We start from the raw sequence: 141,864 nt of genomic DNA on the forward strand, positions 1-141,864 counted from the left end.
TACCATAGAATTGAGTAAGTGTTAATCGATTGATATTGTAGTTAATTGATTAAATGGTTAAAAAATCAAGTAAAATATTGATTGGACAATTCTTATAAAATTTGCTAGTTACAAGAAAGTATATTATTGTTGCTGTCTTATTTCCATGGTAGCTTTGTTTTCCAATAAATTATAAAATATTTGTGAATGTCGATTTTCTGTATTACTAAAGTAGAGGCAAAGTAAATTCGGTTCAACTTGAACTTGATATAGGTAGTGTACAAAGCCAATCTATATCACTATCCCTATATTTTGTACATCACTTCATTTTATCATTACCATAACTCTTCAAACATGGTACACAATTACATAAAAGCAAAAGCCAGCGATGTAAAAAATCTTGTAAAGAGAAAAAAATGACATGGAACAAACATTATTGTCCTTAGGGAGTTAATAATTAGAAAAATGCATTTTTTGGTTTCACAAGCAGTGCCAAACACTGATACTGGCCAAAAGATTCATGATGAGTATGTCATTATTTGAAGCAGCTCATGTCATTCTCATTGCAGTGATATATGGGGACATGGCCTATGCCCATAGCTGCTATCAGCATCTACAATTGGCAACTGTTGTGTGTTAATAGAAGGTATAGTAATTTCTTTGAGCATGATTTACTTTCTTTATTCACAACCATTGTAACTCTTAGATGATTCAATATTGATTTTCTATCTTGTAGGTAAAGATGGTAATATAGGCATTTCTTCCCAAATGTCTGGAAAATTTACTTAGTTGGTGCACTTTGACCGAAAAATTACGGTCTTGGTGCACCTTTTGAAAATATTACGAAAAAGGTGTAAATTTCACCTAAATCGGCAACCCTGTTGCCGATTTCAAATAAATTTATTTTTTTTATTCGACTCCCCCCTAAATCGGCAATGGGGGGGGGAGTTTTACCTATATTTATTTTTTTTTTAATGAGGAGGAGCCACAATTGGTCACACGTGGAAGAGCAAGAATCTCGCAGCGGAATGAACAATAATTAAGAGTTCAACCGCCCAGAAGGAGAAAACCACCCCCATGTGGCACTTCATCACATAGACGTCATTAAACTTTTATGGGATTAATAAATTCAAATGTGATAAATTTTTGTATTAAATACTACTCTTTGAATAAAGTATTAATGGTTTCTGTCTTATTGGAATTACATTTTTTAAATATTTTAAATAAATATATATTACATGTCCTATTTTGGGGGAGAAATTAAAAAAAAAAAATTGTAAAACTCCCCCATTGCCGAGTTAGGGGGGTTAAATTTAAAAAAAAAATAATTACATGTAAAACTCCCCCCCATTGCCGATTTAGGGGGGAGAAATTAAAAAATAAAATAAAATTTTTAAAACTCCCCCCCATTGCCAAGTTAGGGGGGTTAAATTAAAAAAAAAATATATATATATATATATGTAAAACTCCCCCCATTGCCGATTTAGGGGGGAGAAATAAAAAAAAAATTTCTAAAACTCCCCCCATTGCCGAGTTAGGGGGGTTAAATTTAAAAAAAAAAAAAATATAGGTAAAACTCCCCCCCATTGCCGATTTAGGGGGGAGTCGAATAAAAAAAATAAATTTATTTGAAATCGGCAACAGGGTTGCCGATTTAGGTGAAATCTACACCTTTTTCGTAATATTTTCAAAAGGTGCACCAAGACCGTAATTTTTCGGTCAAAGTGCACCAACTGAGTAAATTTTTCCAAATGTCTATCATGTTCGTCCCACTTGATCATTAACTTTGTGGGCATTCCAAATGGGCTAAATGGGTGGTCCATGTGTAATTAAAATGACCCAAAATCTTTACCCTATTTTGGAGGGTATATTTATGGTGTAAAATATTTTACATGTACATTATATATATTAAACTCTAACCTCAATCCGGTAGGCACAAACTTCGAAAAAGATTAGTTTCTTACCCAAAAATATGAGGGGATATCCTTGGTAGTACCAAAGTAAACTCTAACCCTTATCCAATGATTAGTAATATTTCCTCTCACTTTTAATATATTGAAAAGCAAAGTCCTATTAAATATCTAGTGATACATTATATGAATATTATCTTTTGCTTTTTATATCTAGCGCTGTTAAGAAAGTGCATAAAAATTATAACAGACACAATGTGTTAAGAAAATAAGGAAAAAATTATCTATTGATAGTATAAAAGTTTTATACATTATCAATATATCATTCATTGACTTTTTAAAAAAGTAATATAAGTAAATAATAAATAAAATATTAACTGTGTATAAATCTTTATATTGATATTATACTCTAAAAACATAAATAATAATTCTAAGGGAGACAATGTCATGGTGGTTGAGGCTCTCCTCCCATCCTCACTGGCCAAAAGGTCAGCTTTTGATGTTACACGACAAAAATAACCTTAAGTCGCTTTGCTTTCGATACACATCCCTAGATGATCAATTATTGAAATGAGCCAACTGTACATCAAGTTCAAGGTTTTGACATGTAAGACCTTAATTACTAGTAACATAGTATTAGTAAAGAACACACTATAACCCATTAACTAATAGAAATCTGATTGGAGAAAAAAGGAAACCGACAAAATTTGAAGGGATAACTCCCGGAAGCTGAAAGAAAAGCAATGGAAATCTTTTACAATCACAAAAGAGGGATTGCTGTTGTATACATGATATGTCTTGAAAAAATAGAAAGTATTTTTCATTTGTTAAAAGAAAGAAAAGAACATCTAAGTGGACCAAAAAGGAGGATGAGAGCAATGTTAATTGATATATGGAAAATGAAACTCAACACATAACTAGAACCTTCTATTCTAATTAAGACAAGATGATATTTTTGAACCACACCCCACTGATATTTTCCCGTTCGTTTACTCAAGAAGTGGACATAATTTTGACTATATAAAAATGAAAATTATGACAATTTATTGAGTAAAAATTTATGTGCATAATTTTCATTTTTATATAGTCAAATAATAATATACAAAAAATGATGTATAGTATACAATGTTAAAATTTACCAAAAGCACCAATCACCTCATATAAGAACTCATCAATCTGATATAATATACAAAAAATGATGTATAGTATATAATTTTGTCATGTATTAGTGTCACGTATATTATCATACATTGCAAGTTGCTCAAAAAATAAAAAATAAAAAACAAAACAGATTAAGTTGACATAATGAGGAGATACTCTTACTTAAACCAAATAGATAAAATTGGTGACAGGATGGAAAGATTTATTGTTTGAACAAAAAAAAAAGATTAAGTTGAAAGATAGATAGTAAAGACTAGCGAACTAAAACCCATGTTGAAACCCAATATATTTATCATAGTGGTTTCTTGCTCTCATTTTTGCAGAACCAAAATGATAATGCGTATACAGAGCCAAAAATCTCATTCACCACATTCCAAATTGCTAATGATGAAACAACAAAAGCAGAAATACAAAGCTGATTAAAGGCTCAAGAATGTCCAAATTGACTTAAAAACTAATCAAAACCTACAACATATATCAACATCTTCTCCACCATGGAGATCTACACACACACAAAAACATCATTGCCATCAATTACTACTACTGAGAGGAATCTAAAGGAGGATCGCCCTTATCATCCAAAAAGGTACTGCTTGAATCACTGAGTATCCTCACTTCTGATTCCGACATCCCATAGTAGTCACAGACCTTCGAATCACCCTCTCCCATAGACAAACCAGAAAGTGATGCCAATCCCATTGCAGCAATGTTGTTCGCAATAACATCAATGTCTCTGGTATCATTATAAAGACCACAGCTGGCAGCAACGAGTATATTGTTTTGTTTGTCATTTGGATTAGTTAAAATTGCTGGCAAAGGATCCATCATCACCTGTTGGTTACCCTGGCTTGAACCACTGATTAGCAGCCTAAGAGTTTCTCTTGTACCCTTAACCACGGCATCGGATTCAGAAATAAGTGGCTTCACAAGCTTTGGAAGCAATTGAGGAATGCTAGTTGGCATAGCAGGGCCAGCATTCACAAGATAGCCCTGACCAAAAGAACACACATCAATTACTGGGACATGAACAATTGGATCACACATCAATGGTGTGAAGGTGGGAGTTTGCTGAGAAGTTGGTAATGACATTCTGAACAATGGATCAGGCAGAAATGGAGGGAAGTCCATCCTTGAACCAATATTAAGAGGTTGCACAGGTTTCAACAGGCTAAGTGGCAGGGTATTGGGTAACAAAGAGGCACCTGAGAAAGGAGGGGTTGATTCAATAGATGAGTTGGAAACATGAGGAAGAGCTGCAAGGGATGAAAAAGTTGAGATCCCAGGAGGACACCAACAATAGTGAGGAGAAAAAAGGGGCGACACAACAGGAGCTACGTCCCCTCCTCAGCCAAGGGATGAACTTGATCTTGGACTAAGAATACTCTGGTACAATGTTGTATCTCCCTTTATCACCTGTTCTCCATTATGTCGAGATCGGGGAAATTTTGATGAAGACTGTGAATTCTCAAAAGCAAAATTACAGGTAGCTGTGGAGTTAGCAGAAGTTGAAGCACAAACTGAATTCTCAAGACTACTGCCTACTGCGGACCCAACAAGAAAAGCACGAAGCTGACTTGCAAAGCAGTCAAGCCGTGACCTGCTAATGCCACTCAACTCAGCAATGGATGCCTTTCGCTTCATCAAATCCCTCATCTGATTTATCAGAAAAATGAGTTTGATGGGAAGACAATATCAATCATAAAATAGATAATGGAGAAGCTAGGAAGAATGTAGATCATTTTCATATCAACCCTAACATTAAATAAGTTAAATCATCTTTGCAAGAAAACAAGCAGCCAAACCTACCTTCGCAAGTAACTCAACTCCCAAAAGCTTAGACTTCTCTGAGCACCAGAAGTATAAAGTTCTGCTATGTGGAGTCCTCACAAGGAAGGATCGGCCAGAACTGTCAGTCGGGATTTCATCAACAACAACTGCTGCACACTGGGATTTGCTGGCGAGGGTGAATAACCTCTCTATTTTACCGTCATCCCCGATGAATGAGAGGCGAATATCAGAACTTGGCAGTAGTACAAGTGTTAAGTTACCCTTTTAACAAGTAGGTGACACCTTATTAATAGATCATTCAGAAGACAAATAACAAAAAGGGTGGTCCAATGCACGAGGCTACCATTTAGTGGGGTCTGGAGAGCGTAGATGACATAGTGGGGTTTGGGAAGCGTGGATGTATGCAACCTTACCCTCGCAAGCAAAAATTTCGTTTCCAGGATTTAAACGCATAACCTCCAGGCCACAAGGAAAGCAACATTACTAATGCATTGAGGCTCATCCTCTAGAAGATAAATAACAAGAGATTAAAAAATGCAATTAATCAAACTTGCACAACAGAAATTTGGTGCAAAACCTGTAGAGTTAAAAAGTTCAGGTCAGTAATACAAACATCTTCAAGTTAAGCATACAAGTTTTAGTCATCACAACTGGGCAACATGTGTGTACACACACATAACCACTCAGTCTTTCCTGGTATGTAGCAAAATTAGCAATGAAAACATTGGCACCCTGAGGGATGATAAAAGTTCTAGGCACGAAGCCAATTGCTTCCAAGTGCATAATCATCGCTGATCAATGATGGAACACAAAATGACAGCCATAGTTTTTAAAAACAAATTTATATAATCATCTAAACAACACATTCAGTCCTTTCCACCATTTCAAATACAAATAATCTCTACCACAACAAAAAATAATCCTAAATTCCTAATTACTAGCTACTCAACTCTTATATTGCTTCAAGTGCAGAACAAGTGTATTAGAAACAAATACAGAATAATACATACTAAATCTGGCAAACTTAGATCATTTATTATTATCAAAAGATACACAATTAATGTCAACACATATAGCATATTTAAACATAAATGTGAACACATGTAACATGTAACATAAATAAACAGCAACCTGAGACATACAGATACAAAATTAAACATCACATTGATAAATAATGTCATTTACTCAACGTGTTCAACTTTCTAACCCTCAAACCTGAAGATCCAAAAAACTGTTAGCAATATATAATATAGGATCATGAAACTACCTTTAGTTCCTCTTATTTCAGAGATCATAATAGAATACGCCCAGTTACCTACAAGTCAAAAGATATTTTTACTTGGGAGAATGAACATATTGCCATCAAGAAACAAAACTATCTCCAATATTATCACCAGTCATCCAACAAACTACAGTTCAGTAAGATTAAGTTTAGAAACAAGTTTAGAAAAAAATAGAAGGTCAGTAATACAAACATTCTATATGTCACTCTTTATAATTCATTGAAAAATATATTTACATTAATATTACATAGGAGGTAATATACTTTTTGTGACAAAAAATATTCACCTCACTATTTGCCCCAAACCTCAACCATATATTTCCATCAACTTACAAGCCACAAGCTTCATAATCTTACACACATGACAAGAAAGATATCATAATAAAATATCTTACTCTGAAGTAAAAATAAAATACAACACAACATAAGTACTCTCACGTTTAAGAAAGATGAAGATGAATGAATGTGCGTGCTTTCAATAAATTCCTCAGATCATGAATCCCACTACAACAGAAGCTTTTAACACGATCCCTTATCCTGCTCATACCTAAAGACCCTAGCGTGCAATGCTACTTATTCCAGTATAAAATATTATTGAACATCCAGTTAATACTACAAGGTCGGCAAGGACTAAGATCACTTGTCTCGAATGTTATCTCATTACATGTCCCAAACCAATCAAAATGTAACTTTTTGTTATTTTTTTAGAATTTTTCTTTATTCGTGTATCAAAATGTGATAGGCTACAGGGAATGAGGGAATGAGACACAGGGGACAGGTGATCCTTGTCCGTTCGACAACCCCATCCTTTCTCTTGCATTTTGAACAAGTTCAAAATCATAGGAAATCGTAAGCACTTGAAACATTAGCCTCATTGCTATGACAGAAGAGAGCAAAGAAGGAAAAAGACGACCAAAACAACAAGAAAAAGGTACCCCCCCTCTCACTCACACACAATGATACAAAATACATAATTGTCAAATCTTCATTCAATAAATCAGAAATTGAATTCAATCAGTAATGTGATTCCAGATCTCTGTGTGTATGGATATGTATATATAGGATGTTAGAAATTAGAAAATAAAGTATATTAAGTGAGATCAATGGATCATAAAACATTATCACATATTCTAACAGAGCAACGCAAATCAAACACATCATCTATTCTCCTTGGTAATTCTCCCAGTAGACACTTTTTCCATTTACAAAACTTGAACCAAGACCTTGTTTAAGGGGAATCAAGCATGTATCACTTGAACCAATACCCTTTGGTCGGTAAAAAGGAGTTTATTTTAGCATTCTGAGTTTTCGAATTTCTACACTTTTGTGGGTTTACTAACAAATAGTTATTGGTGTGATACCTCTAAGTTCCCTCTTAAATGTTTATCTTGAATATTTTTGTTGGATCTCTCAGTTTGGGCCGGGGTAATTTTTTGTATTTAAGCGAAGCATTTACATCAAGAATCATGGTCTAATCCAACTTTCACTTTATTTGGGCTTTATTATTAAGGAAGATGGCCCTTTGCTTAAAATTTAGTTAGGAGTAGTCTATGCCTTTTAACAAATCAATTGGTGCTAAGTGCTGATCTAACAGTTTAATTTCTAAATTCATGAATACATCTTATTTAGGTAAAAGGACTATTTTAATTTATATTAGTTATATTGTTTTACTATTTAGGTAAAAGAACATCTATTGTTACATGTGTATTAGTGTAAACAATTTATATTAGTTAATGAAGATTAACACATAAATGATGAATAATAAGTTGATAGTGTAATCAAATTATATTATCAATGTATAAACTATTTTTCCATGTCAAATTAATTATCCAAATTAAGGAGAAAACAAAAAAAATTAAAAAGTCAAATCAGTAATCAAATTAAAAAATTATTCAGAAAAATATCCTTCAAACCAATGTAGTACAAATATATTTAGTAGGGAGATATCATAAACCCAAGATGGTAATCAAATTGATCAATCTCATTCGTCTAATGTAGTAGGAAGATATCTAAATGATTCTTCACATTTTAATTAAATTGAACAAAACAATTAAAAAAGAAAAGTATTAATTGCGTGGACAAATTTCAAAAGGGGAATCCAGTTCATATTAATGTTTTAATAACTAACAAGTATAATTTAAAATAATTGTATACTACGTAAGTAATATAATTAAAGTTAATGAATGTAGGGGCTAAAAACTAGTAGCATGTATATTTTTTTGGTTTCCCAACGGACACATCCACAGGTAAGTGGGGCTAACTCTCCCAACGGACATTTTTTCAAACCAGAAGACTCGAACCCGGATTCTTGCTTAAAGGGAATCAAATATGTACCACTTGAACCAACGTCCGTTGGTAGTTGCATGTATATGTTCATTCATCTTGGATTTTAATGTGATAAATGTTCAATTTTTTATTTCTGCCTTATTAAAAGAACATCAACATTTTCCGATGTTGATCGAGTATATATCTACACAGAATGTGTTCTCTACGTGCATATTGATTCTACTTTCAACATTATTTATCACTCATTTATTTATATATTATTATTGTAAAGATTTATACACAATTAATATATTATTTATAATTTATTTGTATAATTTTAAAGAGAAAATAATAATAAAATATGAAAGTTGGATGATATATTAATAGTATATAAAACTTATATTATCACTACCTATTTTTCTCTCTAAAAATATAACATACATCTTATTTTTGTCCTTCCACTATTTCTTAAATTTAATTCTATAACCTGTTAAAATAATAGAGATACTTTGTTTATGCCACAATTTTTATATTAAAAAAATCCTAATCATTCAACAATAAAAGTACTTATATCCTCTTTTAAAAGATGTTTTTATTCAAAAGGTTAAGATGTAGGGTGTAAAATCCATAAAGTGTAAAATTTATATACATACACTGTATTATTAACCATTTATTTGGATTACTTTTTCTAGAAACACATTAAAAAAAGTTCATGAAATATCGCAGCCCATTAGTGTTAGAGGGGCCATTTATGTTCCTAAATACATTTGGTCTCTACAAGGACCACCGGTGTCTTAAAGAGCATATTTAATTATGCGACTAAAAAGGGTTGATTACAATGTATCTCCTTAATAAGGAATATTACACTTTATTCTAAGTAAACATATCTTTCTAATTCCACACCTCATATTTTTCTCTCATTATGTGATAGGGTTCAATTCAATGTCCGAAGAAATGGGTTGGTCTTTTGGTCAGACACAATTAATCCACAATCTGAATAGACATTTTTTGTTGCTATGCTATGCTTTCATGATATGCATTGGACCAAATCCAAATAGTTAGGGATACATAAATGTGGCTTATCTGCTAATTGAGTGTATTTAATGATTGAAGAATCCAATAATCTATCCACGTCCTTTCAGTGCATTGAACTGGATATCTCATAATAGCATGTTTCTTTTTGGCCAATTTGTTAAACAAAGGGAAATGAGAATTTAGACACTCATACACAAAAGGGGAAATAGTAGGATAAGAGGAAAATAACTTGTGGTAGGCCATGTATTCGGTACATGACAAAATGTGGGTGAATAAGTCCCAAAAAAAAACTATATATAATAACTCCTTTCAAAACAATTCTTATATATAATGCTGAAAGAGTTTTCATACTCTTATTTCTAACAATAATATTTGTTCCGACATGAGCTTCATATAATATATAATAAAAAATTCCTATAGAAAACAAATATAAGAATTGACAAGGCAATAGTAAAGAATAGAAAGGAGGATATATCTAATAATTATTCTTTTGCCTGTCAAGATTTTAATACTAATATTGAAAGACTTTATCTTTTTCATTTTTACGGTCAGTAATTTTTGTAATGCTAATTTTTAAGTGAATTTTCGTAATACTGTGACAATTCTTCATCGAAGGAAAATATAAGGGAGAGATTGAACAGGTTATTATGTTAGTTAATTTGAAAAACGTTGGTTCAAGTAGTATATGTTTGATTTTCCTTAAGCAAGAACCCTCAGTGGAGACACTGAGCAGTTTATGGGTAAAATAATTTTACGTACTCCTAAAATTTTACATCAACATTTTATCTAATGAAATAATTGCATGGATGTATATTTTCCAATCATATTTGTTTTAATCTTAAAAAAATCCTTTACCGTTAATTAATTAGTGGAACATAAATTATAATTGTGGGATTTAAACCAAATAAATGTGCTCCACTTTTTTCTTTTTATTTCTCCATACATATTCTACTCATCTTCACTTGAATATTTTTTATACATAAGCTGATGTTTGCATGAAGTATGATAATAAAATGTAAACATAAAAATGAAAAACTAATGCAAATAATGTTATACAGCAAATAATGTTATACAGCAAAAACAACATAACTATAAAATAATATTTATTGGTAACATTATTGATGATAAATTAACGGGAAGGAGATTTGAAAATTCCGAGCTAGTTAGCAAGGAGAACCAATACCACCATCATGGTGAAGTCAATGATGTTACAACTATGATCAAATCAGAAAAGCAAAATCAATATCTTGGAATTCCTTCCCTCTAGCCCTTTTTAGGAGGCTAATATACTTTAAGACTATGTTAGTGAGTTATAAGGGAAATAGAGAGATATAAATTAATAGATAAGGGATGGGAGAGAAAGATAAGGGGAAAGAAATACAAATTGCTTTCTTATTTGGGAATGTAAAATTTTAATTAGAGGAAAGTAAAATAATGATAATGTAATAATATTTTTTATTTTCTTTAAAAAATGTAATTAACATGAAGAAATAGACAATAATGTAATTATATAATTTTACTAATCGCATATAGGTATTTTGACAATTTTTCACTAAAAAACTTCAAATTATGAGAACTATGAAAATGTATATATAAAGGGTTTTAGAAATCCTTCAATGTTTCATATTCATTCATTCAACTTTCAAACAAAGAAAAAACATTCCAAAACATTTTTTTTACTTTTAAAACTAAATTCCCAAACAAAGCCTAAATGTATTGGAATATCCCTGTTTTATTCTTTTCTCAAGTGAATGCATCACCAAGATTAGTGGAATCGGAGATTATTGTAGGAAAATTGAGGTTGAAAGAAAGAAGCATGACTTATGGAGAGGGAAGTATGGTGTAAAACAAAGTAAAAAGTAAAATAAAATATTAAATATATTTCTCTATTTATATTTGTAATAATATTTTTATCTTTTCAACTAAGTATAATAATAATATTTCTCTTTAGTAAAGGAGATGATCTGAACTCAAGAGAAAGAGACAAATAATTATTAATAAGTGGAGAACACTTGGTTTCTATACATTCTCTTATGCAATTAATATTTGGAAGACTTTGATGTTCTTGCAACGTGTAAGAGGATTAATGACTAAATCAGCAATATCCTCTCAATACATTCTCTTTTGCAATTATTTTCCTTTTAATTTCCAATTTTCAATCATTGGAGAATCAATTATCAGATATTGTACATTGTGAGGTTAATTTTAACTAGTACATCCACATTGAAAATTCCTGTCACATAAACTAATCAATTAATTTACTAAACATCACTCGCTATTTTAAAAAAATTCCAAACAATACAATGAAATGACTAATTTATTTTGTTTAAACAAAAAAAAGTTGGTCGCTGTAAAAATATACTAGGCCCAAAAAAAATTGAATTGCTAGGTTAGGGATAGATAAGTCAAAGAGAAAAGAATAAAAAATAAAATGAAGGATGAGTTGTGAATCAAACAAAATGCCAACCCTCTAATAACACCATAGGTTAGTTATTTGTTGAGCCATATGATAACTTTGATAAGCATATAATTTATGGAGCCCAAATACTTTATATGACACGGGGATGGTGTGACATTGAATGGGAAAATGTTTTTTTTTTAATTTAAGACATGATACAGCCTTCTATATGTTAACATAAATTTATAATATATATGTATGTGCAGAAATATTAAAACGAGACATTGTAAAAATACATTGATAATTTCATTCATTTGTCATTACTACATATGATTATAATGAACTGATCAAAATTAATAAAAATAAAATATAACAACGATGATAGCAAAAAAGCACTGTTTTTTTCTTCATATATATCATAATATATTTTTTTTATGTGAGAATATCAACAAAAGGAAACTTCTAAGAGAGACTCAAAAGAGAAACAGTGAGAGATGAGTTATGTACATAGATTTAGGAATTGAGTTTAAAAATATATAAAAGTGTAAAAAAGGTTATTTTATTAAAAAATATATGTGAAAATGCATGAAAATAATAATGATTAAAATATTTAAATGTGTCCAATTTGTCACGTATGGAGAAGAGAGAAAAGTAACAACACTTTTAATGAGATGATAACCGCAAATCCAAGAAGATCAGAATGATGTAGTTTGAAGCTTTAACATGATCATGCACCAATAAGAATATGTCTGAAATAGATAGATAAAATCGAAATGCTAAAGAAGGAGGCTAGAAGGACAATAAATGATCATAAGATGTGTCAATCAGAAAACTGGTTCGCAAATGGATTAAAGACTTATGAATGATGAAATAGTAAAGTTGTGATTATTTTTCAATCCAAAATACAAAATATTAATATCTATTTATACTAGTATTATATTCCTAATTAATATATAATAAAAAATTATAAAATAAATAATCTTAATTTTAAGATAATCTAACAAATCTATGATGCAATCATAATAAGGTAATATGTTTTATATGTAAGCATCTTTAAATATTATGGCAGTTGTGGGGTATTTTGATTGTTTATTGGAGAAATAGGGTCAACTCCACGACAAAAGAATTAAGTTATTAATCGTTGTCATGCTGGAAAGCATGTGTCTTTTATGTTTAAAGTTTAAACCCTCATACTTGAGAAAGTAATTATAGGAAATAGAAGTAGAACTTTAGTCTCACCTTATTTGAGAAGGAACAAATATAAAACGTCATAGAGGTTGAAGTGCTAATAAATTTAATACCCCAACATTAGGTTAAGACAAAATGTTTGGTCCGCAATTATTTTCTATCTTTATATCAACTCATGTCATATTTCCTCAACTAATATATGGGACTCCTCTTTTTTAAAAAGAAAATGATGGTATTATTTGGTACATAGACAAACCAGTCCACTAACGATTAGTATAGTGAACAGTGTCACTAGAAGACAATTGCACCCTACTGACCCTATGCAACATCATGCATGCATTTCATAGGTGCATGCATGGTTAATGATGTTATCATTTTGGCAATAATGTAACCATTTTTTTAATGTTAATAAAAGAAAGAAGAACAATTTTACTATTGCTTACATACACTGATACACGGTACATATATATTAATTAAAAACATTTTAGTATACAAAAGCCAATTTTGAGACCATGAAGGCATGAACTCTAGGCTATAGCCGTGGGTGCAATAGTTGGTGGCGTGGTGACTTTAAACGACCAAGTTCAAGTCACAATTCAAAAACAATTAGGGAATCTATGCCAAACAATATTAATGTATACGTACTGCACTTGATGACATGCATCTAACCTACTCAACAAAAGAAACAACATTCATTATCTCTTCACAACCACCATAGAGAGAGAGAGAGTGGGCAACTACTTCTTTGTTCCTAAAAACATCCAGGCATTTATCACAACTACTAGACTGAGAGAAAAAACAGCTTCCTTTTCGTGAGAAAGAAACAAAATAGTTACATGTTCATGTACTTCTTGTTACTTTGTTAATAATACTAGGTAAAGTATTGTGAATAGTTGTAAATCTTGTACCATTGGTACCTTTTATTAATACAAATTTTCTTTTCACAAAAAAGTATTGTGAATAGTTATAAAAGGAAAAGTTGCTTTAGCTAGATCCATCCACATGCGGATTCTCATCAATATAGTTGGATTTAAATTAAACATTTTTATACCCTTTTCATATGTTTGCACCCTCAGTACATCACCAGCGATAGCAACTAATATATACCTATCAGGTTTAGAATTGATGAAGTTTTAGGTGGTTAGGGTGGAGGGACATATACCTAACGGGTCTTCATTTGTTGGGTTCAGGTTGGACATAAATTAGGAAAACAAAGAAAAAAATTAATTGGGTACATCCAATTCGATGTTTATGCCCATACCCAAAGGCTCTTTGAAGCAAACAATTGCTACAAAAAAACTATTTCTCATTAGAATGATCGAAGCAATTATTTGTAGATAATTGCTTTGATATATCTTGAGGTTTTATGGTATTGGGTGTGGGTATTGACAAGCAAAGTGTTTTTCTTTTTAAAGGGGAGGGGATTAGAACTCGTACATTCATATACTTAATGTTCTTCATATGTATCATCAATATTCATTTTAGTTTTTATGATAAATGGAAATATAAATAATAAAATTGAAGGGCGATTTGATAATTACATTTTTACAAGTTAGTTTGAATGACAAAATCCCAATACCATTTATTTATCAAAAAGCGATTTTAATCATAAAATTGTTAGTGTTTTTTAAAACTTTTGGAGAAACTTTACATTGAGCCTTTAATGGTTCATAAGAATCCTTAATTTAGGATCTTGACATTATGACATTTACATGTGATAAATGTGGTGAACGATTACGTGGTTCCATTGTTATTCTTTGTTGGTACTTTCTTTGATATTACACTTTCTGGTTGCCTTTTTGTTTTCACCTCTTTGTCTTCCCTTATGAGTTCCTTGATGATTAGAAACTCAGTTTGCTTGCCTTTCTGCTTTTATGGCACTGCATCGTGCTATTTGTTATACAACTCAAGATCTCCTTTTGTAATCTTGCTTTTGTGTTTCTTTGAAAACAAAATTGAGATCAGAGAGGAAAGAAGATCTCTTTTCTTTTCTGTATATTTGCCTCTTTTATCAGAAGAGTTTTTAGAGGAGTTATCGGGAGTTATCCGAGAAAATAACTCCTCCACCAAATAGCAAACTGCCTGTGAAGTGAGAGGGAGGGAGTTGACAAAACCCCCTACTAATCTGATCATTTTATTGCCAACCAACATCACATTAAGCACTTTAATTCAGATTAGTAACTTTCAAGCACATGGACCACATACATTGTTAAATTAATCTAACAAAAATATCCAAAATTGAATTCATTTATCAAACTCACTTTTATCAAACCTCGCCTCAATAAAACTCTCTCTTGCAACAATGTGGGAAAAGCACCATAAGTCATGGGTCATGGGAGGATAGTTGCACATGCCATTATAATTGGTCTTTTATTAATGTTAAAGTTGTTAGTTGATTACAAGTTATTAGTTGTAATATTTTTTTTCGTTAATCGATTAAGAGTTTAATTAATTGATTAACTAGTTAGTTATTAGTTAGGTATTGTAGTATATAAATGGCAATTCCTTTATTCCTTGTAACTCATTTTTTCAATTCAATAACATTTTTCTCATTCCTTCTTGTTTATCAAGAAGATATCTCTTATTCATGGCTCTGATACCATTAAGATGGTATCAGAGCAATAATTATTCATTTTCATAGCTTCCGCTTATGTCTTTCCTTTTCCTCACTTTGTTGCTACAATCTAACCATTAGTGGCAGTACCAGACCATTTTGCTCTAACAGTTGATGTAGTAGATGATGCAGTTTTGTCCTTTCTTTTCAAGAAAAAATTATTTTCTTATACTCCAAAATCATACATTAACAGTAAATTTTACCACTTTACTATGGAAAGTACTCAAGAACGGGTTCAAAGAAAAGTGTTGGAAATCTTGATGATGTTCAATCTAATGGTTGGGTGGATGCCATGATGGCCTTTTTTCTATCAAAGAAAAAAACGAAGAAGCTGCTTAAAGTACCAATCAATGTCATAATCTTCTCATTGGAAGCTTGTGGATTTCTTTTTTTTAGGAGCACGGAAGATACTACTGCTTGTTTTCTCTATTATTGCATTTGCAGCTGCATATGTTCTGTCTTCTTTCTCATTGATGATCCTTACTTATGTTGGTGGTGTGGTTCTCACCACACTGATGGCTGTCCCTAATTGGCCTTTCTTCAATTAGGGATATTCCACTCACTATTGGCACAAAGTTTATTAACCAAGAATCTAAAGGTGGCTAGAATTTTTGATACATTTTTCTAAGGTAGTGTAGAAATATTTCTTCAACAATTACATTGGGATAAAGGAGATCTTTCTCTATCAAATAATTCATCATGAGGCTTCTTGTATCTGTTCGTGGGATTTGAGATGTGGACTTTATTGTATTGCATTGTGTTTCTTTTCTCTTCAAGCTGCAAATTTTGTTACAACACATTTGGAGCGCATCTCATGCAAGGCCTTCTCTAGACTTGTTACAACACAATTGTAGTATCAAGATATTATTCCCGAATAGACATGAATGGTGCAACCAATTATGGTGTTTGGAATTAGTTGTTTCAGGTTTCAAGGTCAGTGTAATAGCTTGGAACTAATCTTTTCTTCTCAATAACAACGAGAATCTACACATTTTTTCATCTATTACCCAAATTATTTCTCATTTCTTTATTATTCTAGTTTCTTTACCCATCTCTCATTAAACACACAACATTATAGTGTGTAATTTTTTCCCTATTTAAGCAACATATAAGGATCAAGATTAAGGTCCGTCTCATTTTCTCTCTTTCATTCGTTATGATTAGTTTGCTTCTGTCAAAAATACAGTTAAGTGTTGGATGAAATTGCTTCTGCCAAATGGTAGTTAAGCATCAATATTACTTCACGTTCAGGTTTCAAGACTAGGTGGCGAAGATTCGTTCACCAGCAAGAGGAGGTATTAGAGTATGTGTGGTGTTTATCACAATCATTTCATGTTTGGAATGTTTGATACATTCAAGTTTGAGGGAATGTTAAAGTTGTTAGTTGATTTCAGTTTGTTAGTTGTAATATTGTTTTCGTTAATTGATTAAGAGTTTAATTAATCAATTAACTAGTTAGTTATTAGTTGGACAGTGTAGTATATAAATAGTAATTCACTTATTCTTTATAACTCATTTTTTCAATTCAATAATATTTTTCTCATTCTTTCTTGTTCATTGAGAAGATTTCTCTTATTCATGGCTATTATCATTTTAACAATTAATATATTTAATGATACAAAGACTTTAACATTTAATATACTTTCTAATATAACTCAAATATATTACTCATATTAAAGCTTATATTAGATATATAAAGCTTGAAGTCTCCAATATGAATCATAAGTGAAACTAACTTCTCGAAGTACTAACTTCAAAATGTTGTCAAATACGTTACTAGAAATATTTTTATACCAATATGCTTGATAAACTAATTCAAATAAAACTTTTAACAATTTACGTACTCACCTCCTAGATAAGAATGGGAATAATCCAAAGGTAAAATTCTATAGCAGGCAAATTTGAGTGCTGAATAAAAAAAATTCTTCATGGTTGGTTTTGCACTGTCACACACCTATCAACCGTCATTGTTCACGGTAAGTCTCTAACGCATAATAAAGCAGAAAATTATAAAGAACACTGATACGGTTGGCCACGTGGCGGATTCAAAGTACATTAATTGTAATAAAAAAGGTAGGAATGGCAAGGGGAAGTAAGTGGTGGCTTTGAGGAGAATAATTCTCTGCCCTCATATAAAACTATAATTAATGTGAAAATATTAATTTATTATTATAATATTTCTTTTTAATTAATATAATTTTTTTAATTGGATAAAAATACTAAGTGAGACGAAAAAGTAATCCTCATCCTTTCTGTATATTTGTAGGTATGCAGGTAACGAGTAATCAACAACTTTTAAGTTTAGATTTATTTATATCTTTTTTAATGATTAATATATAAATTTTAATTACTAAAATTTATTATAAAATATAAATATAACATATAATTATAAAATAAAAAATTATTATACATATAATATTTAATTAATTTTTTTTTATTAATACATCCCCGAGACAAATATTATAATATCATTTTTCATTCATAAACTATTTTTGTAAAGCATTTACAAGTATTTTAACAATATCCTAGAATAAATATATTTGTCATCCCTAACACAAGATGAATGTTCTTCCTTTTACGATTGCTTAGATGGGTAAATCTATATATAAGAATCTTATTGAACACAAGCTATTTTTATTTTTATATAAAATAAAATAACACTGCTATTTTTGAAAATTAAAATATTAGTAACGGACAGAATCTTTATTCAAAAATTTCACATCATTGTGAATAAAGATAAAAGAATTGTAAATAGTATTTTGTTTTTGTATTTGATAGCTCAGAAAGTGTATATGATTCTTACTCGTGAAGCTGGCAGGAAGACATTACACCACTCTGCAGCCTCAAGCAAATCCTCTTCATCATCTTTATTTTATTATTAGTTTATGAAGCAATATAGTAATGCACTCTCTTAGTCAAACAATTAAGGCACAACAGATCAAAATGTGCTAATAGCTAGCTTAGCTAGCACTACATATTTTTTTTAAATTGAAGTACACAAATCATTGAACCCAAAATTTTGTACTCATAATCTTTCACCATATAATAACAACAATTATTATGATATTATATATTCTGTCACAAACCGACAATTCACAAAAGGCGGTTGTGGAGATTCTAAGAAGTTAGTTAAACACACTATTTTTGCAATCAGATTATCTAAATCCTAAGTCAAGTTGTATTATTGAAATAAGAAAAAGAATGCAGAAACACAAAAAAATAGTTTAAGTAGTAATAACTGAATTTGATTAAGGATATGAGACAGTGCAGGATTAGCTAAACAGTTGAGATTCTAAGAAGCCGACCTTTTTGGGATTTGAGGATCACAGCACACATCCAGAACGTAAATAGTCGGCGCTTAGTTTTTTATTCTACTTCCACATTATTAATATTTCATTTTAATCTATTCAGAAAAAAAATCTTTATCTCCTTGTAAATGCAAATAAATAAATAATTAACATTAAACAAATATGTATATTTTTTTGCACGAGAGTTACAATCCACAGTTAACCTTTTTTAATGAATGTTTTAACAATATCTGTTAAGACATGGAAAAGAGTTTATCTAACGAAATGGTGTTTAAACCATTCAAAATATTGGACTTAATTTTATAAAGTTCATTTCATGCTTTTGTATTCCTTAAAGAAAATATTCCTCATACTTATTATCTATCAAAATAAATTTTATCATAGTAACAAGATATTTTTCATTTTTAACTATATGCCTTTGTAAGTTACATCTTATAACATTTCCCCTCTAAAATTGAAAAGGTAGCTTAATGTACGAATTTTTCACCTAATAAAAATGATAGATGTACACAATTTTATTCTCATATGTAAATATATTATTTATATAATTTGTAAATTGAACTCATAATAATATCTATGATACAACATAAATAGTTTTAAGATTATATGAATGTTTATCCTCTAATAATCCACATATAGATATTGTTGGAAAGTTGATATATTATTTGAGTGGGGATTCATTTACTTCAATAGTAAATTTTTTAAATTTACTTTTTATTATAGTCATCAATTCTATAAATGTCTAATAGTTTAGATGTCTCACTAATTCAAACCATTTGATTTACATATTATTTTATAGATTTATGAGCACTGATTATGTAAAATTATTTTTAAGTGAAATCACGATTTTGATGACAGAAAGACGGGGCAAATCCACCATGCCTTATTCTGATAGGCTGACTATCCAAAGCAATTATCTTAATTTGCTTCTCTAATTTTACTTTGCTTATGTAATATTCTTCCCTTCACATTGTGTCATCCAAATTTTCCTCTCGTTTTTTTTTTTGTATTTATTTAATAAATTTTATTTGCAGATAAAATAATGGGATGGAAGAAGCTAGTAATCTATGATTTTCCTAAAAGAGGTCTCAACCTATAATTTCATGCTGTACTTTTGAGTTTGAGTAACAAAAGGTTACACTCGTCAAACTCTGAATTAACTTAGTCACAAGTTAGTCTTAGGGGAAGAAGGTGGAAGTTTATAAAATTAATTGAAGACTTGCTTAAATCATCTACCCAATATCATTTAGGTCAAAAATTATAAAAACCCGAATGGAAGAGTATATATTTTGAGAATATAATAAGCTACGTGTAACTGAATTCATGTTCATCTTGTTTGATGATCATAGTCTTATGCAAAATTATTTTTAATGAATAGATGCCTATAATTTCTAATGATAAATGTTAGAAAGGAAATTGAAAGATTGCATTTGAGTTGGGGTCATGACCTTATTTATAAAAATTGTATACTCATTCAGCGAGAGAAATATTAATTTGTATTTGAATTCAAACTCTTTTCATACAAATGTCTATCTATAATTTCTTATTTATAATTTTATCCATTTTAAAAATAAAATAAAATTTTAGATATTTAAACTACGCTTTACAACAACTATATTTATAGTCATAAGAATTAAATCACTTTAGCTTAAGTAATTAAAATAATGATATCAACGTAATTAAAAATTGCATCTTCCCAAAAATTCAAACACATAAATTATATCTCTCAGTGTAGTAATGCTTATCTAACCAATATTATATATTATATACACTTGGAGACAATCCCACGTGTCTTTGCACTTCCCTCTCCAGCAACACCCTCATCTTCCAAATGGCAATATATTACTCTAAATATCTATTCTGTCATAACAAAATGACAACATGCATGCTCCTTAAGTATACATTACTTAAATAACATAAAAACTCAAAGATGATATCATATGTATTGGTCTAGATGCTCCTCCAAAATATTTTTGTTTATTATTGTGGATAAGTGGAAAATGATTGTGAAATAAAGTGAAGACAAAAATTGAAAAGGATATAATAGGGAAAATACTATATTTGTATTAAAAGTAAAAAATTCAATAATTTCAGTGATGTGTATGAAATAACAAGGGACAACACTTCACAGAACAGATAGACTAAGAGTTATTGAACGAAATAATTCAACCAAGATTGCTTCATTGATTATCATAAAATATAGGGAATGCCGTCGCTGTCCGATAAATAAATTTACCTCTAAATTCTTCTGTACAATTGAAAAATATAAAATTTGAGATTAATTATTGTTTGACAGATGTGTGCAGTATATGTTAATTTTTAATCGGTATAAGATTTTATTTAAAAGAGTATATCTCTCATAAGCAACATTAAACTAATATTTATTCATATGATTTTTGTTTACATTAATAAACTAGTTATATTTTCCACTACAATGAAGGGTCATGTTAATATCCTTACAACACTCTTTAAAAAAATTAAAAATGTATATAAAAAATCACAATTTCATATCCACCGACCATGGAGGCATATGTGTAGAGTACAATGCTATTAGTAGTAGAAAGTATTTATTGACATTCTTCATGCCGCACTAATCAAAATTTAAATGAGTTTAAAATATGACAGTGTAAAAACATCATTCACTATAGATTTGTTATATTTTTATTTGAAATTCAATAGTAATTAACATATAAATGATATAGATTTGATGTCAGTGTAAAAATACTTACACTATTAATGTATACATATTAAATTGAATTTGAATTTGTTATCGTATGAAATTATTATTATGATTAATCTACGAGGAGTGCAAATAAGTAGCTGGGAGTGTTATTATTACACTCATGTATCTATGTTCTATACATCCCTATCTTAAAGATGGATAATTAATTGGGTATATGACCTATTCCGCTGCTCCTATTGGACTTATTGTATGGTCTTAATATATATTGAAAATGTCATGTCATTAATACAACAAAATTACTCCCTAGTTTCATGTCTTATGTTGCTTATTGCTTTTTTTAACATTTGTTGCTTTATCAAGCCAAGTTCAAACAAATTTCTTCCAATTATATAATAATTCAATAATTCTACATGTTATTATTTAATAACTAATTTTGCATCTTCTTCTCTTAAAAAGTAAATATATTATTCATTTTAATCAATACTATTACACAACAGCCTTTAGTAATTTTTTATTATGTTATTTATTGACCTTAAAGAATAAAATATACAAAATTGAGATAGGACATACTTATGTTCACTAAATAATCACAATTTTATGAAAAATAAATGAAAAGCGTGATAAATTATTAATAAATATCAACAGTGCATTTTCTTAATCAAAATATCTTCACATATATCACTATTAAATTATCATTAAAGTCCATTTAGCAATAGAGAATACTTTTTTATTCTTAAGTACAATAACTATAGATATACTGTACTGGATTAAGCATAAGTATAAAAGATGAGTAAATATTTTTTCCTACATAAATGTATTAAATTCCATTTGAGTAGGAAAAAAATTCAAAACCCTTAGTTTTGGTTAAAGATAACTAAGCATGCATTACTTAAATGAACTACATGTTTGTCCTTACCTTAGTAGAGTAAATATGATTGAAACTTGATACCAAATTAAACAAATAATATAATAATAAAAATAAAAACAATGACTGCCAGCGTAAGCAAAAACAAGTGCATGAATGAGAACACCGTCCCTTGCCTTATAAATAGCAATACATTCCAAACCAAACGCTCTCATCCAACCTCACACTCCTCACTTGCATCTAATTACCTCACAAGCAAGAAAGAGTAATAGAGAAAAAGAGGGGACACAAATTTGTTTTATCCAAAACTCCAATTAAAACAAAACCACCACAATGCCTTCTTGTGCAACAACAACCTTGGTCTCAAAATTCAGTGTCTTCCCAGACCAAAAATCCAACCTTCCAGACCTTAAACTCTCTGTTTCAGACCTTCCTATGCTTTCTTGCCACTACATCCAAAAAGGTTGTCTTTTCACTAAACCTTCTATTCCAACCCATACTCTTATCCCACTCCTCAAATCAGCACTCTCTCGCACTCTTTCCCTTTTTCCTCCACTCGCTGGTCGTTTAACCACCGACTCTGATGGTTACGTTTACATCACTTGTAACGATGCTGGCGTTGATTTCCTTCACGCCAATGCTTCCTCTTACAAAATCTCTGACCTTTTGTCTTCACTTGATATCTCTCCTTCTTTCAAAGAATTCTTCACCTTCGATAGCAAGGTTAGCTATAGTGGCCATTCCTCTCCTATAGTTGCTGTTCAGGTTACTGAACTCGCTGACGGTGTTTTCATTGGCTGCGCCGCTAATCATGCTGTTACTGACGGAACTTCTTTCTGGAATTTCTTTAATGTCTTTGCTCAATTATGCAGAGGAGGTTGTAAGGGACTTCATATGGTTCCCGATTTCACACGTGACTCCGTTCTGATTTCGAACTGTGTTCTTCGTTTGCCACAAGGTGGTCCTAAAGTAACGTTCGATGCTGACGCGCCATTACGCGAACGAATCTTCAGCTTCAGCCGTGAATCGATTCAGGAACTGAAAGCCAGAGTCAATAACAGAAAATTGACAGAGGATAAAGCTGTTGAGTTGATGATGAAAAACAGCAACGATTATTATCAGAAAGAGAACGGCAAGGTTGCTACGATTTTCGAGAACTGGTTCAAAACTGAAGTTAATTCTAAACCGCAACTCGCAACTGAAACGGTTGAGATTTCGTCGTTTCAGTCTCTCTGCGCTTTGCTGTGGCGTGCGGTTACACGCGCGAGGAAGTTACAAGCGTCGAAAATGACGACGTTTAGAATGGCGGTTAACTGTCGCCACCGTATGAAACCAAAATTGGAAAGTTACTACTTCGGTAACGCGATTCAGAGCGTGCCAACTTACGCTTCTGCAGGGGAAGTGTTGTCTATGGATCTACGGTGGTGCGCGGAGCAGCTGAACAAAAACGTGAGGGAACACGATGATTCTATGGTGAGGAAGTTCATAGAGGATTGGGAGAATAATCCAAGGGTGTTCCCGTTGGGAAACCCTGATGGTGCATCAATCACCATTGGATCTTCTCCAAGATTCCCAATGTATGATAATGATTTCGGTTGGGGAAGACCTTTGGCGGTGAGGAGTGGAAAGGCGAATAAATTTGACGGTAAGATCTCTGCTTTTCCTGGGAGAGATGGAAGCGGAGCCGTTGATTTGGAAGTTGTTTTGGCGCCCGAAACTATGGCGGGGCTTGAGTGTGATGCGGAGTTTATGCTTTACGCTACGACTCAATTATAACACGTGTCAATTTGTAGTTGAGTAACTGATATCGTGATGTGATTATAGCCGCTCATCGTGTTTGACTCGTGAAAACTTCTGTGACGGTGGTTCCATGTGGGGGTGCACGCATATATTGTGATTTTTTAGTGTTTGTGTTTAGTTTAGTTTTAATGTAATGTAATGTTGTTTCAAGTTCAACTTAATGAAGTAATTTCCCTTTCTCTTGGAACATTGTTGTTGTGATTGTTCTCTTTCCTCTCTTTTTATAAACAATAGAAAACCCCTAAAGTTGATTAGGAATTGGGGTGTATCAGTTTAATTTCTTATGCAAAATAATATGTTTGTCAAAACTATATTTATGTTGTACTTAAACATGATTTGAGATTAAGTCAATACATTTTGTATTAGATCACAACCCATTAATCCAAAATTGTCATCCAAACATGTTAAATCTGGTAGCACTAAATTGTTTATATTTTTGTTGGAAAAAATGGATTGTGTTCGGTTCATTGAAGGTGACTATTTTGCTTAATTGTCTTGTATTTTGACAGAAAAGTGAATCTAGCATTTTTATTTTGATAAATCAGAGTGACCTTGGTACTTGATATATGTACTGAATATCAACATCATATTTATGAATTATATGAACCAAATTCAGATGCACAAAAGTTTCGAGACAAAGAACAAGTTGTCCACTTTTGCCTCATGAATGAATTTCGTGAGTAATTGCTATCGCATCTCAATATCAAATTGGTGTCCGTTGACTATGATTTTTTGCGGAAATTAGTTATAGGTAAAAAGGCCGAAAGAGTACCTCACAAAAAACAACTCGTACTAACAAGTAGCTACTAACATGATAAGATTCTCAAGCAGGGTGAAATAAAGGCTTTCAGCAACTATAAAAGACAACTTTTAATTACAAAATTAAATATTTTATTTTAACATTATTTTTCCATAAAATATACCTTTTGGTGCTTCTTGTTATATCCGCACATGTTACATATGATAGAATGATCATTTTATCCAAAATAATATAGTTAATAAATTAAGATAAAAAATTGTATTTATTTTTGCCTAGACATGCATATTTTTCACTGAAATAATCTTATTTGAATTGAAAATATCTATATCATATAATCTTATTTCAGCATGAAATTTTTCATATATAAAATTTAAACTCATCTTTTTTTAATGTTTTTAGTTTTCTACAAAAACTTTACATTTTTTGATAAATTAAATATTGAATCTTAAAAAGCACAATTTTTTTCAAGATTTTTAACTAATGTTTTTTGTTTTCTATGAAAACTTTACCATTTTGGATAAATTACTTAATGATTATAAAAATGTAAAGTCATAGTTGATAGTTGAAAAACAAACATAAAAGATTAAAATAAGAAAAAAAATTAAGTGTCATGCTAAGGACACAATGTCTCCCTCACAAAAATGGAAACCATGAAGGGATAGAATGACAAGAAGGAAAAGGTTTTATTTAGATGGTTGAGAAAGGAAATCTCTAAAGTCTTCTATTCATAAGTTTTGCAACTTTTGTTTACTTTTTAACTCTAAATTTGTTCATAATGTCACAATTATGATGATTAAATTAATAGATGGTAGAATTTGTCAAAATTTACTCTTCAAAGTACTACGTGTCACTCTAAGATAAAAGAGACAAAAATCAACATTTTAAAAGAAACAAGAGTCTCGCTCAACGAGTCTTGAAATTGAAGACTTTTGTTGAGCAAGCCACAATTCTCGTTCAGCGAGCCATGAAAATGAAGACCATCATATAGTGGGACTCAACCTCCCCAAGTGATATTGAGATAGAAGGTTCAACAATTCTCGACTAACGAGAAGACCAATTTCGCTCAACTAGAACATGGATGGTGACGACTGAAGCATCTCACTCGGAGAGAACCCATATTGATGAGTGAGAATGATAGATTTTCAACATCTTCAAATGAAAAAAGTTAGACACTTATGGTATCTACTTTAAAAGGCGACCTAAAGTACTCGATTTTTTTAGCTTTATTAGGTATTTTAGCTCAAATAGAAGTATAGATTCAATAGGGAAAGGCTAGAGAAATTAATTTATGATATTGGAGGAATCTCCTTCAACCTTTTTGTTTGGCAATATTGACAATGGATAACTAAACTTCTTTCCTATTGAGATTAGATATAATATTCACTGGATATATACACATTGAATCATATTTATGTTTATTTTTACTCTTTGATTCCTATGAGGGGTTTTTATGCATAATACTTACTTGAAGTTGATAACCTTGTAGTATATTATTTAGAGGTTGTAGTTGTGTGATGGAATTCATGCTTTATAACTTGAACTAAAATAGCTCATTGTGTTGGTATATCAGCTTAGAATGAATTTATATCAATAAGTCACGTTGTTCATGTTGTTGATATAGTTGATAGGATTAAATCTATATTGATAACTCGTATTTGTCAATTTTGTGAACATAGTTAATAGGCATAGAGCTATTGACAAACAATTAATCTTCATCTCATAAGCATATTTGTTATGAATAGAGCTATATTGATAAGTTGTTAATCATATAAGGAATTAGTGGTTCGTAATTTTGAGATGTTAATCTACTCATCGATAAACTAACATGTTAGGCTACCGTATTAGTGAAATAACCATAATTTAATTAGTTTGTCTTATTGAATCAATCATAATTTAATTAGTTTGTCTTATTGAAGCAATCATATATGCATAGTTAAATTATATAACCCCATACTTTTTTCACATAAATTTCTCCAACTTTTTAGAGTTACTATTTGTCTACTCAGGATAACAATTTTTAATTGAACACTTAATATCACTAATGTCTTTGTAAATACAATGACTCTTATAATTATTGACGACAATTCAATTTAGTAACTTAATAGTCTAATCAAGATGACACAAATAATCTTATCACATAGTTTATTTTACTACAACAGTTATTTTTAAATACAAATAATGAATATCTTATATACTTAAATACTCACCAACCATTTTGCCGAATAGTAAGAACGTGCCTAAGATGCCTAAGTTGATGTATAGGGTCTAATACTTTCACATCAAACGATTCATAATGTATCAAACATTAAATTCAAAGTACTGGTCGATATAAAAATGAATAATGCAAGTTGCATCCTTGAAAATCAATTGTCAAATCCTTCACATGCATAGTCTCCAAGGCCATTAGGTTGTTGTAGGTGTCTAGTCCAGTGGGTTATCTAGCCTTACCGAACCATGCAGGTTCATGGAATATAAAATAGAAATGATGAATGGTACGTATAAGTCTACGGTGCATTATCAATTTATAGGTCCAGCCAATGCAGCTTTCAATTATGAATCACAAATTAAAACCCAAACGTATCTAGCAAAGGGTATGTGATTTCATACAACACCATTAATTCCTCTCAATTGTAATTGAACTCGTGTGCCAAAGCTGAACACACCGGCCAGACCAAGACTTCAACCTATAATGTCTTTTTCTTCTAAAAAGTTGGGAAATTTTGTCATGTCCCAAAGATGACGACGCTACAAGTACAAGCAATTAAGGCACTTTCCAACTACCAATAAACCAATTGGAATAAAATTGAACCTGTAATGTCTGAAGGTAATCCTGTCTAAATTGGAAACATTTATATAGTATGTGGGGTTAACTTTTCTATCTACAAGATTCGATTCAAAACATTACTTAAGAAAAATCAAACATGTATTACTTGAAACAAAACTCATTAATGATACATTCTTGTGTGAAAAATAGATAAATAATAAAATCTTGATAAAATATTAAAAATTTAATTCTACCTAAAATTTAGTCATAGTATAAAAAACATAAATTTCTTCAAAAAGTTAGTCATAAATAATGGTATGAATAAGGAGAAAGAAAATAATATGAGAGAAATGACTTTTAAGGAGAGATTAAAAGATGTAGTGGGCCAACAAATTTTCTTTAGTCTCCCATATGATGAGAAAACGATAGAGGAAAAGTAAGGAAGAATAATCACTCTTTCTCTTCTTTACATGTAGAACGAAAACGAGATGACTTTTTGTCGCTAGTAAAATATCATTTTTCATAGTTACTTTCCTATATTTTGTATTATTGAATATGAAAAAAAATACTGAAAAAAAGTGATTTAAAATTTCAAACCCATCACAATAATATTATAACTATTTTCAGTAAAATACTAAAATTAGCTAAAAATTTTAGCAAATATTCTACTTAAATGTTGAAAAGTAATATTTGGTAAAGTTAATTAATAGAATGGTTGACGTCATAATAATATCTAACACTTCAACAAAACAAACCGACATCGTTTCAAGTTGTACATACTTGATTCCCCTTAAACAAAGTCTCGGATTCGAGTCTTGTGGATGAAAAAAATACACGCTGAAATGGTTAACTCCACGTATATGTGATGTTCCTGACTCGGATAAGATTGATGTACATATGATATTCCAACTCAGATAGGATTGACTCGAGTGTGATGATATCACTTAAAAAAACCAAAAAATATCACTTCAAAAACTTTTCAATTAAGTGTTAAAGTATAAATGTTTTACTGCATTAAATATTTATTTCTGTAAAAATGAAAATCGGAAGATAGACCAAAACCTAGCCACCAATAGCGGCGACGGTGACGGAGATTTAAACTTCAAGGGTCGCTTGTTTTTATGAGTTCATAGCCAAGTCTCAATTTTTTTCAAATTTTCGGTATTAAGTCTCAAATTTTCTTTCGGTATTAAAATCCAAAATTGTCAATTGAGTCCCATCTCCGAGTTAACTCGCAATGTGTCTTCAAGTTTGAGTCTTTAGCTTTTGAAGCCCAGATTTTGGATTTTACCGATCGTGAGATTCGTGATTAGGTAAAAAGTTTCCAAATTTATTTTCAGAATAGTTACTATTCAGCTAGAAGAGTATTGGGTTTTATGGAAATGAGTAAGCGTTTATTCTTGAAGCACTCAATCGCTATTGTAACCATTATGGTATCTGTTTGCACACTTTTGATTGTAATTGTCACAGTTCTCAAGCTTCCTGAAGCATCAACCAAGAATAGTAAAATGGGGTTTTACCCAATCACCAGATCCAGAAAAGTTCCTTTGCAGGATGTGAAATTATGCAAGTTTGGTGAAATGATGGTTGATTTGTTGCCTCAAGATCTTGCTTTTACTGTTTTTGTTCCATCTGAAGAAGCTTTCAATCGAGATCTACGATTAAGAGTAAGTGATAGTTTGAAACCAGACAAGTACAATGATACATATGCAATTATGACACGTGTATTGGGATTCTCAGCTATCCCTCGTGCACTGTCTTCAGTTAATGTTCACTCTGGTGAGGTTGTGTCATATGATTCAATATCTGGGTTTCCTTTGTATATCTCGAAAGACATAGATGGAACTTTAGTTGTTAACAGAATTCGATCAGAAATTGTGGATGTTAGAAAGAATGAGTTTGTTATCCATGTTATTGATGGGGTCATTATGGATGCTGATTTTCAGCAATCGGTTCTGCCTGATGATTCAGAAGAGGATTGACTTTATTGTAGTTTTGCTCTTTCATATTTTGTTGTATATTTGCATTCAATTGAGGACAAGTATACTTAATTATTTATACTTGAGAGGCTGAGACAATGAATGTTTTCTATTGATTCATTCTCCTTTTCTTTAACAATGTTATAGTAAAAGTTAAAGTTTAGATTTTATTACCTTGCCGAAAGATGGTGTCAACAACTATAAATCTAGAATCCCTTGCCTTCATATTTAAGGTGTATTATAACATAATTGCTACTCCGTCAGTGTCTGCACCTTGAATCCTTAATATATATGTATAACACTAGATTAGATTTGATAACTTTTAATCTGCCTTAATAAATCTAAAATGTTGACTCCGTCTGTAGTTGATAACCCACTGAACTTATAGGAAAAAAGTTCAATTTCTGATGTCTAGGTCTATTTGTTTAGGAGTGAAGGAATAATTACTTTAGCATTTTAATGAAGGTACAAGAAAATATCCAGGTGGAATGTTAATAAGTAGCCTGAGAACATTATTTAAAGAGAACACGAAAATTCTCTTGAAATTTGATGTTTTAATGCATCTCCAAGTATTAGACTATTTTGTAAAATGAGAAGAAAAATCAAAACAAAAAATGGAAGGTAGGGACTATTTGTAAAAAATGTTTTCATCTGTGTCTTTTATTAAACCCTAACTTATTTTTCGAACAATAATGTTTGTGTTCAACTTCCACTTTCTAAGAAAGAAGAAAGGATAAAAAAGACCAAAGTTATGAAGAATTATGCCATGCATCAAAATCCTTTTAAAGATGCTAAAATTTATAATTTTCGATAAAGCTAATGGAACCACAACGTTTTTTTATTTTTCATTATTTTTATTAAAAGGTTTATGAATAATTATTCATTTTAAGGCTAACCAAACGGTCCCTGTATGGATAAATAATCAGGGAATGAAAGGAAGACGCACATTTTTAAAATGACAACAGATAATATAAAAACTGAACCACGCTACATTGCAACCTCAGAAAATATTATGAACCGAACTAAACAAAGTTAAGCCCTGTATTTTAAAAATAAAATAATGAAATACTGATATCCCAAGTTTCGGGAACCCTCCTAAAAAGGTAACTTCCATAAGCAAAATTGCGTTGGAACATGAGCACACAGAATCACAGAATCACAGAATCTGAGCTAATGTGTTCAGTTTTTCGGCAAGGCTAAGCTGTGTCCTTGTGATGCTTGATAAATAAAGCAACAGCAAGTGATCCTGTATAGTGAAAAACTCTTGTTAGTCCAAAGCAAATGAATTGTAATCATAAACCAACATAGCAAAACTATTTCGAAGGCACAATAAAAAAATACAATTCTTAGTTAAAAGCCTACGCATTGTGTTCAGTGGCCATTAAACAATACAATCCAAAACATAATCTTACCTGCAAGCTATCATTAACAAGCTTATCAAAAGCTGATGGTGGCAGTTTTGGAAGGGAACCTACAGCATCTGATATAAATCTCCCAATTCTGTTGTCAGGATCACTACGCCCTTCCTGATATGAAAAAGGATGATAATAGTAATAAAAATGAATCCGCTCTCAAAGAAATCATGGCAAGAATAATTAGAAAACGCAATCCTGCGCACCACTACATCATCTACATATTTGTATATGTCATCAATCAAGGCTAGTAGATGTTGCATTGATGTTTCCATCCCTTCTAAATCAGAGGGAATTTTGTCAATAGCAGTTGCCTTCAGAGTATCAACTGTATCACCAGAATTAACACATAAATTTCAAATCATTAAACTCCTTTCTGTTTTCATAATAGGTGTCTGAAATATAAGCTTACAAACTAATACAGAAGAAAAATATTTAAGGAAAGGAAACAAACACAATACAAGAACAAAGGCTTTGTCCCACTGGGTTGGGTCGACTATATGGATCAAATGAGCTCATAATACTCCATCATAAATCATGTTCATTGATACAACATTGATCTCTAAATCTTTCTAAACATTTTGTCTATGGTTTTCTTGGCCTCCCTCTGCTTTTAAGAATGTGAACTCCAGGTTTTCCGGGAACCATTGCATACGATATAAAACAAAACTTGCATCCCCGAACTCCCAAACCCAAAGATTGTAAAATCATTTTTCAAAGAACTTCTAGCATTTTTTATACAAGAAATAATGAGATAGCATTCTAAAAGGAGAACAGATAATAAAGATGAAGTACAATCAAAACATACATCCCATGCGCTCAGCTTCGACCATTCGAAGATCCAAAGGAATTTCTTGAAACTGTGCAGCAATTTGCCGGTCTCCAAGAGATAAATTGTTTGATACATATGCTTTTATAGTACCCTCACCATTAAGGAATCCTGTGTCAACAGTCAAATGTATAGGGTTGGACACTTCCCGGGAATAAAATTCATGGATTAATGCACTACCACCAGTTACTCCAAGACCAGTTGAATACCTGTATAAAGTAACCAAAGTTGTATGTGCTTATTAATGAGCTCAAATAAGCACTACACTGCGTTTGGATATCAATTTGTAAAGCAACTTTAACAAAACATATCGCTAACATCCACTAGAGGTTAAGAAATACTCAAATAAGAAACCAATGACATTCCCATAAAAGTAACAAAGGTCTGAAATAAACAGCCGAAAGTTCTTTAAGTCACTTCTTACAAATGCACCATGCTTAAGAAATAGAACTTATGGAGTTCAAAACAATATTCACAAACTATGGTGGATACATGATTTACAACTTGAATTATGAGTTAATAACCTTGAAAGAAATTAGGAAGTTTAAAAGAACTGTTATTACCATCCTACAATAACTTCCTTTGGATTCACTTTTTGGTGAGATAGTAACATGTTGTGGTGGTACTCAATATCCAAAGCAACCTGTAAGAAACAAAACAAAAAACACACATTCTTCACATTTTGAGAAAAATTCCAACAGAAAATTATAATTTGATTGATTTTCAGAAGAAATAGATGAACAACCACTGAATGTAGATGAGTGAGTGTAGAAAACCTGATCGATAGACTCATTGTGAGGAACGGCATAGGAATTTCGAATATCAAGTGTTCCATCGGTGAGAACGGAACCGAGTAGGGTTCCGATGACACGCTCAGCTTGGTCAGGGCGTCTTACGTAGCAATCGCATATGTTGAAGACAACGAGAGGGTGAACCCTCGCTGATAAGCTATGTGATGATGATGAAGATGATGATGATGAAGATGATGATGAAGATGATGATGATGAAGATGATGATGAAGAAGATGAAGATGATGATGAAGAAGATGAAGAGAACTGCAACACTGTTCGCTCGCTCCCCGCCATGTTCCGAGTTTCGATGCAGCTTCGGCCAGAGAACGCAGAGGATCAAGGTGTGTCGTCACCAAAATTGGTAGGGTTTTCAATTGGGCCTATTGGGCCCAAATACCAAGTGTCGCTTTACACCAAGTATAATAATTCAATGCGTCCCATTTTAATCAAAGCCTACTCAACCTACTATCTAGAGCATTCTCTTCGATAAGGAATTGATTTTTTTTTTTTGAGTCACTGTTTCTTTCAACAAATATTACTCATGAACTCTTAACCCTTTAATTGTCCTGTGGATCTAATGTGACCTTACACCATTAGACCAAAGTCTTATTTGTGATTCAATCTTGTTTTGATAGTTGAGAGCCAAGTATGGACAGGGAATGAAGAATCTCTATTCCAAAACCACATCTCATTTAAATAAATTTTGATATTTATTACAATTTAAGTAGTGAGAAACAATATTAAAGTTACATGTGAATTGTTTATTATATCTCAAAATTTCAATGGATGAGATGTGATTGAAGGCATTATTTTGTAACATGTGATCTCCATTCTTATAGATGATTCATTTTCTATTTCTCCATTCTCAATGACCCCAATATTACTTTCATTTTAATGTTAATTCAGTTTGGTTTTTTAAAACATGAGATTTAACTTTAATAAATAATTAGTTTCCTTAGGGAAAGCTCTTCTAATTGTGCAATGTGCAATTTAGTAATTCAACATGCTTATATGTCTCATTCACCATGTTAGTAATTCTTTAGAACAGGTGTAATAAGTTCATTTTTTTGGAACATGACAATGCCATATTATCTTATTATTAAAAACAAGTCAGTATCAAAGTAGATCAACTTATTCAAATAAAAAAATTCTAAGACCAACCATGATTTTGATTATTTTATATATATGGCTAACCTTCACTTCTAAGGTTTTATTATTCAGTATTCAAGTCTTGTAGTTGTGCTTGAACAATCAATAAATTAGTAGCTTTATTATAACTTCCAAAGTTTGGTAGGTTGAATTTTTCTTCCATCATTAGTGATTTCTCTAGCAGTGATCATTTTCCATCTTATAACCTTTTTTAATTGTATCATCACCACAGCTAACAGATTAACGATAATTAAGCAAAGCAGTAACAACCTATTAGTAGCCGTTTGATTAATAATATTAATCATGCTTGTCCTATCGATCTAGCACAAAATAAAATGTTTAGCAAAGCTATGATCATAAATCATACAAATTCGACAAGTGGATATGCATTATTGATGTGGTGAGTAGGTCCCAAGTTAGGTATCATCACCTGCACTTTCACCTAACCCACTCATATTCACTCCCCAGATTCCTATAATAATAACAATACCTTCAAGCGTGGATAAAGGAACCCAACTTTGCATATACTCTAGGGAAGAGGACAAATGCTACAGTGATGATATAATTGGGTTAGAGAAAAATTGAAAAGGAAATGTGCATAAAAAATGACTCGTTTGTTATTTTTGATTTGGCAAATTACACAATCATAGCCATACATCACACATGATCTAGGGCCTTCTTCCAACTTAAAAAGTTGAGGAAACATTGTCCCATAATATTTAATAATAATACATCATATTCATTACATACTTTACATTTAATTTAAAGACCAAATACTAAACTTTGAAAAAAAGGATAGTGATGAAATGAAACCCACAAACATGCTGGCTTGATTTTGATTTTTTTCCAAACACTGATTGATATGACTGTTTGGTTTGATTAATTACTTGGACTTGAAGGGAATGGCTCTGATCACGACTTGGTGGTAGAGAGCTGCAAGAGCTGCTCCAATGAATGGTCCAACCCAGAAGATCCACTGCACACATTGTAAATCGATTAATTAATTGGATCAAACTTGTAGAAGGTTTTGGTTCATTCAAGATTTCATACAAATTATTAAATTTGATAATATTATATACTGATAGTGTAAAAATTTATACAAAGTTGTTATATCATCCCTGATTCATTTGTATTACATTTTATTTAAAAGTTGGTGATAATTAAAAATGAATAATTAATGATGCAATGACTATGTATAATTATTGTGAACTTACGTGATCATCCCAGGCAAGGTCTTTGTTGAAGATGATAGCAGCACCGAGACTCCGAGCAGGGTTGATACCAGTTCCGGTGATAGGGATGGTGGCCAAGTGTACCAAGAACACTGCAAACCCAATGGGCAATGGTGCCAAAATCTGTTCATACAATAATACACAATTAGTGCAATATAATCATTTTTATTAATCTTATTCTTAAACAACAACAACAACATGAGAAAAATAGAATGAAGGGCTTACAGGAACGTGAGAATCTCTGGCGCTACGTTTGGCATCAGTGGCTGAGAAAACGGTGTAGACAAGGACGAAGGTGCCAACAATTTCAGCACCAAGTCCATCACCTTTGGTGTAACCAGAGTTGACAAAGTTAGCACCACCGTGGTATTGAGCATACCTCTCTTTTCCTTCAAAACCCTTAACCACACCAGCGCCAACAATTGCACCCAACACCTGCATCACTATGTAGAACACCGCTCTTGTCAAGGACAATTTCCTTGCCAAGAACAATCCAAATGTCACCGCCGGGTTTATGTGACCCCCTACATCACATCACAAATAGCATATATTAAACCATTGCTCTCAAAGAAAAAGACCCACTTATAGAAAGTGTTAATAAGTTCATCAACTCTCACATAAACCTAAGAAAGAAAAAAGAGCGAGAAGGGTATAAACCTGATATTCCAGCGGTGCAGTAAACGAGAGCAAAGATCATGCCACCAAAAGCCCAAGCAATTCCTTGAATACCAACAGATTGGCACTTAGTTGGGGACCTCTGAACACCGAAAACGGTCAAGATGGTGATGTAGAGGAAGAGAAAAGTGGCAACAAACTCAGCTATACCAGCTCTATAAAAGGACCAAGAAGTGAGTTCAGATGGCTCAAAAAATGGTGCAGGTGGTGGTTCCTGGTAGTCCTTGGGTTCATCTTGGCTCTGAGCAGCTATCCCTAAAGGTTGCCTTTCAGGGAACTTGTTAGCTCCTAAAGACACATCTTGCTCCTTTCCCTCCATTTTTTCTTATCTTCTTCTTCTTCTTCTCAACCTGAAACTGTGCTCTTTCTATTATTATATGATTCTGTGTGGATGTGAAGTGAGTGGCTATGCTGCGGATTTATAATCACATTCTGTTTGAGTTAATGGAAGTCAGGACCAGGGTTAGTGGGTCCTACTGCCTAATTTATTTCATTTTTTATTCACCTCTTTATAATAAAACCCTTTTCAATAATTTGTAAGGGTCGATACACTAAAAATAAGATAAAAATATAATATAATTTAACATTTTTATTTTTATCTTTAAGATATAACAATACAACAGTTTTATTTATATCTATAAGTATAAAAATAATTACTTAACTCTCTATTAATAGACAATATTCCTAATATAAAAAGAAAACGAACTTTGTTTAATGGGGACAAGAGAATTATGGGGTCCCTCCTACCTGGCATGATTCTAACCACCCATGGAGTCATAGCTATGCCAACTATGTTATGGTCACCACTAGAACATGGGTAACCGTTGCTCTAGCTTACTTTGCCCTATTTAGAACAAAATATTATTAACACATAAAGGTTAAAGTTATTTGACTGAGAAAAATATGTTCAATTGTATGTAATTATACCTTTTTAGAGTAAAAGAGTTGTGTAAAGTAAAATAGAAATAAAATGACATGATAAAATCTATATAATATTATAATGTATCATCCAAGTGGTAGTTAAAAAGAAAAAACATCTTCAAAGAGTTTATGTTTATGGTACTCTAAATATTTTACATATATTATTATTATTAAATAATTTATTGGAAATTTAAATTAGAGATAGTTCCACTAAGGTTGATAAATATAATATACTAATTAAAATTTTATGATATATATTAATCTTGCAACTTTTCCTAAACTTATTTGGCAAGTTTTTGTGGAAAAGTTAGAAACGTGGGAAATTTAGACTTGTAAAAGCTTATATTATGTAAGTCTTGGATGCTTATATTAGCATGTGATTACATGGATAAATTGAAACTATTTTATATATCCAATTTTGAAATATTTATATTTTGAGTATGTAAAAATCATGATAAATAAATAATTTAACTGAACTAATAAAATGAATCAGTTCAATCTATCTTGAATTTTGAGCCAAATAATTTGTTATGAGACCGAGTTGATTAGATTCTACACAACTCTTATCTAGAGGGTTACACACACCCTTATTTCATGGATTTTCTCTCCTTCAAAATCGTACCGTTGAATGGAAGGTAAAACGGTAAAATGGTCATGGACACAGTTCAAATTCAACGTGTTACTTGCCTGGGCGGTGGCCGTCGTAATCATACGGCTAAATATATATCACGTTTAACTCAATCATATCATGAGAATATAACACTGTTCCTCTCTTTGTTTTCTAATGAGAATATGGTCAATTCTTTCAATAAGAATGAGTGATTATGCGATTAAAGTGATTACAAAAATGCAGCCAAACCAATCATATTGTTCTGTTTTATTATAGCACAGGACATATTATAAGCATTAATTGTTCATTATGTAGAAATATTTTTTACACTGTCAATCAATCATACATCCTTGATTTATTAGTTATTCTCAAACAAAAGTAATATAAGATGATGAGCTGAGGGCGTAAAAAACTTTACACCGTCAGTGCACAGATTTTAAAACTCATCTAGTAATATGAGTGAAACATGTGATCTTAATAATGCGAATGTAAGGTAACATGCGTGTTTTAACTATACAAATATGCGATTAATATATGTATTTTTAGCAATGTGAATATACGATTAACATATATGTTTGAAATATTAAAATATATGAGTCACATGTTTCTTCTTTACAATATGAACACACAGATAACATGTATGTTCTTAATTATGTGAATGCGTATGTAATGTGTACATTATTAACCATACGGCAAAAATTACAGCCCGTGCAAATACACGGGTAACTTGCTAGTTATATAATAATAAATATGGTCGGAACGTGGCTGTCAGCAATTAACTAATCTCGCCTCCATTATTAATGTTAATTCTCAGTTAGAATAACTTATCTTCCTTATTCTTCAACTTAGCATAATAAACCTTTTTATATATTTTGTTTCTATATGCGTGGATGAGACAATGATTAAGAATAATTAAGAGGCCCCACCGTGGTATTACCTTTTTTTTCCTTCTCTTGTCATTAGCAGCTTTCTTAAGATTCTACGTAGAGATATAAAAGTTGTGAGACAAAAAATAAAAGGAAATAAATTGAATATTCAAGGAGCTTAATCATATATATAACGTATTACCTAATATGCATTAGTTTAATGCATCAATCCATCTCAATGACTTGTCTGGATAACATTAATAAAAACCAACGTTTATTGATCATTTTTTATTTTTGGTTTTGTGAATCAAATTTTTGGGAATCTTTTGGTATTTTTCTAGTCATTCTACTCTGGCAGAGGTCACTGGTTAGAGAAGCATATCCTCAAGCAGATTTTGGGTGTCATGGCCCTACTTAATTGCTCATTATATCTTTGTTTAATTTCGTGGCTTTAAATTAAGAAACAATGATATAAAACAGCAATGGAGGGATTACAATTCTACTCATAATGATTAAGAGATTTATCACTTTACTTCCCCATAAAATAATTATGGTTTCTTCTCAATTGGATTTTGAGACATTTTATTTGGATGGGAAAGAAAACTAAAAAGAAGAGAAAAAATAAATAAAAACATTGAATGCGGGGATATCCATTTATTTGAAATATATTTTAGTTTTGAAAATTATCATGAATAGATGATGATTGCTCAAGTTCTCAACATAAGTGATGATAAATAGTTAGTTTTTTTTAACAGGATGTCAACCATACAAACAAGTTAGGCTAACTTAGGTTTATACTTCAGTTTATTTATGTAATAAATAATATTCGTCTCCCAGCTATGAAATAATTCAAAGTTTTAAACCTAACTTATTAAATAGGATAAAAATAAATGACTGTAATATATATAGTATCATTATAAAGATTTATATATATATTCAACATGTTACTAATTATTTATATGTATTTTTTGAGTCAATCATGATTTCACATAAATAATTGATGATGTATGATAATATATAAACTTAAAGCATGCATTTTTTTTTCTCAAAATAAATTTGGTTATGACACCTTGATTTGCCACTTGACCTATTACTCATATGTCACTGTTAATATTCATTTTGCAATAAAATCCACAACAAAATTCTTAATTGATGACCTTTTTGGTTCATAGAAATAACATAGTTGATTAAGCAAACATAAAATATGAATATTCTAGTTCAAATTAAAAAAACATTATCTCAGTCATTTCTCATTCACTCTTCCCACTCCTTGGCCATTGGCCAATGTGTTGTATGAGCCTCCCATTTTGTAAAATAAATTCTCTATTTACAAGGTTAGGCTCGTATCTTAATCAATTCCAAAGTTGGCTAGGTATATAAGTTTAAAGTGGGGAAATTTACCATATGATATAATCTATTTGAGATCTTAAAAACTTTTCTTATAGGGTAGTTTTTATGCCCCATAACAATACATTGTTCTATTGTCAATGATGTAGCTGTCTCTTTCATTGAAGAGGAGCATAGAAGGAATTTGATTAAATGTGTGGATAAAACTACAAAGAGGGTGATCATTTCCCTTGGGCGGTGTATTATATTATACTATATTAACATCATCAATTTTCACACCTCACCAACCAGTTACTTCACCATAATAGCGACGGATCCACCATGGGATTATTGGGGTATGTGGCTCACAAATTTTCTAACAAAAGAAAATGCTATATACAATTTTCTCTATTTTATTTTCTGTTGATAAATTAATGAATTTATTTTTAGTCTTAGGTTAATATTACTACTCACTAGTATAATAGCTGAAAGAGTTTTATCTCTTATTGATGTGAAGAAAATTTGAATCGGAAATAGAATGGGAGAAATTCAATTATTCTGATTTGATACTATTACTAAATCATTTTATTACATTTAAATCATGAGTATCTAAATACTCACTTCTTTAATATGTTTATATAAAATAAGGAAAAATATTAAATCTTTATTTTACGATTCATTTGCGAATTATATTTTGAGATGAAGAGGGAAAAATTCAGAACATCTTATGATTGTATATGATGATTCTTGTATACATTTACCATAATATAACTTTTTATCTTTATTTTTTAGAATTGTAGTTAGCATAGTCACTAAAAATAAATATAACATATATTTTTAATATCAGACACACGTAGCCCTTGTTTTTTTTTTTTGGGTATGCCATTGAGAATATGAGTTACTTTACGTGATAAATTATTCACTCGAGACCGTCAACAAAATTAGGGCCACAAGTTTTGTTGATAAGCCACTGGCTATCATAATTCATATGCCATAATTTAGAATATGATCGATTATAGTATATAGAGTTCATTTGTATTCTAGTTTTACAAAATTAACTAGGCAATACCTGCTTACGTACTGTGCAAATATAGAATATAGGGTTTTCTTTTGGTACAGCAATAGAATATTATAAGGTTACGTGTAAAGAAAATCTCTAGCTATTATATATTTTGCCCTATCAATTCCAGATGAAAGGATAAGGTTAATTTATTCATATATTAGTGGTTTCAGTTGCAAAAGTTCAAACATTTGGTTTGCAAGGAAAAGTAGTTCCTTCACGGTAGAGAAATTCATAGCATTTACTATTATAAAATGAATTAGTGATTAGACAGAATAATTTTATCACACCTTATTATTATAACCTTAACAATCTCTGGAAACACTTAAAAATAATAGCAAAATAGGGGTGAAGACAAACAATGAGTGAGAATAAAGAAAGAAAATGTAATCATTTAAATTTACACATTTGTTTTTATGAAATTGTTTTCTGCTCATAATAAAAGCACTCTTTTTTTTTGTGTGAACCATACACACATGTTTATATGCTATATTTAATTCATATTTGGAACCTTTTTACATAGTATTATGAATAAAAATCAACGAAAATAATTTTATAATTAAAAGAAAATTGTGATTTATTTGATCTATAAATTTATAATATTAAAATGTAAAATCTATAGTTGCTGTCAGAAACTTCAACCTTACAAAGTCACCTATCTCCTTCCCTGGTCTACCTACCTCATTACGATGGTTTTGTTGAATTAATGAAGTCCAATTATGAATATGAATATGGTCCAGAGGAATTTATAATGATTTAAGTCATTCTTCATGGTAAAACTGAATATAATTATTCTAAGATAATATGAGGATATAATGGAGTGACAAAGGTTCAGATTTATCATTAATAGGGGTGTGTTAAAGTAATGAAGCCTCTTGTCACTTAAGAATATAATAATTTTAACAACCATTTGGATCAATGGCTAGGGAGGAAAAACCAATTATTTGACTGGATTATTAATCCCGAGTTTGTTTCAATATTACTTTATAAGTATTTTTGTTCAGTTTTTTCTTCTTTTTCTCTTCTAATTCTTATTTGTTCTAATAATTTTTTTCTTTTATCAATCAAAAAAATTATTTTAACAACCCTTCTTCTTTGAGATAGCTTTTGCTATAAGGTTATACTCAACCAATTATTATAACAGGTTCCACCCTCTTTTATTTATTTATGTATATTAAAAACAAAAAAGAAACCAACTGGTATTAGTTCAAATAGTATATGCTTGATTCTCCTTAAAAAATGTCTCAGATTCAAGTTACATAGATGAAAAAATAACCGCTAGAAGAATTAACTCCACATACTTATAGATATTCCCGACTCAAACATATTTGTCTATAATGTGAGAATAGATGTGAGAAATTAAAAAAATAAAATAAAATAAAAGCAAGGGAACGGGTGTTTAGAAATTAGAATGTATATGAAACAGGGCTTGGACAATTGGAGCCAGAATAAGAACAAAATTTAGTTTGGATGGCCTGGTATTTAACTTGCGGGTTTATGCATTCATGCGAACTGTCCTATCTAGCTGCCAATGTGAAGATCAAATGAATTTATAAAATATTGTAATATCAACCGAAAGTGTAAAAACTTATAGACAATATTACATAATTTACCATTATTTTTACATAAATTGTAGATGTGATACGGTCATATTATATAACAATTACATACTATTACTAATAAAAAATTAATTAAGAAGTTGTGCTATATTACTATAACTTCTCAAAGTCTAGATTAATATTTTTAAAATCAAATTAGAAATTGTGCTTGCATAATTCGAATTTTGAATTATCAGGTAATATTTTATTTCATTGTTACTATTTTCATATCAATTTTTATATATGTATTTTAATTTGATAGATTGAAATCCTTTAAAAATGAATAGGATTAATTCAGTTAATAAAAACTAATATAATAAGAATAACAATAGACACACAAAAAACCAATAATTCAATTTCTAAATATATTATATGTTTTTACTTGAAACAATATTAGTCCATTATAGTTCTAAATAAGGGTGAGCATGACCCGGCCCTACCCGCTCACCTGACACGGCCCGATCATGACCGGGTCCGAATAGGGTCGGGTTTAAGGCCGGGTTCGAGTTCCAAAAATATACCCAGTCAATATTTAGGATTAGGTAGAGATCAAACATGATCCGGTCCATCCCGTCCTAGATTCACTCGTTCATCATGTTTGTATGCATTTCTACTCAAATGTATATAGAGTAATGATACTTTTTTGGTGGAAAGTATCATTTTTCTTTAATTTTTTCATAATATATACATATATCATTTTATATATCAAACTACATATTGATAATAATAAAAAATACTGACAAGTCTTTATCTAAAATGAATATGCATTATATTTAATCGGATCTATGGTTAGGTCAGATTTAAAGGCTAACCTAAACGTTATTTATTGTCAAATTAGCTTTGGGTCTAGGGCTGAGTCAACCGACTAATATTTAGAATCAAGTAAGAACAAGTTTTAATCAGTCCAACCCAACCCAACCCATGCTCAGCCCTAGTTCTAAATGACATAAGAAGGCTTTGTCACCTCCTCTCCGGCTCAAATCTAGATTAACCAACTCTAATATCAAATTGATATAAAAAACAACTATTTTTACTATATTTTATATTTGTTTCACGTGTTTCAATTAGCAACTGAAAATGGTAATTAACTTGGAACCGTAGCCTTGCATAATGCTGTAATCAAACTCATCTGACCTCATTTTATGACATTCATCCATATCACAAAATCTTTATTTCTACGTACGATGCAAAATTTATATATAATCTATGTTTCATATACCTTTGTTTGAATTATTTCTTTTTTAAAAACTAATGATAATTAAAAATGAATGAATAAAAGATAGTTGATATAATGAGAGTGTAAAAACTCTTACATAAATCTTTTTCTCTTATATAATCTGGAAATGATGAAACCCTTTCTGATTCAATCCCCGCAAATCAAACGGTGAAGAAACCGCCACGTGCACTATCACCCAATTGTCATGTTATAACTTATAACTATTCCGTTTTGATTGAAAGTGATAGATACACACTCCAAAACCCCGTTGGATCCCACCAAATAGAAACGATTCCCTCTCTTAATTCCTTCTCTCCCTTTGAACAATGATTCTTCAATGTGATCTAAAACCGTCACACACTCATAGACCTAATATTTGAACAAACACCAATTCTGATTCACTTTTCACATATTCTTCTTCCTTCATTCCCAAGCTCCGGTTCAGAATGACTTAGACCGCTACGGTTCGTTACTGAACCCAAAACGGTTCAACTCGAACGGATCGGTTTAATTTAAGATACTCATCTTATTATTTTTTAGCAGTGATGAGAGGAAGCTGTTGTTTGAACCGTCGAACAGAGCTGAGATTCCGTGTACTTGCGATCTCAACCGTTAAATCATTGACAGTGAAGATCAAGCTTCTGTTATGTTGTTGTGTTGCATTAACGCTATTAGTGTTCTGTGTTACTTCGTTCACCTTTGTTCTATGGAACAATCAAACTCCTCCTGCGTTGCGTTCATTAACAGATTCAAGGTTCTAACTCCGTTGTTTTAATTATTTATTTATTATTATTATTTTGGTTTAATTTATGTACTTTAATCAGTTAATTAATTGCTTAATAATATGAACTTAATCCGGCAAAGAAGGTTTTGCTTTGGCCGTGGGGACCGGTAATGATTAAGGTTAGATTTACTGATTTAGACGTTATGAGATGTAGCAATGTGTTGTAGCATAAAATAAAACTACATGTTAGAATGAGGGTTAAAATTTAAATAGTCGTTATGGTTAAAGATTGATTTATTTTTGGTAAGAATTTCACTTTTCGAAAGATTTATCTCTAAGAAGGATAAAAAGTTCCAATTTCCATATAAGTAGTTTCTATTTAAAGCGACAACATCTAAAGTTCTGTTTCATTTGTCTATGTTCGTTTTTTATTTCTTCATTCATTTAGAGAAAAATAATAAAGAAGGAAATAAATAAATAAATAAAAACTTGGTTTATGATATGTTTGGATGTTCATACGTCTAATTTTGAAATTATGGAACCCTATTCCAGGTATTTGGGATATATTTTAACATGTTTCTAGTGGTAGTATTAGTGGGCATAGGTTATTGGTATATACTTTTTATTTGTAGGTGTAGATAGAAGTAGCGATTCCCATGCTTTAGTGCTTTATGTGGATCACATAGGGGAAAGGAAAATAAGGAATACAAGAGAATGAAAAAAGGAATGGAGAAATGGAAGATTTATTATTTGAGTTCATTGTTGAGGGAAAATAGGGAGAAAAACTTCAAAGAGAAAATATGATGTTCACTTTTCAGTATTATTAAAGTTAGAACTTATGATATTGATGAGTTTTTGTAACTCATCCTACTATATGGAATTGGTTTAAAGGGTAATCAAAACACAATATTGGGTTATGTAGGTGTTTTATTAGATTATTAACTTACCACATCATGCAGGAGTTGTTGGACTTTGAAATGCGAATAATGATATCCCATTCAAGCTTTTAGATGTTATTCAAGTCCAGCCTTCAAAATAGATCTTTCAGTTGTAGCCTTTGTTGGTTCTCTGGTCTGGGGTGCTTGCGTAATTGCCTTTGTATGTACCCTTAAGTAGAGATTATTCATTTGACCATTAACAAGCACCCCCCTTTCTATGTTTTTATCACACAAAATGGTAAGATGAAGTCTAGAGGTTGGCCTTTACATTCTAAATTTCATTGCAGTTTTTATATTTTGTGCACAGGAAAGGATATTCTATCATAATGAATACATGGAAGAGATATGATCTTCTAAAGCAGTCCATCAAGCATTATTCATCATGTCCTCGACTTGAATCAGTACATATTGTGTGGAGTGAACCGGATCCTCCTTCAGATGTTCTTTTAAGTTTTCTGCACCGTGTGGTAAAGTCGAAGTCTAAAGATGGACGACAAGTCAAATTGAAGTTTGATATCAACAAGGAAGACAGTTTGAACAATCGATTTAAAGAAATTAAGGATTTGGAGACAGATGCTGTCTTTTCTATCGATGATGATGTCATATTTCCTTGCTCTTCTGTTGAATTTGCATTTGATGTTTGGCTAAGTGCACCTGATACAATGGTGGGATTTGTACCTCGTGTCCATTGGGTGGATTCATTGGTATGGTTTAGCTACTTTTTCCCAATTGATTTTATTGAGTGGTTACCTCGTGCCATTGGGTGGACTCATTGGGATTATTTAGCTACTTTTTCCAAATTGATTTTCCATCACCCTGATAATTTAGGTCACATTATATTTCTTTTACGCCTATGCTTTTCGAGCTCAAACATGAGAGAAAGTGAATGGCTAATTGAGCATGGGGCAAGTGAATCCTTTTTGATTGAATTTTCATGCATTATGTCTTGTTATTTGTTTGCACTGTAATATTTGGAGTTTAATTGCCTTGATTACTGCTACTATTTACCTTTCAAGATTTAGTTTGCAAGACACAGAAAGCACACTTTGTGGAACATGCAGAGTGAAGATCCATATCATATTTGACATTACCAACTTCCACCAAAACAACAAAAATATCACATTTTGTACATCTTATTTGTAATTTACTTTCTAAGCACGACCGCATCATAAACTATGGCCCTTTATTTTGTTCCTGGTCATGATCTAATTTTACAGGGAGAAAAAAACTGAAGTTACTGAACCTCTGTCGTAAAAGAACAAGCTTCATCTCTTAATCTTAAATCTGTCCTTCAAGAAGCTGCTTGTCTTGGTTGCTGCATCTATATTCTTGATGTGACCTTTAATGATTAATTTAATGTTTGATCCATAATTCTGCAATCCTTCAGTTTCCTTTACTATTTTTCCCAAATTTAGTCCAGTGACATGAATAATATCAAAAAACTTCTGTAAGGCTAATCTCTCAAAATTTTCAATGTATTTGCAGAAAGGTGAAGGCAACAAATTTGTTTATGGTGGATGGTGGTCGGTGTGGTGGACCGGTACATATAGCATGGTGCTGTCCAAGGCAGCATTCTTTCACAAAAAGTATTTCACTCTCTACACAAATGAGATGCCAACATCAATTAGAGAATATGTAACAAAAAACAGGTTTTACTCTGGACTAACTGAACAACCGCTACCTCCCTTTTTACCGGACCTCAGTATTCCAACTTTTTTGTTATGTGCTCAGTAATAATTCAATTAATTTATCAGGAATTGTGAAGATATTGCAATGTCTTTCCTTGTTGCAAATGCAACTGGTGCACCTCCCATATGGGTTAAAGGTAAATTGATTCAAGGGACTGAGTACTTTTCCTCCTCCCATCCCCTATATTCTGAGGAATAAACTTACGAATTTAATCAATGACATGTCTCGTTACAATTGTATAGGAGTTGCAGAAATTTTTGTTTTCTCCTTTTAGCTGCATAATTTTGAAGTTCCTTCACTTCACTAGCTCAATGTGTATGATGCCATTGTATTTGATAGTTTTCCCATTTAAGGAAGCATCAACTTCCTGATATTTGTAAGATTGCTTTGTGGTGTTGATATGCTTGATTTCATGTTGTCTATTCATAATCATATACATTGAAAATTGCCCTCCTTTGTCTCAAACCTCCATTGTCATATATGCCACCCTTACATCAATACATGGATGTGTAAACTTAGTCCATTCTGTCATTGTTACAGGCAAAATATTTGAGATTGGATCAACTGGAATCAGCAGTTTGGGAGGTCACAGTGAAAGAAGAACAGAGTGCGTCAACAGATTCGCTGCGACGTTTGGGCGGATGCCCTTGGTATCGACATCTGTGAAGGCAGTTGATAGCCGCAATAGCTGGATTTGGTGACCCTGGATTTTGATTTTCTTTACAGGATTGAGTTACTCGATTCACATTAGTTCCACAGCTGTATAATATTGAATCTCACACCTAATTCATGCATTTGGCAGGATAGCTAATGTAGCAAGTTCCTTTGATTGACTTCTTGTACTATTAATACAAGGCTGCTTCCTAGGGTGTTTGTTTTTTTCTTCAAAATATGAACAATTTTGATTGTAGAATTGTCACATTACACCCATAGTTGAGAAACTTTTTTTTTTTGAAATCCCTTAGTTGAGGAACTTGATGTATGGTGCTGTCTTTCTTTTTTCAGGTTGGGGCTTGTCTGGGTGCGGCGAACAATTTTTTTTAAAATTTTAACAAATCGTAAAGTAGCCCAAACCTGAACGTTATGGTGTTTGAAGAATTAAAAATGGAATTCGTAGTGGAACCACTAGTGACAAATTCTTGGCTCCAAAAAATGGTATGAACTTTAGCACCATTATTACAAATTGCAGAAACAGTATTCGCCAAAGTAAAAGAAATGATGTACAAATGTTGAGTGTGCTTATGTTGTGTAGTAATGTGATTTAGTGAGTCCTATATCAATTTCAGCTAATATTGTTGAAAATGGTTTTAAAATGTGTTGCTAGTACTTTTCTTTATCATATGACATTATATAGCAACATAAATATGTAGTTCTGTTAAAACAAGCCCTGTCAGTTCAAATTCCTCAAAAACAAGAAATTGTCTGAATGTTTTCATTGATTGGGTAAAAAAACTTGTGTTGATATTATAACAACTTTAAGCTGAGTTTTGTGATGGAGACATTACATCACTCTCTGAACAGGTTGTACAAGCAAATACAAATCATGTTGGATGTGTCAAGTTTCAAGAATAGAGTTTAAAACTCATTCTTCAACAACTTAACATTGGTTAAATATCATTTATGGGTAGACACATCTTGATATAAACACAAAAGTAATAGCCCCATGAATTACATACAGCAATGGCCTAAAGAAAACTAACTGGAGTAACAGCTATGTGGGAAAAGTACCAAAAGATGCATCACTTATTTATGATGGATATGGACAATTTTATAGTTGTAAGTTATCAAAATCTTCAATAGGAAAGCTACTGCTGCTATCTTGTCCACCTGTGCTCCAAAGAAAACTGGCGTATTTTGATGAACAATAAGTGTTGTCAGCATCTGCTTCCAATGCTTGAAGATATCTCAGTTCTGCTGCCCAATTATCCTTTCTTACTAACCATAAGAAATCAGCATATCGGCTGAATGCCTCGGCCTCGGGTGACTCCACCAAAACGGAACGCCTATAGTACTCTTCTGCCCTGCAAAACCGTATTGAATGCATGAAAAGAGTGCAATATCATTTAAGAAGTGTAGCAATACCTTATCAGAAAATTGCTTTATGTGAGAACTTACCTATCAAGGTCATGGACAACAAGGTAGAGGAAGTGTGCATAGTTAGAGAGAAGAAGGGAATTGTAAGGCATTCGGCGCAAATGCTTCTTGTAATAAAGCTCAGTTTTGACATACTCCTCGTATGTATCCCCTTCAAGCTTCACAGACAGTGGTGCTACAAACCCTTTCATTGTCTCATACTCCAAAACCTCATTCCCTATTTCTTTTTGCAACATCATTGAAGCTTCTTCCACAATTGAATTCCACAACACTTCCTCCTCTTGTGTCAACTCCTTCTTTATATCCTCCTCTTCAGAATGTTGCTGTTTACTCTTCTTGTCATTCAAGGGTAGAGTCTTTGTGACCATGGATGAAGGAGTGACTGCCATAACAGTGTTGCTACTCATAGAGAACACAGAGAAGTTAGCTAATAGAACCATCAAATAGACCATAAGAGTTGGTGTTTTGCTGAAAATTTTCTGGAACAGCCACACAAATGAAGCATCCATTTCACTCTGCAGCTTTGCCATGACACCTTGCAAGTCTTCCCTGCAAAGACTCTCCCTTGTTTTGAAGGCATGATGTTGAAGCTCATGGATGGTAAACAACATTGAAGAGAAGGCTTTATTCACAGAACAATAAGTACTCAAATCACTTGCTTCCTTAAGACCCTTTTGCAATTGTAGCTTCTTCTTGATCATCCTAATGGACAAAGGAATCTCCATGGTGTTCACTTTCCTTTCAAAGCTGAGTCTCAAAATTTCATCTCTTTCTGGCCAGCTTGGTGCCTCGGGCTTGATACCAAGAATAGAAGGTTCCAAAAGCTCAGGCTTAACTCTCCAAAATTGAGAGGAACCATTTTTGAGTTCTGAGCTTTGCATATTCTCAGAGTCAGTATAAGCAATCTCCTTGCTATTATCATCGTTGAAACGGGCACAATGGGCACGTTTTACTCTTTGCAGCCTCAACTTCTTGAAGTCAGAGAAGGCAGAATTACAAGGCCTTAGTGGAAAAGAAGGAACATCATCACGTGGAGAAAAATGGGTTCTGAGGTGCCAACACTTGAAATTGGTAGAGACCCTTGAGGCCATTTTGGATCACCAAGTTCTTGGAGTGATCACAGAAAAAAATTAATAACACTTCAAAAATATATCAGCTAAGAGGCCCCCAAATATATAGTAATCAAAGTCATGGTACAAAGTTTACTTTTTTCTGGTATCAAATAATCTAATCACAAATCAGATCACTGCAGTGTTGATTAATAGAAAATGGGTAATAGAAAAAGCAATCCTTTTGTGGTAAAAATATGTGTCAAAATCAGAAATTTAAAAGGGGTGTGGCTGGAATCGGATACAGAACAAAAATGGCATGAATTTTAGGATGAGGACATGTGGAGTTACAGTTCAGAATGAAAAAACAAAGAAAGATGCAGATTCATCATAAAATTCAGTGTAGTATAATAAAGAGAAAACGAGGATGTTTATGTTTAGGGTTGATAATCAGTACATGGTTTTAGGATGAGTATAAGAGAGCAGTGGATAACACGTGGGGCCTGATGAAAGTGGCAGTTGGAAAAAGACATAAAGTTCTAAGATATTTTTTTAATGTCGATTAATTAAAAACAAAAGTTCTGAAGATATTTTTTTATGTCAATTAAAAACAAAAGTTCTGAAGATATTTTATTAGCTTTTCAATGGAATTCATGGTGATTGGTGGATGATGCCCTTTTTCCTTGGATGAATGGCTTGTGATCATGCATGCACTGGGAGTCATATGAATCAGTTCTCACTACAAACGTAAGTGTCATGATGAATCGCATTTATCCGAAATATTATTAAATTTCAAGTCACTTTTTCTTTATATATCTTTGAAATAAAATTAATTAATTTTTGAAAAGATAACCATAATAATGAGATTTATCCGTAATTAAGTAATGATTGGACATTATTTCATCTTGTCTAGAACTTTGTTAACCAGATAAGTTTATAAAGATACATTTACATGTTTGGATAATATTTGTTGTTTAATAGCATACACTGAAATTGAAATTAAGACAAGTTTAGTAGATGATCCTTTGTTTGGAAAATAGAGAAAAAATACATGTGGCTATACTAAGAACATGAACAGGATGATTTACCATCATTCACCCAAATACGATGACAACACTACAATTGTACTGTAATAGATTTGATTACAAATTTTATAACTTAATGAAGCTTCTCTGGACTCTACATATTTTTCAATATAATCTCTTTAAGCTTTTGATCAAAATATTATTTTCAATCTGACATTGGGTCTACTTCCATCTCCAATATTGGTAGCACATTCTAACTTAAATCCTAAGACATCTTCGCCATCTCCACAAACTCCTTAATGAAATACCATTGTGCTTCTTCAATTTCAAGAACTCGTATGGGATATCCTTAATCTCCATTAGGAGCTTCAAAATTATGTGCATAACAATTCATCACAACCTTCTCGAATTTTCTACAACTGATCAAATCAACGATTCTGTCCGGGAAGGCACACAAGGTTGTGACCAAGAGTACAATTCTCGTGGTTTTGTATGTGATCCTACAACATAACTCCTATTGCGTATGCCACACTAGATTTATGGAAGGAGTCGAATCAAAAGATGGACCTCTAGATGAGGTTCACTTTTCACAAGGCGAGTGTGTCGACACACATACTCATCTTGTGTTCAATGGAGAAAAGGAACGATAACCCACACAATGCCAAATGTCTCAAGGGTTGTACCTTGTTTTTGCAAACCTGAGATGTGGCGACTGGCGAGAGACTCGAGAGATCAGCTCCACTCTTAACAATTAGTGTAGAGTCTGGGGTCAATTAAAATGGTCGAGAAGAATGTGATTTCAAAAAGAACAAAATCTTAAACAAACTGGGTTACATACCCTGATACACAGGCGGGTCTAATCCAATTTATGATACGTCAAATTCTTTAAATGCTGAGCATATGTATTAAAACTGTGACTAAAAAACATACTAGCATGTGAGCACACAAAAAATGCATGTTCATCAACTCAGAGAGGCATTAAACTTCAAGAGCAAGGACGAAGAACAAAGAGGGAGTGCAGTAACAATGAAATATAGGAGGATAAATGCCCAAGTAAGTCTGATAGGTTATTAGTACATCAATGAGTTTGAGACGCATAGAAAACCAGCATAATGGTAGATCGAAACCATTTTGGGGCCAGTCCAGTTTTGATAACAAAGCTAGAGAGTATATGTAACTAAAAAATGTGCAAACTCTAATAGACAATTTGAGAAACGTTGATATAAAAACTCGGGGAAAATTGTGAAGCCCAATTCTTTTTTACAGCGGAGTAGAGTTGGGACTGAAAAGGGGGCTCTGATGCTACGATTGACAGTAGAAGCCTTTTAAGCACCAACAACATTCATCGGGCACAAACAAGCTACGAGAGGATAATTATAGCTATTTATTCCAAATAATAAAATAAGTCATAAGCAAAAAATGTGTTGATAGCACAAACAGCTAAATAACATCTATAATGAGGAACGACAGAGTTTATGAAATTCTAACAAAATCCCAACATCAAAATGCATTTAAAAGCAAACAACAATCTATTCATCAAAAAGACCAAAACCGATATCATCATCTGATTCCTCAGCTGGCTCTTCCTCCTTCTCGGGCTTGGCAGCAGCTGCAGCTGGAGCAGCACCGGAACCAGCAGCAGGTGCAGCAACAGCAGCTAGAGCAGCAAATTTGCTTGGATCCTGTAAACATAATTGTCAATTAAAAACAAAAGTTCTGAAGATATTTTATTAGCTTTTCAATGGAATTCATGGTGATTGGTGGATGATGCCCTTTTTCCTTGGATGAATGGCTTGTGATCATGCATGCACTGGGAGTCATATGAATCAGTTCTCACTACAAACGTAAGTGTCATGATGAATCGCATTTATCCGAAATATTATTAAATTTCAAGTCACTTTTTCTTTATATATCTTTGAAATAAAATTAATTAATTTTTGAAAAGATAACCATAATAATGAGATTTATCCGTAATTAAGTAATGATTGGACATTATTTCATCTTGTCTAGAACTTTGTTAACCAGATAAGTTTATAAAGATACATTTACATGTTTGGATAATATTTGTTGTTTAATAGCATACACTGAAATTGAAATTAAGACAAGTTTAGTAGATGATCCTTTGTTTGGAAAATAGAGAAAAAATACATGTGGCTATACTAAGAACATGAACAGGATGATTTACCATCATTCACCCAAATACGATGACAACACTACAATTGTACTGTAATAGATTTGATTACAAATTTTATAACTTAATGAAGCTTCTCTGGACTCTACATATTTTTCAATATAATCTCTTTAAGCTTTTGATCAAAATATTATTTTCAATCTGACATTGGGTCTACTTCCATCTCCAATATTGGTAGCACATTCTAACTTAAATCCTAAGACATCTTCGCCATCTCCACAAACTCCTTAATGAAATACCATTGTGCTTCTTCAATTTCAAGAACTCGTATGGGATATCCTTAATCTCCATTAGGAGCTTCAAAATTATGTGCATAACAATTCATCACAACCTTCTCGAATTTTCTACAACTGATCAAATCAACGATTCTGTCCGGGAAGGCACACAAGGTTGTGACCAAGAGTACAATTCTCGTGGTTTTGTATGTGATCCTACAACATAACTCCTATTGCGTATGCCACACTAGATTTATGGAAGGAGTCGAATCAAAAGATGGACCTCTAGATGAGGTTCACTTTTCACAAGGCGAGTGTGTCGACACACATACTCATCTTGTGTTCAATGGAGAAAAGGAACGATAACCCACACAATGCCAAATGTCTCAAGGGTTGTACCTTGTTTTTGCAAACCTGAGATGTGGCGACTGGCGAGAGACTCGAGAGATCAGCTCCACTCTTAACAATTAGTGTAGAGTCTGGGGTCAATTAAAATGGTCGAGAAGAATGTGATTTCAAAAAGAACAAAATCTTAAACAAACTGGGTTACATACCCTGATACACAGGCGGGTCTAATCCAATTTATGATACGTCAAATTCTTTAAATGCTGAGCATATGTATTAAAACTGTGACTAAAAAACATACTAGCATGTGAGCACACAAAAAATGCATGTTCATCAACTCAGAGAGGCATTAAACTTCAAGAGCAAGGACGAAGAACAAAGAGGGAGTGCAGTAACAATGAAATATAGGAGGATAAATGCCCAAGTAAGTCTGATAGGTTATTAGTACATCAATGAGTTTGAGACGCATAGAAAACCAGCATAATGGTAGATCGAAACCATTTTGGGGCCAGTCCAGTTTTGATAACAAAGCTAGAGAGTATATGTAACTAAAAAATGTGCAAACTCTAATAGACAATTTGAGAAACGTTGATATAAAAACTCGGGGAAAATTGTGAAGCCCAATTCTTTTTTACAGCGGAGTAGAGTTGGGACTGAAAAGGGGGCTCTGATGCTACGATTGACAGTAGAAGCCTTTTAAGCACCAACAACATTCATCGGGCACAAACAAGCTACGAGAGGATAATTATAGCTATTTATTCCAAATAATAAAATAAGTCATAAGCAAAAAATGTGTTGATAGCACAAACAGCTAAATAACATCTATAATGAGGAACGACAGAGTTTATGAAATTCTAACAAAATCCCAACATCAAAATGCATTTAAAAGCAAACAACAATCTATTCATCAAAAAGACCAAAACCGATATCATCATCTGATTCCTCAGCTGGCTCTTCCTCCTTCTCGGGCTTGGCAGCAGCTGCAGCTGGAGCAGCACCGGAACCAGCAGCAGGTGCAGCAACAGCAGCTAGAGCAGCAAATTTGCTTGGATCCTGTAAACATAATAGTTCCACATATAAGAAAGAATAATACTTTCAACTATTTGGGAGTCAGATAATCAAAAATGTAGAAGACAATACCTTCAGGTACTCCTTAACTTCATCTGCCTGGGGGTAAGAATATTCAGTTGCAACTGCAACAGCCAGAACATTCTTATAGGCATTGACAAACGCGTGTGGAGCAGCAGCAAGAGTAGGATATGAAATGGCCAGAGATAGAGAAGTAACTTGGGAGACACCAATAGCAAACTTCTCAAGGAGATCATCTTCAGTGAGATCAAGAACCTCCGGCTTGAACACAGAGCCGTTATCATAAACAGAAAGGACCACAAGCCCATATGAGAAGGGCCTTATGCCAAGCTTGGCAAGCAATGCAGCTTCAGAAGAACCAACCTTGTCTCCCTTCTTAATAAGTTCCACAGGTGTAATAATTTCAACAGTACCCTTGTTAATCTTTGTGGGAATGTTGAGCACCTAAAATGCAGAAATTTAATGTAAACATAATATCCAACACAGTAAGAACTAAGAAATTTTCAACCTGCATATAAAAAGGAATGCAAACCTGGAAAAAAGAGGTCTGAGATGGATCGAGCCCGGTGTTGCCTGGAGGGACAACGACATCAATTGGAGCAACCAAACCAACACGAGCAGGAGCTCCAACCTGTTGATATTTGACCACGATTAACACATGTATACCATAATGTACAATAATGTTTGAAAACCCAATATGAGTCAATGAAAACATGATAAATAATAATATTAATCTAATTGTTCTGGTTTCCAATTATAAAGCTACAAGTATTCAAAATCGAAAATAGAATTAGGAGTATATCAAAAAGCATTCATAAACAATTCAATCATTTTGCAGTGTCGATAGTTCACATGAAACATTGCAACCACAAGACTGATTTAGGGGAAATTGAAAATAGAGCATAAAACATCAACTACATATTACATTAACTAGATACAAAATTGACAACAATCAAATCAACTTCAAACATGAAAATAGCAATTACACGGCATACAAACAAGACGAGATATGAAAAAACAGTGAAAAGGTAAATGTACCTTGTACTTAGCAACTTCCTCGCTAACCTCCTTCAAATCACCCTTAGTGAAAATCAACCCAACATTTCCCTAATCCAATTAACAAAACATTAGACACACGAATCTTGCACACAAGGTCAAAACAGTAATTAAAGAGAGAGACGAGAACTTACAACAAGAAGGGGAATAAGGTTAAGGAAAGCTTGGTTGCCAGTTTTCTCAGCATGGATCCTAACAGAACGCTTCATCATAGTGTTCTTTCCCATCAGAACCACCGAATCGCCACGTAGACCTTGACGAATATTCTGGAGCTGGGTGGATCCAACATTGTCAGCGTTCACAACTAGGATCTGAGTGTACTCATCAAGAAGCTCGCACAACTTGCCATCATAAGCGATTTTCTTCTCGGCTTTGGTAGCTTTTGGCGCCATTGATTGTGAATGGATTTTTGAATTTGTTTTTTTATAGGGAAACTAAAAGAGGAAGGAAAATCGAGGGCCAAGACGAAGCGAACAGCGTCAAGGCGGACAGCAAAACGGTGCCGTCTCTTTAACCTTCTCTTTCTGTTTAGAGTTAGGGTTTGTGGGAAGAGAGTGTAGGAAACGGTGGAGAAAGAAGAGAAATGAGTTGATATATTAGTGCAATTAGGGTTCTGTATAACCTAATGGGCCTGTCATTGTTAAACCAAGTCCAATAGGCTTCAGATAGCTAATGTATAGTTGTATATAGTTGGTTTGAGGTAGGAATGACAACGGGACGGGTCGGGGGCGGGTTTGCACATACCCGAACCCGATCCCAAACTCAATGGGGTTGAAAATAAAGTATTAAAGAAATGAAAAACAATGGGCAATGATGGAAAGTGAAATTAGAAATGAAAAACAATGGGCAAATGATGGAAATTTCAATTTTAAAGAGTTCGGGTTCTGTTCGGACGGGTACCCACGGTTCAGCTTTTATTGCCATCCCTAGTTTGAGGTTACAATTCAGTGGTGTAAGACATGCTAAATCTTCAAAATAATTAAAAGATTAAAGGTTCGAATTCTTGGGGTGACACTCATGTGTAATGTAAGGAAATACATTTGCTTATATAAAAAATAAAAAAACCTGATGGGATTTTATACTAGTAAATTAACATCTTTTTGTCTGGAAAAGAAATTTAATAGTTTTGTAAATTATATAAAAATAGTTGAAAAGTAACTAATTAGAGGAATATATTATGGAATTTAACAAACTTCTAGATATAGTGACTAATTGTTCACCCATATATACTTGGAGGTTAAAGCCCCATATGAATTGGTCAGACATCAGGTTTAAAAAGTAACATAAAAAAAAATGCTTCGCCATCTTTTTTCATAAAAAGCAGTAAGGAAATACGAAAATATATATTAACTCCCAAGTTCTAATTGAATTCTTTCAACTTGTAACACTATTTTATTCTATTATTGTCAAAGGAATTGTTGAAGATTAACAATTTCATGAAATGATGTTAAGGAAATATGTAGAATGCTGAATAGTTGGGAATGAAAATGAGTATGAGTACTATGAGACTATCTTCTGGCAGTAGGAGTATTTTCAGCAACAAAGAAAATTATCAGGAATTAATTATATCTAGGTAATCCAAATATTTAAATGAGTCATGTAGTGTAGTAAATGCAACAACAACCAAGTATTCTTCTTATACTCTTTCCTAAGCTTTCCCACCAGTTGCTTTTCACAGTTTCCGATCTTCCCCAACAAAAGTAATATTGAAATAGAACCTAAAGACATTTGCACAAATCTCTACCGAGTTATGAATAATTAAGAAAAAAGTAGTAATTGACATGATTCATTCATAGATGTTAAAACCGTACCGTACAATGGAAAATATATTTGCAGTAGTAAATCTATTAAGAATACCAGGTTGGAGTTTCAATTTTTTCGATGATGCAAAGTCTTTAAACTTCTATACAATCCACAATAGATTAATCTATGTTATGGACACTTGAATTGAACCAACGTAGAAGATAGGAGTATGTTCTCAAAAAGTGCATCTGCGGGATGTGGATGTGTTTATAAAGCATACAAACGCACGCAACTGTTTTCTAAAAGAATGGCACTTCCCAACAGAAATAATTTGACTTATTCTTTTTACCTCAACCGCTTTCTAAAATTATTGCTGATGGAAGTTCTTAAAATATATATTTATATGAGTTCACTAACTATTGCCCTAATATATATCTAGATAAAATTTATTAAAAAAACATGTGGCTAATTTCCTTTTTCAATGAGAATGTGCTTGTACTAACATGTGAAATCCTTAACACATGTGTTTTTTGGTTTTCGCGGTTATTCTTTCACACTTGAGTCAATTTTGTCTGAACTGAAATATCTACAAATTATATGAGGTTAACACTCTTAACGGCTATTTTTTTCATTCATAATATTCGAATTCCAATATTATGTTTAAGAGAATTAAACATATACCAACGGACAATCCTCACTATTAACACATGTGTTGTGTTGGTCACACTTAAAATAAAAAAATAAAAAACTGGAAGCAAAACCAGGACACCCGGTTTGTTTTGCATGGATCTGAAATCTAATAACCCAAAAGTGTGAAAATCTGTCCCTTCCAATGGCTTCCACTTACAGAGACCGCACCTCGGAGTTTCATTCATTGTCTCTGACTCTTAAGAAAATTGTTGGATCTACTCCCACACCCTCTAACCAAAATGCTCCTTCCATATCCCTTTATCAACAATCCGATTTCAACCGAAAAGCTTCCCGAATCGGTGTTGGTATTTACGATACCTCCCAGAAAATCGCAAGGCTCGCTCAACGTAAGTAATAATAATAATAATACCACCCCATCTTTCCCTTTTCTCTTTTGTTTGATTAATAATGTAAAAATTGTCTCTTTTTAATTCGTGTGTGTTAATCAGTGGCGAAGAAATCATCCATGTTCAATGACCCCATAATGGAAATTCAGGAATTGACAATTCTGATTAAGAATGACATCACCGCGTTGGACTCGGCTCTTAAGGATTTGCAAAACATTCAGAATATGGAGATAGTTGATGGGAATTTCTCTCAGGATAGGATTGTTCATTCTAATGCTGTTTGTGATGACTTGAAGGCCAAACTCATGGGTGCTACCAAACAACTTCAAGATGTTTTAACTACTAGGACAGAGGTTAATGAAATAAAAACTTTTTTGTGTGTGTTTGTCACTTTGTCTATTGTAGCATAGATAAGAATATTACATTGGAAATATAGGATTACAGATAAACTCGTTAGAGAGAAAACTAGGTAACACTTATTATCAGAAAAGGTAGTAGAATCTTGCCTTGCCTTACGTGGTTTGCCTTAAGGAGAGTGGATTAGATGGAGCGTAACCTGACTGCAAGTGGTAGAATGAGACCCAAAAATAATTAGGCCAAAATATTAGTAATAAATACAGGTTGTTTATAGACATCATCTACAATATAACATTATGGCTTCTTTTGATTTATGTAGCCGAATCCACTTAGTGGGAAAAGGTTTGGTTGTTGTTGTTGTTCAGCACATGCCTGATCCAGGTTGTTGATTAATCTTTGTAGCTGACTCCACATAGTGGAAAACACATTTATTGTTGTTGTTATGCCATGTTACTGGCTATTTTTCTCCTGGCTTATTGATGTCCTTAATTTTGTGCATATTCCTCCAGAATATCAAGGCTCATGAGAACAGGAGGCAGATATTTTCCAAGAATGCGGCGCCGAGGGATAACCCTTTTCAGCATCAACCAAAGCCAGTCACTGAGCCACCCCCTTGGTCAAATTCATCAAATGCTTCTGAGAGTTTACAACAAGCATCAACGTGAGTGGTTTCTATCAAATTATAGGCTAAAAGTTGTTATTATGCCATGATATGAATGTACCTTATCAATCCTTACGTCCATAATTTAAAATTAGGGAGTCTGGCACAATATGCAAAATGAAAAATTCGGCTGCTGTGGTGGGTAGTTTCTACTATTCTCCATGAAATGTTGGAGTTAGCTGTTGGTGTAACCCATTTCCAAAAATTAAATCTTTGACTTTGATACTTTATTTACTAGATAAGAAGTATACAGAGTGGTAGTAATCTAAGAGAAGCAGAACACATATTTCATATATTGATAGGTGATCCTAGTTCGTCTTGCTGAAGAAATTGAATCTCATACTTGATAGACTCTTAAGTAATGCAAGGGTAGGCCCAGGTTTGTCCGAATAGAATATCTAAGTTTGATATTTTTGTGATGGCCTTCACAGCCTTTTGCTGAATTCTCTTTCAGATGTTTATTTTTTGTCAGATATAAAAATAATTCAGGAGCCTTCACCTAATAGCTTAAGTTTTTTAGAGTTAGTTCTTGACACGGTATTAGAGCCTTGATAAACAAGTAATTAGGAGTTTGATCTGCCACCCCATTCTTATTAATAAGAGGTGGAATTTCAGCACACGCTAGGTGGGTCTGTACGCTGTTGGCACTTCAACCCCACATGCTCTTTATGATGGGGTGTGCTGGGTATAAAAACACATCAATGACTTTTCACCCAACAACTTAAGCTTTTGGGAGGCTCGGTTCTTGACTGTTTTTAATCTGATGCATCTACAAATATCAACAAAACCAGGTGGGGAATGGTTAAAATCTATGTACTATGTAGTTATTTTCTATCTCCCAATATTATTCTACCACTTATAAATTTAATGCCTTCTCTGGAATGTGACTACGATGAGTTTTGGCATTGTAGGTGAGTCTGGGAAGTCACTTAAAGTGGGAACCTACAAGGAACATATGATACTTTTAATATTTAAAAGTTGTGATGCACTTTGGTTGTATAATTTATCGTGTTTTTAAAATAAAACTTCCCTCTTTCAAAAGTCCATGGCTCTTCATGTTTTTTAGAAAGATAATTATTTCTTAAGACCGTCTCATTATATGTATTTATAACTAACTAATAATATATTCATGTGTATCTTTTATTTTATTTTAATTTGAAGTTAAAATGGTTGGCCTCTAAAAGTTTAATTGTCGGAAAATGATTCATTTATAGCTATATCTCTCCTGCAGGTTACCATCAAATGGAGTTCCAGCCAGTAATCAACTAAGGTATGTTGATTGATTGTCCCTTTTTCATTTCTATGTTACATGTCTATATACAAGTTTAGAAAACCTAATCATCACCTTCATCCAGCACTTTATGTAAAAACAGGTGGTGTTCATTTGAATATCATGGATCATAAAATTCGGGTTGCATTTAAGGTTAAATTCTTGCATGTTGCTTTCTTGCTATTTGCGATGATGAGCGCAAGGCATCTGCTAAGATTTGATTATGTCCGTTGATATATTTTTTGAAGAACAATGGAATGTCTATAAAGTTTATCGAGCCTTTTAGTAGTTAGAATTTTAACCTGATAATGTGGGTAGGAAATCAGCTGGGCTCTATGTTGAGATAACCGCCTCGGTTTCTTACATTGTCGAGGCTCTGTCTAACAGGGTCATGGACTTTTTTTCTCTGTTTAAATTTATATGAACTTCTCTCATTGTGTGCATGGCTGATCTTGTCTGTGTGTTGCATGATGCATGACTGAATAGAATTTTCTGCCCGATAAGAATATTAGTTTGATGCAGTAGTTTTTCTATTTAATTTGATATGGTTTTAATTCCCAGTATTCAAATATGAACTGGATAAAGAACATGCATTAAAAATGTGTGGGTGTTTATTGTCCGTTGAATCCTCAACTAATTTGGGTGATGTTGCATTGACAAGTTTATTAGTTGTTAGAGAAGTGAGCTAAGGCACTTTAGATGGTCTTCAAATATTATGTATGTCTTTTGAATTGTTTTCCAGTACCGAACACAAGAGTTTTACATCTTACTTTGTCCAATTTTAAGTTGGATAGATACCTTGCTATTTTCCAGTTGTGGTAATTACAGAGCAATTTGCTTGCCAGAATTCCACTATAGTTTTTATAAGAAACTGGAAAAGCATCTACGTGAAAGATTTTAACATCTTAATGTTTACATTTCTGCCATTTACAATTTGCATTCCATAATTGAATCGGCAATTATCAGAATGTCACAGAATATATGTTTAATATGGTCAACGGTCATTGAATTTTGGATCTTGTTACAACTCAATTAAATGCCTAATACTGAAGCAAGCTTAAGAATGATCTGGTAAAAGTTATCCTTAGGTTCTTGACATGCGTTGGTTTTGGATATGAATTGCTTAAATTTTCTAGGTATCCATATTTTCTAACTTACTTCACAACTTGTTGTAAATTTGCTGATTCAGACGAAGGTTAGCTGTGGACAACACTCCATCCCAGCAAATGGAAATGTCTATGGTGCAGCAGGTTGTTCCTCAGCACGAAAACCATGCTCAAAGTCGGGCAAGTGCTCTACACAACGTGGAATCTACTATCACGGAACTTAGTGGGATTTTCACGAATTTGGCTACAATGGTTGCTCATCAAGGGGAACTAGCTATCAGGTTTATCTCTCTCTTTACTTGAATATTTAATATTTGATACTCCTAGTTCGCCTTAATTTAGTTGAGATCTTCTTGTATGTCAAAAAATTCAAATCATAAACTATTAGTTTGTGAAGCTATAGCGGTTCAAATTTCTAGCAATTAGGATTAAATCTGCCTAATTGACATGGGCAGGATTGATGACAACATGGATGAATCATTGGCAAATGTTGAAGGAGCTCATAGTTCTTTATTGAGGCATCTCAACCAAATATCATCAAATCGGTGGCTTCTAATCAAGATATTTGCCGTTCTGATTCTTTTTCTGATGATCTTCTTATTCTTCGTGGCCTAATATGCTTGCATATGCCGATCCCGGAAGTCATACTTCATGGCTCACTTGGATTTGTCTTCCTCCTTCTATGGAGGCAAAAAAATTATACATGTGTAAGATGTAAACTTTTTCATATTCCCATATTATGCTGTTTGGGAATCATTATTAGGTGTTTTTAAAATCTTGGGTGGCATATAAGCCCTACAACTTTTAGAATTATACGAGTGCTTGGTAAATTGATATAAAATCACAATATTCTTTTAGACGGTGATGGAGATTTTATTTTGGGAATGAAATTTTATAAGATGCAAAAAGGGAGAAAGAAGAGGACAATGGTTCTAATTGTAAAGCATGTATTGCCACATGCCTGCATGTTACCTAGAAAATGTGGTATGATAAAGTCTTTTGTTTCAATTGTGCATAATGTAAGAAGCTTTTGGATATCGTATAGCAAAATTGATTTATTTCTTTGAACTTTAATGTGTGAGATGATTATTGAATGATTCTATATTCAAGATCTTCGATGTCTTATGGTTTTGTCTATCTTATTATTTGTGATGCGTGCAATGAAGTCTGTGTTTGCATATGTTAAATTCTATGTGGTTTCTTCCCCCCTCCTCCTTTTTTGTTGCATATCTATATACCCTCACATATAATGTCATGATTGTGTATAAATCTTGATATTTACAGTGCATAGATATTTATATTTAAGATTTATACACAGTCAGTACATCATTCACCATTTTGTATTATTTTTTTCTAAAGAGTTAATAATAATAAAATATATATTTAAATAATACAGTAAAAGTGTATAATCCTAATTTAATTTGTATTAAAGTATTGTTTATTCATTAATACATATTAGTAATGATAATAAATAATAGATGTGTTTTTAGTATAAAGATTTATATACAATAAGTATATCATTTATCACTTAATTATATTATTTTTTTAAAAATCAATGATTATTAGATATGAATAGTATATAATACACTTTTAGTATATAAAATTTTTACACTCTTAATACACATGCTATTAATATTGCCTTGTCCAACGAAAAATATATTTACATATCTTACATACATATGTGATTAATGTTGAAATCTAGATTAAAAAATGGTGTGCATAGCATAGATAAATATTTAAAAGGCTCAAAAGCCAAATAGAGAAAACAAGGGAAATTTTATCCAAATAATGTAATTTGTAAACTAATTACTCAATGAGATAAAATTATCAACAAAGACCATTGGACCCGTGTATTTTACACTTGAAGTCATTACAATCTTATTTGAAAAAAGTACGGTAAAATGAAGTATTTTGGATATAAGAAATACGGTTATGGTACAATATTAGTTGGAAAGAAAAGTGTCAAGCAGTAAAAGTCCTATAGCAAATTAACAATATATATACTATAGCCAAAATTTGAAATAACTTCTCTCGTGGTATAATTTTCATTTCCTATTTTGCCCTTCACATTATTTAATTTTTACAAAAAAAATTATATAATCCTAAGCAACCACCACTAATACATTAATTAACCACATATCTTATCTTAAATTAAACATTATCATAAACATAAAAAATATAATATAAAGTACACCAAACACAATAAATACATTTTAATTAAAAAAAAATGAAATATATAAAAATTAAATATATACTATCACACAATATTCACTGGCAGACACTTCTGTACACACTAGTAATAATATAAGTATAAAACATTCATAGCGGGAGAGACTCAAGTGCTTGGTCTCAATAGGGTTATAATAGCCATCATTCTTGATTTTACACATTGTAAGCTAGTCATATATGAATCACACAAAATCCATCCATCATACATACAAAAAAATTAAAGATTAAGCACTCAAAAAAAATTAAACAAACACAAATAGTAAAAATCATGTTTTCGAAACATGGTGTGTAAACAATGAAAAAAAAGTAAAGATTAAACGTACCAAGAATAAAAATGTAGTTTCTAAAATAGGTAACATAGATAATGAAAAAGATTAAAGTTTAATCATAGAAATGTAGTGAAAATCAATTTTTTGAGACATGCACCATAAACAATAAAAAAGATATAGATTAAACATACAAAGAATCAAATGAATGGAGTTTCTGAAACATGCAAATAAAAAATAAAAATATATTTACATATATTAAAGTGTAAATCTAGATTATCAAAAAGGTGTGGATATTTTCTAAATAAGGCCCTTTATAACCTAATTACTCAATGAGATAAACTCATCTATCAATTTTTGGATAATAAAAAAACTATTTATCAATTTCTAGAAGAAGGGTTGTTATGTGGTAGATCTAAGGTGTCATTACAACATCCAATGATAAACCTATCACTTGATATTAGGAATGATTATTTCCAATAATAACTTGTTAAGGATACATATCATCATGATACTTCTACCAACATATTTATAAATTTTTTTTTTATTAAATATTTTATATAAAGATTTTGTGTTTATACGGTTGAGAATACAGCGATGAAGTACATCATAATTATGTAAAGTTTTCAACAGCATAAAGATTTTGTGTTTCCTTACAACAATAAATACGGTTGAGAATACAGTTCAATATATATAAAACAGATATTAAATTTACCAAAATAATTATGTATCAGCGCTTGGTGCTATCGTAATCGACGATCTCGGAGTCGGTGACGGATCTGGAACTCTGAACGATGGATCGTCCAATAGAATTGATCCAATCTTCTTTCTCCTTCTCCGAATCAGCGATGAAGTACATCGTTTCGGACCTTGTCGAAAGTTCGAAAGCGTACGGCTTGTTTATGACGTCCTCCGCGCCCTTCGCCGTCAAGCACGACGCCACCGGGATGACGCCACGTGGTATGGAGGCGCGTGTGATGGTGGATTCTTTGAACCAGAAGAGCTTCCCTTGCTTCAAAATGAACCACCGTCGTCGCCACGTCTTGATGTACTCTCCTTGCTTCATAAGCCACCCGGTTCGCTCTGGGTTCGACCAGAACTCCACGCCGTCGTAGTCGTTCGTCTTCTCCTTCAAGCCCGTCGCTGCGCGCCACAGGCTCACCATCGGAGATGGATTCGGTTCGGTTCGCGCTCCGAAACGATAATAACAAGAATAATTTAATGTGAACTGAAATTACAACTCACGAGAACATTTAATTGAAGCCTCTCTTAACAAATTCCAGATTCTCTCACTCTGTCACACAACTCACCTTTTTTATTATTATTATTATAATTACACACTTTTTATAAATATCAGTTTTATATCATCTATTATTTAAATTTAATTATTATTAACAAAAATATATACATTATGTAATACAAATGATATATTGAATGTGTATAAATCATTATACTGAAAAATATAAATATTATACTTTTATATTATTAATTTATTACTACTGGGAAGGAAAAATTATACGACTACTTGGAAAACAGAAGAAAAAATCACAAACTTCCAAATAATCGTTCCATCATTCATAATCTATACGACAAGCCTTGGTTTGTTCAAAAAATAAAACCATCGCATCTGAGTGGATAAGAGTTGATTACTCTAAATTTTATGTGATAAGTTTAGGTTGATTATGTGAATCCCAGGTTGAGGCAACAAAAATAATGCGACATCATTACAAACCTTTCCTAAATCCAGTTTTCGTGTGAAATATCACGACCATGGAGCAAAAGAAAAAAACTGAAAATAAACATTTCAACATATAATCTAGCTAAAATCGCAAATACCTTCCATTACACAAGGTTACATCACTTCCAATAAACTTTACATCAATAGAATCATGGTAAGCTCCATATGCAAATAATCTGCTAAGGCTGAAAGCAGGATAAGAATGTTTGTGCTATTTAATTCCAAAGTTAGAGCTGTGAGATTGACCACCTCTCTCACTCACATTATCATCATCTATTTCACTGCTATCCAGACAAATACCCTTTTGGTTTACACTTACTTCAGAACTAGCATTACTGCTTGTGGCATGAGGAGAGTCTGAGACACTCACAGTTCGGCTATGCTGAGACCCTGACCGCACGCTATACATAGAAGATGCTGGAATGTTTGTCATTAATGGCCTTAAATTGCCTGGAACCCTTCGCCTTATATCCTGTTCAAAAGAGAGATGATGGTTATATATGAGAAACTGAGGTCTCCAAATTCAATCTTGAAGCATCATGTATCCAGGAAGGGAATGAATGATTATAGCATTTCATAAGTACTTATTATACAATAGGTGATTCATATGCAGTTGCATTACAATTATATACTCAAAGGTAAGTAGAAACACAGGAAAGGTGGAGAAGATGCATACCATATGCCTAATAGCCATATCCAATGATTTCTTCGAGAGTGTTCTTCCGAAACCAGAGCTTTCTGGAGAAGATGACTTTCCAGACAGATTACTGTGGGGAGAATTTTTGTCATCTAGTCTGGGTGGTGCTAGTTTCCGCATATTTATTACCCTCTCAACCATTTTGGTGCCGATCACAACAGGACTGACATTGTCATTTACTTTGGAGTACCCACGACTAACTGCTGGCATGGAGCTTCCGGTTGTATGAGAAATACCATTGGAGGACCGTCCTCTAGAAGGGGAGCATGATTGACGCTTTGGTCTGCCAGTAGAAGCAGGCTCAACAGATGAAGACCGAGAATTGGGTGCTCCTGGCCTTCCCCTAGTTGCTGAGAGCGGCCTATCTGGTAGTGTTGTCCTCAAATTGGGCGGAGCATCAAGTGAAAAGCCAGGCATCTCTGATGGCTTCCATGGTCTTGATCTCACTGTAGGTGATGTGCCATGTGATGGTTCCAGCTGCCTTGACGTAATGGGAGCTGGCTTAGAGATTGAAGAAGTCTTAACTGAAGGAGCAAATATGCTGGGTGCACTTGATGGTGTAGATGGTCGTCGAGTTGGGGTAGATGCCCTTGATGTGGGTCTGGATTGAGGTAAGGTAGGTCTGCCAGTTGGCATTGAAGATCTTGCAGTAGATCTTGACAAAGGCGTGGAGGATCGAGATGGAATTGTGGGTTTAGCAGCAGAGACTGTAGTCTTAGTAGCAGATACCATAGTCTTAGAAGCAGAAACTATGGGCTTAGTCGTGGAAACTGTGGTCTTTTTCATAGATACAATGGTCCTAGTTGAAGGTAAAGTTGCCCGAGAAGTAGGTGTTGAAGGTCTCACTGATTTTGAAGCTGTGCTCAAAGTAGAGCGTCCAGTAGTTGCAGGTCTTAATCCTGGATTCGCTGAAGATGGGGTCCTCCTATTTCCACTACTTGAAGAGCTCAACCCAGGGGAGGAAGCTAGTTGTTTAGATACAAAGTTGTTCCTTCCAGTGGGCTCTGACTGAGGATTTGCCAACTATAACCACAACGAAACAATTAAGAAAAGTGATTTTATGCTACTAGAATGAATTTTTTTTATAAATTCTATTATTATGTACATAGTACACAAACCTTGACACTAATAGCAAGGATCCTACTATTAACAAATAAATCAATTAAACCGTTCATGGCAAGATGGTAAAACATGCAATATAGTGTGAAGCTAATTTCATTTACTCCAAGGATGTTAGCTGCTTCAAATCAGGCATCAGTAAGTAAAGAAGTGCAATGATAAGTTAATAACGAACAATTTATTCTCGCTCGTTAAGAAAACCATTTATTTCTGTCAAGTTAATTTCATTGTGCATAAGGAATAATAATGATATGGTCACACAAAAGCTTTGCTCAAAACCATGAGCTTACAAGAAAAAATACAATTCCTATAGTGATTTCAAACCAAATGCAGAAGGCATACACCTTCAATAAAATTGCTTACTCTAGATTTTAATGCTGTGGGTCTTGCAGTTGGAGCACCAAGCTGACTCATAACAGTTTTTTGAGTTTCCATCTCCAGTGAAGGAAATAGAGGAGTCCCAGGAGGAGTAAGAAGCCTGAAAAGACAATAAGGATGCTAAGCACTGATCATTCTGCTTTACATCACTTAGAAACATTAAAAATGTCATGCAAGTTATACCCATAGTATGTGTTTGGTAAGACACTTGGGTAGCTTATAAGATAGTGAACTGACTTTTTTAAATATACCAAAAGTAAGCCACTAGAGCTGTTTCGTAAGGGAGATTTTTTCGAAAAAAAATTAGCAGCTTAAAAGCTCTCATTTGATAAGCTAGTAAAGATTGCTTATAAGCTATGGACTGCATAGTTTTCGTCTCGATTTTACCCCTAACACTTTCCAAAAACGATAACCTTTTACCATCCCATAATTAATACCTACTCAATTATTCCATTTTTTTACTTTTTTTTTGCGAAAAACACGTTACCTAATAGTAGTAATAACAGTAATAAAGTTATATGCACACACATGCGTGTCCAATTACATCATTTTCATGTATAGGCTAGCTGATCAACTAATTTTTACCACACACTTCCATTTTAATAAGTTAGCTTATCAACCTCCAACACCTAGCTTTCAGCTAGTTGTGCCAAATAGAACCATACCAGGTAGCTTACTACATTATCAAATAATGATAACCTATGTCTGGAAATTAGTGTTCAGTAATTTATTTCTATGTAGTCCACACACATATCTACATGAAACTTGTTAATGTCGAAAGGAAGGAATTTTCAAATGAGAATAATAATGAGTTTAAAAATAAAAGAGAACTTTATTAACATTTTCAATATCATGATGATCATATTAAAACCGGAGTTCTAAATGGATAGTTCTTGTCTCATAAATTATTTCCAATTTCAATGAATGCATTGAAGATAACTGAACATCATTTAACAACAAATAACTACAAATACTCCTTAACCCGCCTGTGTCAAATATCTCCCTAAAGGATGTGTAACATTTAGCCTGCGGACAAAACATGACAGAGCTGGTTATTCTGTTATCTTTGGTTCCACCATTTTAGTGGGTTTATAAAATACAATAAACACATGGAACAAAACCATGTTATGTTCCATACCGTCCTACCATGTGTACCAAATTCTAAGGGGAAATTTGTTAGTTGGTTTTTGGATGGGAATGGAGGGAAGGGAAAGCCTTCCCTCCAAAAGTCAACTCTCAAGTGCTCAATATATATGTGGTGTTACTATCAGCTGCAAGATGTTAAACATTTTCACATAAAAATATATTCTCTATGAACTACATTCTACAAAATCCATCATCGCAATGATTATAAGAAACACCAAGGCATGTATCATAAAGAAAACAATTGTTAAAGGGAAATATAAAAGGTACCAGGCACTAGCTGCACATACCAGTCATAGTCATTCTTATCATTTTCCGAATTGAGAAAATCATCAACACCAGTCTTACGCGTAGGACCTGCAACACAAAAGGTACCCTATGACAAAAGAGAAATCCACAAAAGCATTCACTTCAACCACTTGAAATTACAACATAAAACAAATTCTACATTAAAATTTAAACAAAAAATAGAATCATAAAAAGGGAAATGTATACCTAATGGAGCATCGAAATCCTGTGAGGCGCGAAGCAGGAGATCGTTCCCGTGGTCCTTCTCGCGGTTCCTCATTTCGAGGAACAAAGTGAGCTCATCGTCTTTATCCTTCATGAGAGAAGACCTCAGAACACCTAATTGCTGCTTCAACGCAGATTGCATTTGAGATTCCTGAGCCCTAAAACTACGATTCATTCCCAAGATCGAAACCCAAACCGAATGTGTAGAACAATAATAGTAACAATAACAAAGAAAAACTCGCAATCGAAGACCTAACTCAGTTTCATCGTTCCATCCACACCAAAAGTAAAATATAGATTGAAATAAAAGGCAATGGATGAAAAAACGAAATGGTAATTAGCTTAGCGAGAATGAGAAGGCATTGTGAGAGAAAGAAGCGAATAATAAGAAAGGAAGCATTGGGAAAGAGGTTGAATGTTCGAGAAGGTTCGATTGAAGGGTAAGGGATGTGTGAAATGGAAAGGTGAGTGAGACATGAGAGTGGAGAAGAAGAGAGGAGGGGCAAAAGTGGTAATTATGAAGATGTTTGAAGGAGGAAATGGAGAAAAAATAGATGCCCTGCACTTTGCTGCTATTTCTGTCGCTTTAAGCCTACGTTACATGGATGCTTCCCAATATAATCACTAGAAGAGACTCTCTCTCTTAATAATCTTATATGTGAAATATCAATTTTACCATATCAATATTCTCTTTGTTATTATCAATCACATACCCTCATCATTTTGTTACTAATCTTTTTGTTTTTGTTTTTGTATGATTACTTTTTTTCCAGTGTTCACCATGTTAAGGAATTAAAAGGTCCAACACTTATTAAAATAAAACATTGTAAATACAAGTTTAATTTTATAATATTTACATCTAAAATCCTATGTTAGATAGATGAGGAAGAATTGTTTTTGAACGTTCTCATGTCCACGCCTCTGTGGTGAAAGGGAGATTGAACATTGAGGTCTTTAATTCTTTATGAAATGAAAATTGATGGAAAGATAAATATAAAGAAAAAATGTTTTAACTTATAGTGTAAAGTCTCATTAGATTTTTAAGATCAATAATTCGATTTTTGATAGTGATATTTGTTGCGAGAAATAGTCATGAATTTTGAAAGTGACTAATTTCTTATAAAAAAAGTGAATAAATATCATTGGTAGTACTAAAAAGCATTTATATTTTAATTATTATTAATTTTAATAAAAACAAATACACATAAATAAGATGACATTATGCAGGACATCATTAATAAAAATTTAAAATTTATACTTGGAGTACATGTACAATTAGGGTAGACAAAGAAACAGTGAGATATATTGTGAGGGGTGCCGCATCGAGTAGGTTAATGTACTAGAAAAAATTCCCATAAAAAATTAGATATCACACATTGATGTCGTTGAAAAAGTACAAAATAGTGTATAGATGGCATTACTTTTTCGTCCTAACTTTGGATTCATGCACTGATGCACCCTTGCTTGTATTTCTCAAAGGAAAAACATACTTATGTTTGAGTTTTTAGGACATTAATACTTAATGCCTTTTATTTAGAGAGGACGTGACAGAACGGTCCAATGCATGAGTACCCTACCCCCACCGTCTACACTGATAGCCATTTTTGTATTTATATTTTAATTTTGAAGCAATACAAAGGTTCTTGTGTGATTTTGTATAATCTAAAGGCCATGGTATATTAAAAATCACATTGGAGATCAAACCAAGTTTCATCATTTCCAACTCAGTTGACTATTAACAAATTGAAATGGGATGGATCAGAAGTTTAAACATCGATCTTTTTACATCAGAATCAACAACCAATAAAATTTTGACAATATATTAAAAATTTAATTGTAGTTAAAATAAAATTATAAATAATAACACCAAAAAATATAAATACATTTTTCTTCAAAGACGTTTTCTACATGTCTTCACACATTTTTTTTTTGGCTGAGATTTAATAGCAGTATCTATTTTATTAAATATTTTTTAAAATAAAAAAGATGGAACCAGTATATATTATAACCCATGCTTCAATTAGCTCAACATAATTTCCCAAAACATTCATTGAACAAAGAACAAAAAGGAAGGCGAATGGGATAAGAGTGGCATGACTAGACATCATTTGCTCTGAATCTGAATGCTCTCTGATACTAGAGAGTCCAATACTAGCAGATGTTGTAACATATGGTATTTAAAAATATTAAATGGTACAAAAATCATGTGTTCAATACTTATTAATCCTCTGATATGTATTATTATTTGTATTAAGGTGTATGAGAAGAACATCATTATTTGGTTTAACATTCTCATACACTCACTAGAAGAACATCATGTATAAACTCGTACATTTTCCACACGAGATTCATCTCCTCACAGTCCACTCAGACTGAAATAGAAGTATTTATATGAAGGTTAGAGTTAGTGTGAGTATTATTATTTGTATTAAGGTGTATGAGAATGAGGGAAGAAGGGATTTTGCCATGAATGGTGCTTAATGTTCTTCGTAAATGCAAGTACACAGGTTTTTTTATTTTCTTTTCCTTCTTTTTATTTAATTTTTTATTTTCTAGAGTGAATTATATTCCAGTGTGTTTTTTTAATGATGTTTCTGGTGTCTTTGGTTTAACAAACTTATTTTTGTTTGTCATTGGTTTTCTCTTTTATGTATCTTGTTATGTTGTTTTCTGTTGTAAGTGAACAGTGAATATAATATTTTGTTGTTTCACTATTTTATTACAAATTATCTCATAGCATGAATTTCGTCTGCCACATGCACCACTTCATATGATGTGAAAATTATTAAATATTGAAATCGTGCATGGCAGATACAATTTCTATAAACCTTATACTATCCTAGTAAATATTTAAAAAAAAGTTACACTAGAATAGTAAATAAGTAGTCAAGTAAACCAGTCATGTAAATTTGCCCATCATCTGCATCACTTCCACCACCATTTGCTTCATGGTTGATCCAATAATTGCTACCATCAGGACCTGACACCTTGAACCTGTCCAAAAATAAAATTCAAAAAACTCATCCAAACCACTTCACACTTCTTACTCAATGATTTCACATTAGACTAATAGTGATTTCTCACTCAGTTTGTACTGACCTTTCAATTACAGATTTTCCTTCCTTGTACTTCTGGCTATTCTCATGAGCAATCTCCTGAAAGGAATCAAGTATGAACTTAATAGTACTAACATAGAAACTGGAAAAAATCATGCATTTGAAGCACTGGTCTAAACTTACATATTTCCAACCAACAATTGATCCACAACCCACACAGAAAATGTCAGCAACAGTATGCATTCCAGTTGTCATCTGTCTATCGTCTTTTTCTCCGAAAGAAACATTTACGCTGTCAAAGAAGAACACATTTTAAGCATATCAGTGAATAGAACCAACTGCAAAATAGGATGTTATCTGTTTGTGATTTAAGATCTATAACTGTGTCTAATGTATATCCTCAAACCTGTTCTTGGACAAAAATGTCGACCGAGTAGCCTTTCATTCTTTTTCTTCCAAGTTTTAGAGAAAATAAGTGGGCATAGTATGATACACAGATACTATAAGAGAATAACCATTTCAATATTTTTAGTAATTGGCTAATAGCAGAAGGTGCACAATTCAAGGATAACTTACACCTTATTGAAGAGATAAGCTTTCCCATGTCTAGAGTGGAAAGACTGAAAAAACAAGACAGGCAAAAATGGTAGTCAGATTAGTTGTTCTTATATAAAAGGCCCAATTAAGATTTGTTTGTCCCAATTAAAATTCACCACAAAACCATCAAGATAAGAAAAGGCTTAATTTTTGGAAAGCTAAATACTGCATAAATCTTCCCTGAAAGCTATGAACTCGGTTAACATTCACCAGGAAGCATAGATAAGAAGCGCTTAACAATTAATCCAAATGGAATTCCATGGTACAAATCATAGCACGCTTAAACAATGAATCAAAAGCAAGCTTGGGTGGTTATATAACAAAGTATGCCAAAGGCAACCAAGTCCCAAGTCACGGCGAAAATGAAAATAAAAAACAATTAAGTAATGATACTTAACACAATCAAATTTCTCCAACCAATATGATAAAGTTGGTTCAAATTCTACTTAAGAGGAGCAACAATGTCAAGTGTTCCTACACTCTTGAGTCTTCCAAGTTTAACTGTAGAAAAATGATGCAGCAAATATTTTCATGATTTCCAGTATCTAAGTAATTCACTCCACCTACTAATTACTATCAGATATGGTAAACAACAATAGCACAATACCATCTCATAAAAATACAAAACTCAAAAAAAAAAAATTATAAAAGGAAGAAATAGACATTTCTGAAATCAACAAATTCATAACTAAAAGAAGTTGTTCAACTCAATCATCAAATTGGACTCCTGTAAAAGTCAAGAGCTGTTCATAAATAAAATTAAATACACACGTGACACACCTGCTTAAATTAAATTAAATACCCATTACATGATGCTACTGTGAATATTCATACCCATATGAGAGAACGAACTCATATAACAGAAAAATTAACAATATTGGGATAAAAATCTAGCAAAAAAAATTGGGAACCCAGAAAAAGTAATGGGTAAAAATGAAACCTTTGAAACGATGTCTTCAGAAAGAGCAAGATGGGTATGGCAGTGTTTGCAGCTATAGATCTTACCCTCCAGATGAAGCACGAACAACCTTCCCATAACTCAATTCTCAGAATTCGACACAGGAATTGAAGATCAATGAAGGATTAATATATATAAAGGGTCGTAGTGAAAATCAACAAAGAACCAAGTCAACCAAAAATCATACAAGGGTCAAGTAAATTAAAGCGATGAATCTAGATATGACGTGAAGGGTCAAGTAAATGATTAATTTAATAATTTGAATTTTCATGATATATATACACTAACTTTTCCATCTCCCCTTATTCCTATTTGTTTTTGTGTTTTATTTAGTGGGTATTAGTATTTAGCTATTTCATTTAGGAGATTTAAATATCTACTCACTTTCCAAACTTAGAGGGGCATTATTGAAAACTAAGTACATATTTCTCCATTATTGTCTCACATAGTATTAACCTAACATATTGGTAAATTCAACATAATCTCTAAAAAATAAACTAATTCTTTAAATATTTTAAAATATATACCAAACGTGGGATAATGTAGTCAAACTACATTACTCATGTAAATTTTCCGTCAAGGGATAGATAAAATAACATCTTTGTAAAAATAGTAGTGTTGGTTTTGAAAATCATCTCAACCTCATTTTCGTTATATGATACTGTTTTGGCAGGTTGAACATGAACAAATCAGAGCAGGGAAGAGTTGGCTACATGCACCATTGGAGTGAACAGATTATAAGTCAATGCCATCTCCTCCATTTGTAAGAGTATCATAATTCTGATATAGCACATCAAAATCATGACAAATACAAAAAGTACAAACTTCTTCTGAAATTAAACAGTCTTATTAATTTTTTTCTTATAAATCGGGTTTCCTGTAGAAATATTCCATAATATTTTTTACATTCTTAGTCCTTTTCCTATGAAATTTGTGTCTACTTGGCACCAAATGTGTAAGGTGTATCTTGAAAGTATACCATTTTTACAAGAACCAAAAACTTAAATAAAAAACATGTGGGAAAACGTATCTAAAAGTGTAAATCCTAACTTAGGAGAAGAACAGTGACATAAAATAAGTCATTAGAACATTAAAATAAAATTTTAGGAACTATTTTCAAAGAAAGTCCTGTTTCCAATGAGAACAAACTTAAATAAGCCTTATATTTATATTAATTACAATGGAATATGGTTAGTAAATATTATATTATATTTATTTTTAATTAGAAATTATGCTTGTTAAGTATTAAGTGAAGAAAATAATAAAAATTCAAAGAAATTAAAAATATGACATATGAAAATGAATCAAACATTAATAGACTAAAGAAGTGAAACTCAAATTTAATTTTTGCAGTTCATCTTTGACAGCTTAAGCAATCTTTATTTACAAGTCAAATATAAGCTTCACATGCTCGGTTTGATAGTAATTTAGATCATATGTAATGATATAACTTATAGGACAAAATAATTAAATGGAAGAAAAAAGAAGTTAAGAGATTAAATGTATGTATATATAATAATATTTCTAAGTCTTCCCCCCACATTTGCCTTGTGAATTGCCTCGTACAATATATGCTTCCCTCCTCATACACACAACACAAAACATCGTTTCAAGTTTCAACCCAACTAAGATTACAAGCGAACCAATATGGGTTTTTCAAAGGAAGAGAAATTCCAAATAATATTGAGGGTTATCAAAACTTTGTTCTTCTTAATCACGATGCTTATGTCTCTTCTTCTATTCTCTGCACATATTCTCATTGTTATAGCTGATGCATTTATTCCCTCTGTTCTACTCTATGCTCTTTCTCTCCAAACCCTCCTCCATTTCGATAACTACGATTTTCGAGACTCTCTAATCGATATACCCCTTGTCTCCATTATCCGGTCCCTTATCATATTCTGTAAGTATGAAAAAAACCCACAAATCTTAAGTGTTTTTATAATGACCCCTTTAAATGATGTGCACTTATTACTCTGTTTCCTCTGTTTGTGATTGTTTATGTTTAGGTGTTTATAGTTTTTGTGATGGACCAAGACTCTCAAGGGGTCCTTATTTGGGGATAACAACGTTGTGCTCTGTGTTGTCTATAATGTTTGTTTCATTGAAAGGTGTTTACGTGTTTAGAAAGTGGGGTGTAGATGGAAGAGAAGGGTATGTTTATGTTAGATGTTCAGAAATAGCTTTGTTCGTGTGTTCTTGTGCTTTGGCCATGGGGCATATAGTTGTTGCATACAGAACAAGTTGCAGAGAAAGAAGAAAGCTTTTGCTCTACAAAATTGACATTGAATCTGTAAGTGTTTCCATTCCCCTTTGCTTCTCAAGAAAACAAGATACAGAAGAAGAAAATATATTTGTATTATTTTGGTCATCATTAGGTGAGATAGTTTTAATTTTAGAATGTGAAATACTTGACTATACCTTAACAAATATGTGTTATGAGAAGTTGTTATAGTTACTTAAGCCTCCGTTAAATCTTAGGATGCCTAAAATGTAAAAAAATTAATGTATGTGATTAACACTTATTGGAAATATAGCAACTCATCTCAAAGAAATTAGTTTATCACCTATAAGATGATGAAATACCTTTGATAATACCAAGATTATCATACGAATAATCTTATAAAAAGGGTGACAAAGATCATCACCTAGGTAACAGAAATGATAAAGAACAAATGACACATGAGCATCTAAGAAATTTTGGAGGTCCCATTGCAAGAGCTATTAAATAACAAGGAAATCCCATATAGGACTTTAGTGGGGTTGACTTTTGTTCAATTCTCCCATGTTTGTTTGTGGTGGATCACCACCAAATTCATCTTGAATGCTTCAACCCCAAATTTAAATTAGCCATTATATTCCACTAATCAGCATGCTTACTTTTCAAGACAGACAAATAGAGTTGTTGAGATATGGGACCAAAAATTGGAAATGTTAGACCCCGGGTCAAATCATTTAATAGTTCCCTTTCCCATTAATATTCGGTGGGATCCATTTGCTCTAACCCGTAAATGTTTTGAATTTACTTCTCATTTTAATTATCAATTCTATGAATATCTAATAGTTTAAATATACTTATTAATTAAAATTATTGGATTCTCCTAGAATTGATAACTAGTAATATGGAATAAATTTAAAAAACTTACTCTTACAACTGTTCCATATTTTAAGACTTTTCCTTTCATATAATAAAATTAGCCCACCTTGTGTTGAGTGAATACATGCATTTAAAGGGTACTAGCCGCCCTTAATTAATGGCTATAATCGACCATAAACAATTTACAATATAATCTATAAGATCATGTTTCACAGCATATCCATGTTCACTTCTTTTTATGTTAAATCCTATTGGTTTACAATATTCTTAAACAGATAAAACTATGAAGAAATTGACCATGTTTTACTTGGTGAATGTGTGCAGATTTCAGCTTGCAAGAATGGTTATGCAAGGTATCCGAAGTTTCTTCAAGAAGAATGGGTCAAATGAGCTCAATCCCTCTCTCACACTAACAATAGATATTAGGTTAAAAATATCAATCTAGCATAGAGATTTTTGGCTAACAGTTTCAGCTACTCATTTACCCATATATTTTGTACATCAAGGATGCTGTAATTTAAACTTTTGACCACAAATTTCTGTTACTAACTCACGACACTGTGTAAATATTTTTTGTAGGGTTAACATTAGTATATTTCAAATGCCTAGCATATGTTATTCTAACCAGCATAACTTGTTATTCTAATTGGAAAGCAACACCTGAAATGCCTAGTATTTGGGACCGATTGTGAGTTGAGTTTTGGAGGCACACGGACAAAGAGAAAGAGATCAGACTTGACAGCCATGAAATATATTTGTGAGATAATTTTAAAGTCTTATATTTTTTTATCCCCTCCAAAACTTAACTCGAGACGAATTCTCTAAGAAGCGAGATAGGTTGTGATATCATGTTGATATTTGAATTGGAATTGATAATACCAAGCCAATGGGAGATGTTAACATTTTTGTGACATGGCACCAATGTGCCAACTAGTATGTCACATGTGTTTTTGTTAGGGATGATTTATAATGATATTGCTCTCCTAAATATCCCATATATTATGTTTGCCACCCACAGTCTCATTTACAACCTATATTGAACAAACGAAGTTAAGAATGAATGAGAAAATGACTTATTTAAGTTTATTTTCTTGAACTCCTTTGGAAACCGTTACGAAATTGTTCATGTCTTTCGATTTGTGTGTCTGGTCTTTTGGTGGTGGCGTGAAACATTGTAGACCGTCTTAGCATTCTCACCTCACAAACGTGCTGCCTGTGACACCACATTTTTGTTTGTTTGTGTCCATGTAAATAATTTTTCCTTTTCAAAGTGCTTATACTTTTTTTTGGGAATTAGTGTATTTAATGAGTTAAAAGACTTTTAAACTTAGTTTATAAATGAAACATATTTTCTTTTGTCTTAAATTTAGTGGTTGGTGACATTGGAGTAAAGAAAACCCTTTTTTTAGAGTAGTTTTTGTTAAAAGAAAAGTCAAAGGAAACAATTGAGCCAACACTTTGTTCAACCTAATTATCTTCCTTCTCTGCCGCAGAGTCCACCATGGAAGAAGAAGACCCCTCCCACCACCGTCAAACTCAACCTAACTACAACCCTCAAAACTCCTCCACCGCCGTCAGCACCACCACCACCACCGGATATTCCGAGGGCGAGGTTGTTGACGGCGATCCCGAGGTGTGGGCGGCGTTCAACAAGAACTTCGATCAGGTGCAATCGGTGTTGGATCGTAACCGCGTGTTAATTCAGCAGGTGAACGAGAACCAAGAGTCTAGGGTTCCAGATAACATGGCGAAGAACGTGAATTTGATTCAGGAACTAAACTGTAACATGTCTAAGGTTGTTTCTCTCTACTCTCACCTCAATTCCAATTTCTCCAATGCATGCCAACAACACTCCAATAACAACAATAATTCTTCCAACTAGTGTAAGCTATATATATATATATATATATATATGTCTAGGTTGAATTTTAGAAATGTAGTTGTAGTTGATGGTGTCAAATTGTACCAGGAATTGGAATTGTAAGCATAAGTGTAAGCTATACATATATCTAGGTTGTATTTTGGAATTGTAGTTGTAATTGATAGTATCAAATTGCTTCAGCATCAATAAAATTGTGATTGATAACACTCTGTTCTACATGTGAAGCCATTGGAATAGGACCATATTAATCTGTGAGAATTGCTAAATTTCTTTTCAATTGTTTGGCCCGACCAAGGTTTTGTAGTTGAATATGTCAATTTGTTTCAAGATCAATAACCGTGAAGGAATTTAGTTATCATCTTCAGCGAAATTACGCTTGCTTCGCTTGAAATTTAACTTAGTCATGCTTGACAGTCCTCTTGATTTAAAGGTTGCACTCACCTCCCCGGAGATTCACTTATCATTATCTGTCTCCTTGGAGGTGAGTGCAATTTTTGAAACAAGACAGATATAGCATGTAGTTAAGCCAAACTCATAATTGTGTGTAATTAAGTCAGACTCAATGTAGATCAGTATAGTTTCCTCACACATAAAATTAAGATATTGTGCTTGTGTTTGACTATCTCTAGAGTTTTTATTCTCTTTTTTGGACATTCTTATAGTATGCTCTTCTTGTTACCACTCTACATGAGTGCATGGCTGTATTTAAGATCGAGATTGGTCAGTTGTGTTGGTATTGGGTAACAATAACTACGGATACATGGAAGGGAAGAGGGATTGAATACAACAATTTCAACATTGTACTCAACTTTAAGTTCTGTGACTTCTGTCTAGCCATTTATCTCAAAAAACTTATTTTCTAAAGACTAGTACATTGACCTTATAGACTTGCTTGCTGATTCTTGAAAGCTTATATATTCTGAGTTCTGTTGAACAATGTTGACAATGGAAGACTTTATACACCTTCTTAAATGTTTATAAGTGGGTCAAAAGCTAGAACTGTCAAGCTTTAACTCTTTCCATTTAAGCCCATCAACTATTGCTGTGGTCTGATATAGCTTCAAGCCCAAGTCACAACAAGGCCTAGCGACTACAAGTCTAAATATATGAACATTGTGGATCAAAGATCACCTCTCCCAAAATATATCTAAATTCCTTGTCCCCACCAATTAAAAATTGACACATAAATAAATATAAGTTTTTTAAAAGCAAAATACTATATTTTTATATTACTTGTTCAAAACTGATTGGACCGATACAGGATTTGGGGATACTGGACGGATGTTCTGCGTGCCTAAGGCAATGAATTGATTATTCACAAGTCACAACTGCCTTCATCACTTTGGAGTCTTGGACTACAAAGGTTAGGGAAATCTGTTGGAAAATATTTTTGTGATTCAAATGTAAAGTAAAAATATTTGCTAATAACCATTTTTCCTAACCTTTCCTTTTAATAGTCAATACTGCTTGATGAGGAGTCTCATAAAAAATAATATTAAGAACATTAGTTTATACAAAAATTGTGAAACAATATATGAATTGTATTTCATTTTTAATCTGTCTAAAACTATTCTCAACCTTCTTGACCATTATCATTAAATAACTTACCAACTTCAAAACCAAAAGATTCAAACTCATCTCATGTTATATTTAACATTTTACTTTTCTCTTTATATATACCTTGTACCTGTTAATGGTTTCATAAAAAAACATGGTTCTAAAAATTAAGATAGATGTGTCCAAGTTAATTTAGGATGTCAGTTAAGTTTCAGCTAAGTGTTAGAGATATATAAAGTTACAAGCTAAATGTTCGAGCTAATGCAAAAATAATTTTAATTTTGACATATGAGATTAGGTGTGTGAAGCGTGTTAGTGATTTATAAATCTTTAATCACTTGCAATTTTTATGTAGTATATAGTATGAAATTTTTAAAAAATACTTGTTGGAAAAGCAAAATTTACTCGATAAGCGATTAACATGTTAGTTTTCTGTTATTGGCTAAGAACACCTTCTTGGAGAAAAAAAAAATGAGGTCAATGTTAGTATATGTAAATCCTATTTAATTTTTGTGTTGACCCCCAAATTTATATATTTTTTTCGGATTTGTATCAATCTAAACAATGGAATATGATGAAGAGTGTAAAATCATTATATCTAGTGACTGAATAAACATAAAAATTTGGTCTGAATTTATACACTGTTTTTTTAGTGTGACTGTGTGAGTAGCTGTAAACCTTAAATATCAACTTAGCCTACCCAGAAATCATTATATCTATGTAAATCAACCTAGAAATCAGTCTAAAAATGCAATATTGATCTATTGAATGTAACAGAATCACAATCCAAGGAGACACTAAGTCAATATCGTAATCAATCCGTTATAAGTTTTAGTCATTCATTATCCAAAAGTTCCAATAGTAGTAAATAAAGAGAACTTAAACACAGTTAATTCCACTTCAATTGGAATATCAAACAGGACCATGTTAAAGATGAGAATAAAGTGTGAGTGGAATATGAATAAAGCTAGTAGTGGAGTTCAATGATAACATATATATAATGCAGAAACAACAAAAGTCTACAAAAGATTTATTCAATCAGTTAAAAACTTTGCAAAACTATCCGCACAAAATAGAGAAAAGCTCCTTCAGAAGATGCTAAGTAGAAAGCCTTAGATGCTTTATATAATGAGTCTCTGATATAAAAGAGTAGATGGAGGAAGCAAAGCAAAGTGAACAAAACATAGAAAATGAATCAACACATTTAAACTATAATGTATATTCATATAATACACGTGATAGCGTGTACAAATATATATAATAGCCTGAAAAGAGAAACGAGTGCACAATGCTCCATGACCTGAGCCTCTACTTTGACCCCTATTTTTGAAGTCAATGTTTATTATGTTTCTTTGTTTGTGTAACATTGTTACTTCAATGTGAATGTAAATCATAGCACCATATGGTGCAAGCACTGTCTTATTATAATTGAACAGCTTAACATAATGGATACTTGTTTTTTTGTAAGCAATTTTAGTTGAATGACTCTTTGGCAACAAAATGCAATTATTTGTAGTTCAACTAAAATTGATGCAATTATGCATATAAGTGAGTTTCATTTTGGAATATGTTAGTGTAATATGATTTTTATATCAAAATTAGATCATTGATCTAATAATAAGATGTATACTTTTTTCGTGTATTAACTATTACTATACATCTATGAATCTATGATCTATAAATTATTTTAGTAACAAACTTAGTTCAGTTGGGCTGAATGCAAAGAATGGCAACTTTTAACAGATCAGTGAAAATTCATAGTCTAAGTATTCTTTAGATGTGAGTGTGAGTGAGTATTGAAATGATATACCGTATTCTGAGATAGAATGAATGTATCATATGTCAGTGCGAGAAAAATGTCATATTTTGTATTCTAGGTGTTCAGATACCATGATTTACTGGACTTTTTGTAATGTTTTATGAAATCACAGTTTAAAAATGTTCTTTAATTCTTGAATTAGTATACATTTTTTTTGGTGTCTAATATAATACGCACATTTCTGTTGTCTTGGTAAAGTTGACTGAGATTTTATTTTCATATTAGGAAAATAAAGTATAGTGATGTGATATAAACTATAAAGTACAGTTTATGCATAACTAACATAAACTAATTAACCATACTTTATGTGAGAGTTTCCAGAGTTAAAGGTACAGTAGTACTACCCTTCACAGTAAAGAGTAAAGACAAAAACCATAGAATGTGTCAGAGACAGATTCTGCTTAGAAGATTCTCTCATTTTTATCCCTCTCTCTCACTGACTAGTTACACTAGATTTCATACATTATAAATGCATCCCTTGGTCTTTAATCTCTCAGTGTCTGAAAGGACTTTTTGGTAGCATAGTTTGTAGCAGAAAAAGATGGGCAATAGCATGGTCACACATAACAAGTACAAAAGTTTCATGTTCTTCATCAGAAAGTACAAGGTTACAGAGCTAGTTCCACCTCAGGATCTCAAGGAAGTGTTTTCCAAGTTCACCGGAGGAGGATCCCACATGTCGGCCGAGCAGTTCCGCCAGTTCCTGGTGGAGCATCAGGCCGAGAAAGACTGCACCTTATTGGATGCAGAGAAAATTGTTGAGAAGGTTTTGCAAATTAGAATAAGGCCTCAAGAGGAAACTATTAGTGTTGATGAAAACATTATAGACCAGAAAGTCACCCTTGATGACATCTTCTATTTTTTGCGTATGGATGATTTCAACAATCCCTTGAAATCTGAGGTAAGATCTTTGTATTTTTTTTAACATTTGATCACCACCAAAATATGGAGAAAAGAGTTTTTGTTTCCAAATGAAATATGAGTTGTAGAGTTTTCATAATGATTGAAATAAGTAATATTAAAAGATTATAGAGTTCTATCTTTACTTTGCTGACAAAAAAAACTTGATTCCAGGTACATCATGATATGAATGCTCCACTGTCACATTATTTCATATATGCAGGACATAATTCCTATCTCACTGGGAATCAACTGAGCAGTGATTGCAGTGAAAAGCCGATCATAAAGGCTTTGCAACGAGGCGTTCGAGCTATTGAGCTGGATTTGTGGCCAACTTTCAATAAAGATGATATTAAAGTAGTTCATGGATGGTAAAGGAAGCTGATTATAAAGTCTACTTCAGAGTTTTATTTTGAGTAGAGGGGAAAATTCAACTTTTTTCACATGAACTTAATTATTGCATGACTATATACTTATTTGCCTTTTCTTTCTCACATGGAATCAACTCAGGACTCTTACTACTCCAGTCTCAGCTATCAAATGTTTGGAGTCGATACGGGAATATGGTTTTGTTGCATCTCAGTACCCAATCATCATAACTATAGAAGACCACCTTACAAGAGATCTTCAAGCTAAATTTGCAGAAGTAAGTATTCACACAGAATCTATATTTTGTTTTGCCTTTCCTTTATAATCATGATTTTTTTCTTGCAGATGGCAACTCAAATATTTGGAGAAATGCTTTATTATCCGGAGACAGATCGTTTAACAGAATTCCCTTCACCAGAATCATTGAAAAATAGAGTAATTATATCCACCAAACCCCCAAAAGAATGTTTTGAACCCAATAGTATCAAGGATACTGACAACTTTCTTATGCTGAGTGGAAGTGGATCGTCATCATCATCATCATCAGAATCACAGGGAAAAGAATCACTGGACTCTATGACTGGAGTAAAGATTGAGGGCACTATGGCTGAAGTGAAGATTGAGGGCACGGTGAGACAGAGAATTGCATTCATATATTCGCGATAAATTTATTAAACATTGTGTGCTTATTATTATCATGAATCAACTCTCTTAAAAAGCTTAAGTTATTAGGCGAAGATAAACAAATGACTATGTTATATCTCTCTGACATATGTGTTACTTGTTTTCATATATGTAGAATGAAAGTGATTGCGATGAGGGAGACATAAACACGTGGGAATGTGATCATAAATCATACCAGCGGTGTTCGCCCGAATACAAACGCTTAATTACAATCCATAATAAGAAACTCAAGGGTAGTCTGAAGGATAAATTGAAAATTGATGGTGAGCTAAGACGCTTAAGTTGGAGTGAGACGACCCTTGAAAAGGCTTCGGAATCTCACGGAGCAGACATTGTTAGGTACTTCTCAAACTCAACAGGCATTCATATTAACTGCAAAATGAACTTTAGACCCTTATTTATCACATGAATTATCTGATACAAACTACTATTTTTCTAGGTTCACACAGAAAAATATCCTCCGGGTATACCCAAACTTAACGCGTGTCAAATCCACAAATTTCAAGCCACACATTGGGTGGATGTATGGGGCTCAGATGGTTGCATTCAATATGCAGGTTAGAGAATCCTGTCCAAGCCAAAGTGTCAAATAAAAGGAAATTTTCTATTTGTTGAGGTTATGTTTGTATATGTCTGTTGCTGTTTCTTTATATGGACTCTTAGTGGGGAACTTGTGAAACTTTAGTGAGATCTCTCAGCTGTTTTTTGTTGTGGAGCCATCTAAAATGCATTTTGAAATATAATGGAGTTACTGTCTACTACATTGTTAATATTCAAATGAATCAGACCTTTAATGTTTCTACTAGCAAGAGGTTTGGTGATATTTTAATGTAGAAAATGTATTAGTGTGTGTATTATTACCATGTATTAAGGATATTTCAAAAGACAAGTGCATTGAATTCATTTAGTAGTCACTATATATTCATCAGAAATTATAACCTTCTAGCACTTATATTCCTCAACAGGGTCATGCCAAACCACTCTGGTTGATGCAGGGGATGTTCAAGGCAAATGGAGGATGCGGTTATATAAAAAAGCCTCCGTGTCTGATGCAGGAACATCCATGCGATAAGGAATTTGATCCTAAAAGGAAACAGCCAGTGAAGAAGACATTAAAGGTAAAGCATATATCACTTTATTTTACTTGGTAAATTCATTTTTTTGGTGACAACTGAACATTGTCATGTCCAATAACAGGTAAAAGTATACATGGGACATGGCTGGAACATAGATTTCAGTCCTACACACTTTGATAAATTCTCTCCACCAGACTTTTTCACTAAGGTCAGTTACATAATATTATTACTTAATATATCTTTGGCTTATTTTTCACTCCATTACAACTACCCTTTCATGATTCATTTGCAATGCATGTAAAAAATTATAATTTACCTCAAGTGTTTGATCAATGTGTGTGACAGATTTGGATTGTTGGAGTGCCTGCTGATTATGCAAAGAAGAAAACAAAGGTAATCATTGATAACTGGTTTCCTGTTTGGGATGAAGAGTTTGAATTCCCCTTGACGGTTCCAGAGCTTGCTTTGCTTCGGATACAAGTTATAGACAAAGATCAAGGAAAGGGTGACTTTGGTGGGCAAACATGTTTGCCAGTGTCAGAGCTAAAACTTGGATTTCGTTCAGTCCCTTTGTATAACAAAAAAGGAGAGAAATTCAAATCTGTAAAGCTATTAATGCGGTTTCAGTTTGAATGAACTACATAGAACCACGAATTGGTACGCAAGAAACAATTCGCAGTTCTCTACCAAACTGAGAGAATTGTGTTTCAATGATTCATCAATTGTCGAGTTCTAGTTATCATATACTTATTCATTCGCAGCATGAAACAATAATAAGACTTTGCAGCCTTGCATGATATCTTCTCCTTTGATAGCACATCATTTAAATCACATGATTGCTAGACACACTTGTATGATTAACCAATTAACAATTAATTAAGATTTTCTGATTAAAATTTAACTACATACAATTTCTAAACAAATTCTTGAATTCTACAAAACAAACAAGCTCCATCACTTTACACTAATTCTGTCTAATGGTATTAGCAGACACAATTAATGAATGATTATCTGATTTAGTAATACATGAATCTTAGTCCACTAAGTCAGAACTATTGTGGTGCATCATTATCAAACAAAGAAACTGAGACATATAATATAGTGTTACTTTTGTGCTACAGTTGTTAGCATCCATCAAAGTAATTCCACTTTGCACAAATCCTTTAAAGGTGCTACGTTGCATTTAACGAATTACATTCTATGAAATTATAAGTCAATAAAAAGAAAAGTTGATAAGAAATGTATGCATACATGAATGCATTTGGTTCTGTAATGGACTCTCCATATCAGTGAATATTACTTTATTTTATTTATATCAAAAAAATTAAACACATAAATATTCATAATATCTACTTTGTCGACTTATGTATTTTTGTATTTTTCTGGCTTGGATGGAGACTGAACTAGTATGAAAAAGAGGTGTAGTTTATGTAAGACAAGGAAGTAGTGATCATCTTTTTTAACAACTTTAATAAAGGCATAGAATTTAGCTTCCTAGCCGTTTCTTTAATTAGAATCCTTTCCTTGTGAAATATCTTAATAACTGGGATCCTAAGCTATCTCTAGTAATTCACTTGATGTGGTTAATTCGGTAACTAATTTAATGTGTCATTTTAATCTTAAACAAATGATTTAAATGAAACTCACATACTTGCGAAGATATTTATGAGAAACAAAAAAAAGTCTGTCTTATTATTTCCATTATTCGGATAACAAAGAGCCACATAAAATTACTTCTTATAGAAGTTATTTGCATATGCTCAAGGGACCTTATAGCTTTTCTTACTATGTATACATTGTGGATGCATGTTTTCTAAATATGTCATGATTGTGATGTCACGACCCTATAACTAAAAGGAAAGGAAAGTTTGTACAAGGGGTAGATGGAGAAAACAATAGCAGCCATAAAAAGTGAATATTGCAGGAGACTTGCATGTTCTATTTATTTTGAGTTCAAAAGTGAATTGTATTTATAGTGCATAAGAAGGAGTTCAACTTCTCTCAAATACTAAAATATGAGGATGAGATTCTTTTGCAATTTTTTTATTTATTTTTTAATAGAAAATAATATGTAATTATAACTCTTAAAAAAAGAATTTGACACATGTCTTAATCTTATCCCGTACTGGACTCTCCAGTACCGGAGAGAATCCCCACTCCAAATGAGTGGTCCTAATGATCAAGGAGACTTGAATGAAACAAGGCAGTAGGGTACACCTGAGTACAAGAGTTTGATTACAATCCATGCTGGGAAACCAAAGGGTCATATAAAAACTATAATCATGAAGTTAAACCTACTTAGTTATGGACCTCATATTGTTAGGTATTTTTTTGGTACTATAAAGAATATTTCTTATTTTTGTTGGATAAGGAACTAATTTCTTTAGGGGTTCATGACTGTCCCTCTCAACAAATGTCGCTTTCAAGGAATCAAACTCTCAACATTAGGTTTCCAGTGGAGACCTTAGTATATTGTTAGGTATTTATCAAACAGTTAAACCTACTTAGTTGTGGCAAGTCGGCAACTGCAAATGCATTCAGTTTTCTATAGTTTAGACGAAACTTTTAATTAAGATGGTTGCATTTTAATGCTGTCAGGTTTAAATGGAACAATATTCTTAGGGTCTTTTCAAATAAAAGGAAAATGTAAGTATTGTACATATCTAGTCTTGATGCACCACCGTACTGTATATGTTCCAAATATGAAAATTTTCCAAGTGCAACACAGTTTTCTGTTTTTAGGATTTTTTGATCAGGAATCTAGTGGAAAGTGATTACTTTTTTGGGCTATTTCCTACAGCGAAGCAAGCTTACATGCTTGTTGAAATGATATTATTGAGTTGTGCCCATATACATTTATTTCTTTATTGCCCATGATTATCTTTGTCAAACGCATGTTCCATATGAAAACCTTCTTAGTATTGTATTTTATACCATAAATCATAATTTAGTCAAACTCTGCTTTTCAAATTGTTTGTTTGATGCACCCTTTTGATTATTAGAGCATATAATTTCTGAATCAGGTGCATGAAAGATCACTCTGGTCCAAACAATGGATCTTTAGAGCAAGAGTCTCTCCATTATTAGAAAGAACAATGCATACTAAGATTATAACATATAACAAAAATAAATTTTTAACTGTCCAGATTTTTTGTTTTTTTTTTTAAATTAAATATTTTTTAAAAATTAATCCCTTACTCGAGAGGAATCCATTTATTAGAGCAAATGGAGGATGTGGTTATGTGAAGCCCACGTTTGTATTGGCAAGAGGTCGATCCCCACCTCATAATGAGACTTTTGATCCTAAAAGAACATTGCCAGTGAAGAAGACATAAAGGTGACAAAATGTTAGATATCATTTTGAAAACACATTTTGATACATTGTCTCTGCCAGACTTCTACACAAATTAAAGGTGAGTTGAATAGTTTTGCTATGATTGTATATTATTGTAATAATCTCAGTCATGATTGTATATTGAAATTGTTGTTGAAGTTGTGGAATTAGGATCTTTTTCCCAAAATTTTATGTTTGCATATCTCAAATTAATTATATTCCACCACATAATATAAAAATATTACTTTATATTTTTTAATTTTTCTTTTTAAATACATTGACAACTTTTTATTGGACTGAAACACAATGAGACATAAAAAATATATGACAGTTGATCTCGATTCGAAGTTGTGTTGTATTTACCATAATTTATGGACATTGCAACCAACTATTGTGAACTCTATCCTGTAAAGTATTATGGTAGTACTTGCAAATGTGTACCACAATTTAAATCTCCTTCATTAATTAACATATTTGAACAAAAAATATTCAATGCTACCATTTTAAGTCACTATCTATTAATAGTAAAATAAATTAAAAAATAAGTTATCATAATTTATAATGAGATAGTGGTTTATTAGTGATAATAAAGATAATGACATATAATAATAGATATAGATAATTATGTTTCTGAATTCAATTCAGCTTCTATCATATCTTTATGAATCTATGCTTATTTTTGCTGGTATTGATAATTTACGTAGGGAAAAAAGAATAACTCGTGGAGCCAAGACAAAGGTAATTACGCGATGCATTAGTGGAACACATTGTTACTTCATCCGTTATTTTTTTTAAGGTTTTTCCTAATAAAATAAATCTCATCTTATTTTTTAAATCAGCAAAATATTAATTATGAGAAGAAAAGCTTTAAAATGCTAATTTGATACAATTAGACATTTAATTACATTTCTTAAATGGTATGAGCAATAAAGGTAATAAAACATAAAGTTAGAATACTTGACATTCCAATATAATGTGGTGAGTTTTGTTGATAAAAAACCAAAAGTAAAAAAATTAATAGTTAGCAAAACGGTGACAGAAATTCTTTACTACTGTATATGCTAGTATTATCATCATGCAGCTATATGTGTGGAAATGAATAAAGCATATTGTTCTGATTGATTGTGTCAAAAGCCAAAACCGACATGTTAAGTGACAATTAATTTCCCACTAACACTCTGGGACTGTGGGACACATTCCTTTATTATTATTTTACTTCTTTTTATTATATTATTTTTGTACCTTCAGAAGTTAATTAATAATTTTATCATTCAATACTATATAGTTTTGTTTTGGGTACTATATATACTATATAGTTTTTGGAAAGTTACATTTCTTAATCAGATTTATTCATTTCCTCCTTTCACTCCATTATTACTAAATTATTTACTATATAATTTTTTGAATTAGGGGACCCACTCTAAAGCATGTGATTAATTATAGGGTCCCTGGTAGGACCCACTCGTCCTTCTCATGTCAGAACTTTGCAACAACACGAACAAGTTAACAACGTTATTCACTTTCTCTGATCACAATCTCAGAACACACACACACTTATCTATCTCTGTTTAGTGTACAAGTCAGAGAACAAAACTGAACACAACAAACTCATTATCATCATCATCATGTCCAAACAAACTTACAGTGTCTGCTTCTGTTGTCGCCGCCGTTTCAAACTCGCCTTGGCGGAGGCGCCGCCGGAGATTAAGACCCTTTTCTATAGTTACTCAGAGAATGATCTTATGTCACCTTTTCTGCTTCAAAGGTTCCTTGTTCATGTCCAGAAACAAGAGAAGGCTACCATAGAAGATGCTCAAGCCATTATCGATTCTCTCAAACATTTCCATCGCAAAGGTCTAAACCTTGAAAGTTTCTTCAAGTATCTCTTCAGTGATACTAACCTTCCTATTCTTCCTTCTCTTGGGGTAACAAGTTTTCTTTTTTAGCCTTTGTTGTTTTCACTCATTTGGGTTAACTACCTCTTATTTTGGCATTACTTGCTTTCCTATTTTGCTGTTCTTCTTGTTACAGTACAGAGTAATTCTCTCTTGCCTTTTTTGTTTTGTATATACTTATGATTTTGTATTTTTCCTAAAGTTTTGTTTTTTAGTTACTTTCAATTCAATTTTGGTCATCATCTGATTCCCACCGGCATAATTAAATATTTGCTGTGTAGATATTCATTCATATTTATATAGTATGAACAGTTAGTAAGATACTTGTTTTGTATATTTACTCATATTTATGAAATATGGGGTATTACAGAGAAGGTTTTAGCCAAATTGTAGATATTAAACTTAGATTAACATATTGGACTCAATTCTAACCTCCTGAAACTTATCATTACTTCCATAGGTATTGATATTATACTGTATAAGATTATAAGTATATGTACTATCTTGTTCTGATCTTTGTGTTTTGTGGATTTGTTTATTCTATTGCAGGTGCACCATGATATGACTTTACCCTTGTCTCATTATTTCATATATACTGGCCATAATTCCTATCTAACTGGAAATCAGCTTAGCAGCGATTGCAGCGATGTCCCCATCATAAATGCGCTGAAGAGAGGTGTAAGGGTGATTGAATTGGACATATGGCCTAATGCATCAAAGGATAATGTGGATGTTCTTCATGGAAAGTAAGTTGACGGGTCACACTATGTAGACTGTTATGAGTTAAATTATTCATTTCAGTTGCTTTTTCCTGATCTTGTTTCCTATCTTGAGTATAAGCAAGAATTTCCTCGAGAACAAAATTTTGGAAAGAAAAATGGTTCTCCAACTATATGTTGAAATGGTTCTCAAAAAATTTTCATAAGGGTGTTTGTCAAGATCAGTTAAAATAAAAAGGTGACAAATTGGAAGTATTTTAACTACAATCTGGAATAACAGACAAAGTAGAAGAAAGTGTTCGATTTTTTTTGTTAAAAATAAAATGGAAATGTTGGTTGTGAAACAGGATCTGTGTGTTTTATACTATATCAAACTATTGTTTACCATTGCTAATTGAATCTAGAAATGGTTTTCTTAAAATGTTGAAATATAGTTGTTTATGTATCCCTTTATTAATGCAGGACATTGACTACTCCTGTGGAACTTATAAGGTGTTTGAGGGCTATCAAGGAACATGCATTTGATGCATCAGAATATCCAGTTGTAATAACCCTAGAAGACCACCTTACTCCAGATCTTCAGGCTAAAGTAGCTGAGGTTAGTTACTGGAAGAGTTGAAGTTTATTGTGATTCAAATTGCTCACATTCTTTTAGTTGACAATCTTGTCGAAATTTTTAGATGGTTGCTCAAACATTTGGAGACATGCTATTTTCACCGAGTACAGAGATCCCGAAGGAATTCCCTTCCCCTGAATCACTTAAGAAGAGGATTATTATATCAACCAAACCACCAAAGGAGTACCTTGAGGGAAAAGAAATAAAGGAAAAAGGGGATGATTCACAGCATGGAAAGGCTTCCGCTGATGAAGAAGCTTGGGGAAAAGAATTCCCAAGCATGAAACATGGAACTATAGATTTCCAGGTCTAAGACTAAATCAATGATGTATATAAATTGCCACTGCATTTAATATTGTAAAGGAGATTTATTTGACGACTTTCTGGTCTGCCGTTGTTAGGACAACAAAATGGATGAAGAAGATCTTAATGATGAGGAAGATAGTGATGAATCAGATAAGTCGCATCCTAATGAAGCACCAGAATATAGAAGCTTAATTGCAATTCATGCCGGAAAGCCTAAAGGTGGAATAACTGAATGGCTAAAAGTGGATCCTGATAAAGTTAGACGTCTGAGTATAAGTGAGCAGCAGCTTGAAAAGGCTGCTATTACTCTTGGCAAAGAAATTGTTAGGTATTGTTAAATGCTTCTAATAAGTTCGGTCGTGAGAGAACTTATTTGCATGTGCTTAACCGCCATCAGTATGATATGAACTCGCATCCCATAACTCTTTATTGTCATGCCTGATCTTGATTTACTTGACTATCTTGATGGCATACTGCATAAGCATCTGACTTTTTAATACTTAATGTTGCTAATCGATGTTTCATTTATCATCTTGTCTGAAAGAGTTTGTGGTCATATTAGAAACATCTGAATGCATTAACCATAATATAATTTTGGCAAAATGTTCAATGGTTAGTTCATTCTTCAAAATAAACTCAACTGTTTGTTTAGCTTGTAGAATTTCTACTACTTGTGCTGATTAATTTCCCATTATAGGTTTACTCAGCGGAATATATTGAGGGTATATCCTAAAAGTACTCGCATTACGTCCTCAAATTATAATCCATTAATTGGGTGGATGCATGGAGCTCAAATGGTTGCATTTAACATGCAGGTTTATATTTCTCCCCTCACACTCACCCTTCCTTCTTCGTTTCTCCAGAATTAATATTTTTCGCTATTTAGGGAAACTACCATTGCTTTTGGTGATTTATACACGAGATTCGTTTTCAATTCGGTCCAACACTTCATTATGTTAGAACTCAACAAATGCCATTATAACAACAACAGATTGGGGAAACAAAATTGAAACAGGGTATCACATACAAAAAAAATGCTTTAACCTTAATGATATGTTGAATCTCTTAGTTGATGTGTGTTACTGTCCGACTTTCCAACGAGTTAGGATGTGAGTTTCAATTCACATTTCTTTCAGCAATATAGGAGGTTGCTATTACAGAAATCTAATGTCTGAAGTATATTATTGAGTATGGATATCGTTTATATGAATAAGATTCGATTGTTGGTGGTTTCATGGCAGGGGTATGGGAGACCACTTTGGTTGATGCATGGAATGTTCAAAGCCAATGGAGGGTGTGGTTATGTTAAAAAACCAGATTATCTAGTTAAGACTGGTCCAAATGATGAGGTCTTTGATCCTAAAGCTAAGTTACCTGTGAAGACTACCTTGAAGGTAAGGGCTACATCAATGAGCTTCAACGTCTGAATGACTCTAGTTTAGATCCTAACAAAGTTCATACTAAATCGTATTTAGGTGACCGTATATATGGGCGAAGGATGGTATTATGATTTCAAGCATACACACTTTGATCAATACTCGCCGCCAGACTTCTACACAAGAGTAAGTTATAATGATCTACTACATGATTTTGTTCCGGTGATCATAGCTTTCATACTTGTGTTTTCTGTTTCTCTTTGGTTTTTGATCTTTTCAATTCAAAACCTGGCCAATCTCTTCCTTGCAATCTATTGCAAATGATACCTACCCTGTTGTTCATCTATCATTCCTTTTACTTTTGTTTCCATATAGTTTATGCTCAATTATTGTGTGCTGTGTGACTGGCTCATTTGAAATATGATTTGATAAAAAAATTATGTAGGTGGGTATTGCTGGAGTACCAGATGATAATGTAATGAAAAAAACGAAGACGATAGAGGATAATTGGTTGCCTACTTGGAATGAGGTATTCGAGTTCCCACTTAAGGTTCCAGAATTGGCGCTACTTCGCATAGAAGTTCATGAGTATGACATATCTGAGAAAGATGATTTTGGTGGACAAACAGTCCTACCTGTGTGGGAGCTAAGAAGCGGAATTCGAGCTGTTCCACTGTATAGCCACAAGGGAGAAAAATACAACTCTGTAAAGCTTCTTATGCGCTTTGAATTTTATTGATTATGTTTTATGCATGTTTCTGCTCTACATTATTTACAGCTATTAAGATATGATTGCAAGTTTGTGTATATAAAATAGTTGGACTATAAGAGTCTGTATGTTGTGGTTATGCTCGAAGAAGTAAGATGTGTTATGTTTTGTTGAGGAGAGTAGAAGCAGTAGTAGCTGTCATTATTGTATTGTTAGGCATATCTGCATATAAATATATATCTTTTGAAATGCAATACTTCAATTCATCTATAAGCAAAGTTTGATTGTGGTATTTGATGTTTTCTTATTAGACTTGTCTTAAAACGGGAAGAAAGTTATGACTAGGGTAGTAGTTATTTTTCATATCATTTTCAAGCAAAAATAATTAAACAAACTATTAAAGTTTTTACAACTTATGGTAAATATTTATTTAGCCACTTCTTCCAAACAATGTATTTTTGGCACCTTAAGTTATTGGTAATTAATATTGACTTAGATTTGAGAACATGTAACAGCACATCACTCGTAAAATCATATCTCGCATCTGTTATATACAAAAGTTAGAATATAGTGTCAAATCACTTATGAACTGTATTTATGTGGATCACTTATGAGATGAGTATCTGGAAAGGAAACTTTGGTGATACAAGACATTAAGACAAATACATAAACAAATCCTTGGCAAAACAGCATTTATTATGATCTTATCCAACATAATTAGACAAAAGGGGCGTCACCGCAATTAATTACATAGCACACACTCATCATTATCTTTATTCTTTACTGTTCCAACACATTGAACTTCACAAATTTATAATCCACTATCCCTATGGCACATGGCCCTAAGTTCAGCATGTGAAAAATTTGCATGTGCCACTAATGTTGAGTCATTGAGGCACTTTCTATTCTATTACTCATTATCACATCACTTAGCTTTAGTGTGATTTTGGTATTAACCAACCCACTTCTTGAAGTCAGCAATGAAGTCAGCAATGATCTTTTAGAATAGAAAAATAGCTAGATAACTAGACCATGTTTAGAAAGATTATATAGAAAGAAAAATATTAATTATCATAGTTGTGGAGCCAGTAGCTCAACTACTCAAAGAGAAAACAAAAATAAGAGCACACTCTTTCTCAATTATCTCAAACGCCCATCAAATGTGCAGTAGAGTTAGTAAAGTACATGTAGCTTCTTTGTCCAAGTGTGACCAGATAAACCACAATGATAACATCTGTTGTGCCATAAAGTGTGTCACGATCATGTGTCGTAGATTCTGATTGGTCAAGAAGTATCATCGCCCATAGCTAATCATTCGATATATGGAATCGATTGATCAATCAAAATCCATGACACTAGGTTATGACATACTTTGTGGGAGCCCTCCCATTTGTGACAAATTCCTTCTCTTCCTACCAAATATAGGTGTAAGCAAAACAATGGTACATAGTTATCAGTGAATACCTTCATGATTGTGTGTTAGGTACTCTGATTTTAAGATTAAAAAATCAAGTACAATGCTTTATGGGGTAGCATAAATATTGAAGGACTAGGACAGAAGTTGAAAAACTTGTAGACACATATTAAACATGCATCAGGCGTCAAGTCAAGGGTACATTTACCTGCAATGCATGTACAAGGCATAGGAGTATTGCTGTTGTAAACTCATTAAAACTTAAAATTGTAAATGATCATTTCACTGGCTATAAGTGTTTCACAAAATTCTACATTATAGCTTTATGTTATGTTAGATGTGAGTTGTGACACTCCTAGACTTTACAACTCGAACATACCATAGAAGTTTATCCGAAAGAATCTATAAGAATCAGGGAACAATTTTGATTTTGTTTCCCTTCGCAGGGTTTGAATATCAGTCTGATACAATAGAGATTGTACCGCTGGAAATGCTGCCATGACTAGTAGCACACAGAGTCAAAGCACGCTCCAAATTGGCCACAATGTCAGCCATTGTTGGTCTATCTTTCCCTTCCAAATTTACACAATGCATAGCTGTATAGGCCACCAGCTCCACCGCGTCTGTTTCATTCAACTCTGGTGGTTCAACCCTCGGGTCCAGAATCTGCGACAAGTCTCCTCCCATGATTGCAGGCACAGCATAGCTTACAACACTCACGGGGGTGCCTCCATTCTCACCATGCCTGAATATAGCTCTCTTTCCTGTTAAGAGTTCTAGTAGTACCACTCCAAGCCCATAGACATCACTCTTTGCTGTCAAAACATTTAGACCATAATACTCAGGATCAATATACCCAACCGTTCCAGCTGCCTTCGTAGGCTGGTAATCATGGCCAGAATCTGGACTCATCAATGACAATCCAAAATCAGATACTCTTGCCGTCCAATTTGCGTCGATCAGAATATTAGAGGACTTGATATCTCTGTGAATTATAGATGGAACTGCATAATTATGAAGATATTCAATTCCTCGCGAAGCATCAAGCGCGATTTTGATCCTCATTCTCCAAGAATTCAAGAGACTACTATTCTTGTCCACATTGTTTTTGTCATGCAAATGATCATATAATGCCCCATTTGTCATATATTCATACACCAAGAGTCTTTCATCTTTCTCTTCACAGTACCCAATTAGCCTAACCAAATGCTTGTGGTGTAGACGGGACATGAACGCCAATTCTGACTCAAATGCACTCTCTTTCTCTTGAAACTTCTTCATCTTGGTACCAGTGTCACCCCTCTTGATGGCCACCTCGCGACCATCAGTGAGTTTGCCTCTATAAACAACGCCATAGCTTCCAGCACCAATCTTGTTCTCAAGTGAGAAATTGTTGGTGGCCGAAGCAAGCTCAGCCAGGTTGAACTCCTCCGCCCTGTCTGTATGTTTTGTTGACGATGTTCCGCTCCTCTGACGCCGCATTATTCTCGAGCCCTGACGGATGATGGTGGATGATCTCGAAGGCGGGCTATTATCATCACCATTTGAACTGCCACCTCTAGTAATTGTTGGCTGCACAGAATTATGGACTTTCTTCTTCCCCAAACAAACACCAGTCCACAAGCAATAAATTATGGTGCAAATGCCTGCAGCAGTTCCTACTGATCCAACAATGGCAAATACCAATAAGCCTGTTGTCAATTCCTTCGACAACGAAGGGGAAGGAGGCATGGATGGTGGCTGCGCCAATGGTGGTAAGGGCGGTGGTGGTGCCAACGGAACTGACATTTGAGGCGAACAAGGCTGTGGCTTGCAAATGTTACCATTTCCGGAACACAAAATTTGAGACTCAGGATACACGCCACACTTACTACAAGAAGATTGAACGCAAGGCCCTGGAAGAATAGGAGACAAGGGAAGCTCAAACCTAGGACTAGAACTAGAACCATCACTATTAGACCAACCAGGACCCCAACACATAACAGAAAAGTTCCTTGTTGTCAATCCACAAGTAAAATTGGAGCCAGAAACAATGGTCTCAAAAGAAACACCTTGAGTAACATTAACAGAGAACAATCCCCTACCACCCCAACAAACAACAGAACCATTCAATCTCCTAATAGCACAACTATGTTCAGCTCCAAGTGCTAACCCAGAATACTCAAAGGACCCTACTTTCGGAATATCAATTTGACCAAAACTATTACTCCCTCTACATACCAAAAACCCATTTGAATTCAACCCGCAAACATGTGATTCACCAGCTACAATACTCAGCATAGACATGTTCCCAAACTCACTCTCTATCTTTCTAGCAATAGACCCATTACCCCAACACCGAACCCACGAACCGTTCTTCGCAATTCCGCAAGAAAAACCCGACCCAGATGAAATAGAAGCGAATTGATCATACCCAGATGGCAATTCAAACGCACTATTGGTTCTCCAACACGACGCCATTCCGGCACCAACAACTGTAGCGCAAACTTGGGTGTCACCAACGGCGAGATTCTCGAATAGAACAGTGCCATTGTTGTAAAGTCTTCTCCTTTCAAAGGTAACATTGGAAGAGACAGTGTCCCAGCAGAGTAAGCTGTAGTTACCGGTCCTGAGGCCGCAGAAGTAGTTTCTTCCGCCGGAGATGACAGAAAATGAGACCTTGGGGACGACGGCGATGACGTGGCCGCGGCGGTAGCACTCAATGCGTTGGATTGGGTGTGACGCAACAATGCCGCACACGGTGGCGGAGCCGTCGGTGACGGCGAGAGTGGTGCCGGAGCCGAAAGCATGACAAAATGGCACTAGTAAAGAGAAAATGATGACGACGGCGGCGACGGTGAGGGTGAGGGTGACGGCGGAGGAGGGTGGTTTAGTGACCATCATCTAAAAGGGTGGTTTTTGAGACTTGGGGTAGTAATGGGTTGTAATCGTTTTAGCTTCATTGGTAAATGGAAAGAGAAGAAGAAGAAGAAGAAGAGAATGATGAAACGTTTGAAGGTGGTGTTTGGTTGTTATGGTCCTTTTCGGTGAACTCAGTTCTAAGTTGTAACACCACATCATAAACATCGTTTCAAACATTTCAACAATCAAATTTGGAACTGCTATGGTTTTTTAGGCCGTGTTTGGTTTAGTTCCTCTTTCTTTAAATTTTATTATATTCATAACATGAGCCTTTTTAATTATTATCTATCAGCGATAAATAATAGAGCATTGTATATTTTTACTTTTGACCAATAAATACTGTACTTTCTTGTTTTGACCAATAAATATTGTACTTTTTTTTTACCAATGAATATTGTAGTATATTTATTTGAACAATCATTTATCAATTACACTGTTTTTTTACTATAACCTTTGAAAAAAATATTTTTGTGAAGGCAAAAACTATTTCTCAAGATTTTTTTAGTAAAAAGTACTTGAGATAAAAATAATCGGTTGAAGTTTAAGATAGATGGTTTAGTGTGTTAAAGATAAAGTCTATTCTGATAAGAAATGTGTGCTATTTTTAGAGTTAAAAATCATAAAAAGGAGTACAATTTTGTGATTTCATCAATTTCAACGTAAAAATGTGTTTGCAAATTAATTCAAAGATATTCACCCAAAAAGAGAGTATTCACGTAGATTTCTTTTTGAAAGAAAATCTAATCCAAAGATCACTTAACCACACTTGAAAAATCCTTTTAAAATATAAGAACTACATTCAACGAAATTAGTGCTAGTTCTGATACATCGGAAATACTTTTATAACAAATAAATATGCTTTTGGATTATATTAAGTTGTCTATTATTAGAAGCTATGCTTCAATCAAAAATGGCCAAATTCTATGATAATATACAATGGGCCACATAGACCTTTCCAAAAAGAGAGTGAAAAGTCAAAACATGGGATACGGTTATTAGACCAAATTTTGTACTCCACGGTGGAAGCTCCATTTATTTATGATGAGGCTAAGACTAACTAGTATAAGCAATGAAAATATTAATTATTACATATTAAATTTTATTAAATAAAGTTGATGATAATTAACATACTTTAATATAAATTACTCCAAGAAAGACTAAAGAGATAGCCATATAGGTGTAGAGATGTGTGAGTGAAATTAATCAATTCCGCTGATCCCTTGTTGTCTCTGGTCAATTTTGCATGATCCCTCATTGTCTTTGGTAAATTCTGTTTAGGATTTAATATATATACACTGATAGTTTAAGTATTTTTTACACTGTCAGTAAATCATTCATATTGATTTAGCCAAAAAGACTTACTTTGTGGGTTCCTACCAAAACTAAAATGTTTTTTTTAGTAACAAGGGTATTTTTCCTGTTTTGAATAAGTAACTAATTCTTTTTGGATGTTTGGATCTCCTTTCCATTTCAAATGTATTACGGTTTCATTCCAAATGCAATTTGGTTCTTCATTTGTGCCCATTGTGGCCCTTCTTCTTATATCGTGTTAGAAGAAATATTTAACTTAAAAGGGGTGTATTAGAATATTCACAAGATATATAATATTTTTTATGAAAAAAAATATATTCAATAGTATTGTATAAGTTTTATACAATGTCATTACGTCATTTATCATTTATGTTTAATTATTGTTAACTTTTCATAAAAAAAGTAATATAAATAAATTATGTATAATATGTTGAATATGTGTAAATTTTTACATTAACAATACATAAATATTTCATTTATTTTATTATTTCATATAAAATCCCTCACTCTTCCTTGGTAGAGTGATGTATGATTTAAATACAAAAGTATATTGTTTTTAGCTTTTTGCTCCCTGTAATTCTGTTTTGTTTGTTGATAAAAAAAATCCATTTTTTAAAAATAATAATTATCAAATTGGCTATTCCTGTCGTTAAGACTTTAAGGTTGATTTGATTCACCAAAATAACAACGTATAGCATGCAAAAAAAGAAGCACACCTTGATATACAGACCAAATAGTTAGCACTATTTAATGCAATGAATTCAATGATTTTAAATTGTATTAGCTGGGTGGTAGCCGATAAATTAGGTGGCTTGAAATATTTGTTCAGCAATAATTTAGTAAACTCTATTTCGAAGAGGAAAATCGATTAAATTTTGATAGAAAAGAAAGGAAAGGGGGACCATTTACTATAAACTATTTCAGAATTGAACTTAACAAACTTTATAGGTGTTGGAAGTTATATTTTTTCCTATTGAAAATCCTTTTTAAATTTTATAAATTTTAGTTCTCAACAATAAGGTATTTTTAGAGTGTCTTTATTATGTACCCGAAAAATAATACTATCTTAGCTAAATCTTTTCTTATTTACCCTTATTATATTAAATATGATGCAATAATGGCTAATATGATTTGTTAGACATATTTGAAAACATATATTATTTTATATTCGTAATAATAATTACTAAAAGTAAGACGTATGATTAATAATGTAGAAATCGAAATCACTTTTTTTCACTTTTTAGTGTTAGTTCGAAATTTAAATACGATTAATTAAGGAATTGAAGTCGCACACGCAACCATGAAGTTAATCTCTGAACCTAAAATTCCAAAAAAGTTAATTCCGCTGAATTTAATTGTTTCCTTAATATGAATAGTACTATATATCTGTACCAACTTCATTTTAACTAAAAATTGGAATTAATCTACAACGCAATAGCCATTTCTATGCATGCATAACAATATAGTGGTAATGTTTTTTTTATACTATCAAGGGTATTTTATCACCCTATGAGAAGATGTGATTACCTTGCGAACGAGTGTCATTTTCAAGAATCGAGCATTTTATTTTTTGGTCTCCATTTTGAGAAGTGGTACAAGTTTATCATTAATTAATATCAAGTAGTTAGACTTCATTTTCACATAGTACTCAACAAAATTAAATAGATTAATCCTTTGGAGAAAAATTTCTTCCCATCTTCAAAGATGTACGACTAAAATGTTATGACCTTTTCAAAGTCACATATACCAAAGGCAACAACAAACAATTAATTAGTGGGTTACATTTTGACCAATTTATTCATATAGCTGACAGAAAATTAAGAAGGAGGGTGAAGTAAAGAAGAAAGCACCAACCATGAGGACAGTGATATTTAGCTTGATTGGTGATATGCATGAGAATTTGTATTCATTTTGTCTCCAGTAACATTGGTCTCTATTTGTTTAAGATGAGACCGACACACTTAGTGAAGAATAAGTGCAGTAGAATCATAAAGAATTGGAATTGTCAAGAAACAAGTGTCAGAAAAAACAGTGAAGGTACGAGTAAGGACATTATTGTGTATTGTGAGTATAATCATGGCTGCTGCAAAAGGTTGAGAAGTAGCTTAGGGGTAGCCCGCTCAATGAAATTAATGACTGCAAATCTCTCGGAGGTTAAGGGTTTGAGTTGTAAAGGTTTTCTAATATTTAAGCTTAATAAGTGTTTGCTCAGTAAATTTATGGAGTCGCATGTCAATACTGAAATATTAGATATCTTAGAGCTGAAATACAGAGTAAATATATCCGCATGTTCTTCAAAAGGACAAAATAATTAAATACTAGACAAACACCCTTAGTATAAGTAATACTCCATGGTTTATATAATAAGATATATTTTCCTTAAATTTTGATGTGTACTTCTACTGTTACTGTGGGGGTATGAATAGCCTTATGAAAAGAGCAATATTTCATGTTGGATTTTTATATGAAACAACATAAATTAAGCCTTCTAAATTAACAATCTAAACTGACCCAGGATGGAGTTCTGTACTTACTGCATAGTAATAATACTATTTCATCAACTCTCACTATTGAGCTGAAATAAATGCTTTAGTGATTAATGGATCCTACAAAAACGGCCATTAATTTTCGGGGATGTGCTGCTGAACATTTGAACTTGAAACTCATATGTCCATATGCAAAAGTCATCAATCTAAATGCTAAGAACTCCAGCTTTCTGTAGAAAATCATTTACTTTGCAACTATATATATTACATGCCTGCATTAAAATTATAGAGTTCAATGTAGTTGTATTGGTTGATATAAGATCACTATCAAGCTGAAATTTAGGCATCCATATATTCAAATGTGAACATGAACTCTCAAGTTGAACTTCAACAAATATTTCTGTATTTTCTTACCGAAGAAGAATGTCAAATGTAATTAAGTCAAACACAGAGGGTTAACACAATTTTCCATTTTCTTAATGATGTCAAAGAAAGTCGGTTCAGGGATTGCAAGTACTGTGCTACTAATATTAGAGTCAAAAGGGTAATAGGAAAATGTTATTTTGGTAATGTTCAATCTTCCCAATCAATGGAAGACAAAAGTAATGGGCAGAAGTTCTGTACAAAGAACAAACTATGATCAGCATGTAAGAAATAAAAATACACAGCATGAGACAGTGAATTACTTGTGTTTCTTATAGACAAACTCAAAATTGTGATGGAAAGCTTTGCTATATGAGGAAAATAAGCTCTCATGATATCATGACAGATATGGATAATTTCAACAGAGTAACTGAACCATCATCCAGAATATGCTCTCATGAGATCATGACTTGTAAATATTGGAAAGCCATGGATGCTTTAATGCTTGTCTTGCAGTGGGCCTTCTTTTGGGGTTGATGCTAAGCAAGCATTTGACAAAGTCTATAAACATAGTATCAGTAACTTGTAGGTGTTGTTCCAATGATGACTCCTCCGGAATTATGTACTCCAGTTGATTAGTCTCCTGTGTACAATACCAAAGATTAGTTGGAAACAAGTGATGGAATTTATAAGGAGGAAAAGTTGGAAACTAACCTCATTCACATGATAAATATCATATTCTTTGGTGAAGTACTTGTGTGTTTCCTCTCCTTTCGCCAACATGTCCAGGTCAATAGGACCAAGCATTCCAATCATGCGTGCGAGAATCATCACAACTGCATCATTGGGAAAGAGCACCTAGAGATGGCACAAGGGCTCAGGATAAATAAACTACAACAAAATCTCAGAAGATACAATATCCCTCAATTATATTAGCTTAACAAACTGATATATCTGGCTAAATTATACTGAAGAAAATCAAAATTCTGAGTTCATATTAAAGCTGTAGAAAAAGTATTTCATTAATATCATAAAAAGGCAAAGTACAACATACTTCACCGGAGCATAGCTCAGCCAATATACAACCAAGAGACCACATGTCAATCTTTTCATCATATTGAAGGCCTAACATCACTTCAGGAGCTCGATAGGATCGGGATTGTACATAAAGGCACAGATGGTCTGTTTGAAAGCAACTGCTTCCAAGATCGATAACCTTTATCTCACATCTTTTGTAACTTTTGATAAGAATATTTTCTGGCTTCAGATCACAGTGGACAATTCCCAAGTTATGCAAGTATTGCAATGCTTCCAAACATTGACGAGTAATTATCTGCAAAGAAGGATAACAACTTAACAACAACCTGGTCATCATGCTTTAACAACTTCTCTATCTGTTACAAGAAGCCATTCTATTCAAATTGGTACACTGTCTACAATGAATAGGTATTGTTCAGAACTTATAATTTAGAGGAGCCACAAATGAGTGAACATTGTAGGTCTGAGGGATCAAGGGTGTTTTAGACAACTAACAAGATAACAACTGAATAAGTAATCATGTTGAATACACACAGAAGTTATTAGTCTTTGAACCAACCTGCAACCTGTTTAATGTAAAATATGCTTCCCCTCCAGATTCTTGGTTGAATTTCTGAAATTCATATAAGTTTGCGCGCAGAAGCTCAGTAACAAGAAATAAATGCTCCTGCAAAGTTTCCACTTTCCACTTAAGATAAGTGACATTATATTAATATTTAAGTCTAAAGAGGATGGGAGAAGATAGAAAAACAAATGCATAAATTTCTACTAGATCATTGTAAAAGCTGTAGAAAAAAGGATTAATCTGTGCTCAATAATTAGTTTCCTTGTTAAGCATGCATGATTTCACAAATATTTTAACATAGCTTGAACTAAATGAAAGGTTTATATCTTACATGAAAACAATCCAGCTGTATATTCAGCCTTCACGACATACCTGATGGTAGAAATAGTCATAGAGTCGCAATATGTGGCGTTCATCTGTTGGGTCATGCTTATTAACAAGTTTCAGAAGCTTGATTTCATCTAAGCTTTGATCAAAGAAGTCTTTGTCATTTTTAATAATCTTCAAGCAGACATCTACTCCTGTCTGAAGATCATGTGCCTGAACAACTCTACTGAAAGCAGCTGAACCAAGATATTCTGTTATATAATACCTCCCAGCTATGATTGTGTTTAGCACAATGGGCAGTTCCTTGTTTTCTTCAAATCCAGTCCTGGAGATGCCATAATCGATGAGTACAGATGGAACTCAATTATAAGGCAAAATCAACATTGCGAACAAAAATCAACATTGTAAAATGCAGAGTGGATAGCCTTGATAGCAATTTCAGAACAACTAAATTATAAGGCAAAATCAACATGTGAACACGATTGATGCCAAATTGCGGACAAAAAACCAACAGAAATAAGAACTAAAAAATAAGACAAAGGGTGGTATTTAGCTCAAAATTTATTAACTCTCATTCTCCTACACATTCAAAATCGATATATTAACCAGCATTACCAGGAATATTAAGTAGAAATGAAAGTTTATAACACAAGACCATCTTTAAACAAACCTGTTCTTTCTATGTATAATTCTCAGGTCAAATACTTCATATTCATCATCGTGAATATACTTCAAGAGCTCATCATCAGTAGTATCCTCTCCAGCTGCTGCAGTCTCTGGATCTTGGCACTCTTCAGAAAGTTCTCCCCCATGTCGAGCTTCATAGATGTCAAGTCCATTTGGTGGATCAGTTTCAGCAAGTTCGATAGTTAAGTCATAAGGACCCTTGTACCCCTTAGTATTGTCTTTTTTAGTGTCGTAGTCAAAATTTTGATTCATAGTATGCTGTGATTCAGAATCAAAAGAAGTAATATCCCCAACAACCTTCAAGAGAAAATCGTTCATATGAATTTCCTTCAAATTAGGATAACTGAAGTTTGTAGGATCTCCATCAAAATGGTCTTTATTATCCATATGACAGTAGCCTTCTGAATAAGTCACATTTCCATCTGCTACTGATGAATGATTATAAAGGCATGCCTTGTCCATGTAACCACCATTTCCCTCTAATCGCAATTCTTCATTTTTGTGATCAAGACCCGAAGAATGGTCATGCTCGTTCTCATTTTCTGCTGGTATGACAAACTTATCCCCAGCCTGACACCCAAAGAAATCCAGCCCTTTAAAATTAGGGGTCATGAAGCATTCATCATCCTTTTCATTATACCAATGTGGTTCATTTTGCATATCAAAATCGTGATAATCACGTGCTGTGCCAAATTGAGACAACCTATCTGACGAAGACTCAGAATCATTCTGAGTCTGAGATGAGGAACGGATTCCATATGGATTTATGAACTCTGCACACAAAAAACAACAACTAGGTTTTAGGATGCTCTCTATTCAAATCAGTGCACCGATGAACAAAATCAATTAAGAAAAAGGGAACGAGTGAATGACATATACAAGAGGTCAATAATCATGATTTGAATAAATCCGGTATGAACAAAGGAAAAGTTAATCGTAATCTGAAATTCAACTTAATGCAAAATATAGTGGAGAATAGCTGAAGTTTATATTTTTGACAAAGATAAAAGAATTGCATTTGCATGCCTAGGCTAATCTTGTTGAAATTAATGGTAGTTGTGTTTATCAAATAAACAAGAGGAATACTAAACACAAATCCAACTGAATTGTGAGAAACATAAAGCCAAATAAACAAAATCGAAGTTGGATGATCAATTATGTGATCCAAATATGCAAACTAAAACTAGCAGAAAAGCACAGATAAAAATACCACAGCAGAGCAGAGTAATAAACAGAGCAAGTGAAGAAAGTGAAATTCAATTACATGAATAGTAATAATCATTGATGTAGAAACAAGAAGTACCTGAAGAAGAGACACGAGAAGTGAATGAACCTATGCTAACAAACTCATCATCAGAAGAAGCAGAAAAGAGTGTTCCGGCAGGTTCCGATGATCGGAGCTTGACCGGCGGTGGAGGAGGGACCATAGGAAAGAAGAAGTTTTCATAGTCAAAGGTTGCCAGATCAGCATCACCGGAACTTCCCTTCTCTATGATGTCTTGTCTTAGTGCTGACTCAGCCTCTGAAAGACCGTTCTTCCTTAAAAACTCTATCACTGCTTCTACATCGTTTGACACAGCCATCACAACAAGAACAATAACAAAAACTCGGTGGTGATAATGATAGTGAATGAGGTTGAGAAATGTGAAGTGAGAAATATGGGAGGGATAAAAGTGTAATAACTCGCATGGTTTGTATTTGTAATGTGCATGCTTCCTCCTACTGAGAGAGAGTTTGAAATAAAAGAGAGAGAAAGAGAAAGAGAGATTCAGCGTGTCTCTCTAACTATGTTCTTTTTGTGTGTAAAACATAAGCTAAACCAAGGGTGACTTTGTCTTACCAACTTTGAAAAAGATCGACGATGTTAAATTAAGATAGAGATTACATGTCTCACTCTACGTTCTCACCTAATTAAATGTTATATTTTATTAAATAAAAAATTATAAAAACAAAATTAATATTTAATATTATTGTGTGAAGTTTAATCGGCAAAAATTATCATAATCAAATATTTTTGGTATTGAGGATCATTCTTCATTTCTTTGTTAGATCTAGGTTGCTGTTTTTGGTGGGTCACAAGCAGTAATTCTGGAAAATCATTTTTTTCACTTCACATGTAATATTGCATGTCAATATAAATGCAATTAAATATTCAAGTACACATTATATTTTAAAAAATGAAAAAAAAAATAGATATACTAAATGTTGTCATAAATAAAATATTATATTATATAAATGTAAATGTCTTAACTAAATAGTATATTAAGAGTGCTGAAACATCAGAAATTAAATATGTTCCTATATTTTTATTTACTATTAGTTATTATAATATAACTCAAATATTTATTGTTATGAAATCATTATTCAATAAATATTTTTATAAGTAACAAGTAAGATTGCAAATAGATTAAGCTATATAAGTTTTGGTTTGTAGAGTTTGATATGTACCTGCCACCTATTTGGTTTGACTGAAAACTTGTTTTTATCATAGATAAACATTTTAAATAAAATTAAGTAGAGGAACATACAACAGACTCACATTTCATGTCTTCCAACTTAATAAGTTGAAGTGACTAAAAACTTAAAAGCCTAGACTTGGAATCTTCAATTGTTTTATATTTTCAAAAAAAATCCAATTTTCTAATACATATAACCCTTAACAAATTGCTTGTATTTTATATAAAAAAAGTATATACTTTTCAATCGTTAAGTATTAAGTATTCTTTATTATGTACAATTTTTTAATAAATAAGGTGGTTGAGTAATCTAAATAGGTTTGTTTATTCATGTCCCATGCTTTAGTTTGTATTAGCTAAGCCTTTTGAAAAGTCTAAGTACGTTATTGCCAAATAAGTCATCTAACATATTCTACCTTGTTAACTACGACTTGTCTTACTTTCGTGCTTATTAAAATAAAAATAACACTGCATGTTCTACATTTCGTATTATTCCACGGTAATAGATTTATGATTTTTCAGGTATTGACTAATTATCATCCTTTCACAAATTTTTTTGTAACATGTGATATAAATGCATCATTCTCTATAATTAATAGTTAAATACCAAATTCAACATGCTTTTTATTCTCCAAGTTAAATGATATTTGAATTCATAGAGGTTAATTATGATATTTGGGTTATTATTATGTTTATCAATTATATATGTTGACTTTTGAATGTATAATAAATTATTTGGAGTGATTGAGTTTAGCCAATATTTAACCTACTATAAATTTATACAGTTATATATATATATAGATCATGATGTGAGATATTACTAAAATCCCACTTAGATGTTGAATAATATTTTGAGAAATTAGTTTTTCATCTACAGCATACTAGATGAATAAAATATACAATAATTTTCACTATTTATATTTAGAAATAATTTTCTCCTTGTTTATTTAGGGTGAAAAGTCAACATGGGTATGGGTCCAGCTAGGACCCTTTCATTTTGCATCTTCATTTCTTTGCCAGTTTTTACTTTTCATTTCCAGAACATGATTTCTGTGTTCCTTTCATCACTTTTTCACTCTTTGGTTGGTGGGGGAGTTCATCGATCCTTTTCATGAAACTATTAAATGAATAAAAGTCTTCAATAATTTAATTTCCTCTTTAGTTTGATTATTTTTCTCTTGCCCTTTTTTCTATATAAAATAGAGATATTCATAATATTCTTGCCAGCTTAATACTCTGATTTTTCTCCAATGCAATTTTATATCCCTCTTCCCTTATTTGAATATAAAACACCAGAAGCAAACACATTTAAAATATGGACAAAAATGCTTTCTTAAGCAATTTTGGCTGCTGAGGCTGTGACACAAAGAAGCAACTTAAAGAAAGGGTCAAACTAATTATCATTTTGAAATTTTGGATAAGGAAGCAAATTCAGAAGCATATATTGATGCATAATGGATATGTTCAGATAATATAATAAAATTGAAGCTATGAAAAAGTATATATATCTATTAAATTCACATTGAAGCAAAGATTAGTAAATTAATCTATAAAATAAGTAGGACCACATGCACATGCATGTACAATCTGTGAATCGTAAGAGTAAATTGAACTTTTTTTACTGGTCTAACCTACTTTTGATTGGAAGGTAATGAAATGAATAAGAGAAAATATATTTTGTCCCAAAGTTTGTACTATTTTATATACCATGTTTTTTTATTGATCAGAAAAATAAAATATGAATTAAATATATATTAACTTTATATTTTTGACCAATAAAAATTACATAAAACATAAATATACAAATTTTGGAACAGAAAATATATTCAGGTAACTGAGACCCACCATCGATGATAATGTTGTATCTCAATTCTATGAAACAAAGTAGCCACCCACTCCATTCTTTTCCAGATGATCAGTCACTAGGCTCACTCACCGGGCAGGTATATAAAATCATTAACCTCTTTTCCCCCTCTTTCATTTGTTCCCTTTATGATTATTGTTGTCCTTGCTTTTCTTTTTAACCCTTTTTTCTTCTTCTTTTTTCCTTTTTCTTCTCTTTTCTATGTAGCCCAAGATAACATTTGAATATCGACTGAGTTGCCCGTTATTGAGGCCACGAGAAACATGCTAAAGTTCTTTAATATGTTAATTTATATTAGATATAATGAAGATCAGTTATAGTGTGTGACTATTGCATGGCTGAAGCTCAAAGCATAGATAGTACGTTTCAAATAAATGATACTTGAAATGTTTCAAAGCAACATTTTCTTCACATTGTCAATCTTATTAGAGTGCTTTTTTAGAGGGACAAAACTCCATTATAAATGGTCAAGGTAAATGACATGGTCCCTACCAAAATAATTGGTTATTATCGTCTATTTTTTGTTTGTGAACCGAACCTTTAAAATCAGGAGATTATAGTAATATACCACAGAAACAGCAAAGAAAAAGAAACAATTGTTTGAGCTGGTTTCTGTCCCTTAGATCCAAAACTGCAAACTTTGAAAATAAATTTTTTTCCACAGAAAAAAAATATATGCATTTACAATATAAATACACGACATTTCATTGTTCATCATTTATTTTTAATTATCATTAATTTTTCAAAAAAATACAAATGAATATTTGATGATACACTTGCCGTGTAAATCTCTACAAACTTTTTTTTAAGGATGCATAAGAGCTTTCTTTATACTAATCATGATGCTTTTTTAATTGTTACTGTATTATACCATAAATTACTTTATTATGTTGCTGAAATTGGGGACTATGTGGTTAGTTAATGGCTCTTTTAAATTCCCACGTCTGACCATGATTATGAATTATAATTGCCAGCATTGAATGTCTCATTGGATGCCCACGTCTAGAAGCGCCTTAATAAGATAGGTTAGAGCGTGGATCATTGAAAAAAATAGGACAAAAAATTGATAGTTTCCTAATCCCATTCAAAATGAAAGCCAGTGAAGGAAAATTACAAGTCCAACAAACATTTCCTACCAAATTATATTAGAAAATGATTGCTATGATTGGTATTTGACTAATTAAAGGCACATTGTTAATAATATAAGACCTTGTTAGATATTTAAGATGATTAAAAAGTCAAATTTTTTATTTATAAGAACAACATTTGTTAGATGCGACAATCATGCACTTGAAAGCGATTAATTCTTCCGCTAAAAAAATAAAAAATATTCTTAGTAGTACGGAAAAAAATAAAAGAGACAATATACTTTGCAGCATAATTTCTACCATGAACCCGCCCCCGCCCCTAGAGATGGATCTAAAACAAGACACTATGATGATTACGTGATTTAGTATTTTTTTTAATTGTTATTGTAGATTCTATACTATCATTTATTGTATATTGTCACATACTATCGTTATCATTTCCCTAATTCTCATACCTAAACAATTAAACATGTTTTCCTCTTTCCTCTTTTCACTACAAAAATCAAATCCAAAATAGCTTTGACCTTTACATTGTTTTTAACTTCTATTTTGTTCTTTCTATTTCCTATTTTTGTGGTAATTTATTGAATAGCGACCCACTACTTTTGTTTTGGGTTTTGGGATATGCAGCTTTTGGTTGAACATGCAAAATCTGAATAAAAAATAGAAAATTTTCGTAAATATTTGTGTGAACGTTTTAGTTATGATGGATTGGCTGTGCTTTTAAAAAAAGATGCTTCAAAACGCAATTAGGAATCTGAACACAGAAGAAATAAGTGGAAGGAGAAACGTGGTGGGTCCTACTACTCTACACCGTTCCATAGAAGAATTCTAGACTTTGTGTGAGAAAGGGTGGGTGAGGTGAGGTTCTAATCAATGTTTTAATTAGGCCATTAAGTTTTCATTTAATGGTTATTATTGAATCTTCTCACTCGTATATAAAACTGGTTTTCTAACTAGATCAAACATCCTATAGATATAAATTGCTTATTCTAATAATGTTTCGGATTATAATATAATGGTTGTCACATCAAAATCTATCAAACCTTTAATGCTTTCACGAAAGGAATGATGCCAGATCTCTCAAGAGAGAAACATGATGTTAAATTACATTTCAAACTTAGTTTGGGCCTCCAACAAGAACCTTCCACATCATGCAAGATGGAGATGTCCTTAATACTTTAAATTTATCTTCTTTTTTTAGTATTTTTGTTGTACCAAAAAAACCATTTGATATATTTGAATAATAATTTGATTGTCTAGTCATTATCTGCCCCTCGTCAAGAACTAGACTATCTCAGTTTTGCTCCCTAGCTTAATCTTCAGCAATCGATCAATGTTTGGCTGCTGAAGATGTTAGTGGTGCTGAATTGGAGTATGGCGAACAAATTCAACTTATAACAGTTGATCGATTGCTAAAGGTTAAGCTAGGGAGTAATACTGAACTAGTCATGTGCGCAGTTTGAGAAGCAACGGAAATGTTGGACAAGGTAACCACACGATGGTTGGGGTGTTGTCGTGAGGGCGTAAACAGATGAAAGGAAAAATATCATTTTATTTTGTTGTGTCTTGTGTCTTTGGGAGCATAGAACAAAATAAAGTATAGAACTAGATTATAGTGCGAGTCAGGCCCACAACGTCTTATGATGGTTGCATATGGGTGGCGCAGATGGGGATTTGTTATCCCAACTACGTCCTGACCAATCACAATGAAACAAAACTGATAAAATTATGAATATTCAATTTTTTTAACTGACGTGACATAATATGATTGATCTGAGACAGAGTTTAGAACATGATTTGGGACAGCAGATCCTTGTCCTCGGTGGCGCTATTATGTCTTAGGTCTCTTGTAGTGTCACCCACCTAAATCTGCCATGCGGCGTTGCATGCATGCTAACGTTGTGACAATATTTGTCATTCTTAAAAAACAAAAAATCTAACATTATTTTTAAAGGTAGTCGATCATGTGAGAGACACTGCAGGAGATAGTAGCAGCACCATGTGGGAAAAAACAACTTCTCGTCATTAAGTACTTTTAAAACAACCTCATCATAAGAATAAGAATATGTTTTGCAATTCACCCATTTTGATTAAAAAAGGCATGGAAGGATGTCATTCTGGGATACTAGTAAATCGCATGACATCATTTATTGAATCTTTTTTAATCTCCAATTTTTATTCAAAGTTAAAAATTTGTCCCTCTCGTTCTTACATAACAATGTATCTCTCACTTGATACATCTCACATATATGTTGAGATTATAATCACATAAATATATTAAAAAAAGTTATTTAGGGAAATTAACTTTTTTTTTTATGATCAACTGGGTAAAAAGCCCAAACAATCTACACGATCATATAACTATCTTCTCTAAAAGGAATAAAGGGTGCAACATTTAAAAACATTCCAGTGAGTGCCGTCGTGATTCATGTTATCCAACAAGTTCGCGCATCTATTAGTCTCAAAATCCACGTGATGAAGAAAAATGTCATTCACAAATATATTAGAATCCAAATTAGTTTATAAATCCCTACAATTCAAGAATTAGTATTCGACTAGATTCCTTGAGTCCAAACCCCTAAACCCTACTAACAAGATATTGTCTAGTTGTATAAGGCTTCGTTAGATCTTAGGAGGACCAAAATGTCAAGGGTTCGATTCTTGGGATTGACACTTGTTGAGAGGGTAATCATATATCTTAAAGAAATTAATTCCTTATTCAAAAAATGGTAAAAAAATATCATTAATCGTACCAAAAAAATCTCTAAACCCTACTCAACTTACTATTGTATCTTCCTAATCCCTATTAATGCAATGTAACAATTAGGAATCCATCCCGAAACTGCAGACATATTCCTGAAGGCCCAAGACTCAACATAAACATTGAAAACTAAGGCCCATGATCGATTTCGACTAATAGAGTAAGCTTTAGATATTCCAAATCGCCTTTTTTATAATAAAAGATTACCAACCTGTGTTTGGTTCAACTTTTATATATTTATTTTCTCCAAAATTGCATTTATACATGTGGCTTAACCAAAAGAAAAAGTCTAAGAAATTATTACATTGCTGTTTTAAATTACTACTACGTGATATGCACATAACACTAACTCTAACTCCATGTATTATTAATGGCACACATGGTAACAATAAGGGAGACTGGTGTAAGAGATATTAGCGTAATTCTCCTATAAAAATTTGATACGAAGGCTGTGTATAATAACAATAGGCCAAAACCTTAAAAAATGATTATTTACATTATAAATTATTTTGTGGCTTTGCTTTAAGGAAACTTCGTGGTTCATGAGTATATTTTTAATTTCGGGAGACCATAATAAATTACGAGACTTAATTATGATGGATTGGTGTTATTTTTTTAACGATTTATGCACAGGTGAAACTCCTAATAAATCACTTAATTAATAATCCCTTATATATAGCTAATCTAACCTAATAAGGCAGAATTTTGGGACCTTTTCTATGGTCTTTTTATTAGCTTCTGTCATAATCTAAGACCATTATCGAAACTCTGTGGTTTTGGTGTGTGTGAGTTACATTTTTTGAGAAGCTGGTAGAAATGTTGATAATCTAACTAATCGGGTATGATGGACCCTCTTTCATCTAACAAATTGACAGGTTTCTATCATTCTAATATTATCAAAAGAAATAACATACTATTTTGATTTGAATAGCCTATAACATACTAGTTTTGTTTTGTTTTATAAGTGAGACGCATAACAACTTAATATTAGTAAATTAACTCAGAGAGATATATTATTTTGATTGGTTCCTCTAGATATATGGGTTGATTTGGTTCGGACCAAACTCAAACTCAAGAGAACCAAACCAACCATTCTCGAGATCGAAAAACACCAAACACACCTAAGAAATATTGTGTTGATTGAGTTGAGTTATTTGGTTTTCTTAGCTCTATCCAAACCATATCCAGCCCTAAATTCAACCACTTATGTAAATGTTGCACACACCGTAGAATCAGAAAAAAAAAAAACAAATTATTGATTTTACCTTTACATTTAATAAAAATATCACATTACATTTAAAGAGTAAAATTAACTCATTATAAAAAAATCCCTTTATTTTTTGTGTACTTCTCTCTCCAGCAATGAAGAATATCCTAACTCTGAATAATTACCCATGTCTCAAGACATTTATTTCTAACAAAAAAAAACCACTTGATCAACGTATCACTTTCATATCTTATAGAACATGACAAGGGACTCTTCGGATATTTAAAAGACAACCACCACGCTGATGTTAAATAACTATTCAGAGATCACCAACTTTGATTCTATGGTTAATTAGTACTATAAAATTGATTAACTCAGTGCTTTTGTATTTTATTCATGCTTCTCCATTAATACTCAACAGGTCATATCTAAATATACACCATCATAACTTTTCTTCTTCAGAAATTTGTGACAAGTCTTGTCTTCTGTAAAAAAAGTATTTTTTATTTTATTTTAAAGAAATAGGTTGCGGTCATCTAAACTTCTAAACTACACTATCAAGTATACGCAGTATACAATGTTCATATCCAATAAATAATTATATATTAGTATTTGGGTGACTCACTTCCACTATGAGATATAAAATGTGTGGCCTTTTCGAATAATAATAGAGGAAGAGTCATTATAGACGTACAGTTCAAGCACGTGACTATAAACCTTAATAAATAGTAGTCGACAATACTGACTTTGGAAACTATCCGGTTAAAACAAAAAACAAAAAAACTTATTTTATGATAAAAAATGTATATACCAATTGTGTATTATTACTATATTATCTAGTATGCATTTTTAATCATCGTTAACTCTTCAATAAACTAAAACATATGAATGATGAATGATGTATCGATTATACATAAATATTTATACTAACAGAGCATATATATTATAAAGCTATTTGATTACGTGAATACATAGATGTTGTAATTTAAGAACAGATTTTACGAGTGAAGTTATGAACAATATCACATGTTGTTCAACATAGTATGGTTCCACATTAGATAGTTGCAAAATAAAAAATCTCAGACCCATTGCAAAAGAAAAGGGTAAACTAAATATAAAATTTGAAGTGAATAAGTGCACACTTGACATGGACCGCCGAAAAAAATCATAAGAGAATATCTTTTATTGAAAAGTAAGTACAATAATCTTTTGTTACATTCAAAGCATTGTTCCTCACGAAAGTTATCATTTTATGGATTCTTATCCATGGCTTGATGATTCGAAGATACCGTTAACAATATCGAACTTACTTTTATGAAATAAATCAATAATCTGATAAACTTATTATAATATAGACATATTAATTATTTATTGGTTTATTTTCTTTTGAAGTTAGCAATGTTGTCACTCATAAAAGTAAATAATAACACTTATTTCTCTTGAACTTATCTTGATCAGTGATTTTACACATTGATATGCACAATAATAATGAATTTACTTATTTAATAGTAATAAATAATCTTTGAGAAAATTTGGTTGTAAGTAGTAGTAGACACATTGTTTATCTATTGATTTATCTTTTGTTGAAGTTAACAATCATTTTACCTATTGCCACAACAATCATAGAAGAAATATTTTCAACTTTAAATTTTTAAAAAAATAGGTATTGTAATCGAAAGGAATATGCATAAATGATGCGACTTATATTGAACGAGAAATGCTCAATAATATTAATAGTGAGTTAATGATTGAATGATTTTAAATATCAAATCAAATAAACTATTATGAAGTTTTTGAAATATTTGATTATGTAGTGGAGAGATAAAGTTTTACATGATCGTTTGTGTCTTGGTGTGAATCTTTAATCCAAAATTTCAATGGTAAGGAAATCAAGATGGAGAGGGCATACATGATTGTTTGTGTATAGAAGCGTGAATCTTTTATCCACATTATATTTTATTCAATTAAATATGTCAAACTGATTTGTCAATCTCTATTAATTTTTTGACCTAATTTACCAACCGTGGAAAACTCTAAAATTTTAGGTCTTTATCATAATCACATCAAATTCATAAGATTATAATCTATATTCCATCTCAATAATTTTTCCTTCAAATTTCTCGAAGATAATACCCTACTAGAGTTAGAATGAAAATTCTAAGAACCAATTCCAACAAATTGTTTAGAGCTTAGATTATTACCAATTCTTAGCATTCATCTTAAAAATTGCAATTCCACCATGAGGTATTTGTTCATAATAGTGTGGGTCAGCAAAACATTGTTACTGCTATCACAATTAATTTATTATTTTTACTGTTATCTTCATTATTATCATTGTCATCATCGCTATCATCACCTCGATCCACAATTGACACCACCACCCATATTTAATTATTACCATTATTATTATCATCACTACTCACGATAATCACCATTCACCTAGCGCCACAACCATCATTAATATGTTAGAATTGAACTGAATTTAGAATTATAAGATATGTAATAAATCCCTTATTTGTTAAAGGAATTTAGGATGCATTTTGAATTTGGAAGTGAAACATTTAATATTTTGAAAAGTGTTAAGACTTAGATTTGCATGATTGGCTTACTTAATTTTTATTCTTTAAAAAAAATACCTTAGGGCATATGTTAACACAGCCCTTAACATCAAATTATCACATTTATACGTTCTAATTATTTGCAAACTCATACATATATTGTATGATTCTAAACTGGTTCCAATAAAATTGGAATTATAATTATAATTATATTCAAAAGTATAATTTTAATTTCATACACCAGAGACATACCTTTCTTTAATTAACCTTTTCTAGCTTAATCCTGTATTCTTGGAGTGATTTATTTGGAAACTGAAGTTATTGAAGAGAAATAATATACATATTCAATTTTTATAGACAATATTTTTTTTAAGAGAGGGGTGAGCCCATAGTTTGAAGAATGATCAAATAGATATACAACATTTATCTCAATCTCCCTATATTGACTTAGTTTCAAGAATAACATAAATATTTTACCATATAGTTTTATATGAAATCATTTTGTATAAGAAATGTGAAATCAACACAAGTTATTCAAGAGTTAAATTCCAAGAATGATTTAGGACTCTATTAAACCTCTCTAGTTCATTAGGTTTTAAGTTGTAGTATTGGATTAAACTATAGTCAATGTAACCTACTGGGATAAAAGAAAAAACTCGTTTTATTGGGAAATAGTACCACACACATACAAGGAATGACACCTAGATTTTTTCCATAAAAAGGCTTTCCAACATGTTTAGGATACTAAGAAAAGTAACTTCTAATGGAGAAGTTGTGAATTTAGTATTGGGTTGTGGCATACTATTAACTTTTCCCAATAGAATCTTATATTTTTATATCCTAAACACGTGCTCATAAATACACGTTAAAAACTACAAACGTAACTTATTCCATTGTAATATAAATAACTTTATGCAAATGTTAACAAGTTTCAAGAAAGAAAAAATGAAAATTAAATAATATATTTTTTGCATATGAAAATGCGTTCAACTTAGTTTTTCAAAACTGTTTTTTTCTTCTTATGTATTCCTTTTATACAGTATTTTAAAACATTTCTTAACAAAACACATACTTTATTTCTCAAACTGTTAGGAATCGGAATACATGATTATGTTATCCAGGATTAGTATAACAACATCATAATCACAATGTTAGCTACTGTGATGGACAAGGCAGTTGATATAAGTCCCTATAATTACCAAACTCGATCATTGATTTCCTCATGATCTCAGAAAATAATCAATACACATTATTACCTCTCGATAAATTATATTGATCATAATATTTATATATTATCAATGTAAAGATTTATATAAATTAATAATTGATCAATTATTTATTTGTATTATTTTTTTAAGAATTAATAATTGTTATTACATTTGTGCTTTTTCAATTGAATTGTTCTCTTTAATGGCTAAAGTGTAAGTGGTCGAAAAATAAACACTAAAGTTATTAAAGAAATTTCATAAATTTGAGGTGAGCTTATTAAGAAAAATCTGTGTCAATCTCTTCCTTCACTTAACCACTTGAGAATATGCATAATTTTACAGCACTAATACACTTTTTTAATACATATCACTGAATCAAATTAAACAGATTAACCCAGCAGAGAGGCATGACCCACTATATCTTGGTAGCTCCACTCTACTTCACAAAGAAAAAAAGTTGTTTCTACTAATTTATAAACTAATGAAGGGAACACAATCTGTAATTATATATAAATGGGTAGTTAATAAAAACCCATATATGAAATATCATGAAATCTCATGTCACAAAACATTTAAGATTTTAATGTATTACATGTACTTCACATTCTCTCACTCAATAAACATTTTAAACACTTAATTAACAATTAGGAACATATAGGGCGTTAGGACCATTAGAAGTATTATCTGGGTAAGCTGACCAAACTATCTATCAGACCAATAAAAATATAACATATCACTAAAAAATTAAAAAAAAATTATTTTTTATTTATGTTTTATTATTATTAGTTTTGAACCTAGTATGGACCAACAATGTATTTTCGTCACTCATGTGTAGCTGACACCAAACGAAAATTGGTCCCGGAAACTACACCACGTGCTCTAAAATAAATAATAAAAAACCTTATCATTGATGTATAAAAGAATTAATGGAGTCCATATATGGCTGAAATATCATCTATTACTTATTAAGTCCCCACCAAACACTTTGGTACGATACAAATAGAAGCCCCAACACCCATAAATTATCTGGTATAGATTAGACAGCTACAAGAACAAAGTGAAATCAAGACGTTCACGGCGCCGGAATTGGGGGCCATTCCCTCTCAATCCAACTCCATTCACATGACTTTTTTTTATTTTATCCTCACACTTGAGACAATCATCTCCGAATCAAGAATATGAATAGCTATATGAAGCTAATTTGTCAATGGATATTCTTTCATCCATAAGACTCGAATTCTAAAGCTTATTTAAAGGGAATTATATATGTACCACTTGAACTTGTTAATCTCTATCCACATGGCTTGTTACATCAAAACATCAAAGGTGTCACAAACCGACTTTTGTGCTATTTTATATTGGCAATAGTAATAATGGTGCTTCCATATTTTTATAAGAGTTTTTGAAATTCTAGTTTTATTTCGTTTTATATGATTATTTTTAAAGTTTCATGTGTATTGATTGATTTGTAATTAGAATATTCTGATATTAATTATTTAGAAATACAAAATACTTAATTAATAAGTGAAAAGATAAAACGATGAAACCACTTTGATATTTAATTTAACATATTTGTACTAAAACTTGTATAGTTATATAACTACCTAGTAACAACTAATCAAATTTGAAATGTGATGATGGGTTTGTGTCATATTTTTAAATTATTATTTTAATGATTAATTAAATCTGCACTCATTATGACTAAGTAAACAATAGAACCTAATTTTACTCAAATAAACAAAAAAAGTGGAGATCGAGTCCTATTAATTATTGGCCTTTTATTATCAAGTTTTGTATTTTTTTTCTTTCTCCCCTATTAATTTCACCCTCATAAACTAAACTAAACTATAATCAACCACCACAAATTTAAAGTTAAAAATTATGTGAATGATTTATCTACAATAAAATAAATTCAGAAATACAAAATACCAACAGATTTTGATTTTATATTTCTTTTTATCTGTCTGTCAACTTCATAGAAGACACCACATCCTACTCCTTTAGCTTTGCAAAAACACACCGCAAATTTTTTGTCTTATCTATTTCTCTTGGAATGAACTTATCAAGTATTCACACCTATTAAAACCCTATAAGATCCACGTTTTATTCAAGTGTATATAAAGTCCTTACTGTTTCTCCTGTTTAAGTCTAGAACCTACCGCATAAAAACCATATATTTGATTTTATATGACCACCTAAGTCTTCCTCTGACTTAATCAATAACTTATCTTCCAAATCCTCAATATTATTTCTAGTTAATTAGTACGTAGGTTTACATTTTCCCTTAAACTTTTATCTTTCTCTCATATGGGTTATGATTAAGATAACTCTCCCAAAATTGGTGTTGATGGTTATATGAAACCATCCAAATAAAAAGTACTGGCCCCTCAGGAAATTGAATCGCAAATCTCACATGTATATTTTGTTCTGAGACTATATATATTGTGTCTAGTAACTCTACCGAATAGTCTACGAGTTAATCAACTCTTTTATTTCACAAAAGAATAAGCTATATGTTAATTATTATTTAGTAAACTATGAGCTTAAAAGTCTATACTTAATAAGTCACTTGAAGTAGCTTATGAACTTATAAATTTATATTTAGTAAGCTACTTGAGATAGTTTATAAGATTATAAGTTAGAGATTTATTATCTCATTTTATATCTATTATTAGCTAATATAAACTCAGCTAATATTACCAAACAATTATGTTTCAATTATATTGCACATTAATTCCACATTAGCCCTTATCAAACTAATTTTTTCAAAGAAGTTTATAATATACTTCCCGTGAGTTCAAACATTCTTGGGTAGTTATTAAACTTATTGAAATAATAAATGATGAAGCTAAAGCTATTAATGGGTTAAAGATTTGACAAATAAAATATCTTTAAAAAGCAATATAAAGGAAGAAAGAGAATAACTATTATAGTTAAAAGTTCCAGGAGAGTGAATAAAAAGTGTAAATATAGTTAAACAAATTGATATTCTAAAACTTTTACCCCATAAATGTACTACCTATTTCTCTCTTTTCTTTGATACATAATCTAATTAATTATCTTAATTATTACTACAATATACCAACCGGCGTTGGTTCAAGTAATATATATTTGATTTTCTTTAAGTAAGAATTCGAGTTCGAATCTTGTGAATGGAAAAAATACTTGTTGGGAGAGTTAGCCCCACATACCTGTGGATGTTCCTGGCTCGGACAGGATTGCCTTCAGTGCAATGATACACGTAGTAAACCAAAAAAAATTGTGAGTACAATATGTTTAAATCGTACAAGTAGGCATCATGTTTATTATATAAGAATTTCTCATGAGTCCCAGCCATGGCTCATCCCTTCACACCCACCTCTCCTTTTCTTCCTATGTCTCCAACTTTGGATAGAATGAAGGAACTTGTTTCATAGTACTGAGTCACACACACAAACACTATGAAGATTGAAGAGTAAAACTACAAAATCAACTTGCAACCACAATGATAAAAAACAGCCCACTAGAATGGCCTGAGCCAATAGTCCGGGTTCAATCCTTGTCCAAAATCTGCATAGATTCAATCCCTAAAAGGTTTATCAAGCCTCTTAGTGACCGTGCATCCATTATAACCTCTTCTGATTATGATGCCAACGTCCCAATCATTGACCTTGGAGATCTTAATGGTGACCCAGACACCATAGCCTCAACACTTGGACAAATCTCTGAGGCATGCCATGAGTGGGGTTTCTTCCAAGTTGTGAACCATGGAGTTAACCATGACTTGATGGACATGGCTAGGGAAACTTGGCGCAAGTTCTTCCACTTACCCATGGAGGTTAAGGAGCAATATGCAAACTCACCAAATACTTATGAAGGGTATGGAAGCAGGCTTGGAATAAAGAAAGGTGCTATTCTTGATTGGAGTGACTATTATTATCTTCATTACCTTCCTTTGTCATTGAAGGACTACAACAAATGGCCTCATGTTCCTCCTTCATGCAGGTATACACATATTTAGAAATTCTTACATAAACATAAAGTCAAAAACATTTACAAATATAGTAAACTAAATAGGGTAATCAATTATAATAATTTTTTAATTAATAATGATATTTATCTGTGCATACATGCTTGATATAAAGAAAATTGATCATAAGCTATATATATTTCTATATATGGAGTTGCCCTTGTGTATATAACAAGAGTAATCAAGTTTTTAATGACATATCCAAACCCTGTGCATTTATTTCTGCATCTGATTAACTTTTATGTTCTATGATTACATTTGCTACTCAAAAATATCATCACACACAATAAACAAAATTGAATGTTATTCAAATGAAACATTATTCATATAACAATCATACAAATCTGGAAGCAGGGAAGTGATTGATGAGTATGGAAGAGAGTTGATGAAGCTATGTAGGAAGTTGATGAAGGTTTTGTCCATAAACCTTGGATTGGAAGAGGAGAATCTTCAAAAAGCATTTGGGGGAGAAGATATTGGTGCATGCCTAAGGGTGAATTTTTACCCGAAATGTCCAAAGCCAGATTTGACACTAGGGTTATCATCACACTCAGACCCTGGAGGCATGACTCTATTGCTTCCAGATGAGCAAGTAGCTGGTCTTCAAGTTCGCAAAAACAATAATTGGATTACGGTCAAGCCTGCTCCCCATGCCTTCATTGTTAATATTGGTGACCAAATTCAGGTAATCGTAAAGATATATTTTTCTATTAAATTCTTTTAATTACGAGAAATTGACATATCATATATAAAAACCAATCATTAGTAATCAAAAATAACAACTCATGATATATATTGCTTTTTTTATTGTGTATGAGGATATATCATTTTCTTGTGTGGTTATTATCATTAATTCATGATACATGAATCTGTCACATGGAGGGGACACATGATACACGTTTTTTTCTTTCTCCATTTTTTGGATGAATATGGCCTTCACGAGGGAAATTCTATCTACCCTTACGCCCTGTCACATCATTTAGTTATTGAATTCAATAATTAATAGGGAATTTGGAAGGATCAAGTGTCATTAGGTCATTGTATAATGAAGTTACAAAATTAATTTTGTATTGAAAAATAATGTATTAAGAAGTATTAATTTTAGTAAATGTTTATTTCTTAAACAATATCTTTTGGAAAAGCTTAACATATCTGATGAGCCCATGACAAAATTATTTATAATCTTGTACCAGTCAATAAGAAAGTTAAAAGTTGTTTGTTTTATGTTTGACAAGGTTCTAAGCAATGCAATCTACAAGAGTGTAGAGCACAGGGTGATAGTAAATTCAAGCAAGGAAAGGGTTTCCCTTGCATTCTTCTACAACCCCAAAAGTGACATACCCATAGAGCCAGCAAAGGAGCTTGTAAAACCAGATAGGCCTGCACTTTACACTGCCATGACCTTTGATGAATACAGGCTCTTCATTAGAATGAAAGGACCATGTGGAAAATCTCACATGGAATCTTTAAAATCTCCAACATGATTGATCAACAAAGGCATTGGCTACGTTGTCTAATCACACGTCAAATTATGTTTCCCTCTTGTTGATATATATGCCTATAATAATTTTAAAGTTTAATATTTATATATTGTTAGGGTAAAGTTTCTTATACTCATATTACATTATTTATTATTAATTTTGCATTATTTTTATGTGACAATTAATGTGATTAACATATGAATGGTGGATGATGTGTAGATATTATAAAAATTGTTACTCTAACAATATATATTAAGTCTATAATTTTAAATTTTGTGATCGGATAACAATTGTACAATGTAAAATAGTGTACTGTGATTAAATTATCTCATAAAACTCATACTTATTATTATTACATTTTGTTTAATGCAATAAGGGTCAAAAAGAGAGAAAAGGTGAAGGAAAGTCATATATGCTAATATAATTTTATCTTTCTATCTCTAACCATTTAAATATTATTAAGTATGACACTATTAACTTAAAAATTAATATAATATTTATTCTATATATATATTTGTCAAAATATTATTCATAATATTAGATTGGGTATAAGAAAATGGGATAGAAAATCTCAATTCCAAAAAATTAGTTAATAACTTGATATGTTAGAGTGACAGATAATATGAAAAACTTTAAAATGCAAAAGTTATTCAAACCCAAGCCGAACGAGTATTGGACCAAGCGACCCATGAAAGTGGAAAAAGTAGTATTCTAGCCCTGTGATCTACATAAGCCCACTCCTAAATCACAAAGTATTGCAACTAACACAGAACTGAACCAAAAAAAAAAAAACATCTATGGATAGGTTCCCCTTTCTTTTGCAATTACTTTCAACCTTCACCAAGTAAAGCTTATACACCTCTTATTGGAAATCGCTATTTTTATTCTTAAAAAGATATTCAATTTTCCTCTGTCAACATATTATGTATATATATTGATGAAACTATGTTTTTTTTTTCCTATCAATTTGTACAATAGTTATATGACATTTTTTTCTTTCTAAAACATTGAAGCGGAGAAACTTATTTTTTTAATAGAAATATGATTTATAATATACCATTATAATGTTGTTTGAGTTATATAGCTGACGGTATTTAATAAAATTAAAACTTGATTGTTGTACTTTATTCTCTTAATATTGTCAAGTGTGTTATCCAAATTGTATGGGATGTAAAGAAGCAATTTTGTTATAGGACAACTGAAGAACTTTCTTTCCTACTTCCACCCAGAAAAACTAAAGCAACAATGTGCTAAATTGACTACTTGACTAGTAATAGTACTAAATAACATTATTGTGTGCTAAATTGACTACTTGACTAATAATAGTAGTGCTGAATAACATTATTGTGTTACAGCCAGCCATAAGATGAAGCACTTTTCAAACTCTTCAACACACTTCTTTTAAGGTGGACTTAATTAATGTGAGTTTATTTCAATCATTTGTGAAATTACTCTTTGTTTAATTTCGTACGAACATTACATTGGCTTTTTACCAAGCTGTTTACATAAAAGCTGAACTTATATATGGAAATTATTATCCACTTCTTCCTACTCTAGATAATTTGAATTGAGTCTTGTACATTGAATTTTGTATGATAACAACTAACTTTATTATGTTGTATATATCTTAGGCTTAGATAAGTTTGCCTTGTGTATAGGAAGAGTTGTTGCATGGTCTCATACACATTCAAATTATAAAGAGAGTAAATATTCATTTTACTCTTTCCTATATTTTTTTACTTTACTAGTTTAGTCCTTCAAATTTTTTAAATGTGGATCAAATTAGTCTCTATTAAATGTTGTAAATAATGCTAAAAAGATTAATTTGATCCACATTTAAAATTTGTGAGAACCATTTTAGTTCTTTTCTTTTTTGAATGACTAAACTGATAATGTCGAAAAATATGAGGAATAAAATTGGTATTTACTCTAAAATTAAAGAGAAAAAATGTATTCATTATAATTGTTTTGTAAATTAAAACTTTTATAAGTGAGTGAGTAGGTCAAAGCTATGGTTCTCTTTTAGTATTTTTTCTCCTTTGAAGGGCTACTCTATGAATGAATGTGAGAGGAAGATGTTTTGATGGGATAGTGGAAGGATGAGTCAGGGACATATGTTGCTGTCTCTCACCCAACTACGACCCACTCATTATTCATTAAGCACCCAACAATCAAACAAATATTATACAATTTCAAAATGCCAAAAGGGATAGAACCAAATTGGAACCATCATCGTTTAGCAAATTCTCATACGGCACGTTTTAAAACAAGTCAACGACTTGTCTATGGATATTATTAAAAATAAAATAAAAACAGTAAACAATTCATATAACTAAATAATAATCAAACTTGAAGTAAGAAAACAACTTAATATCTTACTTGAATTTTAAGAAATCAAGTTGTATCACAATTTTTTAGAAATATTATTATATTACATCACAATTTCTTTGAATTTTAGATTTTCTACACACTAAATAATCACATTGCCCTATAGGCTTAATGAGTAATTAGGCGACAGTCCAATAAATAAACTAAAATTTTATTCTCTCATAGCAACTGATACTCTTCTACTCTAAGAATCCCTAATAATTATTGGATTAATATAAGTGTAACAGTTTTTTTTACACTTATACACTCTTACAAGATTATATCTCTAATTAACCTACCATAAAACATATGTCATTTTTAGCTTATTTTTTCATAAATAATACCCGAGTCTATAAGAGTTGTAGACATACTTGAATTGTAAATTTAAGTTTACTTGAAAAAATAAGTAGAAAATTACAAACTTCCACCTAAGTCAACAGTTAATCTACTGATAAGTGATACCATATATATATATAAGCACTTAATCCGTTTAATCATTTGAATTTATCCTCTTTATCCATTAAATTCCTTCTAATAACATTTCAATTATATTGTATGCATAGCATCGCTCAATGATGTCAAAACCGGACCGTATCGGCCGGTTCAACTGGAAAATTGGTGAATCGGTTTTCTAACCAGTACGGTACAAATGTTGAATCGGCCAAGTATTAAAATCAGTTAAAATTAGTGAACTGGCCGATATTTCACTAAACCAACTGGTTTATACGCATATTTTCTTTTTTTGAAAAAAAACTTAAAAAACCAATTACAATGTGACCTATTTTTCCAACACTTCAAGACACATGCTTCCAAGACATACTACATACTTAGATTACACTTTTTGGTTTCTAACATTCGTGTGTAATCTCAATGACATTTGTGTAATCTTGGAGTTCTATATGAAGATAGGATTTGGTGCAAAAATATAATATCTGTATGAGACAACTTTGACTCTTGGTGTTAAATGTTAAAACTCCAAATTTATTTGTTTTGTAGAGTGTGTTATGAACTTGTGTCATTTATTTATATTTTGCGGTTGATAAATAATACTTTTGGATTGATATATGTTTTGTAATTTATACTTTGAATTTGTTAAAGACTTAAAGTTGTTTGTTTATGTGAATTTTGAGTAGATTATAAATATGGATTATAAATTTGAATATCTACCTATTTGTAATTTTTTATTTTAGGTTTATATATATATATAAATATAAATAGGTATGTCCGATTTAATCGGTATACAGTTTAATTACTGAACGACCAGTTGAATCATTACGACTGTACCAATTCCTGACCGGATTGATCCGGTACAATTTTAACGATGGCATCACTTATTATGTTGTAAAGAATGTGCTTGCACAAATGTAAAGAACAATGAAAAAATAATTATGACTTATGTTGAACTACAGTAATCTCTTTGAATGAACACTTAAAAAATGATTGTTTTTGTCCAACAGAATGGGCCAAAATCGACATACATAATTAATTAGCCTTAGCCACCCGTTGGGATAATGGAATGGTTGGACCCACACGAATTTAAAGCTGCATTTCAATCTCATTTCACTTGCATTTACATTCCAATAACTTGTGTGGGACCCATAGGTTTAGCATTGAATAATTGAGCGAGGAAGGAAAAGTCACACTTTCCTCTCTTCTTCCTAAGAGCGAGTTCACAACGCACACAATAAAAAGCCCTTTCACCTTCTTCACTCTTTCTCTCATCTTCTCCATTTTCAATTCTCTACTTTCTCTTCCAACAACAACAACAACAACAACAAAGCTTATTACTTTACTCTTAACTCCAAGGTATGTCTTTAAATTTATCATAAAGCTTTTGTTTTTTTAATCTTGTTGTTTAACTTTAGCTTGTTTTGGATGGTTTTAAGGTAAATCCTTTTTGGGTTTGCTTCTAGGTGGGTCTAAGTTTCAAACTTTGGTTTTAGATTTAAGTTTTGTGCTGTTGCTGGTTTCTGCTTCCTTTTGAGATTGGAATGCAAAAAAGTAGGCGTTGGACTTAGAAAACCATGTTGTTGTCTTTTGATTGTTGATTACACCGCAAAGGATCTAAGATTCTTTTGTAAAACGTGTTTGTTTTATGCATCCTTATGAATTTGGAATCCGGGTTGTTTAATTACTTTTCTTCTGCGGTGAGAAATGTTAAGTTTAAATTGAGTGGCTTATTCATTATATTCTGTTCAATTCTGCAGGACTTGGAGCATGTGCAGCGGTTCAAAAAGTAATCTTTCTACCTCAAATCAAGTCATGGAAAGTGAGTTTCAGAAGATTTTGCTTGAATTCTCTGCTTTTGATGATGTTGAAGCTTTCAAAAGAGAAGTGGAAGAGAAAGGGTTGGATGTTAACGAGGCAGTCTTTTGGTATGGTAGAAGGATTGGATCAAAGAAGATGGGGTATGAAAAGAGGACCCCTCTCATGATTGCTTCTTTGTTTGGAAGCACTAGGGTGGTTAAGTATATTATTGAGATTGGCAATGTTGATGTGAACAAGGCTTGTGGTTCTGATGGGGTCACTGCTCTCCATTGTGCTGTTGCCGGGGGTTCCGAATCCTCACTTGAGATTGTCAAGCTCTTGCTTGATGCCGGGGCAGATGCCGATTGCCTTGATGCTATTGGCAACAAGCCTGTTACTCTGATTGCTCCTGCTTTTAATCCTTTGTCCAATTCGCGAAGGAAGGCTCTGGAGTTTTTTCTCCGAGGTGGGCAAGGTGATCAACAGTTATATGAGATTGAGCAACTGCCTGAGAAAAAAGAAGGGTCCGATAAGAAAGAGTATCCTGTTGATATATCGTTGCCTGACATAAACAATGGTGTATATGGAACAGATGACTTTAGGATGTATAGCTTTAAGGTGAAGCCATGCTCGAGGGCTTACTCCCATGATTGGACTGAGTGTCCATTTGTTCATCCAGGGGAGAATGCAAGGAGGAGAGACCCACGTAAATACCCTTATAGCTGTGTTCCTTGCCCAGAGTTTCGCAAGGGGACCTGCCAGAAGGGTGATTCCTGTGAGTATGCACATGGCGTTTTCGAGTCCTGGCTACATCCTGCTCAATACCGGACACGGCTTTGCAAGGATGAAACTGGCTGCAATAGAAAAGTCTGCTTCTTTGCTCACAAACCCGAAGAGTTACGTCCTGTATATGCCTCCACTGGTTCAGCTATGCCTTCACCAAAATCTTATGCAGCTAGTGCCCTTGACATGACATCAATGAGTCCATTGTCTCTTAGTTCGTCACTTCCTATGTCAACCGTTTCAACACCACCCATGTCTCCTTTGGCAGCTTCTTCATCTCCCAAAAGTGGAAACATGTGGCAGAACAAAATCAACTTCACCCCACCATCATTGCAGCTCCCGGGTAGCAGGCTGAAGGCTGCTTTGAGTGCCAGGGATCTCAATCTCGAGATGGAACTGCTCGGCCTAGAAAGTCCTAGCCATGCTCGTCAACAGCAGCAGCAGCAACAATTGAAAGAAGAGATTGCCAGAATCTCTTCCCCATCTTTCCGAAGCCGGATGGGTGATTTGAATCCAACTAACCTTGATGAACTGTTAGCATCTGCTGATGCTTCTGTATTGTCTCAGTTACATGGACTTTCTGTACAACCTTCAACACCTACACAGATGCAAACTCAAAATGCACTTCAGATGCATCAAAACATAAACCACCTTCGTGCAAGCTATCCATCCAACAACATGCCTTCCTCTCCCGTGTATAAATCCTCACCATACGGGTTCGACTCATCGGCTGCTGTGGCTGCCGCAATGATGAATTCCAGGTCTGCCGCCTTCGCAAAGAGAAGCCAAAGTTTTATTGATCGCGGCGCTGCAACACACCATATCGGACTGTCATCACCTTCCAACCCCTCCTGTAAGGTGTCCTCTACCCTTTCCGATTGGGGTTCCCCAACCGGGAAGGTGGACTGGGGTTTAAACGGAGATGAGCTGAACAAGCTGAGGAAATCTGCTTCATTCGGGTACAGAAACAATGGGGCTTCATCCCCTATGGCACAACCAGAACATGTTGAGCCGGATGTTTCATGGGTTCATTCGATGGTTAGAGAAGAGAGGACTGAGAGATTTGGTGTTGAGAAGCCGCAACAGCAGCAACAGCACTATGATCTCAGTAAAGAGACGCTTCCACCGTGGCTGGAGCAACTGTACATAGAGCAGCAGAAGCAAATGGTAGCATAAGTGTTAAGTGCTGCCATGCCAAATGCTTCTTTGGATGTGATTCTGACAAAAGTTTTATTAATTATTTATTTGTTTCAACTATTACTACTATCCAACATTACATAAGAGTATAGTTCAGGTTAATCCAGACGACAGATTTCATCAAGTGCCAACTTCTACATCAAACTAGAGTTTAAAAGCAAGGATGCTGATTTTCTTTAATTGTATTATATAATTTATAATTTAATCCCCCTCCCCTTTTGAAATGGGTGGTTGTATTTTTATTTATTTAGCAAGTGGACAATGTATTTATCATTGATAAGTCATCATAACTCCTATCTTTCTAGGCATCAATTCTATGAATATTTAATAGTTTAGATTTACTCATTAATTCAAATAATTAGATTTCCCTAAAATTCATAGCTAAGATGAGGAGTTAGTTTAAAAAACTTATTCTTGGATTAATTGGATCTCTCCCCTTTAATTTATTGGTATAACATTTCAATTGTTGTGCTTCTGTTGAGATAATTCAAATGAATGAATGGGGGACTACTTTTGTCGTCTCCGCGAATTGTGCCGGCTAGGATAAGTAATCATTGTTTATAATGGACATGCATGAATTATTCAAGTCCAACTCATGTTCATATCCGTTTAACTTATAATAAAATTTAAGGATTTCTATCCACTCATTTTTTGAAGATAACAGCCTTGTAGATATCTTTATTTTTCTGGCGTACAATAAAACTTTTAGGCCTTGAGAAAATATATTATCATAATAAAAAAAAAAGAGTTTCTACACAATTTGTTGTTTAGAACACTTGTTTCGCTGCTTGTTTCTTTAACTTTTTTATATCTAAAATGAAGACAGTGATGAACATTAACAAAAAAAACTCACTTAACTGAATGCTTGTATTGTAAGTTTCATTAGAATAATTCTAAAATTCTAAGGAGGATATAGCAGCATCTGTTTAAACTCAATTGGAGACACCACAATATAATAATAGGCATGTTGTATTATTTTCTTCTACGTCATTGGACAATGACACAATGAAATGGCGAAGAATGAGATCACACATCACACATATTTGTTATGTGGTTAGAGCCTATAATTTATCCAGATTTGTTAAGGTGTTTGGCATACTTGAACATATTTCAACAATGAATCATATAAAATGAGATGTGTCACATATTCAATGATATATATTATACATGTCCTCTTACTCAAAATTGTTGCTACAATAGTAATCAACATTTGTATAAAGTGGTTCATAGACAATATCAGTCATATTTGATCAACAACTAGATCAATGTTACCAAGTTAAAAGTCATTTCTTTCTTATATACATTTTCTCAAAACTTACACATGAATGTGTACTGATTGAGATACTCTTCATTAATAGAAAGATAAGTACAAAAAAAGTAAAGAAACAAATAATATAATAAGACATTTCTATCTTTTTACGTATAATGAAATAATATTTTTGTCATAAAAAATATAAGTAAAAACAAATATTTGTCTCTCCATTAATGATGAAGATCTTTGTTCCTATATTACCATAAAAAAAAACATTACCTTGAGAACTGAAATTGAAAGACAACAACAATCTGTCTACCAAAGTGCCTTAAAACAACCACACCTCCCAACATTTCAAACTGAATGAGACCACTACCAACTTTGAAGGCTTTGAGATCACTCCTCTATATCACACTCCTTCTCTCACGTGTTGTTTCAATAAGAGGGGTGTAAGTAGTTGCAATGCATCACAGTGAATTAAATATAGAAAATATAAAAGATAAAATAAAGAGCTTGACAACTAAGCTGGATTATGTGATTAAGAGGGTAGATTATGAGTTGGAAGGAATAAGATTCACCTGATTCTAAATATATTTAGAATCGGGATACTTTTTGGACTCGAACTCAATGTGAAGAAACTCGAATATGTTTGGGTCTAATTAAGATAAGACGAGATAATAACTTGAGATGGAGAATTGAGAAAGACAACTCTCCCTCCACCAAATAGTCTCTTCTATGTTCTGTAGCAGCTTCTTCCTTCCAAGACAAGTTCATTTCACCAAACCACAATTAAACAAACACAACCTAATACTTCATCATCAACTCAAGTCTCTTATTCTCTCTTTGAAATGCCTTTCATTTCTTTCTCTATATCTCTATCTCTTTTCTTCTTCTTCTTTGTTCAAGCCTTGTTATCGATTCTTTCTCCTTTCCCATGCAGCCTTTTCGCCGTAAGACTCCTCTTTTCAACTCAGAAACAGGAACTATAATAATGAAGGGTCGAAAGAACAACAATCTCTCTATTTTTGTGGTTGTGTTCTCTATATTCCTCATTGGGATCTTCATGTATAACGAAGATGTGAAGTCCATTGCTGAGTTCCCATTCTCAAGGCCTAAAGCTCAAGAAACCCATGAAGGAGGTAAATCAAAACAAGTGGAGTCTGTTGTTCAAAGGGGTTCTAGGAAAGAAGTATTAGAAGAAGAAAGTGTTGCCATTCAAAGGGATACCAAGAAAGATGTTGAAGAAGAAAGTGTCACAGTAACACTTTCAGAGAACTCAAGAGCTCAACTTGGAAAAAGTCAAGGTGGCGGTGACGAAATTTTTGATGAAACACAAGAAGTGATTGGTTTGGAAACTGTTATAGAGGTAGAGAAGGGTAAGAATAAGAATAAGAATGAGAAGATTATTGAATTGCCCGTTGTAGAGGAAGAGGAAGAAGAGGAAAAGGTAGAAGAAGAGGTTGTTGAGGTGCCACCAGAAGATTGTGACTTGTTTAATGGTGAATGGGTTTTTGATAACATGTCACATCCTCTGTATAAAGAAGAGCAATGTGAATTCCTTACTTCCCAAGTTACTTGCATGAAAAATGGAAGACCTGATTCTATGTATCAGAATTGGAGATGGCAGCCCAGAGATTGTTCTTTGCCCAAGTAGGAAATTTAGTTCTTTCAATTTCATTTTTATTACAACTTTCTTTTTTACTAATGTTCTTATTGATTGTATTTTTGTGAACTTGTTAAGGTTCAACCCAAGACTTTTGTTCCAGAAGATTAGAGGGAAGAGGCTTATGTTTGTTGGAGACTCACTGAATAGGAATCAGTGGGAATCAATGGTTTGTATGGTTCAGTCAGTGGCTCCTCCAGAGAACAAGACCTGGTACAAGAATGGTTCTCTAGCTATCTTCAAAATAGAGGTTAGTTTTTCTTCTTTTTCTCTGGGTGTTCAAGTAGGGGGTATATGTCTGATAAGTAATAATATGTCAAGCACTTTTGCATCATCATCATCATTTGCCATAATCATTAACTGCAAGCATAACATTATAGTAATACACTAGTTAAGTATGGTTCATGTCGGTCTATTTAATATAAACAATAATGGAAAGAATTCTGACTCGTTATATCACGGGATAACATGGATCAATGCAATAATGCTTAGGATAATAGTGACTAATTTGTTGTGTGGTAATGCAGGAACCTAACTACATTACTACAGTGGAGTTTTACTGGGCACCATTCCTTGTAGAGTCAAATTCAGATGATCCAAACATGCATAGCATATTGAATCGTATAATCATGCCTGAATCTATTGAAAAACATGGTGTGAATTGGAAGGATGCGGACTACTTAATCTTTAACACCTATATATGGTGGATGAACACTTTCAAAATGAAAGTCTTGTAAGCACAACATCACCCTATTATTACCCCATTTTTTTCTCTTTTTAAGGTATCTTATTGTCCAAGCAAGTTCATGACACTTTTATATGTGTTTATCTTGCTTGTGGGGTGTGATGAAATAGACGTGGGTCCTTTGATGAAGAGGCCACAGAATACGATGAAGTCCCTAGGCCAGAAGCATATAGAAGAGTACTCAAGACATGGTCAAAATGGGTTGATGAAAACATTGACCCAGAAAGAACTAAACTTTTCTTCACCAGCACATCCCCTCTTCATATCAAGTAATACCCAAATCTTAATTCATGCCTAATTCATCTATAAACATTGTTTTTGTCATATGAACATTGATGTCATATAGATAAAGGAATATAGCTGCAATAACCTTTAATGTGTTGATCTTTTATATTTGTGTACTTAACAATTACGAATATGATTTTGCAGGAGTGAAGATTGGAACAACCCAGATGGAATAAAATGTGCTAGGGAAACCACTCCAATTCTTAACATGTCTGCCCCATTAGATGTAGGAACAGATCGTCGACTATTTGTAATTTCCCACAATGTGACACAATCAATGAAGGTTCCAGTGTACTTTGTTAACATCACTGCTCTTTCAGAGTTGAGAAAAGATGCACATACATCTGTTTATACTATACGTCAAGGAAAAATGCTAACTCGAAAACAACAAGCTGACCCAGCTACTTATGCTGATTGTATTCATTGGTGTTTACCAGGATTGCCTGATACTTGGAATCACTTTCTTTATGCACGTATCATCTCTCAATCTTGACCAACAACTTGTACATGTGTTCATACAATACTTTTGTTTTCCTTTACCCCTTTACTTAAATTGTTACTATTTCAACTTTTTGTACTTTTTTGAGTCAGTTTGTACTTAGTTTTTCTATGACTTTGGACATTCCCCCATTTTATTTCCTGAATTGTACAATGTATATAATAAAGTAATTACAGGATATATCCCAATGCATTATTTTTAAACGATTTATCCTGTGGGATAAAGAGGATTTATTGGAACTCAAACTCTGCTGTTCTTTCTATATATCCCGAAGTTAGTGCATAGGATTCTTACTCATGTAGATATATATAGTTTTTTTTGTTACAAATATATATAGTTTTTTATAATGTGGGCATATATATAGCTATTTAAAGTTTGAAAGCTCCTCTAATTTCTAGTCTGTACAATATACATGTCTAACTGCATTAACAACTTGTAGTTGCCAAAGCTTCAATAATCTTAGTTATGATATTAAATAACTCAATCTATTACATTAGTACAACAAATAAATAAAAGTCAATTTTTTTAATATGATCCTAATCCATCTAACCACCACACCTTCGAAACTTTGTCATGAAACTAATACCTAAACCAAAAGCAGTTTGATTTTAAAAAAACTAACTTCCACGTTGTGGAACAAAATCTAGTCAAGTACCTAATATTTAAACGAACAACGTAATTGAAGAAAAAACAGGTAAGAAATTAAATCTAAGTTGTAGAGTTTATAGGAAAAGGCGTTACTTGAATCGGTTAGAAAAGGGTGAACAGTTATAACTGCCTCCATTATGAATCTACCATTTTATCTTTCTATTATCGATAAGCCACTCTCTTCATAAACCCCGAATTCCCTCAAAAGATACTTGTAAATTAAACTTCCATCCACCGACCAAAGAGGAGGAAAAAAACAAAGCACAAACCAGAATTGAAGATGTTAAAAAACAGCAACAACCACGGTGGAACCAGATATAGTTAGTTTTGCGCAGTGTTTAGGACCAACGAGAATACAAGAGTGGTTATAACTTATAAGGTACATGCCATTTCAAACTACAACTGTCTCTTATTGTTTTATCCTTCATCTTTTCCATTGAACATTTCATTTATGGTTAGACACATTCACCTAACATAGCCCTTTTATCAAAGATGATGAACTCCACTGCCATATTCAATGGCGTAGATCGCGTGAAGGGTTCATGGACACCGCAAGAAGACGAAACGCTGTTGAGGCTTGTGGCACAACACGGCCCACGTAACTGGACGGTGATCAGCGCTGGGATCTCTGGGCGTTCCAGCAAGTCGTGTCGTCTAAGGTGGTGTAATCAGCTGAGTCCCGACGTGCAGCACCGTTCTTTTACCCCAGCGGAGGACAGTATCATCATCAATGCTCATGCACTTTACGGTAACAAGTGGGCCACGATTTCAAGACTCTTACCAGGACGAACTGATAATGCTATAAAGAATCATTGGAATTCAACCCTCCGCCGCCATGGTTTGGCACAGGGATACTCTTCCTCCGAGTCCGACATCGTGGTGAACAAGAAGCGCGTCACAAATGACTTTCTCATCCGTAGTTATCCTTCCAAGAGGCCTTATAGGGAGAATCATTTCCCAGAGAATAAGAAAGGTTTGGGTTCAGGTTTTGCTGAGAATATTCATAGTATTCCTGTTACGACGCCGTTGAGTCTATGGCCGCCGGGTGCGGCGGAGAAGGAAGAAGAGGAAGAAGAAGAAAGTGATGAAGTTGAAGGGAAGGGTGAAAAGGTGAATGGGCAAACTCACTTGTCAGTCAGTGGCTCCTCCAGAGAACAAGACCTGGTACAAGAATGGTTCTCTAGCTATCTTCAAAATAGAGGTTAGTTTTTCTTCTTTTTCTCTGGGTGTTCAAGTAGGGGGTATATGTCTGATAAGTAATAATATGTCAAGCACTTTTGCATCATCATCATCATTTGCCATAATCATTAACTGCAAGCATAACATTATAGTAATACACTAGTTAAGTATGGTTCATGTCGGTCTATTTAATATAAACAATAATGGAAAGAATTCTGACTCGTTATATCACGGGATAACATGGATCAATGCAATAATGCTTAGGATAATAGTGACTAATTTGTTGTGTGGTAATGCAGGAACCTAACTACATTACTACAGTGGAGTTTTACTGGGCACCATTCCTTGTAGAGTCAAATTCAGATGATCCAAACATGCATAGCATATTGAATCGTATAATCATGCCTGAATCTATTGAAAAACATGGTGTGAATTGGAAGGATGCGGACTACTTAATCTTTAACACCTATATATGGTGGATGAACACTTTCAAAATGAAAGTCTTGTAAGCACAACATCACCCTATTATTACCCCATTTTTTTCTCTTTTTAAGGTATCTTATTGTCCAAGCAAGTTCATGACACTTTTATATGTGTTTATCTTGCTTGTGGGGTGTGATGAAATAGACGTGGGTCCTTTGATGAAGAGGCCACAGAATACGATGAAGTCCCTAGGCCAGAAGCATATAGAAGAGTACTCAAGACATGGTCAAAATGGGTTGATGAAAACATTGACCCAGAAAGAACTAAACTTTTCTTCACCAGCACATCCCCTCTTCATATCAAGTAATACCCAAATCTTAATTCATGCCTAATTCATCTATAAACATTGTTTTTGTCATATGAACATTGATGTCATATAGATAAAGGAATATAGCTGCAATAACCTTTAATGTGTTGATCTTTTATATTTGTGTACTTAACAATTACGAATATGATTTTGCAGGAGTGAAGATTGGAACAACCCAGATGGAATAAAATGTGCTAGGGAAACCACTCCAATTCTTAACATGTCTGCCCCATTAGATGTAGGAACAGATCGTCGACTATTTGTAATTTCCCACAATGTGACACAATCAATGAAGGTTCCAGTGTACTTTGTTAACATCACTGCTCTTTCAGAGTTGAGAAAAGATGCACATACATCTGTTTATACTATACGTCAAGGAAAAATGCTAACTCGAAAACAACAAGCTGACCCAGCTACTTATGCTGATTGTATTCATTGGTGTTTACCAGGATTGCCTGATACTTGGAATCACTTTCTTTATGCACGTATCATCTCTCAATCTTGACCAACAACTTGTACATGTGTTCATACAATACTTTTGTTTTCCTTTACCCCTTTACTTAAATTGTTACTATTTCAACTTTTTGTACTTTTTTGAGTCAGTTTGTACTTAGTTTTTCTATGACTTTGGACATTCCCCCATTTTATTTCCTGAATTGTACAATGTATATAATAAAGTAATTACAGGATATATCCCAATGCATTATTTTTAAACGATTTATCCTGTGGGATAAAGAGGATTTATTGGAACTCAAACTCTGCTGTTCTTTCTATATATCCCGAAGTTAGTGCATAGGATTCTTACTCATGTAGATATATATAGTTTTTTTTGTTACAAATATATATAGTTTTTTATAATGTGGGCATATATATAGCTATTTAAAGTTTGAAAGCTCCTCTAATTTCTAGTCTGTACAATATACATGTCTAACTGCATTAACAACTTGTAGTTGCCAAAGCTTCAATAATCTTAGTTATGATATTAAATAACTCAATCTATTACATTAGTACAACAAATAAATAAAAGTCAATTTTTTTAATATGATCCTAATCCATCTAACCACCACACCTTCGAAACTTTGTCATGAAACTAATACCTAAACCAAAAGCAGTTTGATTTTAAAAAAACTAACTTCCACGTTGTGGAACAAAATCTAGTCAAGTACCTAATATTTAAACGAACAACGTAATTGAAGAAAAAACAGGTAAGAAATTAAATCTAAGTTGTAGAGTTTATAGGAAAAGGCGTTACTTGAATCGGTTAGAAAAGGGTGAACAGTTATAACTGCCTCCATTATGAATCTACCATTTTATCTTTCTATTATCGATAAGCCACTCTCTTCATAAACCCCGAATTCCCTCAAAAGATACTTGTAAATTAAACTTCCATCCACCGACCAAAGAGGAGGAAAAAAACAAAGCACAAACCAGAATTGAAGATGTTAAAAAACAGCAACAACCACGGTGGAACCAGATATAGTTAGTTTTGCGCAGTGTTTAGGACCAACGAGAATACAAGAGTGGTTATAACTTATAAGGTACATGCCATTTCAAACTACAACTGTCTCTTATTGTTTTATCCTTCATCTTTTCCATTGAACATTTCATTTATGGTTAGACACATTCACCTAACATAGCCCTTTTATCAAAGATGATGAACTCCACTGCCATATTCAATGGCGTAGATCGCGTGAAGGGTTCATGGACACCGCAAGAAGACGAAACGCTGTTGAGGCTTGTGGCACAACACGGCCCACGTAACTGGACGGTGATCAGCGCTGGGATCTCTGGGCGTTCCAGCAAGTCGTGTCGTCTAAGGTGGTGTAATCAGCTGAGTCCCGACGTGCAGCACCGTTCTTTTACCCCAGCGGAGGACAGTATCATCATCAATGCTCATGCACTTTACGGTAACAAGTGGGCCACGATTTCAAGACTCTTACCAGGACGAACTGATAATGCTATAAAGAATCATTGGAATTCAACCCTCCGCCGCCATGGTTTGGCACAGGGATACTCTTCCTCCGAGTCCGACATCGTGGTGAACAAGAAGCGCGTCACAAATGACTTTCTCATCCGTAGTTATCCTTCCAAGAGGCCTTATAGGGAGAATCATTTCCCAGAGAATAAGAAAGGTTTGGGTTCAGGTTTTGCTGAGAATATTCATAGTATTCCTGTTACGACGCCGTTGAGTCTATGGCCGCCGGGTGCGGCGGAGAAGGAAGAAGAGGAAGAAGAAGAAAGTGATGAAGTTGAAGGGAAGGGTGAAAAGGTGAATGGGCAAACTCACTTGAGGGAGATTATTCGACGCATGATCGCGGATGAGGTTAAGAGTTACATGGATGACTTGCGCCATCGTCATATTCATACTGGTTTAAAACTTCATCAATCACTTCCTAAGTAATATATCCTATAATAATATTCATTTAATTTCCTTTAATGCTTGTTCGATCTTTTCTTAATTCCTTGTTTCATATAATTATACAACTGGATACGGAAGCCCAAGTTATTCGAATTGTTCATCAATACGTTAACTTTGTTGCGATTTATGACTCCTAAGGTAGTGCAATTTGAAATCAATTAGTGATTTAATGCGAATGCAGGATAAGCAAAAATGCCAAATGATACAGAGAAGTGTAATAAAAAAACTCGGATCGGTACAGTTTAATAGGAATTCTTAAACCAGCTAATTATTTACTATTAAAATGTCGGGACAAAGGTGATATTAAATGTATTTATGAGATTAATGTCAGCCAAAACCACTTTCATTACTTCTCTATTTCACCTTGGGATCCGCTTGTCGAATCCAACGCAGATTTCAGTAGTCGAAAAAAAAAATCTAAATTAAAATGACTCGAGAATATGCGTAACTACAAAAAAAATATTATAATCAACCTGAAACCATATAAAAAGGTAAACATCTTTGAAAAACAATCAATTAAGCAGAACAACATACGAAAATACATAAGTTCTATTTCTCGATTTCCAAATGACCAAATCGTATTTCAAGTTCAAGATATGCAATATAAAAAAATAGAATTTCATTCTTGAATTACAAATGGCAAATTATTGACATTAACAGTTCAAGCTTTAAATAGCATAGTAGCATACATCTTTAAATAGGAAAACCATATTTTTAAAACCAGGGGACAGTAGTTAGTATCTTTTATCTCATCTCAAGCAACCAATACCACATGCATTCAAACGGGAAAAATCGTATAAACTTGAACCGTTGAACCCTTTATTCTCGTAAGTATGAAAAACATGCAAATGTTGAGTTAAACTAGCATGTCCTTAATTTGAAAACTTCAACAGGGACCAAGTTACAAAATGTACTATATAGACTAATAAAAGGATTAGGTTTGAAGAATATATCCCACAAAAAAGATCAAATGTTTT

General features: G+C 32.6%; 23 protein-coding genes and 1 pseudogene across 30 annotated transcripts; 14 read left to right on the top strand and 10 right to left on the bottom strand.

The window, feature by feature from the left end:
* Positions 3,391–5,181, bottom strand: LOC109355984 (annotated as a pseudogene).
* On the top strand, positions 22,678–24,529 carry LOC109357324 (uncharacterized acetyltransferase At3g50280-like). Its single transcript, XM_019601224.1, has one exon. The coding sequence runs from the start codon at positions 22,810–22,812 to the stop codon at positions 24,250–24,252; it is 1,443 nt and encodes a 480-aa protein (XP_019456769.1). The 5' UTR covers positions 22,678–22,809; the 3' UTR covers positions 24,253–24,529.
* LOC109355859 lies at positions 28,787–29,984 on the top strand. Its single transcript, XM_019599108.1, has one exon. The coding sequence runs from the start codon at positions 29,177–29,179 to the stop codon at positions 29,780–29,782; it is 606 nt and encodes a 201-aa protein (XP_019454653.1). The 5' UTR covers positions 28,787–29,176; the 3' UTR covers positions 29,783–29,984.
* On the bottom strand, positions 30,829–33,186 carry LOC109355858 (eukaryotic translation initiation factor 3 subunit F-like). Of its 2 annotated transcripts, XM_019599107.1 has the most exons (7): positions 33,070–33,183; positions 32,797–32,991; positions 32,584–32,663; positions 32,000–32,229; positions 31,398–31,519; positions 31,192–31,305; positions 30,829–31,025 (listed from the first exon to the last, which is right to left on the bottom strand). In XM_019599107.1, the coding sequence occupies exons 1-7, from the start codon at positions 33,103–33,105 to the stop codon at positions 30,936–30,938; spliced, it is 867 nt and encodes a 288-aa protein (XP_019454652.1). In that variant the 5' UTR covers positions 33,106–33,183; the 3' UTR covers positions 30,829–30,935. The 2 variants fall into 2 exon arrangements, with proteins under 2 accessions (XP_019454652.1, XP_019454651.1); XM_019599106.1 differs by having other exon boundaries at positions 32,797–33,186.
* On the bottom strand, positions 34,554–36,260 carry LOC109357089 (probable aquaporin PIP-type 7a). Of its 2 annotated transcripts, XM_019600811.1 has the most exons (5): positions 35,850–36,260; positions 35,418–35,716; positions 35,175–35,315; positions 34,838–34,936; positions 34,554–34,803 (listed from the first exon to the last, which is right to left on the bottom strand). In XM_019600811.1, the coding sequence occupies exons 1-4, from the start codon at positions 36,184–36,186 to the stop codon at positions 34,844–34,846; spliced, it is 870 nt and encodes a 289-aa protein (XP_019456356.1). In that variant the 5' UTR covers positions 36,187–36,260; the 3' UTR covers positions 34,554–34,803; positions 34,838–34,843. The 2 variants fall into 2 exon arrangements, with proteins under 2 accessions (XP_019456356.1, XP_019456355.1); XM_019600810.1 differs by having other exon boundaries at positions 34,554–34,936.
* On the top strand, positions 43,716–47,797 carry LOC109357010 (glycosyltransferase family 64 protein C4). Its single transcript, XM_019600684.1, has 5 exons — positions 43,716–44,218; positions 45,434–45,830; positions 46,612–46,775; positions 46,881–46,951; positions 47,356–47,797. The coding sequence occupies exons 1-5, from the start codon at positions 44,010–44,012 to the stop codon at positions 47,514–47,516; spliced, it is 1,002 nt and encodes a 333-aa protein (XP_019456229.1). The 5' UTR covers positions 43,716–44,009; the 3' UTR covers positions 47,517–47,797.
* LOC109357009 lies at positions 48,345–50,425 on the bottom strand. The gene is made up of 2 exons (XM_019600683.1): positions 48,931–50,425; positions 48,345–48,836 (listed from the first exon to the last, which is right to left on the bottom strand). Exons 1-2 carry the CDS (start codon positions 49,998–50,000, stop codon positions 48,584–48,586), a joined length of 1,323 nt encoding a protein of 440 aa, XP_019456228.1. The 5' UTR covers positions 50,001–50,425; the 3' UTR covers positions 48,345–48,583.
* LOC109357253 (60S acidic ribosomal protein P0-like) lies at positions 54,480–56,452 on the bottom strand. Its single transcript, XM_019601075.1, has 5 exons — positions 56,014–56,452; positions 55,862–55,930; positions 55,356–55,454; positions 54,875–55,267; positions 54,480–54,787 (listed from the first exon to the last, which is right to left on the bottom strand). Exons 1-5 carry the CDS (start codon positions 56,269–56,271, stop codon positions 54,635–54,637), a joined length of 972 nt encoding a protein of 323 aa, XP_019456620.1. The 5' UTR covers positions 56,272–56,452; the 3' UTR covers positions 54,480–54,634.
* On the top strand, positions 58,360–63,083 carry LOC109357522 (syntaxin-31-like). The gene is made up of 6 exons (XM_019601526.1): positions 58,360–58,659; positions 58,762–59,012; positions 59,526–59,677; positions 60,909–60,947; positions 62,137–62,334; positions 62,509–63,083. Exons 1-6 carry the CDS (start codon positions 58,455–58,457, stop codon positions 62,666–62,668), a joined length of 1,005 nt encoding a protein of 334 aa, XP_019457071.1. The 5' UTR covers positions 58,360–58,454; the 3' UTR covers positions 62,669–63,083.
* On the bottom strand, positions 65,149–65,861 carry LOC109355865 (pleckstrin homology domain-containing protein 1). Its single transcript, XM_019599120.1, has one exon. It carries the CDS (start codon positions 65,711–65,713, stop codon positions 65,279–65,281), a length of 435 nt encoding a protein of 144 aa, XP_019454665.1. The 5' UTR covers positions 65,714–65,861; the 3' UTR covers positions 65,149–65,278.
* On the bottom strand, positions 66,366–70,670 carry LOC109357438 (mucin-5B-like). Its single transcript, XM_019601400.1, has 5 exons — positions 70,119–70,670; positions 69,914–69,980; positions 68,466–68,580; positions 66,963–68,006; positions 66,366–66,758 (listed from the first exon to the last, which is right to left on the bottom strand). Exons 1-5 carry the CDS (start codon positions 70,309–70,311, stop codon positions 66,498–66,500), a joined length of 1,680 nt encoding a protein of 559 aa, XP_019456945.1. The 5' UTR covers positions 70,312–70,670; the 3' UTR covers positions 66,366–66,497.
* On the bottom strand, positions 72,221–75,016 carry LOC109357439 (protein yippee-like). Of its 2 annotated transcripts, XM_019601402.1 has the most exons (6): positions 74,730–75,016; positions 73,769–73,812; positions 73,376–73,484; positions 73,236–73,291; positions 73,057–73,130; positions 72,221–72,244 (listed from the first exon to the last, which is right to left on the bottom strand). In XM_019601402.1, the coding sequence occupies exons 1-6, from the start codon at positions 74,823–74,825 to the stop codon at positions 72,234–72,236; spliced, it is 390 nt and encodes a 129-aa protein (XP_019456947.1). In that variant the 5' UTR covers positions 74,826–75,016; the 3' UTR covers positions 72,221–72,233. The 2 variants fall into 2 exon arrangements, with proteins under 2 accessions (XP_019456947.1, XP_019456946.1); XM_019601401.1 differs by lacking the exon at positions 72,221–72,244 and having other exon boundaries at positions 72,935–73,130; positions 74,730–75,015.
* Positions 76,317–78,444, top strand: LOC109357351. The gene is made up of 3 exons (XM_019601265.1): positions 76,317–76,650; positions 76,757–77,040; positions 78,169–78,444. Exons 1-3 carry the CDS (start codon positions 76,395–76,397, stop codon positions 78,232–78,234), a joined length of 606 nt encoding a protein of 201 aa, XP_019456810.1. The 5' UTR covers positions 76,317–76,394; the 3' UTR covers positions 78,235–78,444.
* Positions 79,316–79,930, top strand: LOC109356340 (protein EARLY FLOWERING 4-like; the record flags this gene model as incomplete). The annotated part of the gene is made up of 2 exons (XM_019599662.1): positions 79,316–79,727; positions 79,785–79,930. A coding segment is annotated over one exon (411 nt), but the record flags the coding sequence as incomplete, so codon positions are not given.
* Positions 83,411–86,813, top strand: LOC109357350 (phosphoinositide phospholipase C 6-like). 2 transcript variants are annotated; one of them, XM_019601263.1, is made up of 9 exons: positions 83,411–84,003; positions 84,177–84,373; positions 84,513–84,648; positions 84,717–85,001; positions 85,171–85,394; positions 85,495–85,612; positions 86,051–86,173; positions 86,253–86,339; positions 86,477–86,813. In XM_019601263.1, the coding sequence occupies exons 1-9, from the start codon at positions 83,644–83,646 to the stop codon at positions 86,765–86,767; spliced, it is 1,821 nt and encodes a 606-aa protein (XP_019456808.1). In that variant the 5' UTR covers positions 83,411–83,643; the 3' UTR covers positions 86,768–86,813. The 2 variants fall into 2 exon arrangements, with proteins under 2 accessions (XP_019456808.1, XP_019456807.1); XM_019601262.1 differs by having other exon boundaries at positions 83,415–84,003; positions 86,021–86,173.
* LOC109356756 (phosphoinositide phospholipase C 2-like) lies at positions 90,988–95,352 on the top strand. Of its 2 annotated transcripts, none has more exons than XM_019600267.1 (9): positions 90,988–91,390; positions 91,910–92,106; positions 92,542–92,677; positions 92,760–93,002; positions 93,097–93,329; positions 93,699–93,816; positions 94,243–94,395; positions 94,477–94,592; positions 94,777–94,872. In XM_019600267.1, exons 1-9 carry the CDS (start codon positions 91,091–91,093, stop codon positions 94,799–94,801), a joined length of 1,521 nt encoding a protein of 506 aa, XP_019455812.1. In that variant the 5' UTR covers positions 90,988–91,090; the 3' UTR covers positions 94,802–94,872. The 2 variants fall into 2 exon arrangements, with proteins under 2 accessions (XP_019455812.1, XP_019455811.1); XM_019600266.1 differs by having other exon boundaries at positions 90,991–91,390; positions 94,477–94,563; positions 94,823–95,352.
* Positions 96,929–99,627, bottom strand: LOC109356754 (putative serine/threonine-protein kinase-like protein CCR3). The gene has a single exon (XM_019600263.1). The coding sequence runs from the start codon at positions 99,381–99,383 to the stop codon at positions 96,957–96,959; it is 2,427 nt and encodes an 808-aa protein (XP_019455808.1). The 5' UTR covers positions 99,384–99,627; the 3' UTR covers positions 96,929–96,956.
* On the bottom strand, positions 103,729–108,029 carry LOC109356755 (dual specificity tyrosine-phosphorylation-regulated kinase mbk-2). 2 transcript variants are annotated; one of them, XM_019600264.1, is made up of 7 exons: positions 107,482–108,025; positions 106,162–106,951; positions 105,537–105,816; positions 105,159–105,266; positions 104,616–104,894; positions 104,276–104,419; positions 103,729–104,204 (listed from the first exon to the last, which is right to left on the bottom strand). In XM_019600264.1, the coding sequence occupies exons 1-7, from the start codon at positions 107,759–107,761 to the stop codon at positions 104,025–104,027; spliced, it is 2,061 nt and encodes a 686-aa protein (XP_019455809.1). In that variant the 5' UTR covers positions 107,762–108,025; the 3' UTR covers positions 103,729–104,024. The 2 variants fall into 2 exon arrangements, with proteins under 2 accessions (XP_019455809.1, XP_019455810.1); XM_019600265.1 differs by lacking the exon at positions 103,729–104,204 and having other exon boundaries at positions 104,282–104,419; positions 104,621–104,894; positions 107,482–108,029.
* LOC109355755 (flavonol synthase/flavanone 3-hydroxylase-like) lies at positions 122,646–124,885 on the top strand. The gene is made up of 3 exons (XM_019598959.1): positions 122,646–123,307; positions 123,687–124,017; positions 124,568–124,885. Exons 1-3 carry the CDS (start codon positions 122,808–122,810, stop codon positions 124,814–124,816), a joined length of 1,080 nt encoding a protein of 359 aa, XP_019454504.1. The 5' UTR covers positions 122,646–122,807; the 3' UTR covers positions 124,817–124,885.
* Positions 128,854–131,694, top strand: LOC109356757 (zinc finger CCCH domain-containing protein 29-like). Its single transcript, XM_019600269.1, has 2 exons — positions 128,854–128,986; positions 129,388–131,694. Exon 2 carries the CDS (start codon positions 129,398–129,400, stop codon positions 131,384–131,386), a length of 1,989 nt encoding a protein of 662 aa, XP_019455814.1. The 5' UTR covers positions 128,854–128,986; positions 129,388–129,397; the 3' UTR covers positions 131,387–131,694.
* Positions 133,266–136,031, top strand: LOC109356758 (protein ESKIMO 1-like). Of its 2 annotated transcripts, XM_019600271.1 has the most exons (6): positions 133,266–133,852; positions 133,898–134,309; positions 134,401–134,572; positions 134,850–135,055; positions 135,178–135,336; positions 135,497–136,031. In XM_019600271.1, the coding sequence occupies exons 1-6, from the start codon at positions 133,594–133,596 to the stop codon at positions 135,843–135,845; spliced, it is 1,557 nt and encodes a 518-aa protein (XP_019455816.1). In that variant the 5' UTR covers positions 133,266–133,593; the 3' UTR covers positions 135,846–136,031. The 2 variants fall into 2 exon arrangements, with proteins under 2 accessions (XP_019455816.1, XP_019455815.1); XM_019600270.1 differs by having other exon boundaries at positions 133,266–134,309.
* On the top strand, positions 136,538–137,615 carry LOC109356341 (transcription factor MYB44-like; the record flags this gene model as incomplete). Its single annotated transcript, XM_019599663.1, has 2 exons — positions 136,538–136,878; positions 136,992–137,615. A coding segment is annotated over exon 2 (624 nt), but the record flags the coding sequence as incomplete, so codon positions are not given.
* Positions 137,614–139,159, top strand: LOC109356342 (protein ESKIMO 1-like). The gene is made up of 4 exons (XM_019599664.1): positions 137,614–137,700; positions 137,978–138,183; positions 138,306–138,464; positions 138,625–139,159. The coding sequence occupies exons 1-4, from the start codon at positions 137,614–137,616 to the stop codon at positions 138,971–138,973; spliced, it is 801 nt and encodes a 266-aa protein (XP_019455209.1). The 3' UTR covers positions 138,974–139,159.
* On the top strand, positions 139,667–140,904 carry LOC109356759 (transcriptional activator Myb-like). Its single transcript, XM_019600272.1, has 2 exons — positions 139,667–140,006; positions 140,120–140,904. Exon 2 carries the CDS (start codon positions 140,120–140,122, stop codon positions 140,867–140,869), a length of 750 nt encoding a protein of 249 aa, XP_019455817.1. The 5' UTR covers positions 139,667–140,006; the 3' UTR covers positions 140,870–140,904.

Source organism: Lupinus angustifolius, chromosome LG09 (assembly GCF_001865875.1).
Source record: "Lupinus angustifolius cultivar Tanjil chromosome LG09, LupAngTanjil_v1.0, whole genome shotgun sequence".
Lineage (NCBI taxonomy): Eukaryota > Viridiplantae > Streptophyta > Magnoliopsida > Fabales > Fabaceae > Lupinus > Lupinus angustifolius.

Coding starts and splice junctions, on each gene's coding strand:
- LOC109357324 (XM_019601224.1), top strand. CDS start 22,810: ATGCCTTCTTGTGCAACAACAACCTTGGTCTCAAAATTCAGTGTCTTC.
- LOC109355859 (XM_019599108.1), top strand. CDS start 29,177: ATGGAAATGAGTAAGCGTTTATTCTTGAAGCACTCAATCGCTATTGTA.
- LOC109355858 (XM_019599106.1), bottom strand. CDS start 33,105: ATGGCGGGGAGCGAGCGAACAGTGTTGCAGTTCTCTTCATCTTCTTCA. Junction 32,230..32,583: donor AAGGAAGTTATTGTAGGATG/GTAATAACAGTT, acceptor TACTTTATACAG/GTATTCAACTGGTCTTGGAG. Junction 31,026..31,191: donor TTGTTAATGATAGCTTGCAG/GTAAGATTATGT, acceptor TTCACTATACAG/GATCACTTGCTGTTGCTTTA.
- LOC109357089 (XM_019600811.1), bottom strand. CDS start 36,186: ATGGAGGGAAAGGAGCAAGATGTGTCTTTAGGAGCTAACAAGTTCCCT. Junction 35,316..35,417: donor CCAGAGATTCTCACGTTCCT/GTAAGCCCTTCA, acceptor TTGTATGAACAG/ATTTTGGCACCATTGCCCAT. Junction 34,937..35,174: donor ACCTTGCCTGGGATGATCAC/GTAAGTTCACAA, acceptor CAATGTGTGCAG/TGGATCTTCTGGGTTGGACC.
- LOC109357010 (XM_019600684.1), top strand. CDS start 44,010: ATGAGAGGAAGCTGTTGTTTGAACCGTCGAACAGAGCTGAGATTCCGT. Junction 45,831..46,611: donor TCCATTGGGTGGATTCATTG/GTATGGTTTAGC, acceptor ATGTATTTGCAG/AAAGGTGAAGGCAACAAATT. Junction 46,952..47,355: donor ACCTCCCATATGGGTTAAAG/GTAAATTGATTC, acceptor TCATTGTTACAG/GCAAAATATTTGAGATTGGA.
- LOC109357009 (XM_019600683.1), bottom strand. CDS start 50,000: ATGGCCTCAAGGGTCTCTACCAATTTCAAGTGTTGGCACCTCAGAACC. Junction 48,837..48,930: donor GTTGTCCATGACCTTGATAG/GTAAGTTCTCAC, acceptor ACGGTTTTGCAG/GGCAGAAGAGTACTATAGGC.
- LOC109357253 (XM_019601075.1), bottom strand. CDS start 56,271: ATGGCGCCAAAAGCTACCAAAGCCGAGAAGAAAATCGCTTATGATGGC. Junction 55,931..56,013: donor ACCTTATTCCCCTTCTTGTT/GTAAGTTCTCGT, acceptor TAATTGGATTAG/GGAAATGTTGGGTTGATTTT. Junction 54,788..54,874: donor AAGTTAAGGAGTACCTGAAG/GTATTGTCTTCT, acceptor TTATGTTTACAG/GATCCAAGCAAATTTGCTGC.
- LOC109357522 (XM_019601526.1), top strand. CDS start 58,455: ATGGCTTCCACTTACAGAGACCGCACCTCGGAGTTTCATTCATTGTCT. Junction 58,660..58,761: donor AATCGCAAGGCTCGCTCAAC/GTAAGTAATAAT, acceptor TGTGTTAATCAG/TGGCGAAGAAATCATCCATG. Junction 59,013..59,525: donor TTTTAACTACTAGGACAGAG/GTTAATGAAATA, acceptor ATATTCCTCCAG/AATATCAAGGCTCATGAGAA.
- LOC109355865 (XM_019599120.1), bottom strand. CDS start 65,713: ATGGTGAGCCTGTGGCGCGCAGCGACGGGCTTGAAGGAGAAGACGAAC.
- LOC109357438 (XM_019601400.1), bottom strand. CDS start 70,311: ATGAATCGTAGTTTTAGGGCTCAGGAATCTCAAATGCAATCTGCGTTG. Junction 68,581..69,913: donor GATAAGAATGACTATGACTG/GTATGTGCAGCT, acceptor TTGTCTTTTCAG/GCTTCTTACTCCTCCTGGGA. Junction 66,759..66,962: donor ATATGGCTATTAGGCATATG/GTATGCATCTTC, acceptor TCTTTTGAACAG/GATATAAGGCGAAGGGTTCC.
- LOC109357439 (XM_019601401.1), bottom strand. CDS start 74,825: ATGGGAAGGTTGTTCGTGCTTCATCTGGAGGGTAAGATCTATAGCTGC. Junction 73,813..74,729: donor CTGAAGACATCGTTTCAAAG/GTTTCATTTTTA, acceptor TTGTTTTTTCAG/TCTTTCCACTCTAGACATGG. Junction 73,131..73,235: donor GGAAAATCTGTAATTGAAAG/GTCAGTACAAAC, acceptor ATTTTTGGACAG/GTTCAAGGTGTCAGGTCCTG.
- LOC109357351 (XM_019601265.1), top strand. CDS start 76,395: ATGGGTTTTTCAAAGGAAGAGAAATTCCAAATAATATTGAGGGTTATC. Junction 76,651..76,756: donor CCGGTCCCTTATCATATTCT/GTAAGTATGAAA, acceptor GTTTATGTTTAG/GTGTTTATAGTTTTTGTGAT. Junction 77,041..78,168: donor ACAAAATTGACATTGAATCT/GTAAGTGTTTCC, acceptor GAATGTGTGCAG/ATTTCAGCTTGCAAGAATGG.
- LOC109357350 (XM_019601262.1), top strand. CDS start 83,644: ATGGGCAATAGCATGGTCACACATAACAAGTACAAAAGTTTCATGTTC. Junction 85,395..85,494: donor CACGGAGCAGACATTGTTAG/GTACTTCTCAAA, acceptor CTATTTTTCTAG/GTTCACACAGAAAAATATCC. Junction 86,174..86,252: donor CAGTGAAGAAGACATTAAAG/GTAAAGCATATA, acceptor GTCCAATAACAG/GTAAAAGTATACATGGGACA.
- LOC109356756 (XM_019600266.1), top strand. CDS start 91,091: ATGTCCAAACAAACTTACAGTGTCTGCTTCTGTTGTCGCCGCCGTTTC. Junction 92,107..92,541: donor GTGGATGTTCTTCATGGAAA/GTAAGTTGACGG, acceptor TTATTAATGCAG/GACATTGACTACTCCTGTGG. Junction 93,330..93,698: donor CTTGGCAAAGAAATTGTTAG/GTATTGTTAAAT, acceptor TTCCCATTATAG/GTTTACTCAGCGGAATATAT.
- LOC109356754 (XM_019600263.1), bottom strand. CDS start 99,383: ATGATGGTCACTAAACCACCCTCCTCCGCCGTCACCCTCACCCTCACC.
- LOC109356755 (XM_019600264.1), bottom strand. CDS start 107,761: ATGGCTGTGTCAAACGATGTAGAAGCAGTGATAGAGTTTTTAAGGAAG. Junction 106,952..107,481: donor TTCTCGTGTCTCTTCTTCAG/GTACTTCTTGTT, acceptor TTTTGTGTGCAG/AGTTCATAAATCCATATGGA. Junction 104,205..104,275: donor ATATTTATCATGTGAATGAG/GTTAGTTTCCAA, acceptor TATTGTACACAG/GAGACTAATCAACTGGAGTA.
- LOC109355755 (XM_019598959.1), top strand. CDS start 122,808: ATGATAAAAAACAGCCCACTAGAATGGCCTGAGCCAATAGTCCGGGTT. Junction 123,308..123,686: donor CATGTTCCTCCTTCATGCAG/GTATACACATAT, acceptor ATCTGGAAGCAG/GGAAGTGATTGATGAGTATG. Junction 124,018..124,567: donor ATATTGGTGACCAAATTCAG/GTAATCGTAAAG, acceptor ATGTTTGACAAG/GTTCTAAGCAATGCAATCTA.
- LOC109356757 (XM_019600269.1), top strand. CDS start 129,398: ATGTGCAGCGGTTCAAAAAGTAATCTTTCTACCTCAAATCAAGTCATG.
- LOC109356758 (XM_019600270.1), top strand. CDS start 133,594: ATGCAGCCTTTTCGCCGTAAGACTCCTCTTTTCAACTCAGAAACAGGA. Junction 134,310..134,400: donor AGAGATTGTTCTTTGCCCAA/GTAGGAAATTTA, acceptor GAACTTGTTAAG/GTTCAACCCAAGACTTTTGT. Junction 135,056..135,177: donor ACTTTCAAAATGAAAGTCTT/GTAAGCACAACA, acceptor GTGATGAAATAG/ACGTGGGTCCTTTGATGAAG.
- LOC109356342 (XM_019599664.1), top strand. CDS start 137,614: ATGGGCAAACTCACTTGTCAGTCAGTGGCTCCTCCAGAGAACAAGACC. Junction 137,701..137,977: donor TAGCTATCTTCAAAATAGAG/GTTAGTTTTTCT, acceptor GTGGTAATGCAG/GAACCTAACTACATTACTAC. Junction 138,184..138,305: donor ACTTTCAAAATGAAAGTCTT/GTAAGCACAACA, acceptor GTGATGAAATAG/ACGTGGGTCCTTTGATGAAG.
- LOC109356759 (XM_019600272.1), top strand. CDS start 140,120: ATGATGAACTCCACTGCCATATTCAATGGCGTAGATCGCGTGAAGGGT.